Here is a 144,179-nt window from a genome sequence, read left to right as displayed (position 1 = left end):
ACTCACATCCCATGACGAACAAGTATGCAAAATTTGGTGTTTGTATGTTTTGTGGAAGTACGCAAACAATTAAGTGTGTTTCCGATTATAGAGGTATATAATTCCACAGACGCGGGCCCGCTACGTACCAGTACTATGTGAGCAGTAGGTAGGAAGTCCAGAATCTAAGAAATTGAGTAGTGTAGGGGAACGACGTGAGCCTACTAGGCGGGAGACCTGGGTTCGATTCCCAACAAGTTTTTCTGTCACTTTTTCTTTCTTTGAAAGTTTATTTTTATAGCATAGGTGATTAAGGAAATGACACTCACCTATGTATATGATAAGCTTGACTCTATCATATACGGCATTTCATTCCAACCGGACCCGTAACTAAAACTATTAAATCGAAAGGGGCACTTTCCCACGTATCTTATATATTATAAATATGTACGCTGCCGACGAGACAATTTTCAAGAGGGGCCCATTTGTGTGTGTGTATGAGCGTGTGTGTGCAGTGGCGTACGCAGGAATTTATTTCGGGAGGGGTCCAAACTCAATATCTGTGTATTTTATATTGAAATTCCTAAACTTGTCCCAAAAATTATTCTACATTTACACAAAAGTTGGAATTTCGGGGGTGGTCCGGACCCCCAGGAACCACCCCCTGCGTACGTCCCTGTATGTGTGTGTATTTCCTTAAAATTAATATTTTATACTTTCCATTTGTGGTATTCACTCCAAATTTGGTATACGCAGGTATCTTAACGAGGGACATAAAAGGGGAGAGAGATATTTTGCAATCGTTTCCGGTTTGAAGTAGACAGTGTTGTCGCAAGACAAAATGTATTGTTGTCTTGTATGGACACTATATCGTGAAAAAGATGCCCATTGTTTCTTTCAGACTCTTTTTGGGGAACACCGCCTCCTCAGAGCGCCCCTGGCGAGATCAAAATAATACGTATATAATACAATACAAATAGAATGTTATCAGCAGTGCCCCCGGTGTAATACTCCCCCCCCCCGAACATTGCTTCCGATAGAGACACTGGTGATGCTCCATTTCCAATGCTACATATGTTTGATTTGAAATACTTCAGTATCGTCTCGAAACTTTACACGAACATACTGCCTAGTTTCGAGACCATCTCAACAGTTAGCGTATAAATATATCCTTTCCGTCTATGTCTGTAATAACGAAAATATTTTGTTCACGCAATGCCAACAGAAATTATTTTGATAAAACAAAGCAACGTGATAAGAAAAAAAACGCAAGATAAAACAAGATCGGCGGGGATTCGAACCTAGACCTGCTACTCAGAAACCAGACACTTTACCGCGGAGCTAACTTACTACGTTGAATTTTGCTTGTTCTATTCTCCTCAATATACCACATAAGAGGCCAAATGAAGGCAATTCAAAAATATGGCAATTTTGAATTCAAGATGGCGACTTCTCCAATGATTTGTTTCTTCACTTAAACTGAACTACGTCCTTAATAACATAGCGAAACCTGGCTTACCTACCAAGAGCACAACTTACAATTTTCATGGTTACAAATCTTTGAGCCGCCATTTTGAATCGAAGATGACGACTTTTCCAACATGTCGGAATTTTTCCCTCACATGCGCTGTACTCTACACACTTGAACGCAATTTCGTGATTCCACCATATCTACAAATTGTGTAGAATTAGACGCCCCCTTATAATATTCCTACCACTTTCTTACACCGAACATGACTATTTTTTTCAAGTTTAAGGGCGGATTCGCAAACTACGCATCAGAATAAACATCACCTCGAAATTTCTACCTCCTAGATACAGCCATTACAAATTTCACATTTTTTCGATTTGCGCCGCGAAACGAAAACGAATTTTAATGTTCTTTTTTCTATCATAAACTATGTTCCTAGCTTCACTGCCTGACAAAATATGACGTTTGTATGGTGTGCGGAACTACTCTAAAAACCAGCATTTCAAACCGACGAAAAATTTCGACACTTCATTTACATGGAAAATGTCGTCTTTTTCGTGATATCGGAATTTTCCCATTACTCACATCCCATGACGAACAAGTATGCAAAATTTGGTGTTTGTATGTTTTGTGGAAGTACGCAAACAATTAAGTGTGTTTCCGATTATAGAGGTATATAATTCCACAGACGCGGGCCCGCTACGTACCAGTACTATGTGAGCAGTAGGTAGGAAGTCCAGAATCTAAGGAATTGAGTAGTGTAGGGGAACGACGTGAGCCTACTAGGCGGGAGACCTGGGTTCGATTCCCAACAAGTTTTTCTGTCACTTTTTCTTTCTTTGAAAGTTTATTTTTATAGCATAGGTGATTAAGGAAATGACACTCACCTATGTATATGATAAGCTTGACTCTATCATATACGGCATTTCATTCCAACCGGACCCGTAACTAAAACTATTAAATCGAAAGGGGCACTTTCCCACGTATCTTATATATTATAAATATGTACGGTGCCGACGAGACAATTTTCAAAAGGGGCCCATTTGTGTGTGTGTATGAGCGTGTGTGTGCAGTGGCGTACGCAGGAATTTATTTCGGGAGGGGTCCAAACTCAATATCTGTGTATTTTATATTGAAATTCCTAAACTTGTCCCAAAAATTAGGCTACATTTACACAAAAGTTGGAATTTCGGGGGTGGTCCGGACCCCCAGGAACCACCCCCTGCGTACGTCCCTGTATGTGTGTGTATTTCCTTAAAATTAATATTTTATACTTTCCATTTGTGGTATTCACTCCAAATTTGGTATACGCAGGTATCTTAACGAGGGACATAAAAGGGGAGAGAGATATTTTGCAATCGTTTCCGGTTTGAAGTAGACAGTGTTGTCGCAAGACAAAATGTATTGTTGTCTTGTATGGACACTATATCGTGAAAAAGATGCCCATTGTTTCTTTCAGACTCTTTTTGGGGAACACCGCCTTGAAGAGCGCCCCTGGCGAGATCAAAATAATACGTATATAATACAATACAAATAGAATGTTATCAGCAGTGCCCCCGGTGTAATACTCCCCCCCCCGAACATTGCTTCCGATAGAGACACTGGTGATGCTCCATTTCCAATGCTACATATGTTTGATTTTAAATACTTCAGTATCGTCTCGAAACTTTACACGAACATACTGCCTAGTTTCGAGACCATCTCAACAGTTAGCGTATAAATATATCCTTTCCGTCTATGTCTGTAATAACGAAAATATTTTGTTCACGCAATGCCAACAGAAATTATTTTGATAAAACAAAGCAACGTGATAAGAAAAAAAACGCAAGATAAAACAAGATCGGCGGGGATTCGAACCTAGACCTGCTACTCAGAAACCAGACACTTTACCGCGGAGCTAACTTACTACGTTGAATTTTGCTTGTTCTATTCTCCTCAATATACCACATAAGAGGCCAAATGAAGGCAATTCAAAAATATGGCAATTTTGAATTCAAGATGGCGACTTCTCCAATGATTTGTTTCTTCACTTAAACTGAACTACGTCCTTAATAACATAGCGAAACCTGGCTTACCTACCAAGAGCACAACTTACAATTTTCATGGTTACAAATCTTTGAGCCGCCATTTTGAATCGAAGATGACGACTTTTCCAACATGTCGGAATTTTTCCCTCACATGCGCTGTACTCTACACACTTGAACGCAATTTCGTGATTCCACCATATCTACAAATTGTGTAGAATTAGACGCCCCCTTATAATATTCCTACCACTTTCTTACACCGAACATGACTATTTTTTTCAAGTTTAAGGGCGGATTCGCAAACTACGCATCAGAATAAACATCACCTCGAAATTTCTACCTCCTAGATACAGCCATTACAAATTTCACATTTTTTCGATTTGCGCCGCGAAACGAAAACGAATTTTAATGTTCTTTTTTCTATCATAAACTATGTTCCTAGCTTCACTGCCTGACAAAATATGACGTTTGTATGGTGTGCGGAACTACTCTAAAAACCAGCATTTCAAACCGACGAAAAATTTCGACACTTCATTTACATGGAAAATGTCGTCTTTTTCGTGATATCGGAATTTTCCCATTACTCACATCCCATGACGAACAAGTATGCAAAATTTGGTGTTTGTATGTTTTGTGGAAGTACGCAAACAATTAAGTGTGTTTCCGATTATAGAGGTATATAATTCCACAGACGCGGGCCCGCTACGTACCAGTACTATGTGAGCAGTAGGTAGGAAGTCCAGAATCTAAGGAATTGAGTAGTGTAGGGGAACGACGTGAGCCTACTAGGCGGGAGACCTGGGTTCGATTCCCAACAAGTTTTTCTGTCACTTTTTCTTTCTTTGAAAGTTTATTTTTATAGCATAGGTGATTAAGGAAATGACACTCACCTATGTATATGATAAGCTTGACTCTATCATATACGGCATTTCATTCCAACCGGACCCGTAACTAAAACTATTAAATCGAAAGGGGCACTTTCCCACGTATCTTATATATTATAAATATGTACGGTGCCGACGAGACAATTTTCAAGAGGGGCCCATTTGTGTGTGTGTATGAGCGTGTGTGTGCAGTGGCGTACGCAGGAATTTATTTCGGGAGGGGTCCAAACTCAATATCTGTGTATTTTATATTGAAATTCCTAAACTTGTCCCAAAAATTAGGCTACATTTACACAAAAGTTGGAATTTCGGGGGTGGTCCGGACCCCCAGGAACCACCCCCTGCGTACGTCCCTGTATGTGTGTGTATTTCCTTAAAATTAATATTTTATACTTTCCATTTGTGGTATTCACTCCAAATTTGGTATACGCAGGTATCTTAACGAGGGACATAAAAGGGGAGAGAGATATTTTGCAATCGTTTCCGGTTTGAAGTAGACAGTGTTGTCGCAAGACAAAATGTATTGTTGTCTTGTATGGACACTATATCGTGAAAAAGATGCCCATTGTTTCTTTCAGACTCTTTTTGGGGAACACCGCCTCCTCAGAGCGCCCCTGGCGAGATCAAAATAATACGTATATAATACAATACAAATAGAATGTTATCAGCAGTGCCCCCGGTGTAATACTCCCCCCCCCGAACATTGCTTCCGATAGAGACACTGGTGATGCTCCATTTCCAATGCTACATATGTTTGATTTGAAATACTTCAGTATCGTCTCGAAACTTTACACGAACATACTGCCTAGTTTCGAGACCATCTCAACAGTTAGCGTATAAATATATCCTTTCCGTCTATGTCTGTAATAACGAAAATATTTTGTTCACGCAATGCCAACAGAAATTATTTTGATAAAACAAAGCAACGTGATAAGAAAAAAAACGCAAGATAAAACAAGATCGGCGGGGATTCGAACCTAGACCTGCTACTCAGAAACCAGACACTTTACCGCGGAGCTAACTTACTACGTTGAATTTTGCTTGTTCTATTCTCCTCAATATACCACATAAGAGGCCAAATGAAGGCAATTCAAAAATATGGCAATTTTGAATTCAAGATGGCGACTTCTCCAATGATTTGTTTCTTCACTTAAACTGAACTACGTCCTTAATAACATAGCGAAACCTGGCTTACCTACCAAGAGCACAACTTACAATTTTCATGGTTACAAATCTTTGAGCCGCCATTTTGAATCGAAGATGACGACTTTTCCAACATGTCGGAATTTTTCCCTCACATGCGCTGTACTCTACACACTTGAACGCAATTTCGTGATTCCACCATATCTACAAATTGTGTAGAATTAGACGCCCCCTTATAATATTCCTACCACTTTCTTACACCGAACATGACTATTTTTTTCAAGTTTAAGGGCGGATTCGCAAACTACGCATCAGAATAAACATCACCTCGAAATTTCTACCTCCTAGATACAGCCATTACAAATTTCACATTTTTTCGATTTGCGCCGCGAAACGAAAACGAATTTTAATGTTCTTTTTTCTATCATAAACTATGTTCCTAGCTTCACTGCCTGACAAAATATGACGTTTGTATGGTGTGCGGAACTACTCTAAAAACCAGCATTTCAAACCGACGAAAAATTTCGACACTTCATTTACATGGAAAATGTCGTCTTTTTCGTGATATCGGAATTTTCCCATTACTCACATCCCATGACGAACAAGTATGCAAAATTTGGTGTTTGTATGTTTTGTGGAAGTACGCAAACAATTAAGTGTGTTTCCGATTATAGAGGTATATAATTCCACAGACGCGGGCCCGCTACGTACCAGTACTATGTGAGCAGTAGGTAGGAAGTCCAGAATCTAAGGAATTGAGTAGTGTAGGGGAACGACGTGAGCCTACTAGGCGGGAGACCTGGGTTCGATTCCCAACAAGTTTTTCTGTCACTTTTTCTTTCTTTGAAAGTTTATTTTTATAGCATAGGTGATTAAGGAAATGACACTCACCTATGTATATGATAAGCTTGACTCTATCATATACGGCATTTCATTCCAACCGGACCCGTAACTAAAACTATTAAATCGAAAGGGGCACTTTCCCACGTATCTTATATATTATAAATATGTACGGTGCCGACGAGACAATTTTCAAAAGGGGCCCATTTGTGTGTGTGTATGAGCGTGTGTGTGCAGTGTCGTACGCAGGAATTTATTTCGGGAGGGGTCCAAACTCAATATCTGTGTATTTTATATTGAAATTCCTAAACTTGTCCCAAAAATTAGGCTACATTTACACAAAAGTTGGAATTTCGGGGGTGGTCCGGACCCCCAGGAACCACCCCCTGCGTACGTCCCTGTATGTGTGTGTATTTCCTTAAAATTAATATTTTATACTTTCCATTTGTGGTATTCACTCCAAATTTGGTATACGCAGGTATCTTAACGAGGGACATAAAAGGGGAGAGAGATATTTTGCAATCGTTTCCGGTTTGAAGTAGACAGTGTTGTCGCGAGACAAAATGTATTGTTGTCTTGTATGGACACTATATCGTGAAAAAGATGCCCATTGTTTCTTTCAGACTCTTTTTGGGGAACACCGCCTCCTCAGAGCGCCCCTGGCGAGATCAAAATAACACGTATATAATACAATACAAATAGAATGTTATCAGCAGTGCCCCCGGTGTAATACTCCCCCCCCCCGAACATTGCTTCCAATAGAGACACTGGTGATGCTCCATTTCCAATGCTACATATGTTTGATTTGAAATACTTCAGTATCGTCTCGAAACTTTACACGAACATACTGCCTAGTTTCGAGACCATCTCAACAGTTAGCGTATAAATATATCCTTTCCGTCTATGTCTGTAATAACGAAAATATTTTGTTCACGCAATGCCAACAGAAATTATTTTGATAAAACAAAGCAACGTGATAAGAAAAAAACGCAAGATAAAACAAGGTCGACGGGGATTCGAACCCAGACCTGCTACTCAGAAACCAGACACTTTACCGCGGAGCTAATTTACTACGTTGAATTCTACTTTGGTCTATTCTCCTCAATATACCACATAAGAGGCCAAATGAAGGCAATTCAAAAATATGGCAATTTTGAATTCAAGATGGCGACTTCTCCAATGATTTGTTTCTACATTTAAACTGAACTACGTCCTTAATAACATAGCGAAACCTGGCTTACCTACCAAGAGCACAACTTACAATTTTCATGGTTACAAATCTTTGAGCCGCCATTTTGAATCGAAGATGACGACTTTTCCAACATGTCGGAATTTTCCCCTCACATGCGCTGTACTCTACACACTTGAACGCAATTTCGTGATTCCACCATATCTACAAATTGTGTAGAATTAGACGCCCCCTTATAATATTCCTAGCACTTTCTTACACCGAACATGACTATTTTTTCAAGTTTAAGGGCGGATTCGCAAACTACGCATCAGAATAAACATCACCTCGAAATTTCTACCTCCTAGATACAGCCATTACAAATTTCACATTTTTTTCGATTTGCGCCGCGAAACGAAAACGAATTTTAATGGTCTTTTTTCTATCATAAACTATGTTCCTAGCTTCACTGCCTGACAAAATATGACGTTTGTATGGTGTGCGGAACTACTCTAAAAACCAGCATTTCAAACCGACGAAAAATTTCGACACTTCATTTACATGGAAAATGTCGCCTGTTTCGTGATATCGGAATTTTCCCATTACTCACATCCCATGGCGAACAAGTATGCAAAATTTGGTGGTTGTATGTTTTGTGGAAGTACGCAAACAATTAAGTGTGTTTCCGATTATAGAGGTATATAATTCCACAGACGCGGGCCCGCTACGTACCAGTACTATGTGAGCAGTAGGTAGGAAATCCAGAATGTGAGGAATTGAGTAGTGTAGGGGAACGACGTGAGCCTACTAGGCGGGAGACCTGGGTTCGATTCCCAACAAGTTTTTCTGTCACTTTTTCTTTCTTTGAAAGTTTATTTTTATAGCATAGGTGATTAAGGAAATGACACTCACCTATGTATATGATAAGCTTGACTCTATCATATACGGCATTTCATTCCAACCGGACCCGTAACTAAAACTATTAAATCGAAAGGGGCACTTTCCCACGTATCTTATATATTATAAATATGTACGCTGCCGACGAGACAATTTTCAAGAGGGGCCCATTTGTGTGTGTGTATGAGCGTGTGTGTGCAGTGGCGTACGCAGGAATTTATTTCGGGAGGGGTCCAAACTCAATATCTGTGTATTTTATATTGAAATTCCTAAACTTGTCCCAAAAATTAGGCTACATTTACACAAAAGTTGGAATTTCGGGGGTGGTCCGGACCCCCAGGAACCACCCCCTGCGTACGTCCCTGTATGTGTGTGTATTTCCTTAAAATTAATATTTTATACTTTCCATTTGTGGTATTCACTCCAAATTTGGTATACGCAGGTATCTTAACGAGGGACATAAAAGGGGAGAGAGATATTTTGCAATCGTTTCCGGTTTGAAGTAGACAGTGTTGTCGCAAGACAAAATGTATTGTTGTCTTGTATGGACACTATATCGTGAAAAAGATGCCCATTGTTTCTTTCAGACTCTTTTTGGGGAACACCGCCTTGAAGAGCGCCCCTGGCGAGATCAAAATAACACGTATATAATACAATACAAATAGAATGTTATCAGCAGTGCCCCCGGTGTAATACTCCCCCCCCCCGAACATTGCTTCCAATAGAGACACTGGTGATGCTCCATTTCCAATGCTACATATGTTTGATTTGAAATACTTCAGTATCGTCTCGAAACTTTACACGAACATACTGCCTAGTTTCGAGACCATCTCAACAGTTAGCGTATAAATATATCCTTTCCGTCTATGTCTGTAATAACGAAAATATTTTGTTCACGCAATGCCAACAGAAATTATTTTGATAAAACAAAGCAACGTGATAAGAAAAAAAAGCAAGATAAAACAAGGTCGGCGGGGATTCGAACCCAGACCTGCTACTCAGAAACCAGACACTTTACCGCGGAGCTAATTTACTACGTTGAATTCTACTTTGGTCTATTCTCCTCAATATACCACATAAGAGGCCAAATGAAGGCAATTCAAAAATATGGCAATTTTGAATTCAAGATGGCGACTTCTCCAATGATTTGTTTCTACATTTAAACTGAACTACGTCCTTAATAACATAGCGAAACCTGGCTTACCTACCAAGAGCACAACTTACAATTTTCATGGTTACAAATTTTTGAGCCGCCATTTTGAATCGAAGATGACGACTTTTCCAACATGTCGGAGTTTTCCCCTCACATGCGCTGTACTCTACACACTTGAACGCAATTTCGTGATTCCACCATATCTACAAATTGTGTAGAATTAGACGCCCCCTTATAATATTCCTAGCACTTTCTTACACCGAACATGACTATTTTTTTCAAGTTTAAGGGCGGATTCGCAAACTACGCATCAGAATAAACATCACCTCGAAATTTCTACCTCCTAGATACAGCCATTACAAATTTCACATTTTTTTCGATTTGCGCCGCGAAACGAAAACGAATTTTAATGGTCTTTTTTCTATCATAAACTATGTTCCTAGCTTCACTGCCTGACAAAATATGACGTTTGTATGGTGTGCGGAACTACTCTAAAAACCAGCATTTCAAACCGACGAAAAATTTCGACACTTCATTTACATGGAAAATGTCGCCTGTTTCGTGATATCGGAATTTTCCCATTACTCACATCCCATGGCGAACAAGTATGCAAAATTTGGTGTTTGTATGTTTTGTGGAAGTACGCAAACAATTAAGTGTGTTTCCGATTATAGAGGTATATAATTCCACAGACGCGGGCTCGCTACGTACCAGTACTATGTGAGCAGTAGGTAGGAAATCCAGAATGTGAGGAATTGAGTAGTGTAGGGGAACGACGTGAGCCTACTAGGCGGGAGACCTGGGTTCGATTCCCAACAAGTTTTTCTGTCACTTTTTCTTTCTTTGAAAGTTTATTTTTATAGCATAGGTGATTAAGGAAATGACACTCACCTATGTATATGATAAGCTTGACTCTATCATATACGGCATTTCATTCCAACCGGACCCGTAACTAAAACTATTAAATCGAAAGGGGCACTTTCCCACGTATCTTATATATTATAAATATGTACGCTGCCGACGAGACAATTTTCAAGAGGGGCCCATTTGTGTGTGTGTATGAGCGTGTGTGTGCAGTGGCGTACGCAGGAATTTATTTCGGGAGGGGTCCAAACTCAATATCTGTGTATTTTATATTGAAATTCCTAAACTTGTCCCAAAAATTAGGCTACATTTACACAAAAGTTGGAATTTCGGGGGTGGTCCGGACCCCCAGGAACCACCCCCTGCGTACGTCCCTGTATGTGTGTGTATTTCCTTAAAATTAATATTTTATACTTTCCATTTGTGGTATTCACTCCAAATTTGGTATACGCAGGTATCTTAACGAGGGACATAAAAGGGGAGAGAGATATTTTGCAATCGTTTCCGGTTTGAAGTAGACAGTGTTGTCGCAAGACAAAATGTATTGTTGTCTTGTATGGACACTATATCGTGAAAAAGATGCCCATTGTTTCTTTCAGACTCTTTTTGGGGAACACCGCCTTGAAGAGCGCCCCTGGCGAGATCAAAATAATACGTATATAATACAATACAAATAGAATGTTATCAGCAGTGCCCCCGGTGTAATACTCCCCCCCCGAACATTGCTTCCGATAGAGACACTGGTGATGCTCCATTTCCAATGCTACATATGTTTGATTTTAAATACTTCAGTATCGTCTCGAAACTTTACACGAACATACTGCCTAGTTTCGAGACCATCTCAACAGTTAGCGTATAAATATATCCTTTCCGTCTATGTCTGTAATAACGAAAATATTTTGTTCACGCAATGCCAACAGAAATTATTTTGATAAAACAAAGCAACGTGATAAGAAAAAAAACGCAAGATAAAACAAGATCGGCGGGGATTCGAACCTAGACCTGCTACTCAGAAACCAGACACTTTACCGCGGAGCTAACTTACTACGTTGAATTTTGCTTGTTCTATTCTCCTCAATATACCACATAAGAGGCCAAATGAAGGCAATTCAAAAATATGGCAATTTTGAATTCAAGATGGCGACTTCTCCAATGATTTGTTTCTTCACTTAAACTGAACTACGTCCTTAATAACATAGCGAAACCTGGCTTACCTACCAAGAGCACAACTTACAATTTTCATGGTTACAAATCTTTGAGCCGCCATTTTGAATCGAAGATGACGACTTTTCCAACATGTCGGAATTTTTCCCTCACATGCGCTGTACTCTACACACTTGAACGCAATTTCGTGATTCCACCATATCTACAAATTGTGTAGAATTAGACGCCCCCTTATAATATTCCTACCACTTTCTTACACCGAACATGACTATTTTTTTCAAGTTTAAGGGCGGATTCGCAAACTACGCATCAGAATAAACATCACCTCGAAATTTCTACCTCCTAGATACAGCCATTACAAATTTCACATTTTTTCGATTTGCGCCGCGAAACGAAAACGAATTTTAATGTTCTTTTTTCTATCATAAACTATGTTCCTAGCTTCACTGCCTGACAAAATATGACGTTTGTATGGTGTGCGGAACTACTCTAAAAACCAGCATTTCAAACCGACGAAAAATTTCGACACTTCATTTACATGGAAAATGTCGTCTTTTTCGTGATATCGGAATTTTCCCATTACTCACATCCCATGGCGAACAAGTATGCAAAATTTGGTGTTTGTATGTTTTGTGGAAGTACGCAAACAATTAAGTGTGTTTCCGATTATAGAGGTATATAATTCCACAGACGCGGGCCCGCTACGTACCAGTACTATGTGAGCAGTAGGTAGGAAGTCCAGAATCTAAGGAATTGAGTAGTGTAGGGGAACGACGTGAGCCTACTAGGCGGGAGACCTGGGTTCGATTCCCAACAAGTTTTTCTGTCACTTTTTCTTTCTTTGAAAGTTTATTTTTATAGCATAGGTGATTAAGGAAATGACACTCACCTATGTATATGATAAGCTTGACTCTATCATATACGGCATTTCATTCCAACCGGACCCGTAACTAAAACTATTAAATCGAAAGGGGCACTTTCCCACGTATCTTATATATTATAAATATGTACGGTGCCGACGAGACAATTTTCAAGAGGGGCCCATTTGTGTGTGTGTATGAGCGTGTGTGTGCAGTGGCGTACGCAGGAATTTATTTCGGGAGGGGTCCAAACTCAATATCTGTGTATTTTATATTGAAATTCCTAAACTTGTCCCAAAAATTAGGCTACATTTACACAAAAGTTGGAATTTCGGGGGTGGTCCGGACCCCCAGGAACCACCCCCTGCGTACGTCCCTGTATGTGTGTGTATTTCCTTAAAATTAATATTTTATACTTTCCATTTGTGGTATTCACTCCAAATTTGGTATACGCAGGTATCTTAACGAGGGACATAAAAGGGGAGAGAGATATTTTGCAATCGTTTCCGGTTTGAAGTAGACAGTGTTGTCGCAAGACAAAATGTATTGTTGTCTTGTATGGACACTATATCGTGAAAAAGATGCCCATTGTTTCTTTCAGACTCTTTTTGGGGAACACCGCCTCCTCAGAGCGCCCCTGGCGAGATCAAAATAATACGTATATAATACAATACAAATAGAATGTTATCAGCAGTGCCCCCGGTGTAATACTCCCCCCCCCGAACATTGCTTCCGATAGAGACACTGGTGATGCTCCATTTCCAATGCTACATATGTTTGATTTGAAATACTTCAGTATCGTCTCGAAACTTTACACGAACATACTGCCTAGTTTCGAGACCATCTCAACAGTTAGCGTATAAATATATCCTTTCCGTCTATGTCTGTAATAACGAAAATATTTTGTTCACGCAATGCCAACAGAAATTATTTTGATAAAACAAAGCAACGTGATAAGAAAAAAAACGCAAGATAAAACAAGATCGGCGGGGATTCGAACCTAGACCTGCTACTCAGAAACCAGACACTTTACCGCGGAGCTAACTTACTACGTTGAATTTTGCTTGTTCTATTCTCCTCAATATACCACATAAGAGGCCAAATGAAGGCAATTCAAAAATATGGCAATTTTGAATTCAAGATGGCGACTTCTCCAATGATTTGTTTCTTCACTTAAACTGAACTACGTCCTTAATAACATAGCGAAACCTGGCTTACCTACCAAGAGCACAACTTACAATTTTCATGGTTACAAATCTTTGAGCCGCCATTTTGAATCGAAGATGACGACTTTTCCAACATGTCGGAATTTTTCCCTCACATGCGCTGTACTCTACACACTTGAACGCAATTTCGTGATTCCACCATATCTACAAATTGTGTAGAATTAGACGCCCCCTTATAATATTCCTACCACTTTCTTACACCGAACATGACTATTTTTTTCAAGTTTAAGGGCGGATTCGCAAACTACGCATCAGAATAAACATCACCTCGAAATTTCTACCTCCTAGATACAGCCATTACAAATTTCACATTTTTTCGATTTGCGCCGCGAAACGAAAACGAATTTTAATGTTCTTTTTTCTATCATAAACTATGTTCCTAGCTTCACTGCCTGACAAAATATGACGTTTGTATGGTGTGCGGAACTACTCTAAAAACCAGCATTTCAAACCGACGAAAAATTTCGACACTTCATTTACATGGAAAATGTCGTCTTTTTCGTGATATCGGAATTTTCCCATTACTCACATCCCATGACGAACAAGTATGCAAAATTTGGTGTTTGTATGTTTTGTGGAAGTACGCAAACAATTAAGTGTGTTTCCGATTATAGAGGTATATAATTCCACAGACGCGGGCCCGCTACGTACCAGTACTATGTGAGCAGTAGGTAGGAAGTCCAGAATCTAAGGAATTGAGTAGTGTAGGGGAACGACGTGAGCCTACTAGGCGGGAGACCTGGGTTCGATTCCCAACAAGTTTTTCTGTCACTTTTTCTTTCTTTGAAAGTTTATTTTTATAGCATAGGTGATTAAGGAAATGACACTCACCTATGTATATGATAAGCTTGACTCTATCATATACGGCATTTCATTCCAACCGGACCCGTAACTAAAACTATTAAATCGAAAGGGGCACTTTCCCACGTATCTTATATATTATAAATATGTACGGTGCCGACGAGACAATTTTCAAAAGGGGCCCATTTGTGTGTGTGTATGAGCGTGTGTGTGCAGTGTCGTACGCAGGAATTTATTTCGGGAGGGGTCCAAACTCAATATCTGTGTATTTTATATTGAAATTCCTAAACTTGTCCCAAAAATTAGGCTACATTTACACAAAAGTTGGAATTTCGGGGGTGGTCCGGACCCCCAGGAACCACCCCCTGCGTACGTCCCTGTATGTGTGTGTATTTCCTTAAAATTAATATTTTATACTTTCCATTTGTGGTATTCACTCCAAATTTGGTATACGCAGGTATCTTAACGAGGGACATAAAAGGGGAGAGAGATATTTTGCAATCGTTTCCGGTTTGAAGTAGACAGTGTTGTCGCGAGACAAAATGTATTGTTGTCTTGTATGGACACTATATCGTGAAAAAGATGCCCATTGTTTCTTTCAGACTCTTTTTGGGGAACACCGCCTCCTCAGAGCGCCCCTGGCGAGATCAAAATAACACGTATATAATACAATACAAATAGAATGTTATCAGCAGTGCCCCCGGTGTAATACTCCCCCCCCCCGAACATTGCTTCCAATAGAGACACTGGTGATGCTCCATTTCCAATGCTACATATGTTTGATTTGAAATACTTCAGTATCGTCTCGAAACTTTACACGAACATACTGCCTAGTTTCGAGACCATCTCAACAGTTAGCGTATAAATATATCCTTTCCGTCTATGTCTGTAATAACGAAAATATTTTGTTCACGCAATGCCAACAGAAATTATTTTGATAAAACAAAGCAACGTGATAAGAAAAAAACGCAAGATAAAACAAGGTCGACGGGGATTCGAACCCAGACCTGCTACTCAGAAACCAGACACTTTACCGCGGAGCTAATTTACTACGTTGAATTCTACTTTGGTCTATTCTCCTCAATATACCACATAAGAGGCCAAATGAAGGCAATTCAAAAATATGGCAATTTTGAATTCAAGATGGCGACTTCTCCAATGATTTGTTTCTACATTTAAACTGAACTACGTCCTTAATAACATAGCGAAACCTGGCTTACCTACCAAGAGCACAACTTACAATTTTCATGGTTACAAATCTTTGAGCCGCCATTTTGAATCGAAGATGACGACTTTTCCAACATGTCGGAATTTTCCCCTCACATGCGCTGTACTCTACACACTTGAACGCAATTTCGTGATTCCACCATATCTACAAATTGTGTAGAATTAGACGCCCCCTTATAATATTCCTAGCACTTTCTTACACCGAACATGACTATTTTTTCAAGTTTAAGGGCGGATTCGCAAACTACGCATCAGAATAAACATCACCTCGAAATTTCTACCTCCTAGATACAGCCATTACAAATTTCACATTTTTTTCGATTTGCGCCGCGAAACGAAAACGAATTTTAATGGTCTTTTTTCTATCATAAACTATGTTCCTAGCTTCACTGCCTGACAAAATATGACGTTTGTATGGTGTGCGGAACTACTCTAAAAACCAGCATTTCAAACCGACGAAAAATTTCGACACTTCATTTACATGGAAAATGTCGCCTGTTTCGTGATATCGGAATTTTCCCATTACTCACATCCCATGGCGAACAAGTATGCAAAATTTGGTGGTTGTATGTTTTGTGGAAGTACGCAAACAATTAAGTGTGTTTCCGATTATAGAGGTATATAATTCCACAGACGCGGGCCCGCTACGTACCAGTACTATGTGAGCAGTAGGTAGGAAATCCAGAATGTGAGGAATTGAGTAGTGTAGGGGAACGACGTGAGCCTACTAGGCGGGAGACCTGGGTTCGATTCCCAACAAGTTTTTCTGTCACTTTTTCTTTCTTTGAAAGTTTATTTTTATAGCATAGGTGATTAAGGAAATGACACTCACCTATGTATATGATAAGCTTGACTCTATCATATACGGCATTTCATTCCAACCGGACCCGTAACTAAAACTATTAAATCGAAAGGGGCACTTTCCCACGTATCTTATATATTATAAATATGTACGCTGCCGACGAGACAATTTTCAAGAGGGGCCCATTTGTGTGTGTGTATGAGCGTGTGTGTGCAGTGGCGTACGCAGGAATTTATTTCGGGAGGGGTCCAAACTCAATATCTGTGTATTTTATATTGAAATTCCTAAACTTGTCCCAAAAATTAGGCTACATTTACACAAAAGTTGGAATTTCGGGGGTGGTCCGGACCCCCAGGAACCACCCCCTGCGTACGTCCCTGTATGTGTGTGTATTTCCTTAAAATTAATATTTTATACTTTCCATTTGTGGTATTCACTCCAAATTTGGTATACGCAGGTATCTTAACGAGGGACATAAAAGGGGAGAGAGATATTTTGCAATCGTTTCCGGTTTGAAGTAGACAGTGTTGTCGCAAGACAAAATGTATTGTTGTCTTGTATGGACACTATATCGTGAAAAAGATGCCCATTGTTTCTTTCAGACTCTTTTTGGGGAACACCGCCTTGAAGAGCGCCCCTGGCGAGATCAAAATAACACGTATATAATACAATACAAATAGAATGTTATCAGCAGTGCCCCCGGTGTAATACTCCCCCCCCCCGAACATTGCTTCCAATAGAGACACTGGTGATGCTCCATTTCCAATGCTACATATGTTTGATTTGAAATACTTCAGTATCGTCTCGAAACTTTACACGAACATACTGCCTAGTTTCGAGACCATCTCAACAGTTAGCGTATAAATATATCCTTTCCGTCTATGTCTGTAATAACGAAAATATTTTGTTCACGCAATGCCAACAGAAATTATTTTGATAAAACAAAGCAACGTGATAAGAAAAAAAAGCAAGATAAAACAAGGTCGGCGGGGATTCGAACCCAGACCTGCTACTCAGAAACCAGACACTTTACCGCGGAGCTAATTTACTACGTTGAATTCTACTTTGGTCTATTCTCCTCAATATACCACATAAGAGGCCAAATGAAGGCAATTCAAAAATATGGCAATTTTGAATTCAAGATGGCGACTTCTCCAATGATTTGTTTCTACATTTAAACTGAACTACGTCCTTAATAACATAGCGAAACCTGGCTTACCTACCAAGAGCACAACTTACAATTTTCATGGTTACAAATTTTTGAGCCGCCATTTTGAATCGAAGATGACGACTTTTCCAACATGTCGGAGTTTTCCCCTCACATGCGCTGTACTCTACACACTTGAACGCAATTTCGTGATTCCACCATATCTACAAATTGTGTAGAATTAGACGCCCCCTTATAATATTCCTAGCACTTTCTTACACCGAACATGACTATTTTTTTCAAGTTTAAGGGCGGATTCGCAAACTACGCATCAGAATAAACATCACCTCGAAATTTCTACCTCCTAGATACAGCCATTACAAATTTCACATTTTTTTCGATTTGCGCCGCGAAACGAAAACGAATTTTAATGGTCTTTTTTCTATCATAAACTATGTTCCTAGCTTCACTGCCTGACAAAATATGACGTTTGTATGGTGTGCGGAACTACTCTAAAAACCAGCATTTCAAACCGACGAAAAATTTCGACACTTCATTTACATGGAAAATGTCGCCTGTTTCGTGATATCGGAATTTTCCCATTACTCACATCCCATGGCGAACAAGTATGCAAAATTTGGTGTTTGTATGTTTTGTGGAAGTACGCAAACAATTAAGTGTGTTTCCGATTATAGAGGTATATAATTCCACAGACGCGGGCTCGCTACGTACCAGTACTATGTGAGCAGTAGGTAGGAAATCCAGAATGTGAGGAATTGAGTAGTGTAGGGGAACGACGTGAGCCTACTAGGCGGGAGACCTGGGTTCGATTCCCAACAAGTTTTTCTGTCACTTTTTCTTTCTTTGAAAGTTTATTTTTATAGCATAGGTGATTAAGGAAATGACACTCACCTATGTATATGATAAGCTTGACTCTATCATATACGGCATTTCATTCCAACCGGACCCGTAACTAAAACTATTAAATCGAAAGGGGCACTTTCCCACGTATCTTATATATTATAAATATGTACGCTGCCGACGAGACAATTTTCAAGAGGGGCCCATTTGTGTGTGTGTATGAGCGTGTGTGTGCAGTGGCGTACGCAGGAATTTATTTCGGGAGGGGTCCAAACTCAATATCTGTGTATTTTATATTGAAATTCCTAAACTTGTCCCAAAAATTAGGCTACATTTACACAAAAGTTGGAATTTCGGGGGTGGTCCGGACCCCCAGGAACCACCCCCTGCGTACGTCCCTGTATGTGTGTGTATTTCCTTAAAATTAATATTTTATACTTTCCATTTGTGGTATTCACTCCAAATTTGGTATACGCAGGTATCTTAACGAGGGACATAAAAGGGGAGAGAGATATTTTGCAATCGTTTCCGGTTTGAAGTAGACAGTGTTGTCGCAAGACAAAATGTATTGTTGTCTTGTATGGACACTATATCGTGAAAAAGATGCCCATTGTTTCTTTCAGACTCTTTTTGGGGAACACCGCCTTGAAGAGCGCCCCTGGCGAGATCAAAATAACACGTATATAATACAATACAAATAGAATGTTATCAGCGGTGCCCCCGGTGTAATACTCCCCCCCCCCGAACATTGCTTCCAATAGAGACACTGGTGATGCTCCATTTCCAATGCTACATATGTTTGATTTGAAATACTTCAGTATCGTCTCGAAACTTTACACGAACATACTGCCTAGTTTCGAGACCATCTCAACAGTTAGCGTATAAATATATCCTTTCCGTCTATGTCTGTAATAACGAAAATATTTTGTTCACGCAATGCCAACAGAAATTATTTTGATAAAACAAAGCAACGTGATAAGAAAAAAACGCAAGATAAAACAAGGTCGGCGGGGATTCGAACCCAGACCTGCTACTCAGAAACCAGACACTTTACCGCGGAGCTAATTTACTACGTTGAATTCTACTTTGGTCTATTCTCCTCAATATACCACATAAGAGGCCAAATGAAGGCAATTCAAAAATATGGCAATTTTGAATTCAAGATGGCGACTTCTCCAATGATTTGTTTCTACATTTAAACTGAACTACGTCCTTAATAACATAGCGAAACCTGGCTTACCTACCAAGAGCACAACTTACAATTTTCATGGTTACAAATTTTTGAGCCGCCATTTTGAATCGAAGATGACGACTTTTCCAACATGTCGGAATTTTCCCCTCACATGCGCTGTACTCTACACACTTGAACGCAATTTCGTGATTCCACCATATCTACAAATTGTGTAGAATTAGACGCCCCCTTATAATATTCCTAGCACTTTCTTACACCGAACATGACTATTTTTTTCAAGTTTAAGGGCGGATTCGCAAACTACGCATCAGAATAAACATCACCTCGAAATTTCTACCTCCTAGATACAGCCATTACAAATTTCACATTTTTTTCGATTTGCGCCGCGAAACGAAAACGAATTTTAATGCTCTTTTTTCTATCATAAACTATGTTCCTAGCTTCACTGCCTGACAAAATATGACGTTTGTATGGTGTGCGGAACTACTCTAAAAACCAGCATTTCAAACCGACGAAAAATTTCGACACTTCATTTACATGGAAAATGTCGCCTGTTTCGTGATATCGGAATTTTCCCATTACTCACATCCCATGGCGAACAAGTATGCAAAATTTGGTGTTTGTATGTTTTGTGGAAGTACGCAAACAATTAAGTGTGTTTCCGATTATAGAGGTATATAATTCCACAGACGCGGGCCCGCTACGTACCAGTACTATGTGAGCAGTAGGTAGGAAATCCAGAATGTGAGGAATTGAGTAGTGTAGGGGAACGACGTGAGCCTACTAGGCGGGAGACCTGGGTTCGATTCCCAACAAGTTTTTCTGTCACTTTTTCTTTCTTTGAAAGTTTATTTTTATAGCATAGGTGATTAAGGAAATGACACTCACCTATGTATATGATAAGCTTGACTCTATCATATACGGCATTTCATTCCAACCGGACCCGTAACTAAAACTATTAAATCGAAAGGGGCACTTTCCCACGTATCTTATATATTATAAATATGTACGCTGCCGACGAGACAATTTTCAAGAGGGGCCCATTTGTGTGTGTGTATGAGCGTGTGTGTGCAGTGGCGTACGCAGGAATTTATTTCGGGAGGGGTCCAAACTCAATATCTGTGTATTTTATATTGAAATTCCTAAACTTGTCCCAAAAATTAGGCTACATTTACACAAAAGTTGGAATTTCGGGGGTGGTCCGGACCCCCAGGAACCACCCCCTGCGTACGTCCCTGTATGTGTGTGTATTTCCTTACAATTAATATTTTATACTTTCCATTTGTGGTATTCACTCCAAATTTGGTATACGCTGGTATCTTAACGAGGGACATAAAAGGGGAGAGAGATATTTTGCAATCGTTTCCGGTTTGAAGTAGACAGTGTTGTCGCAAGACAAAATGTATTGTTGTCTTGTATGGACACTATATCGTGAAAAAGATGCCCATTGTTTCTTTCAGACTCTTTTTGGGGAACACCGCCTCCTCAGAGCGCCCCTGGCGAGATCAAAATAATAAGTATATAATACAATACAAATAGAATGTTATCAGCAGTGCCCCCGGTGTAATACTCCCCCCCCCCGCCGAACATTGCTTCCGATAGAGACACTGGTGATGCTCCATTTCCAATGCTACATATGTTTGATTTGAAATACTTCAGTATCGTCTCGAAACTTTACACGAACATACTGCCTAGTTTCGAGACCATCTCAACAGTTAGCGTATAAATATATCCTTTCCGTCTATGTCTGTAATAACGAAAATATTTTGTTCACGCAATGCCAACAGAAATTATTTTGATAAAACAAAGCAACGTGATAAGAAAAAAACGCAAGATAAAACAAGATCGGCGTAGATTCGAACCTAGACCTGCTACTCAGAAACCAGACACTTTACCGCGGAGCTAACTTACTACGTTGAATTTTGCTTGTTCTATTCTCCTCAATATACCACATAAGAGGCCAAATGAAGGCAATTCAAAAATATGGCAATTTTGAATTCAAGATGGCGACTTCTCCAATGATTTGTTTCTTCACTTAAACTGAACTACGTCCTTAATAACATAGCGAAACCTGGCTTACCTACCAAGAGCACAACTTACAATTTTCATGGTTACAAATCTTTGAGCCGCCATTTTGAATCGAAGATGACGACTTTTCCAACATGTCGGAATTTTTCCCTCACATGCGCTGTACTCTACACACTTGAACGCAATTTCGTGATTCCACCATATCTACAAATTGTGTAGAATTAGACGCCCCCTTATAATATTCCTACCACTTTCTTACACCGAACATGACTATTTTTTTCAAGTTTAAGGGCGGATTCGCAAACTACGCATCAGAATAAACATCACCTCGAAATTTCTACCTCCTAGATACAGCCATTACAAATTTCACATTTTTTCGATTTGCGCCGCGAAACGAAAACGAATTTTAATGTTCTTTTTTCTATCATAAACTATGTTCCTAGCTTCACTGCCTGACAAAATATGACGTTTGTATGGTGTGCGGAACTACTCTAAAAACCAGCATTTCAAACCGACGAAAAATTTCGACACTTCATTTACATGGAAAATGTCGTCTTTTTCGTGATATCGGAATTTTCCCATTACTCACATCCCATGACGAACAAGTATGCAAAATTTGGTGTTTGTATGTTTTGTGGAAGTACGCAAACAATTAAGTGTGTTTCCGATTATAGAGGTATATAATTCCACAGACGCGGGCCCGCTACGTACCAGTACTATGTGAGCAGTAGGTAGGAAGTCCAGAATCTAAGGAATTGAGTAGTGTAGGGGAACGACGTGAGCCTACTAGGCGGGAGACCTGGGTTCGATTCCCAACAAGTTTTTCTGTCACTTTTTCTTTCTTTGAAAGTTTATTTTTATAGCATAGGTGATTAAGGAAATGACACTCACCTATGTATATGATAAGCTTGACTCTATCATATACGGCATTTCATTCCAACCGGACCCGTAACTAAAACTATTAAATCGAAAGGGGCACTTTCCCACGTATCTTATATATTATAAATATGTACGCTGCCGACGAGACAATTTTCAAGAGGGGCCCATTTGTGTGTGTGTATGAGCGTGTGTGTGCAGTGGCGTACGCAGGAATTTATTTCGGGAGGGGTCCAAACTCAATATCTGTGTATTTTATATTGAAATTCCTAAACTTGTCCCAAAAATTAGGCTACATTTACACAAAAGCTGGAATTTCGGGGGTGGTCCGGACCCCCAGGAACCACCCCCTGCGTACGTCCCTGTATGTGTGTGTATTTCCTTAAAATTAATATTTTATACTTTCCATTTGTGGTATTCACTCCAAATTTGGTATACGCAGGTATCTTAACGAGGGACATAAAAGGGGAGAGAGATATTTTGCAATCGTTTCCGGTTTGAAGTAGACAGTGTTGTCGCAAGACAAAATGTATTGTTGTCTTGTATGGACACTATATCGTGAAAAAGATGCCCATTGTTTCTTTCAGACTCTTTTTGGGGAACACCGCCTCCTCAGAGCGCCCCTGGCGAGATCAAAATAATACGTATATAATACAATACAAATAGAATGTTATCAGCAGTGCCCCCGGTGTAATACTCCCCCCCCCCCGAACATTGCTTCCGATAGAGACACTGGTGATGCTCCATTTCCAATGCTACATATGTTTGATTTGAAATACTTCAGTATCGTCTCGAAACTTTACACGAACATACTGCCTAGTTTCGAGACCATCTCAACAGTTAGCGTATAAATATATCCTTTCCGTCTATGTCTGTAATAACGAAAATATTTTGTTCACGCAATGCCAACAGAAATTATTTTGATAAAACAAAGCAACGTGATAAGAAAAAAACGCAAGATAAAACAAGGTCGGCGGGGATTCGAACCCAGACCTGCTACTCAGAAACCAGACACTTTACCGCGGAGCTAATTTACTACGTTGAATTCTACTTTGGTCTATTCTCCTCAATATACCACATAAGAGGCCAAATGAAGGCAATTCAAAAATATGGCAATTTTGAATTCAAGATGGCGACTTCTCCAATGATTTGTTTCTACATTTAAACTGAACTACGTCCTTAATAACATAGCGAAACCTGGCTTACCTACCAAGAGCACAACTTACAATTTTCATGGTTACAAATTTTTGAGCCGCCATTTTGAATCGAAGATGACGACTTTTCCAACATGTCGGAATTTTCCCCTCACATGCGCTGTACTCTACACACTTGAACGCAATTTCGTGATTCCACCATATCTACAAATTGTGTAGAATTAGACGCCCCCTTATAATATTCCTAGCACTTTCTTACACCGAACATGACTATTTTTTTCAACTTTAAGGGCGGATTCGCAAACTACGCATCAGAGTAAACATCACCTCGAAATTTCTACCTCCTAGATACAGCCATTACAAATTTCACATTTTTTTCGATTTGCGCCGCGAAACGAAAACGAATTTTAATGCTCTTTTTTCTATCATAAACTATGTTCCTAGCTTCACTGCCTGACAAAATATGACGTTTGTATGGTGTGCGGAACTACTCTAAAAACCAGCATTTCAAACCGACGAAAATTTTCGACACTTCAATAACATGGAAAATGTCGCCTGTTTCGTGATATCGGAATTTTCCCATTACTCACATCCCATGGCGAACAAGTATGCAAAATTTGGTGTTTGTATGTTTTGTGGAAGTACGCAAACAATTAAGTGTGTTTCCGATTATAGAGGTATATAATTCCACAGACGCGGGCCCGCTACGTACCAGTACTATGTGAGCAGTAGGTAGGAAATCCAGAATGTGAGGAATTGAGTAGTGTAGGGGAACGACGTGAGCCTACTAGGCGGGAGACCTGGGTTCGATTCCCAACAAGTTTTTCTGTCACTTTTTCTTTCTTTGAAAGTTTATTTTTATAGCATAGGTGATTAAGGAAATGACACTCACCTATGTATATGATAAGCTTGACTCTATCATATACGGCATTTCATTCCAACCGGACCCGTAACTAAAACTATTAAATCGAAAGGGGCACTTTCCCACGTATCTTATATATTATAAATATGTACGCTGCCGACGAGACAATTTTCAAGAGGGGCCCATTTGTGTGTGTGTATGAGCGTGTGTGTGCAGTGGCGTACGCAGGAATTTATTTCGGGAGGGGTCCAAACTCAATATCTGTGTATTTTATATTGAAATTCCTAAACTTGTCCCAAAAATTAGGCTACATTTACACAAAAGTTGGAATTTCGGGGGTGGTCCGGACCCCCAGGAACCACCCCCTGCGTACGTCCCTGTATGTGTGTGTATTTCCTTAAAATTAATATTTTATACTTTCCATTTGTGGTATTCACTCCAAATTTGGTATACGCAGGTATCTTAACGAGGGACATAAAAGGGGAGAGAGATATTTTGCAATCGTTTCCGGTTTGAAGTAGACAGTGTTGTCGCAAGACAAAATGTATTGTTGTCTTGTATGGACACTACATCGTGAAAAAGATGCCCATTGTTTCTTTCAGACTCTTTTTGGGGAACACCGCCTCCTCAGAGCGCCCCTGGCGAGATCAAAATAATACGTATATAATACAATACAAATAGAATGTTATCAGCAGTGCCCCCGGTGTAATACTCCCCCCCCCGAACATTGCTTCCGATAGAGACACTGGTGATGCTCCATTTCCAATGCTACATATGTTTGATTTTAAATACTTCAGTATCGTCTCGAAACTTTACACGAACATACTGCCTAGTTTCGAGACCATCTCAACAGTTAGCGTATAAATATATCCTTTCCGTCTATGTCTGTAATAACGAAAATATTTTGTTCACGCAATGCCAACAGAAATTATTTTGATAAAACAAAGCAACGTGATAAGAAAAAAAACGCAAGATAAAACAAGATCGGCGGGGATTCGAACCTAGACCTGCTACTCAGAAACCAGACACTTTACCGCGGAGCTAACTTACTACGTTGAATTTTGCTTGTTCTATTCTCCTCAATATACCACATAAGAGGCCAAATGAAGGCAATTCAAAAATATGGCAATTTTGAATTCAAGATGGCGACTTCTCCAATGATTTGTTTCTTCGCTTAAACTGAACTACGTCCTTAATAACATAGCGAAACCTGGCTTACCTACCAAGAGCACAACTTACAATTTTCATGGTTACAAATCTTTGAGCCGCCATTTTGAATCGAAGATGACGACTTTTCCAACATGTCGGAATTTTTCCCTCACATGCGCTGTACTCTACACACTTGAACGCTATTTCGTGATTCCACCATATCTACAAATTGTGTAGAATTAGACGCCCCCTTATAATATTCCTACCACTTTCTTACACCGAACATGACTATTTTTTTCAAGTTTAAGGGCGGATTCGCAAACTACGCATCAGAATAAACATCACCTCGAAATTTCTACCTCCTAGATACAGCCATTACAAATTTCACATTTTTTCGATTTGCGCCGCGAAACGAAAACGAATTTTAATGTTCTTTTTTCTATCATAAAATATGTTCCTAGCTTCACTGCCTGACAAAATATGACGTTTGTATGGTGTGCGGAACTACTCTAAAAACCAGCATTTCAAACCGACGAAAAATTTCGACACTTCATTTACATGGAAAATGTCGTCTTTTTCGTGATATCGGAATTTTCCCATTACTCACATCCCATGACGAACAAGTATGCAAAATTTGGTGTTTGTATGTTTTGTGGAAGTACGCAAACAATTAAGTGTGTTTCCGATTATAGAGGTATATAATTCCACAGACGCGGGCCCGCTACGTACCAGTACTATGTGAGCAGTAGGTAGGAAGTCCAGAATCTAAGAAATTGAGTAGTGTAGGGGAACGACGTGAGCCTACTAGGCGGGAGACCTGGGTTCGATTCCCAACAAGTTTTTCTGTCACTTTTTCTTTCTTTGAAAGTTTATTTTTATAGCATAGGTGATTAAGGAAATGACACTCACCTATGTATATGATAAGCTTGACTCTATCATATACGGCATTTCATTCCAACCGGACCCGTAACTAAAACTATTAAATCGAAAGGGGCACTTTCCCACGTATCTTATATATTATAAATATGTACGCTGCCGACGAGACAATTTTCAAGAGGGGCCCATTTGTGTGTGTGTATGAGCGTGTGTGTGCAGTGGCGTACGCAGGAATTTATTTCGGGAGGGGTCCAAACTCAATATCTGTGTATTTTATATTGAAATTCCTAAACTTGTCCCAAAAATTATTCTACATTTACACAAAAGTTGGAATTTCGGGGGTGGTCCGGACCCCCAGGAACCACCCCCTGCGTACGTCCCTGTATGTGTGTGTATTTCCTTAAAATTAATATTTTATACTTTCCATTTGTGGTATTCACTCCAAATTTGGTATACGCAGGTATCTTAACGAGGGACATAAAAGGGGAGAGAGATATTTTGCAATCGTTTCCGGTTTGAAGTAGACAGTGTTGTCGCAAGACAAAATGTATTGTTGTCTTGTATGGACACTATATCGTGAAAAAGATGCCCATTGTTTCTTTCAGACTCTTTTTGGGGAACACCGCCTCCTCAGAGCGCCCCTGGCGAGATCAAAATAATACGTATATAATACAATACAAATAGAATGTTATCAGCAGTGCCCCCGGTGTAATACTCCCCCCCCCGAACATTGCTTCCGATAGAGACACTGGTGATGCTCCATTTCCAATGCTACATATGTTTGATTTGAAATACTTCAGTATCGTCTCGAAACTTTACACGAACATACTGCCTAGTTTCGAGACCATCTCAACAGTTAGCGTATAAATATATCCTTTCCGTCTATGTCTGTAATAACGAAAATATTTTGTTCACGCAATGCCAACAGAAATTATTTTGATAAAACAAAGCAACGTGATAAGAAAAAAAACGCAAGATAAAACAAGATCGGCGGGGATTCGAACCTAGACCTGCTACTCAGAAACCAGACACTTTACCGCGGAGCTAACTTACTACGTTGAATTTTGCTTGTTCTATTCTCCTCAATATACCACATAAGAGGCCAAATGAAGGCAATTCAAAAATATGGCAATTTTGAATTCAAGATGGCGACTTCTCCAATGATTTGTTTCTTCACTTAAACTGAACTACGTCCTTAATAACATAGCGAAACCTGGCTTACCTACCAAGAGCACAACTTACAATTTTCATGGTTACAAATCTTTGAGCCGCCATTTTGAATCGAAGATGACGACTTTTCCAACATGTCGGAATTTTTCCCTCACATGCGCTGTACTCTACACACTTGAACTCTATTTCGTGATTCCACCATATCTACAAATTGTGTAGAATTAGACGCCCCCTTATAATATTCCTACCACTTTCTTACACCGAACATGACTATTTTTTTCAAGTTTAAGGGCGGATTCGCAAACTACGCATCAGAATAAACATCACCTCAAAATTTCTACCTCCTAGATACAGCCATTACAAATTTCACATTTTTTCGATTTGCGCCGCGAAACGAAAACGAATTTTAATGTTCTTTTTTCTATCATAAAATATGTTCCTAGCTTCACTGCCTGACAAAATATGACGTTTGTATGGTGTGCGGAACTACTCTAAAAACCAGCATTTCAAACCGACGAAAAATTTCGACACTTCATTTACATGGAAAATGTCGTCTTTTTCGTGATATCGGAATTTTCCCATTACTCACATCCCATGACGAACAAGTATGCAAAATTTGGTGTTTGTATGTTTTGTGGAAGTACGCAAACAATTAAGTGTGTTTCCGATTATAGAGGTATATAATTCCACAGACGCGGGCCCGCTACGTACCAGTACTATGTGAGCAGTAGGTAGGAAGTCCAGAATCTAAGGAATTGAGTAGTGTAGGGGAACGACGTGAGCCTACTAGGCGGGAGACCTGGGTTCGATTCCCAACAAGTTTTTCTGTCACTTTTTCTTTCTTTGAAAGTTTATTTTTATAGCATAGGTGATTAAGGAAATGACACTCACCTATGTATATGATAAGCTTGACTCTATCATATACGGCATTTCATTCCAACCGGACCCGTAACTAAAACTATTAAATCGAAAGGGGCACTTTCCCACGTATCTTATATATTATAAATATGTACGCTGCCGACGAGACAATTTTCAAAAGGGGCCCATTTGTGTGTGTGTATGAGCGTGTGTGTGCAGTGGCGTACGCAGGAATTTATTTCGGGAGGGGTCCAAACTCAATATCTGTGTATTTTATATTGAAATTCCTAAACTTGTCCCAAAAATTAGGCTACATTTACACAAAAGTTGGAATTTCGGGGGTGGTCCGGACCCCAGGAACCACCCCCTGCGTACGTCCCTGTATGTGTGTGTATTTCCTTAAAATTAATATTTTATACTTTCCATTTGTGGTATTCACTCCAAATTTGGTATACGCAGGTATCTTAACGAGGGACATAAAAGGGGAGAGAGATATTTTGCAATCGTTTCCGGTTTGAAGTAGACAGTGTTGTCGCGAGACAAAATGTATTGTTGTCTTGTATGGACACTATATCGTGAAAAAGATGCCCATTGTTTCTTTCAGACTCTTTTTGGGGAACACCGCCTCCTCAGAGCGCCCCTGGCGAGATCAAAATAACACGTATATAATACAATACAAATAGAATGTTATCAGCAGTGCCCCCGGTGTAATACTCCCCCCTCCCCCGAACATTGCTTCCAATAGAGACACTGGTGATGCTCCATTTCCAATGCTACATATGTTTGATTTGAAATACTTCAGTATCGTCTCGAAACTTTACACGAACATACTGCCTAGTTTCGAGACCATCTCAACAGTTAGCGTATAAATATATCCTTTCCGTCTATGTCTGTAATAACGAAAATATTTTGTTCACGCAATGCCAACAGAAATTATTTTGATAAAACAAAGCAACGTGATAAGAAAAAAACGCAAGATAAAACAAGGTCGGCGGGGATTCGAACCCAGACCTGCTACTCAGAAACCAGACACTTTACCGCGGAGCTAATTTACTACGTTGAATTCTACTTTGGTCTATTCTCCTCAATATACCACATAAGAGGCCAAATGAAGGCAATTCAAAAATATGGCAATTTTGAATTCAAGATGGCGACTTCTCCAATGATTTGTTTCTACATTTAAACTGAACTACGTCCTTAATAACATAGCGAAACCTGGCTTACCTACCAGGAGCACAACTTACAATTTTCATGGTTACAAATTTTTGAGCCGCCATTTTGAATCGAAGATGACGACTTTTCCAACATGTCGGAATTTTCCCCTCACATGCGCTGTACTCTACACACTTGAACGCAATTTCGTGATTCCACCATATCTACAAATTGTGTAGAATTAGACGCCCCCTTATAATATTCCTAGCACTTTCTTACACCGAACATGACTATTTTTTTCAAGTTTAAGGGCGGATTCGCAAACTACGCATCAGAATAAACATCACCTCGAAATTTCTACCTCCTAGATACAGCCATTACAAATTTCATATTTTTTTCGATTTGCGCCGCGAAAAGAAAAAGAATTTTAATGCTCTTTTTTCTATCATAAACTATGTTCCTAGCTTCACTGCCTGACAAAATATGACGTTTGTATGGTGTGCGGAACTACTCTAAAAACCAGCATTTCAAACCGACGAAAAATTTCGACACTTCATTTACATGGAAAATGTCGCCTGTTTCGTGATATCGGAATTTTCCCATTACTCACATCCCATGGCGAACAAGTATGCAAAATTTGGTGTTTGTATGTTTTGTGGAAGTACGCAAACAATTAAGTGTGTTTCCGATTATAGAGGTATATAATTCCACAGACGCGGGCCCGCTACGTACCAGTACTATGTGAGCAGTAGGTAGGAAATCCAGAATGTGAGGAATTGAGTAGTGTAGGGGAACGACGTGAGCCTACTAGGCGGGAGACCTGGGTTCGATTCCCAACAAGTTTTTCTGTCACTTTTTCTTTCTTTGAAAGTTTATTTTTATAGCATAGGTGATTAAGGAAATGACACTCACCTATGTATATGATAAGCTTGACTCTATCATATACGGCATTTCATTCCAACCGGACCCGTAACTAAAACTATTAAATCGAAAGGGGCACTTTCCCACGTATCTTATATATTATAAATATGTACGCTGCCGACGAGACAATTTTCAAGAGGGGCCCATTTGTGTGTGTGTATGAGCGTGTGTGTGCAGTGGCGTACGCAGGAATTTATTTCGGGAGGGGTCCAAACTCAATATCTGTGTATTTTATATTGAAATTCCTAAACTTGTCCCAAAAATTAGGCTACATTTACACAAAAGTTGGAATTTCGGGGGTGGTCCGGACCCCCAGGAACCACCCCCTGCGTACGTCCCTGTATGTGTGTGTATTTCCTTAAAATTAATATTTTATACTTTCCATTTGTGGTATTCACTCCAAATTTGGTATACGCAGGTATCTTAACGAGGGACATAAAAGGGGAGAGAGATATTTTGCAATCGTTTCCGGTTTGAAGTAGACAGTGTTGTCGCAAGACAAAATGTATTGTTGTCTTGTATGGACACTATATCGTGAAAAAGATGCCCATTGTTTCTTTCAGACTCTTTTTGGGGAACACCGCCTCCTCAGAGCGCCCCTGGCGAGATCAAAATAATACGTATATAATACAATACAAATAGAATGTTATCAGCAGTGCCCCCGGTGTAATACTCCCCCCCCCTCCGAACATTGCTTCCGATAGAGACACTGGTGATGCTCCATTTCCAATGCTACATATGTTTGATTTGAAATACTTCAGTATCGTCTCGAAACTTTACACGAACATACTGCCTAGTTTCGAGACCATCTCAACAGTTAGCGTATAAATATATCCTTTCCGTCTATGTCTGTAATAACGAAAATATTTTGTTCACGCAATGCCAACAGAAATTATTTTGATAAAACAAAGCAACGTGATAAGAAAAAAAACGCAAGATAAAACAAGATCGGCGTAGATTCGAACCTAGACCTGCTACTCAGAAACCAGACACTTTACCGCGGAGCTAACTTACTACGTTGAATTTTGCTTGTTCTATTCTCCTCAATATACCACATAAGAGGCCAAATGAAGGCAATTCAAAAATATGGCAATTTTGAATTCAAGATGGCGACTTCTCCAATGATTTGTTTCTTCACTTAAACTGAACTACGTCCTTAATAACATAGCGAAACCTGGCTTACCTACCAAGAGCACAACTTACAATTTTCATGGTTACAAATCTTTGAGCCGCCATTTTGAATCGAAGATGACGACTTTTCCAACATGTCGGAATTTTTCCCTCACATGCGCTGTACTCTTCACACTTGAACGCAATTTCGTGATTCCACCATATTTACAAATTGTGTAGAATTAGACGCCCCCTTATAATATTCCTACCACTTTCTTACACCGAACATGACTATTTTTTTCAAGTTTAAGGGCGGATTCGCAAACTACGCATCAGAATAAACATCACCTCGAAATTTCTACCTCCTAGATACAGCCATTACAAATTTCACATTTTTTCGATTTGCGCCGCGAAACGAAAACGAATTTTAATGTTCTTTTTTCATCATAAACTATGTTCCTAGCTTCACTGCCTGACAAAATATGACGTTTGTATGGTGTGCGGAACTACTCTAAAAACCAGCATTTCAAACCGACGAAAAATTTCGACACTTCATTTACATGGAAAATGTCGTCTTTTTCGTGATATCGGAATTTTCCCATTACTCACATCCCATGACGAACAAGTATGCAAAATTTGGTGTTTGTATGTTTTGTGGAAGTACGCAAACAATTAAGTGTGTTTCCGATTATAGAGGTATATAATTCCACAGACGCGGGCCCGCTACGTACCAGTACTATGTGAGCAGTAGGTAGGAAGTCCAGAATCTAAGGAATTGAGTAGTGTAGGGGAACGACGTGAGCCTACTAGGCGGGAGACCTGGGTTCGATTCCCAACAAGTTTTTCTGTCACTTTTTCTTTCTTTGAAAGTTTATTTTTATAGCATAGGTGATTAAGGAAATGACACTCACCTATGTATATGATAAGCTTGACTCTATCATATACGGCATTTCATTCCAACCGGACCCGTAACTAAAACTATTAAATCGAAAGGGGCACTTTCCCACGTATCTTATATATTATAAATATGTACGGTGCCGACGAGACAATTTTCAAGAGGGGCCCATTTGTGTGTGTGTATGAGCGTGTGTGTGCAGTGGCGTACGCAGGAATTTATTTCGGGAGGGGTCCAAACTCAATATCTGTGTATTTTATATTGAAATTCCTAAACTTGTCCCAAAAATTAGGCTACATTTACACAAAAGTTGGAATTTCGGGGGTGGTCCGGACCCCCAGGAACCACCCCCTGCGTACGTCCCTGTATGTGTGTGTATTTCCTTAAAATTAATATTTTATACTTTCCATTTGTGGTATTCACTCCAAATTTGGTATACGCAGGTATCTTAACGAGGGACATAAAAGGGGAGAGAGATATTTTGCAATCGTTTCCGGTTTGAAGTAGACAGTGTTGTCGCAAGACAAAATGTATTGTTGTCTTGTATGGACACTATATCGTGAAAAAGATGCCCATTGTTTCTTTCAGACTCTTTTTGGGGAACACCGCCTTGAAGAGCGCCCCTGGCGAGATCAAAATAATACGTATATAATACAATACAAATAGAATGTTATCAGCAGTGCCCCCGGTGTAATACTCCCCCCCCCCGAACATTGCTTCCGATAGAGACACTGGTGATGCTCCATTTCCAATGCTACATATGTTTGATTTTAAATACTTCAGTATCGTCTCGAAACTTTACACGAACATACTGCCTAGTTTCGAGACCATCTCAACAGTTAGCGTATAAATATATCCTTTCCGTCTATGTCTGTAATAACGAAAATATTTTGTTCACGCAATGCCAACAGAAATTATTTTGATAAAACAAAGCAACGTGATAAGAAAAAAAACGCAAGATAAAACAAGATCGGCGGGGATTCGAACCTAGACCTGCTACTCAGAAACCAGACACTTTACCGCGGAGCTAACTTACTACGTTGAATTTTGCTTGTTCTATTCTCCTCAATATACCACATAAGAGGCCAAATGAAGGCAATTCAAAAATATGGCAATTTTGAATTCAAGATGGCGACTTCTCCAATGATTTGTTTCTTCACTTAAACTGAACTACGTCCTTAATAACATAGCGAAACCTGGCTTACCTACCAAGAGCACAACTTACAATTTTCATGGTTACAAATCTTTGAGCCGCCATTTTGAATCGAAGATGACGACTTTTCCAACATGTCGGAATTTTTCCCTCACATGCGCTGTACTCTACACACTTGAACGCAATTTCGTGATTCCACCATATCTACAAATTGTGTAGAATTAGACGCCCCCTTATAATATTCCTACCACTTTCTTACACCGAACATGACTATTTTTTTCAAGTTTAAGGGCGGATTCGCAAACTACGCATCAGAATAAACATCACCTCGAAATTTCTACCTCCTAGATACAGCCATTACAAATTTCACATTTTTTCGATTTGCGCCGCGAAACGAAAACGAATTTTAATGTTCTTTTTTCTATCATAAAATATGTTCCTAGCTTCACTGCCTGACAAAATATGACGTTTGTATGGTGTGCGGAACTACTCTAAAAATCAGCATTTCAAACCGACGAAAAATTTCGACACTTCATTTACATGGAAAATGTCGTCTTTTTCGTGATATCGGAATTTTCCCATTACTCACATCCCATGACGAACAAGTATGCAAAATTTGGTGTTTGTATGTTTTGTGGAAGTACGCAAACAATTAAGTGTGTTTCCGATTATAGAGGTATATAACTCGCTAAAGCTCGCTGGGGGCTCCGCCCCCAGACCCCCGGTCAAGCCTTTGCCATGAGGTGTCATGTTCTAGAAAACTATTCCTTCAGGAATTCACTTCCCTTTACAGTAGACACCGTTTACCAATACATACTTCAATTCAACCGGTATTATTCCTTCCATGTAACTTTGAAAAACAAGCCCACAATTTATTAGAAATAACTCTATTACTACTTCTACTCTGGCAATCATGTGCGTGGCTTATTATGTACACTTTGCGCACACCTATACATGTTAGAGACAATAACAGAATTTATTTTCTCAAACATAAACAGCGAACACTGTCTTCCAATAGCCTATCTATTAAACCTTGCATTTTGCGAAAACACTCACTGTTTACAAATGTAATTTTTGCAACCTTTCAAATATTTATTCGTAGCATTTTTTAATATTATGTTTTGCAGTGTAATTTAGTACAATGTATTATAATAGTGTCATTGTAGTTAATTGTACATATTACCTGCAGGAAAAGTAATTCATATCTGTGATATAAGGGTGGGGAAATATTTCAGGCTTCCTGCACATTTATTCTTGTATTTACAATGAAGACTACAATTTACTAGATAATTTACAAATATGAATATTGTTGGAGATTCTTTACATTTTTTTTCATAGCATTTGAGTGAAAACTACTTTTGTACTATAATGTAGTACAGTGGATTATAATGGAAACCTTGGGCATAGTTGTACATATTACCTCAGCAAGATTTCTTGATAAGTTTCATATATACTGCACAAATTCTTGCAGTCTCCCTGTATATTTATTCTTGTATTTTCAATGAAGACTACAATTTGTAGGTGATTTACAAATATGATTATTGTTGGAGGCTTTTTAAACATTTGTTTGTAACATTTGAGAGAACACTACTTTTGCACTGTAATATAGAAAAGTCCCTTATAATGGAATCCTTCGGCATAGTAGTACATATTACCTGCAGCAACACTTTTTGAAATATTTATACTTACTGGACAATTTCTGGCAGTCTACCTGTATCTCTCGTCTTGTATTTTTATGAAGAATAAATTTGTTCGTAATTTACAAATATGAATTTTGTTAAGGCTTTTTAAACATTAGTTCATAACATTTGATTGAACACCAGTTTTTGCACAGTAACGTAGTACACTGTATTATAATGCTGTCCTTTGGTACACAAGTAATTATTGGGCAGCAGGCCTTGTTGAAATGTTCATTTATACTGGACAATTACATACAGTCTTCCTGTATCTTTACTCATATTTTCAATGAAGACGTTTATATACTAGGTAATTAAGAATATGAGAATTATTGGAGGCTTTTAAAAAATTTGTTTATAGCAACTTAAACAACACGACTTTCTACACTCTAGTAGAACATTGTACTAGAATCGTGTCATTCTAATTTCTTATTACAATCAAATAACAAGACATCATTTCCTTAATCATCCTAAAAAAAACACATATATAACACGATTACTATTCCGATTTTAGAGGTGTAATTCCACAGACGCGGGCCCGCTACGTACCAGTACTATGTGAGCAGTAGGTAGGAAATCCAGAATGTGAGGAATTGAGTAGTGTAGGGGAACGACGTGAGCCTACTAGGCGGGAGTCCTGGGTTCGATTCCCAACAAGTTTTTCTGTCACTTTTTCTTTCTTTGAAAGTTTATTTTTATAGCATAGGTGATTAAGGAAATGACACTCACCTATGTATATGATAAGCTTGACTCTATCATATACGGCATTTCATTCCAACCGGACCCGTAACTAAAACTATTAAATCGAAAGGGGCACTTTCCCACGTATCTTATATATTATAAATATGTACGCTGCCGACGAGACAATTTTCAAGAGGGGCCCATTTGTGTGTGTGTATGAGCGTGTGTGTGCAGTGGCGTACGCAGGAATTTATTTCGGGAGGGGTCCAAACTCAATATCTGTGTATTTTATATTGAAATTCCTAAACTTGTCCCAAAAATTAGGCTACATTTACACAAAAGTTGGAATTTCGGGGGTGGTCCGGACCCCCAGGAACCACACCCTGCGTACGTCCCTGTATGTGTGTGTATTTCCTTAAAATTAATATTTTATACTTTCCATTTGTGGTATTCACTCCAAATTTGGTATACGCAGGTATCTTAACGAGGGACATAAAAGGGGAGAGAGATATTTTGCAATCGTTTCCGGTTTGAAGTAGACAGTGTTGTCGCAAGACAAAATGTATTGTTGTCTTGTATGGACACTATATCGTGAAAAAGATGCCCATTGTTTCTTTCAGACTCTTTTTGGGGAACACCGCCTCCTCAGAGCGCCCCTGGCGAGATCAAAATAATACGTATATAATACAATACAAATAGAATGTTATCAGCAGTGCCCCCGGTGTAATACTCCCCCCCCCCGAACATTGCTTCCGATAGAGACACTGGTGATGCTCCATTTCCAATGCTACATATGTTTGATTTTAAATACTTCAGTATCGTCTCGAAACTTTACACGAACATACTGCCTAGTTTCGAGACCATCTCAACAGTTAGCGTATAAATATATCCTTTCCGTCTATGTCTGTAATAACGAAAATATTTTGTTCACGCAATGCCAACAGAAATTATTTTGATAAAACAAAGCAACGTGATAAGAAAAAAAACGCAAGATAAAACAAGATCGGCGGGGATTCGAACCTAGACCTGCTACTCAGAAACCAGACACTTTACCGCGGAGCTAACTTACTACGTTGAATTTTGCTTGTTCTATTCTCCTCAATATACCACATAAGAGGCCAAATGAAGGCAATTCAAAAATATGGCAATTTTGAATTCAAGATGGCGACTTCTCCAATGATTTGTTTCTTCACTTAAACTGAACTACGTCCTTAATAACATAGCGAAACCTGCTTACCTACCAAGAGCACAACTTACAATTTTCATGGTTACAAATCTTTGAGCCGCCATTTTGAATCGAAGATGACGACTTTTCCAACATGTCGGAATTTTTCCCTCACATGCGCTGTACTCTACACACTTGAACGCAATTTCGTGATTCCACCATATCTACAAATTGTGTAGAATTAGACGCCCCCTTATAATATTCCTACCACTTTCTTACACCGAACATGACTATTTTTTTCAAGTTTAAGGGCGGATTCGCAAACTACGCATCAGAATAAACATCACCTCGAAATTTCTACCTCCTAGATACAGCCATTACAAATTTCACATTTTTTCGATTTGCGCCGCGAAACGAAAACGAATTTTAATGTTCTTTTTTCTATCATAAACTATGTTCCTAGCTTCACTGCCTGACAAAATATGACGTTTGTATGGTGTGCGGAACTACTCTAAAAACCAGCATTTCAAACCGACGAAAAATTTCGACACTTCATTTACATGGAAAATGTCGTCTTTTTCGTGATATCGGAATTTTCCCATTACTCACATCCCATGACGAACAAGTATGCAAAATTTGGTGTTTGTATGTTTTGTGGAAGTACGCAAACAATTAAGTGTGTTTCCGATTATAGAGGTATATAATTCCACAGACGCGGGCCCGCTACGTACCAGTACTATGTGAGCAGTAGGTAGGAAGTCCAGAATCTAAGGAATTGAGTAGTGTAGGGGAACGACGTGAGCCTACTAGGCGGGAGACCTGGGTTCGATTCCCAACAAGTTTTTCTGTCACTTTTTCTTTCTTTGAAAGTTTATTTTTATAGCATAGGTGATTAAGGAAATGACACTCACCTATGTATATGATAAGCTTGACTCTATCATATACGGCATTTCATTCCAACCGGACCCGTAACTAAAACTATTAAATCGAAAGGGGCACTTTCCCACGTATCTTATATATTATAAATATGTACGCTGCCGACGAGACAATTTTCAAGAGGGGCCCATTTGTGTGTGTGTATGAGCGTGTGTGTGCAGTGGCGTACGCAGGAATTTATTTCGGGAGGGGTCCAAACTCAATATCTGTGTATTTTATATTGAAATTCCTAAACTTGTCCCAAAAATTAGGCTACATTTACACAAAAGTTGGAATTTCGGGGGTGGTCCGGACCCCCAGGAACCACCCCCTGCGTACGTCCCTGTATGTGTGTGTATTTCCTTAAAATTAATATTTTATACTTTACATTTGTGGTATTCACTCCAAATTTGGTATACGCAGGTATCTTAACGAGGGACATAAAAGGGGAGAGAGATATTTTGCAATCGTTTCCGGTTTGAAGTAGACAGTGTTGTCGCAAGACAAAATGTATTGTTGTCTTGTATGGACACTATATCGTGAAAAAGATGCCCATTGTTTCTTTCAGACTCTTTTTGGGGAACACCGCCTCCTCAGAGCGCCCCTGGCGAGATCAAAATAATACGTATATAATACAATACAAATAGAATGTTATCAGCAGTGCCCCCGGTGTAATACTCCCCCCCCCGAACATTGCTTCCGATAGAGACACTGGTGATGCTCCATTTCCAATGCTACATATGTTTGATTTGAAATACTTCAGTATCGTCTCGAAACTTTACACGAACATACTGCCTAGTTTCGAGACCATCTCAACAGTTAGCGTATAAATATATCCTTTCCGTCTATGTCTGTAATAACGAAAATATTTTGTTCACGCAATGCCAACAGAAATTATTTTGATAAAACAAAGCAACGTGATAAGAAAAAAAACGCAAGATAAAACAAGATCGGCGGGGATTCGAACCTAGACCTGCTACTCAGAAACCAGACACTTTACCGCGGAGCTAACTTACTACGTTGAATTTTGCTTGTTCTATTCTCCTCAATATACCACATAAGAGGCCAAATGAAGGCAATTCAAAAATATGGCAATTTTGAATTCAAGATGGCGACTTCTCCAATGATTTGTTTCTTCACTTAAACTGAACTACGTCCTTAATAACATAGCGAAACCTGGCTTACCTACCAAGAGCACAACTTACAATTTTCATGGTTACAAATCTTTGAGCCGCCATTTTGAATCGAAGATGACGACTTTTCCAACATGTCGGAATTTTTCCCTCACATGCGCTGTACTCTACACACTTGAACGCAATTTCGTGATTCCACCATATCTACAAATTGTGTAGAATTAGACGCCCCCTTATAATATTCCTACCACTTTCTTACACCGAACATGACTATTTTTTTCAAGTTTAAGGGCGGATTCGCAAACTACGCATCAGAATAAACATCACCTCGAAATTTCTACCTCCTAGATACAGCCATTACAAATTTCACATTTTTTCGATTTGCGCCGCGAAACGAAAACGAATTTTAATGTTCTTTTTTCTATCATAAACTATGTTCCTAGCTTCACTGCCTGACAAAATATGACGTTTGTATGGTGTGCGGAACTACTCTAAAAACCAGCATTTCAAACCGACGAAAAATTTCGACACTTCATTTACATGGAAAATGTCGTCTTTTTCGTGATATCGGAATTTTCCCATTACTCACATCCCATGACGAACAAGTATGCAAAATTTGGTGTTTGTATGTTTTGTGGAAGTACGAAAACAATTAAGTGTGTTTCCGATTATAGAGGTATATAATTCCACAGACGCGGGCCCGCTACGTACCAGTACTATGTGAGCAGTAGGTAGGAAGTCCAGAATCTAAGGAATTGAGTAGTGTAGGGGAACGACGTGAGCCTACTAGGCGGGAGACCTGGGTTCGATTCCCAACAAGTTTTTCTGTCACTTTTTCTTTCTTTGAAAGTTTATTTTTATAGCATAGGTGATTAAGGAAATGACACTCACCTATGTATATGATAAGCTTGACTCTATCATATACGGCATTTCATTCCAACCGGACCCGTAACTAAAACTATTAAATCGAAAGGGGCACTTTCCCACGTATCTTATATATTATAAATATGTACGGTGCCGACGAGACAATTTTCAAAAGGGGCCCATTTGTGTGTGTGTATGAGCGTGTGTGTGCAGTGGCGTACGCAGGAATTTATTTCGGGAGGGGTCCAAACTCAATATCTGTGTATTTTATATTGAAATTCCTAAACTTGTCCCAAAAATTAGGCTACATTTACACAAAAGTTGGAATTTCGGGGGTGGTCCGGACCCCCAGGAACCACCCCCTGCGTACGTCCCTGTATGTGTGTGTATTTCCTTAAAATTAATATTTTATACTTTCCATTTGTGGTATTCACTCCAAATTTGGTATACGCAGGTATCTTAACGAGGGACATAAAAGGGGAGAGAGATATTTTGCAATCGTTTCCGGTTTGAAGTAGACAGTGTTGTCGCGAGACAAAATGTATTGTTGTCTTGTATGGACACTATATCGTGAAAAAGATGCCCATTGTTTCTTTCAGACTCTTTTTGGGGAACACCGCCTTGAAGAGCGCCCCTGGCGAGATCAAAATAACACGTATATAATACAATACAAATAGAATGTTATCAGCAGTGCCCCCGGTGTAATACTCCCCCCCCCCCCGAACATTGCTTCCAATAGAGACACTGGTGATGCTCCATTTCCAATGCTACATATGTTTGATTTGAAATACTTCAGTATCGTCTCGAAACTTTACACGAACATACTGCCTAGTTTCGAGACCATCTCAACAGTTAGCGTATAAATATATCCTTTCCGTCTATGTCTGTAATAACGAAAATATTTTGTTCACGCAATGCCAACAGAAATTATTTTGATAAAACAAAGCAACGTGATAAGAAAAAAACGCAAGATAAAACAAGGTCGGCGGGGATTCGAACCCAGACCTGCTACTCAGAAACCAGACACTTTACCGCGGAGCTAATTTACTACGTTGAATTCTACTTTGGTCTATTCTCCTCAATATACCACATAAGAGGCCAAATGAAGGCAATTCAAAAATATGGCAATTTTGAATTCAAGATGGCGACTTCTCCAATGATTTGTTTCTACATTTAAACTGAACTACGTCCTTAATAACATAGCGAAACCTGGCTTACCTACCAAGAGCACAACTTACAATTTTCATGGTTACAAATTTTTGAGCCGCCATTTTGAATCGAAGATGACGACTTTTCCAACATGTCGGAATTTTCCCCTCACATGCGCTGTACTCTACACACTTGAACGCAATTTCGTGATTCCACCATATCTACAAATTGTGTAGAATTAGACGCCCCCTTATAATATTCCTAGCACTTTCTTACACCGAACATGACTATTTTTTTCAACTTTAAGGGCGGATTCGCAAACTACGCATCAGAGTAAACATCACCTCGAAATTTCTACCTCCTAGATACAGCCATTACAAATTTCACATTTTTTTCGATTTGCGCCGCGAAACGAAAACGAATTTTAATGCTCTTTTTTCTATCATAAACTATGTTCCTAGCTTCACTGCCTGACAAAATATGACGTTTGTATGGTGTGCGGAACTACTCTAAAAACCAGCATTTCAAACCGACGAAAATTTTCGACACTTCATTTACATGGAAAATGTCGCCTGTTTCGTGATATCGGAATTTTCCCATTACTCACATCCCATGGCGAACAAGTATGCAAAATTTGGTGTTTGTATGTTTTGTGGAAGTACGCAAACAATTAAGTGTGTTTCCGATTATAGAGGTATATAATTCCACAGACGCGGGCCCGCTACGTACCAGTACTATGTGAGCAGTAGGTAGGAAATCCAGAATGTGAGGAATTGAGTAGTGTAGGGGAACGACGTGAGCCTACTAGGCGGGAGACCTGGGTTCGATTCCCAACAAGTTTTTCTGTCACTTTTTCTTTCTTTGAAAGTTTATTTTTATAGCATAGGTGATTAAGGAAATGACACTCACCTATGTATATGATAAGCTTGACTCTATCATATACGGCATTTCATTCCAACCGGACCCGTAACTAAAACTATTAAATCGAAAGGGGCACTTTCCCACGTATCTTATATATTATAAATATGTACGCTGCCGACGAGACAATTTTCAAGAGGGGCCCATTTGTGTGTGTGTATGAGCGTGTGTGTGCAGTGGCGTACGCAGGAATTTATTTCGGGAGGGGTCCAAACTCAATATCTGTGTATTTTATATTGAAATTCCTAAACTTGTCCCAAAAATTAGGCTACATTTACACAAAAGCTGGAATTTCGGGGGTGGTCCGGACCCCCAGGAACCACCCCCTGCGTACGTCCCTGTATGTGTGTGTATTTCCTTAAAATTAATATTTTATACTTTCCATTTGTGGTATTCACTCCAAATTTGGTATACGCAGGTATCTTAACGAGGGACATAAAAGGGGAGAGAGATATTTTGCAATCGTTTCCGGTTTGAAGTAGACAGTGTTGTCGCAAGACAAAATGTATTGTTGTCTTGTATGGACACTACATCGTGAAAAAGATGCCCATTGTTTCTTTCAGACTCTTTTTGGGGAACACCGCCTCCTCAGAGCGCCCCTGGCGAGATCAAAATAATACGTATATAATACAATACAAATAGAATGTTATCAGCAGTGCCCCCGGTGTAATACTCCCCCCCCCCGAACATTGCTTCCGATAGAGACACTGGTGATGCTCCATTTCCAATGCTACATATGTTTGATTTTAAATACTTCAGTATCGTCTCGAAACTTTACACGAACATACTGCCTAGTTTCGAGACCATCTCAACAGTTAGCGTATAAATATATCCTTTCCGTCTATGTCTGTAATAACGAAAATATTTTGTTCACGCAATGCCAACAGAAATTATTTTGATAAAACAAAGCAACGTGATAAGAAAAAAACGCAAGATAAAACAAGATCGGCGTAGATTCGAACCTAGACCTGCTACTCAGAAACCAGACACTTTACCGCGGAGCTAACTTACTACGTTGAATTTTGCTTGTTCTATTCTCCTCAATATACCACATAAGAGGCCAAATGAAGGCAATTCAAAAATATGGCAATTTTGAATTCAAGATGGCGACTTCTCCAATGATTTGTTTCTTCACTTAAACTGAACTACGTCCTTAATAACATAGCGAAACCTGGCTTACCTACCAAGAGCACAACTTACAATTTTCATGGTTACAAATCTTTGAGCCGCCATTTTGAATCGAAGATGACGACTTTTCCAACATGTCGGAATTTTTCCCTCACATGCGCTGTACTCTACACACTTGAACGCAATTTCGTGATTCCACCATATCTACAAATTGTGTAGAATTAGACGCCCCCTTATAATATTCCTACCACTTTCTTACACCGAACATGACTATTTTTTTCAAGTTTAAGGGCAGATTCGCAAACTACGCATCAGAATAAACATCACCTCGAAATTTCTACCTCCTAGATACAGCCATTACAAATTTCACATTTTTTCGATTTGCGCCGCGAAACGAAAACGAATTTTAATGTTCTTTTTTCTATCATAAACTATGTTCCTAGCTTCACTGCCTGACAAAATATGACGTTTGTATGGTGTGCGGAACTACTCTAAAAACCAGCATTTCAAACCGACGAAAAATTTCGACACTTCATTTACATGGAAAATGTCGTCTTTTTCGTGATATCGGAATTTTCCCATTACTCACATCCCATGACGAACAAGTATGCAAAATTTGGTGTTTGTATGTTTTGTGGAAGTACGCAAACAATTAAGTGTGTTTCCGATTATAGAGGTATATAATTCCACAGACGCGGGCCCGCTACGTACCAGTACTATGTGAGCAGTAGGTAGGAAGTCCAGAATCTAAGGAATTGAGTAGTGTAGGGGAACGACGTGAGCCTACTAGGCGGGAGACCTGGGTTCGATTCCCAACAAGTTTTTCTGTCACTTTTTCTTTCTTTGAAAGTTTATTTTTATAGCATAGGTGATTAAGGAAATGACACTCACCTATGTATATGATAAGCTTGACTCTATCATATACGGCATTTCATTCCAACCGGACCCGTAACTAAAACTATTAAATCGAAAGGGGCACTTTCCCACGTATCTTATATATTATAAATATGTACGCTGCCGACGAGACAATTTTCAAGAGGGGCCCATTTGTGTGTGTGTATGAGCGTGTGTGTGCAGTGGCGTACGCAGGAATTTATTTCGGGAGGGGTCCAAACTCAATATCTGTGTATTTTATATTGAAATTCCTAAACTTGTCCCAAAAATTAGGCTACATTTACACAAAAGCTGGAATTTCGGGGGTGGTCCGGACCCCCAGGAACCACCCCCTGCGTACGTCCCTGTATGTGTGTGTATTTCCTTAAAATTAATATTTTATACTTTCCATTTGTGGTATTCACTCCAAATTTGGTATACGCAGGTATCTTAACGAGGGACATAAAAGCGGAGAGAGATATTTTGCAATCGTTTCCGGTTTGAAGTAGACAGTGTTGTCGCAAGACAAAATGTATTGTTGTCTTGTATGGACACTATATCGTGAAAAAGATGCCCATTGTTTCTTTCAGACTCTTTTTGGGGAACACCGCCTCCTCAGAGCGCCCCTGGCGAGATCAAAATAATACGTATATAATACAATACAAATAGAATGTTATCAGCAGTGCCCCCGGTGTAATACTCCCCCCCCCCGCCGAACATTGCTTCCGATAGAGACACTGGTGATGCTCCATTTCCAATGCTACATATGTTTGATTTGAAATACTTCAGTATCGTCTCGAAACTTTACACGAACATACTGCCTAGTTTCGAGACCATCTCAACAGTTAGCGTATAAATATATCCTTTCCGTCTATGTCTGTAATAACGAAAATATTTTGTTCACGCAATGCCAACAGAAATTATTTTGATAAAACAAAGCAACGTGATAAGAAAAAAACGCAAGATAAAACAAGATCGGCGTAGATTCGAACCTAGACCTGCTACTCAGAAACCAGACACTTTACCGCGGAGCTAACTTACTACGTTGAATTTTGCTTGTTCTATTCTCCTCAATATACCACATAAGAGGCCAAATGAAGGCAATTCAAAAATATGGCAATTTTGAATTCAAGATGGCGACTTCTCCAATGATTTGTTTCTTCACTTAAACTGAACTACGTCCTTAATAACATAGCGAAACCTGGCTTACCTACCAAGAGCACAACTTACAATTTTCATGGTTACAAATCTTTGAGCCGCCATTTTGAATCGAAGATGACGACTTTTCCAACATGTCGGAATTTTTCCCTCACATGCGCTGTACTCTACACACTTGAACGCAATTTCGTGATTCCACCATATCTACAAATTGTGTAGAATTAGACGCCCCCTTATAATATTCCTACCACTTTCTTACACCGAACATGACTATTTTTTTCAAGTTTAAGGGCGGATTCGCAAACTACGCATCAGAATAAACATCACCTCGAAATTTCTACCTCCTAGATACAGCCATTACAAATTTCACATTTTTTCGATTTGCGCCGCGAAACGAAAACGAATTTTAATGTTCTTTTTTCTATCATAAACTATGTTCCTAGCTTCACTGCCTGACAAAATATGACGTTTGTATGGTGTGCGGAACTACTCTAAAAACCAGCATTTCAAACCGACGAAAAATTTCGACACTTCATTTACATGGAAAATGTCGTCTTTTTCGTGATATCGGAATTTTCCCATTACTCACATCCCATGACGAACAAGTATGCAAAATTTGGTGTTTGTATGTTTTGTGGAAGTACGCAAACAATTAAGTGTGTTTCCGATTATAGAGGTATATAATTCCACAGACGCGGGCCCGCTACGTACCAGTACTATGTGAGCAGTAGGTAGGAAGTCCAGAATCTAAGGAATTGAGTAGTGTAGGGGAACGACGTGAGCCTACTAGGCGGGAGACCTGGGTTCGATTCCCAACAAGTTTTTCTGTCACTTTTTCTTTCTTTGAAAGTTTATTTTTATAGCATAGGTGATTAAGGAAATGACACTCACCTATGTATATGATAAGCTTGACTCTATCATATACGGCATTTCATTCCAACCGGACCCGTAACTAAAACTATTAAATCGAAAGGGGCACTTTCCCACGTATCTTACATATTATAAATATGTACGGTGCCGACGAGACAATTTTCAAAAGGGGCCCATTTGTGTGTGTGTATGAGCGTGTGTGTGCAGTGGCGTACGCAGGAATTTATTTCGGGAGGGGTCCAAACTCAATATCTGTGTATTTTATATTGAAATTCCTAAACTTGTCCCAAAAATTAGGCTACATTTACACAAAAGTTGGAATTTCGGGGGTGGTCCGGACCCCAGGAACCACCCCCTGCGTACGTCCCTGTATGTGTGTGTATTTCCTTAAAATTAATATTTTATACTTTCCATTTGTGGTATTCACTCCAAATTTGGTATACGCAGGTATCTTAACGAGGGACATAAAAGGGGAGAGAGATATTTTGCAATCGTTTCCGGTTTGAAGTAGACAGTGTTGTCGCGAGACAAAATGTATTGTTGTCTTGTATGGACACTATATCGTGAAAAAGATGCCCATTGTTTCTTTCAGACTCTTTTTGGGGAACACCGCCTCCTCAGAGCGCCCCTGGCGAGATCAAAATAACACGTATATAATACAATACAAATAGAATGTTATCAGCAGTGCCCCCGGTGTAATACTCCCCCCTCCCCCGAACATTGCTTCCAATAGAGACACTGGTGATGCTCCATTTCCAATGCTACATATGTTTGATTTGAAATACTTCAGTATCGTCTCGAAACTTTACACGAACATACTGCCTAGTTTCGAGACCATCTCAACAGTTAGCGTATAAATATATCCTTTCCGTCTATGTCTGTAATAACGAAAATATTTTGTTCACGCAATGCCAACAGAAATTATTTTGATAAAACAAAGCAACGTGATAAGAAAAAAACGCAAGATAAAACAAGGTCGGCGGGGATTCGAACCCAGACCTGCTACTCAGAAACCAGACACTTTACCGCGGAGCTAATTTACTACGTTGAATTCTACTTTGGTCTATTCTCCTCAATATACCACATAAGAGGCCAAATGAAGGCAATTCAAAAATATGGCAATTTTGAATTCAAGATGGCGACTTCTCCAATGATTTGTTTCTACATTTAAACTGAACTACGTCCTTAATAACATAGCGAAACCTGGCTTACCTACCAAGAGCACAACTTACAATTTTCATGGTTACAAATTTTTGAGCCGCCATTTTGAATCGAAGATGACGACTTTTCCAACATGTCGGAATTTTCCCCTCACATGCGCTGTACTCTACACACTTGAACGCAATTTCGTGATTCCACCATATCTACAAATTGTGTAGAATTAGACGCCCCCTTATAATATTCCTAGCACTTTCTTACACCGAACATGACTATTTTTTTCAAGTTTAAGGGCGGATTCGCAAACTACGCATCAGAATAAACATCACCTCGAAATTTCTACCTCCTAGATACAGCCATTACAAATTTCACATTTTTTTCGATTTGCGCCGCGAAACGAAAACGAATTTTAATGCTCTTTTTTCTATCATAAACTATGTTCCTAGCTTCACTGCCTGACAAAATATGACGTTTGTATGGTGTGCGGAACTACTCTAAAAACCAGCATTTCAAACCGACGAAAAATTTCGACACTTCATTTACATGGAAAATGTCGCCTGTTTCGTGATATCGGAATTTTCCCATTACTCACATCCCATGGCGAACAAGTATGCAAAATTTGGTGTTTGTATGTTTTGTGGAAGTACGCAAACAATTAAGTGTGTTTCCGATTATAGAGGTATATAATTCCACAGACGCGGGCCCGCTACGTACCAGTACTATGTGAGCAGTAGGTAGGAAATCCAGAATGTGAGGAATTGAGTAGTGTAGGGGAACGACGTGAGCCTACTAGGCGGGAGACCTGGGTTCGATTCCCAACAAGTTTTTCTGTCACTTTTTCTTTCTTTGAAAGTTTATTTTTATAGCATAGGTGATTAAGGAAATGACACTCACCTATGTATATGATAAGCTTGACTCTATCATATACGGCATTTCATTCCAACCGGACCCGTAACTAAAACTATTAAATCGAAAGGGGCACTTTCCCACGTATCTTATATATTATAAATATGTACGCTGCCGACGAGACAATTTTCAAGAGGGGCCCATTTGTGTGTGTGTATGAGCGTGTGTGTGCAGTGGCGTACGCAGGAATTTATTTCGGGAGGGGTCCAAACTCAATATCTGTGTATTTTATATTGAAATTCCTAAACTTGTCCCAAAAATTAGGCTACATTTACACAAAAGTTGGAATTTCGGGGGTGGTACGGACCCCCAGGAACCACCCCCTGCGTACGTCCCTGTATGTGTGTGTATTTCCTTAAAATTAATATTTTATACTTTCCATTTGTGGTATTCACTCCAAATTTGGTATTCGCAGGTATCTTAACGAGGGACATAAAAGGGGAGAGAGATATTTTGCAATCGTTTCCGGTTTGAAGTAGACAGTGTTGTCGCAAGACAAAATGTATTGTTGTCTTGTATGGACACTATATCGTGAAAAAGATGCCCATTGTTTCTTTCAGACTCTTTTTGGGGAACACCGCCTCCTCAGAGCGCCCCTGGCGAGATCAAAATAATACGTATATAATACAATACAAATAGAATGTTATCAGCAGTGCCCCCGGTGTAATACTCCCCCCCCCCGAACATTGCTTCCGATAGAGACACTGGTGATGCTCCATTTCCAATGCTACATATGTTTGATTTGAAATACTTCAGTATCGTCTCGAAACTTTACACGAACATACTGCCTAGTTTCGAGACCATCTCAACAGTTAGCGTATAAATATATCCTTTCCGTCTATGTCTGTAATAACGAAAATATTTTGTTCACGCAATGCCAACAGAAATTATTTTGATAAAACAAAGCAACGTGATAAGAAAAAAACGCAAGATAAAACAAGATCGGCGTAGATTCGAACCTAGACCTGCTACTCAGAAACCAGACACTTTACCGCGGAGCTAACTTACTACGTTGAAATTTGCTTGTTCTATTCTCCTCAATATACCACATAAGAGGCCAAATGAAGGCAATTCAAAAATATGGCAATTTTGAATTCAAGATGGCGACTTCTCCAATGATTTGTTTCTTCACTTAAACTGAACTACGTCCTTAATAACATAGCGAAACCTGGCTTACCTACCAAGAGCACAACTTACAATTTTCATGGTTACAAATCTTTGAGCCGCCATTTTGAATCGAAGATGACGACTTTTCCAACATGTCGGAATTTTTCCCTCACATGCGCTGTACTCTTCACACTTGAACGCAATTTCGTGATTCCACCATATTTACAAATTGTGTAGAATTAGACGCCCCCTTATAATATTCCTACCACTTTCTTACACCGAACATGACTATTTTTTTCAAGTTTAAGGGCGGATTCGCAAACTACGCATCAGAATAAACATCACCTCGAAATTTCTACCTCCTAGATACAGCCATTACAAATTTCACATTTTTTCGATTTGCGCCGCGAAACGAAAACGAATTTTAATGTTCTTTTTTCTATCATAAACTATGTTCCTAGCTTCACTGCCTGACAAAATATGACGTTTGTATGGTGTGCGGAACTACTCTAAAAACCAGCATTTCAAACCGACGAAAAATTTCGACACTTCATTTACATGGAAAATGTCGTCTTTTTCGTGATATCGGAATTTTCCCATTACTCACATCCCATGACGAACAAGTATGCAAAATTTGGTGTTTGTATGTTTTGTGGAAGTACGCAAACAATTAAGTGTGTTTCCGATTATAGAGGTATATAATTCCACAGACGCGGGCCCGCTACGTACCAGTACTATGTGAGCAGTAGGTAGGAAGTCCAGAATCTAAGGAATTGAGTAGTGTAGGGGAACGACGTGAGCCTACTAGGCGGGAGACCTGGGTTCGATTCCCAACAAGTTTTTCTGTCACTTTTTCTTTCTTTGAAAGTTTATTTTTATAGCATAGGTGATTAAGGAAATGACACTCACCTATGTATATGATAAGCTTGACTCTATCATATACGGCATTTCATTCCAACCGGACCCGTAACTAAAACTATTAAATCGAAAGGGGCACTTTCCCACGTATCTTATATATTATAAATATGTACGCTGCCGACGAGACAATTTTCAAGAGGGGCCCATTTGTGTGTGTGTATGAGCGTGTGTGTGCAGTGGCGTACGCAGGAATTTATTTCGGGAGGGGTCCAAACTCAATATCTGTGTATTTTATATTGAAATTCCTAAACTTGTCCCAAAAATTAGGCTACATTTACACAAAAGTTGGAATTTCGGGGGTGGTCCGGACCCCCAGGAACCACCCCCTGCGTACGTCCCTGTATGTGTGTGTATTTCCTTAAAATTAATATTTTATACTTTCCATTTGTGGTATTCACTCCAAATTTGGTATACGCAGGTATCTTAACGAGGGACATAAAAGGGGAGAGAGATATTTTGCAATCGTTTCCGGTTTGAAGTAGACAGTGTTGTCGCAAGACAAAATGTATTGTTGTCTTTAATGGACACTATATCGTGAAAAAGATGCCCATTGTTTCTTTCAGACTCTTTTTGGGGAACACCGCCTCCTCAGAGCGCCCCTGGCGAGATCAAAATAATACGTATATAATACAATACAAATAGAATGTTATCAGCAGTGCCCCCGGTGTAATACTCCCCCCCCCGAACATTGCTTCCGATAGAGACACTGGTGATGCTCCATTTCCAATGCTACATATGTTTGATTTTAAATACTTCAGTATCGTCTCGAAACTTTACACGAACATACTGCCTAGTTTCGAGACCATCTCAACAGTTAGCGTATAAATATATCCTTTCCGTCTATGTCTGTAATAACGAAAATATTTTGTTCACGCAATGCCAACAGAAATTATTTTGATAAAACAAAGCAACGTGATAAGAAAAAAAACGCAAGATAAAACAAGATCGGCGGGGATTCGACCCTAGACCTGCTACTCAGAAACCAGACACTTTACCGCGGAGCTAACTTACTACGTTGAATTTTGCTTGTTCTATTCTCCTCAATATACCACATAAGAGGCCAAATGAAGGCAATTCAAAAATATGGCAATTTTGAATTCAAGATGGCGACTTCTCCAATGATTTGTTTCTTCACTTAAACTGAACTACGTCCTTAATAACATAGCGAAACCTGGCTTACCTACCAAGAGCACAACTTACAATTTTCATGGTTACAAATCTTTGAGCCGCCATTTTGAATCGAAGATGACGACTTTTCCAACATGTCGGAATTTTTCCCTCACATGCGCTGTACTCTACACACTTGAACGCAATTTCGTGATTCCACCATATCTACAAATTTTGTAGAATTAGACGCCCCCTTATAATATTCCTAGCACTTTCTTACACCGAACATGACTATTTTTTTCAAGTTTAAGGGCGGATTCGCAAACTACGCATCAGAATAAACATCACCTCGAAATTTCTACCTCCTAGATACAGCCATTACAAATTTCACATTTTTTCGATTTGCGCCGCGAAACGAAAACGAATTTTAATGCTCTTTTTTCTATCATAAAATATGTTCCTAGCTTCACTGCCTGACAAAATATGACGTTTGTATGGTGTGCGGAACTACTCTAAAAACCAGCATTTCAAACCGACGAAAAATTTCGACACTTCATTTACATGGAAAATGTCGTCTTTTTCGTGATATCGGAATTTTCCCATTACTCACATCCCATGACGAACAAGTATGCAAAATTTGGTGTTTGTATGTTTTGTGGAAGTACGCAAACAATTAAGTGTGTTTCCGATTATAGAGGTATATAATTCCACAGACGCGGGCCCGCTACGTACCAGTACTATGTGAGCAGTAGGTAGGAAGTCCAGAATCTAAGAAATTGAGTAGTGTAGGGGAACGACGTGAGCCTACTAGGCGGGAGACCTGGGTTCGATTCCCAACAAGTTTTTCTGTCACTTTTTCTTTCTTTGAAAGTTTATTTTTATAGCATAGGTGATTAAGGAAATGACACTCACCTATGTATATGATAAGCTTGACTCTATCATATACGGCATTTCATTCCAACCGGACCCGTAACTAAAACTATTAAATCGAAAGGGGCACTTTCCCACGTATCTTATATATTATAAATATGTACGGTGCCGACGAGACAATTTTCAAGAGGGGCCCATTTGTGTGTGTGTATGAGCGTGTGTGTGCGGTGGCGTACGCAGGAATTTATTTCGGGAGGGGTCCAAACTCAATATCTGTGTATTTTATATTGAAATTCCTAAACTTGTCCCAAAAATTAGGCTACATTTACACAAAAGTTGGAATTTCGGGGGTGGTCCGGACCCCCAGGAACCACCCCCTGCGTACGTCCCTGTATGTGTGTGTATTTCCTTAAAATTAATATTTTATACTTTCCATTTGTGGTATTCACTCCAAATTTGGTATACGCAGGTATCTTAACGAGGGATATAAAAGGGGAGAGAGATATTTTGCAATCGTTTCCGGTTTGAAGTAGACAGTGTTGTCGCGAGACAAAATGTATTGTTGTCTTGTATGGACACTATATCGTGAAAAAGATGCCCATTGTTTCTTTCAGACTCTTTTTGGGGAACACCGCCTCCTCAGAGCGCCCCTGGCGAGATCAAAATAACACGTATATAATACAATACAAATAGAATGTTATCAGCAGTGCCCCCGGTGTAATACTCCCCCCCCGAACATTGCTTCCGATAGAGACACTGGTGATGCTCCATTTCCAATGCTACATATGTTTGATTTTAAATACTTCAGTATCGTCTCGAAACTTTACACGAACATACTGCCTAGTTTCGAGACCATCTCAACAGTTAGCGTATAAATATATCCTTTCCGTCTATGTCTGTAATAACGAAAATATTTTGTTCACGCAATGCCAACAGAAATTATTTTGATAAAACAAAGCAACGTGATAAGAAAAAAACGCAAGATAAAACAAGATCGGCGGGGATTCGAACCCAGACCTGCTACTCAGAAACCAGACACTTTACCGCGGAGCTAATTTACTACGTTGAATTCTGCTTTGGTCTATTCTCCTTAATATACCACATAAGAGGCCAAATGAAGGCAATTCAAAAATATGGCAATTTTGAATTCAAGATGGCGACTTCTCCAATGATTTGTTTCTACATTTAAACTGAACTACGTCCTTAATAACATAGCGAAACCTGGCTTACCTACCAAGAGCACAACTTACAATTTTCATGGTTACAAATTTTTGAGCCGCCATTTTGAATCGAAGATGACGACTTTTCCAACATGTCGGAATTTTCCCCTCACATGCGCTGTACTCTACACACTTGAACGCAATTTCGTGATTCCACCATATCTACAAATTGTGTAGAATTAGACGCCCCCTTATAATATTCCTAGCACTTTCTTACACCGAACATGACTATTTTTTTCAAGTTTAAGGGCGGATTCGCAAACTACGCATCAGAATAAACATCACCTCGAAATTTCTACCTCCTAGATACAGCCATTACAAATTTCACATTTTTTTCGATTTGCGCCGCGAAACGAAAACGAATTTTAATGCTCTTTTTTCTATCATAAACTATGTTCCTAGCTTCACTGCCTGACAAAATATGACGTTTGTATGGTGTGCGGAACTACTCTAAAAACCAGCATTTCAAACCGACGAAAAATTTCGACACTTCATTTACATGGAAAATGTCGCCTGTTTCGTGATATCGGAATTTTCCCATTACTCACATCCCATGGCGAACAAGTATGCAAAATTTGGTGTTTGTATGTTTTGTGGAAGTACGCAAACAATTAAGTGTGTTTCCGATTATAGAGGTATATAATTCCACAGACGCGGGCCCGCTACGTACCAGTACTATGTGAGCAGTAGGTAGGAAATCCAGAATGTGAGGAATTGAGTAGTGTAGGGGAACGACGTGAGCCTACTAGGCGGGAGACCTGGGTTCGATTCCCAACAAGTTTTTCTGTCACTTTTTCTTTCTTTGAAAGTTTATTTTTATAGCATAGGTGATTAAGGAAATGACACTCACCTATGTATATGATAAGCTTGACTCTATCATATACGGCATTTCATTCCAACCGGACCCGTAACTAAAACTATTAAATCGAAAGGGGCACTTTCCCACGTATCTTATATATTATAAATATGTACGCTGCCGACGAGACAATTTTCAAGAGGGGCCCATTTGTGTGTGTGTATGAGCGTGTGTGTGCAGTGGCGTACGCAGGAATTTATTTCGGGAGGGGTCCAAACTCAATATCTGTGTATTTTATATTGAAATTCCTAAACTTGTCCCAAAAATTAGGCTACATTTACACAAAAGTTGGAATTTCGGGGGTGGTCCGGACCCCCAGGAACCACCCCCTGCGTACGTCCCTGTATGTGTGTGTATTTCCTTAAAATTAATATTTTATACTTTCCATTTGTGGTATTCACTCCAAATTTGGTATACGCAGGTATCTTAACGAGGGACATAAAAGGGGAGAGAGATATTTTGCAATCGTTTCCGGTTTGAAGTAGACAGTGTTGTCGCAAGACAAAATGTATTGTTGTCTTGTATGGACACTATATCGTGAAAAAGATGCCCATTGTTTCTTTCAGACTCTTTTTGGGGAACACCGCCTCCTCAGAGCGCCCCTGGCGAGATCAAAATAATACGTATATAATACAATACAAATAGAATGTTATCAGCAGTGCCCCCGGTGTAATACTCCCCCCCCCCGAACATTGCTTCCGATAGAGACACTGGTGATGCTCCATTTCCAATGCTACATATGTTTGATTTTAAATACTTCAGTATCGTCTCGAAACTTTACACGAACATACTGCCTAGTTTCGAGACCATCTCAACAGTTAGCGTATAAATATATCCTTTCCGTCTATGTCTGTAATAACGAAAATATTTTGTTCACGCAATGCCAACAGAAATTATTTTGATAAAACAAAGCAACGTGATAAGAAAAAAAACGCAAGATAAAACAAGATCGGCGGGGATTCGAACCTAGACCTGCTACTCAGAAACCAGACACTTTACCGCGGAGCTAACTTACTACGTTGAATTTTGCTTGTTCTATTCTCCTCAATATACCACATAAGAGGCCAAATGAAGGCAATTCAAAAATATGGCAATTTTGAATTCAAGATGGCGACTTCTCCAATGATTTGTTTCTTCACTTAAACTGAACTACGTCCTTAATAACATAGCGAAACCTGGCTTACCTACCAAGAGCACAACTTACAATTTTCATGGTTACAAATCTTTGAGCCGCCATTTTGAATCGAAGATGACGACTTTTCCAACATGTCGGAATTTTTCCCTCACATGCGCTGTACTCTACACACTTGAACGCAATTTCGTGATTCCACCATATCTACAAATTGTGTAGAATTAGACGCCCCCTTATAATATTCCTAGCACTTTCTTACACCGAACATGACTATTTTTTTCAAGTTTAAGGGCGGATTCGCAAACTACGCATCAGAATAAACATCACCTCGAAATTTCTACCTCCTAGATACAGCCATTACAAATTTCACATTTTTTCGATTTGCGCCGCGAAACGAAAACGAATTTTAATGTTCTTTTTTCTATCATAAAATATGTTCCTAGCTTCACTGCCTGACAAAATATGACGTTTGTATGGTGTGCGGAACTACTCTAAAAACCAGCATTTCAAACCGACGAAAAATTTCGACACTTCATTTACATGGAAAATGTCGTCTTTTTCGTGATATCGGAATTTTCCCATTACTCACATCCCATGACGAACAAGTATGCAAAATTTGGTGTTTGTATGTTTTGTGGAAGTACGCAAACAATTAAGTGTGTTTCCGATTATAGAGGTATATAATTCCACAGACGCGGGCCCGCTACGTACCAGTACTATGTGAGCAGTAGGTAGGAAGTCCAGAATCTAAGAAATTGAGTAGTGTAGGGGAACGACGTGAGCCTACTAGGCGGGAGACCTGGGTTCGATTCCCAACAAGTTTTTCTGTCACTTTTTCTTTCTTTGAAAGTTTATTTTTATAGCATAGGTGATTAAGGAAATGACACTCACCTATGTATATGATAAGCTTGACTCTATCATATACGGCATTTCATTCCAACCGGACCCGTAACTAAAACTATTAAATCGAAAGGGGCACTTTCCCACGTATCTTATATATTATAAATATGTACGGTGCCGACGAGACAATTTTCAAGAGGGGCCCATTTGTGTGTGTGTATGAGCGTGTGTGTGCGGTGGCGTACGCAGGAATTTATTTCGGGAGGGGTCCAAACTCAATATCTGTGTATTTTATATTGAAATTCCTAAACTTGTCCCAAAAATTAGGCTACATTTACACAAAAGTTGGAATTTCGGGGGTGGTCCGGACCCCCAGGAACCACCCCCTGCGTACGTCCCTGTATGTGTGTGTATTTCCTTAAAATTAATATTTTATACTTTCCATTTGTGGTATTCACTCCAAATTTGGTATACGCAGGTATCTTAACGAGGGACATAAAAGGGGAGAGAGATATTTTGCAATCGTTTCCGGTTTGAAGTAGACAGTGTTGTCGCGAGACAAAATGTATTGTTGTCTTGTATGGACACTATATCGTGAAAAAGATGCCCATTGTTTCTTTCAGACTCTTTTTGGGGAACACCGCCTCCTCAGAGCGCCCCTGGCGAGATCAAAATAACACGTATATAATACAATACAAATAGAATGTTATCAGCAGTGCCCCCGGTGTAATACTCCCCCCCCCCCGAACATTGCTTCCGATAGAGACACTGGTGATGCTCCATTTCCAATGCTACATATGTTTGATTTGAAATACTTCAGTATCGTCTCGAAACTTTACACGAACATACTGCCTAGTTTCGAGACCATCTCAACAGTTAGCGTATAAATATATCCTTTCCGTCTATGTCTGTAATAACGAAAATATTTTGTTCACGCAATGCCAACAGAAATTATTTTGATAAAACAAAGCAACGTGATAAGAAAAAAACGCAAGATAAAACAAGATCGGCGTAGATTCGAACCCAGACCTGCTACTCAGAAACCAGACACTTTACCGCGGAGCTAATTTACTACGTTGAATTCTGCTTTGGTCTATTCTCCTTAATATACCACATAAGAGGCCAAATGAAGGCAATTCAAAAATATGGCAATTTTGAATTCAAGATGGCGACTTCTCCAATGATTTGTTTCTACATTTAAACTGAACTACGTCCTTAATAACATAGCGAAACCTGGCTTACCTACCAAGAGCACAACTTACAATTTTCATGGTTACAAATTTTTGAGCCGCCATTTTGAATCGAAGATGACGACTTTTCCAACATGTCGGAATTTTCCCCTCACATGCGCTGTACTCTACACACTTGAACGCAATTTCGTGATTCCACCATATCTACAAATTGTGTAGAATTAGACGCCCCCTTATAATATTCCTAGCACTTTCTTACACCGAACATGACTATTTTTTTCAAGTTTAAGGGCGGATTCGCAAACTACGCATCAGAATAAACATCACCTCGAAATTTCTACCTCCTAGATACAGCCATTACAAATTTCACATTTTTTCGATTTGCGCCGCGAAACGAAAACGAATTTTAATGCTCTTTTTTCTATCATAAACTATGTTCCTAGCTTCACTGCCTGACAAAATATGACGTTTGTATGGTTTGCGGAACTACTCTAAAAACCAGCATTTCAAACCGACGAAAAATTTCGACACTTCATTTACATGGAAAATGTCGTCTTTTTCGTGATATCGGAATTTTCCCATTACTCACATCCCATGACGAACAAGTATGCAAAATTTGGTGTTTGTATGTTTTGTGGAAGTACGCAAACAATTAAGTGTGTTTCCGATTATAGAGGTATATAATTCCACAGACGCGGGCCCGCTACGTACCAGTACTATGTGAGCAGTAGGTAGGAAGTCCAGAATCTAAGGAATTGAGTAGTGTAGGGGAACGACGTGAGCCTACTAGGCGGGAGACCTGGGTTCGATTCCCAACAAGTTTTTCTGTCACTTTTCCTTTCTTTGAAAGTTTATTTTTATAGCATAGGTGATTAAGGAAATGACACTCACCTATGTATATGATAAGCTTGACTCTATCATATACGGCATTTCATTCCAACCGGACCCGTAACTAAAACTATTAAATCGAAAGGGGCACTTTCCCACGTATCTTATATATTATAAATATGTACGCTGCCGACGAGACAATTTTCAAGAGGGGCCCATTTGTGTGTGTGTATGAGCGTGTGTGTGCAGTGGCGTACGCAGGAATTTATTTCGGGAGGGGTCCAAACTCAATATCTGTGTATTTTATATTGAAATTCCTAAACTTGTCCCAAAAATTAGGCTACATTTACACAAAAGTTGGAATTTCGGGGGTGGTCCGGACCCCCAGGAACCACCCCCTGCGTACGTCCCTGTATGTGTGTGTATTTCCTTAAAATTAATATTTTATACTTTCCATTTGTGGTATTCACTCCAAATTTGGTATACGCAGGTATCTTAACGAGGGACATAAAAGGGGAGAGAGATATTTTGCAATCGTTTCCGGTTTGAAGTAGACAGTGTTGTCGCAAGACAAAATGTATTGTTGTCTTGTATGGACACTATATCGTGAAAAAGATGCCCATTGTTTCTTTCAGACTCTTTTTGGGGAACACCGCCTCCTCAGAGCGCCCCTGGCGAGATCAAAATAATACGTATATAATACAATACAAATAGAATGTTATCAGCAGTGCCCCCGGTGTAATACTCCCCCCCCCCGAACATTGCTTCCGATAGAGACACTGGTGATGCTCCATTTCCAATGCTACATATGTTTGATTTGAAATACTTCAGTATCGTCTCGAAACTTTACACGAACATACTGCCTAGTTTCGAGACCATCTCAACAGTTAGCGTATAAATATATCCTTTCCGTCTATGTCTGTAATAACGAAAATATTTTGTTCACGCAATGCCAACAGAAATTATTTTGATAAAACAAAGCAACGTGATAAGAAAAAAACGCAAGATAAAACAAGATCGGCGTAGATTCGAACCTAGACCTGCTACTCAGAAACCAGACACTTTACCGCGGAGCTAACTTACTACGTTGAATTTTGCTTGTTCTATTCTCCTCAATATACCACATAAGAGGCCAAATGAAGGCAATTCAAAAATATGGCAATTTTGAATTCAAGATGGCGACTTCTCCAATGATTTGTTTCTTCACTTAAACTGAACTACGTCCTTAATAACATAGCGAAACCTGGCTTACCTACCAAGAGCACAACTTACAATTTTCATGGTTACAAATCTTTGAGCCGCCATTTTGAATCGAAGATGACGACTTTTCCAACATGTCGGAATTTTTCCCTCACATGCGCTGTACTCTACACACTTGAACGCAATTTCGTGATTCCACCATATCTACAAATTGTGTAGAATTAGACGCCCCCTTATAATATTCCTACCACTTTCTTACACCGAACATGACTATTTTTTTCAAGTTTAAGGGCGGATTCGCAAACTACGCATCAGAATAAACATCACCTCGAAATTTCTACCTCCTAGATACAGCCATTACAAATTTCACATTTTTTCGATTTGCGCCGCGAAACGAAAACGAATTTTAATGTTCGTTTTTCTATCATAAACTATGTTCCTAGCTTCACTGCCTGACAAAATAGGACGTTTGTATGGTGTGCGGAACTACTCTAAAAACCAGCATTTCAAACCGACGAAAAATTTCGACACTTCATTTACATGGAAAATGTCGTCTTTTTCGTGATATCGGAATTTTCCCATTACTCACATCCCATGACGAACAAGTATGCAAAATTTGGTGTTTGTATGTTTTGTGGAAGTACGCAAACAATTAAGTGTGTTTCCGATTATAGAGGTATATAATTCCACAGACGCAGGCCCGCTACGTACCAGTACTATGTGAGCAGTAGGTAGGAAGTCCAGAATCTAAGGAATTGAGTAGTGTAGGGGAACGACGTGAGCCTACTAGGCGGGAGACCTGGGTTCGATTCCCAACAAGTTTTTCTGTCACTTTTTCTTTCTTTGAAAGTTTATTTTTATAGCATAGGTGATTAAGGAAATGACACTCACCTATGTATATGATAAGCTTGACTCTATCATATACGGCATTTCATTCCAACCGGACCCGTAACTAAAACTATTAAATCGAAAGGGGCACTTTCCCACGTATCTTATATATTATAAATATGTACGGTGCCGACGAGACAATTTTCAAGAGGGGCCCATTTGTGTGTGTGTATGAGCGTGTGTGTGCAGTGGCGTACGCAGGAATTTATTTCGGGAGGGGTCCAAACTCAATATCTGTGTATTTTATATTGAAATTCCTAAACTTGTCCCAAAAATTAGGCTACATTTACACAAAAGTTGGAATTTCGGGGGTGGTCCGGACCCCCAGGAACCACCCCCTGCGTACGTCCCTGTATGTGTGTGTATTTCCTTAAAATTAATATTTTATACTTTCCATTTGTGGTATTCACTCCAAATTTGGTATACGCAGGTATCTTAACGAGGGACATAAAAGCGGAGAGAGATATTTTGCAATCGTTTCCGGTTTGAAGTAGACAGTGTTGTCGCAAGACAAAATGTATTGTTGTCTTGTATGGACACTATATCGTGAAAAAGATGCCCATTGTTTCTTTCAGACTCTTTTTGGGGAACACCGCCTTGAAGAGCGCCCCTGGCGAGATCAAAATAATACGTATATAATACAATACAAATAGAATGTTATCAGCAGTGCCCCCGGTGTAATACTCCCCCCCCCCGAACATTGCTTCCGATAGAGACACTGGTGATGCTCCATTTCCAATGCTACATATGTTTGATTTTAAATACTTCAGTATCGTCTCGAAACTTTACACGAACATACTGCCTAGTTTCGAGACCATCTCAACAGTTAGCGTATAAATATATCCTTTCCGTCTATGTCTGTAATAACGAAAATATTTTGTTCACGCAATGCCAACAGAAATTATTTTGATAAAACAAAGCAACGTGATAAGAAAAAAAAACGCAAGATAAAACAAGATCGGCGGGGATTCGAACCTAGACCTGCTACTCAGAAACCAGACACTTTACCGCGGAGCAAACTTACTACGTTGAATTTTGCTTGTTCTATTCTCCTCAATATACCACATAAGAGGCCAAATGAAGGCAATTCAAAAATATGGCAATTTTGAATTCAAGATGGCGACTTCTCCAATGATTTGTTTCTTCACTTAAACTGAACTACGTCCTTAATAACATAGCGAAACCTGGCTTACCTACCAAGAGCACAACTTACAATTTTCATGGTTACAAATCTTTGAGCCGCCATTTTGAATCGAAGATGACGACTTTTCCAACATGTCGGAATTTTTCCCTCACATGCGCTGTACTCTACACACTTGAACGCAATTTCGTGATTCCACCATATCTACAAATTGTGTAGAATTAGACGCCCCCTTATAATATTCCTACCACTTTCTTACACCGAACATGACTATTTTTTTCAAGTTTAAGGGCGGATTCGCAAACTACGCATCAGAATAAACATCACCTCGAAATTTCTACCTCCTAGATACAGCCATTACAAATTTCACATTTTTTCGATTTGCGCCGCGAAACGAAAACGAATTTTAATGTTCTTTTTTCTATCATAAAATATGTTCCTAGCTTCACTGCCTGACAAAATATGACGTTTGTATGGTGTGCGGAACTACTCTAAAAACCAGCATTTCAAACCGACGAAAAATTTCGACACTTCATTTACATGGAAAATGTCGTCTTTTTCGTGATATCGGAATTTTCCCATTACTCACATCCCATGACGAACAAGTATGCAAAATTTGGTGTTTGTATGTTTTGTGGAAGTACGCAAACAATTAAGTGTGTTTCCGATTATAGAGGTATATAATTCCACAGACGCAGGCCCGCTACGTACCAGTACTATGTGAGCAGTAGGTAGGAAGTCCAGAATCTAAGGAATTGAGTAGTGTAGGGGAACGACGTGAGCCTACTAGGCGGGAGACCTGGGTTCGATTCCCAACAAGTTTTTCTGTCACTTTTTCTTTCTTTGAAAGTTTATTTTTATAGCATAGGTGATTAAGGAAATGACACTCACCTATGTATATGATAAGCTTGACTCTATCATATACGGCATTTCATTCCAACCGGACCCGTAACTAAAACTATTAAATCGAAAGGGGCACTTTCCCACGTATCTTATATATTATAAATATGTACGGTGCCGACGAGACAATTTTCAAGAGGGGCCCATTTGTGTGCGTTGACGAAAATGAGTTTGTGGGGAGCTTTTGAAGAATACACACCTTGCGAGTGGGGAACGGTTTTTCCATGCGGGGAACAAAGTCGGATCCCCGGAAGAAAAAATAGTTTTAACCGTCTCGTAAGGGCCAAAATATGCTAGAAAACGTTTTTTTGGCGACTTCTGAAAAGTTCCCCAACGTTCCCCAAGTAAAGGGTTCTATACCCGTAAACTTTACACAATGTGTGTAAAATAGTTCTAATTTTCTTCAATAGATGGCAGCACAATCGGTTCCGTGTGTAAGCGACTTCCCGCTCTCGAATGAGTGTATGATGATTTTCGAGTTGATGGATTTTCGTGCAATGTTGCCAACTCTTCCAGCGTTGTTCCTCTGAAGCAAAGGTGTGTGTTTCGAGGATTTACGATGCTATTTACTAGAAAAAAATCTCACATTGAAGAAGGACGTATACATTACTTATTTAACCGTTTTATATGGTATATGTGGATTTATGATATATTTTATACTATGGCGTAGTATCGTCTTTGAACGTTTATTTAGGTTCTATAACAGGTATTTAAGCCGGATTTTTTTTATTGGTCAAGCCAAGAATGGAACAAAGAACACCTCAGATGTGTTTTGGAAGCTGGTGGTCAACTTGTTGGCGCCAAGTGGGGCGGGGGGACGTGACTTTTTTCTTTCTTAAGGAAAATTTCAAACATTTTTCACGTCTTTATTTTTCAAGATATCAGATTAAAACTTTGCATACGGATTATGTGTACCTTTGGCTATTTCTACATTTTTTAGATCTATACGTCAAACTGGGCCGGGCCCCAGGGGGTGATTTTTTCAGAAAAGTTTCCTGTTTTTAATGATTATTCCATGTGAGTGGTGCAGTTGGAAAGGGGTGGTTAGACTGAAGAAAATATAAATGACGGAGTACACTTTTGAAGTGTATATATATATATATATATATATATATATATATATATATATATATATATATATATATATATATATATATATAGATATAGATAGATAGATAGATAGATAGATAGATAGATAGATAGATAGATAGATAGATATAGGGTGTTTCAGATAACACTTCCAGTGCCTATAAATCAGAAACGGCTGGGAATAAAAAGACGAAACAAAAACTGAGATAGCAAAAGGTCTTAGAGCACATCACATGGTGTTGTTGTGGTGGCCCCCAGGGCCCTCCGTGAAGGGGGCCCAGGGGAAAATTTCAAATTTTCAAATAGGAACATGTATTGAATCATACCTCATTCGGTGGTCCTTGAAAAACGAAACAACTTTTGTACGAAACAGTTTTCAATTTGGGCCACCGTTTTCAAAATGGACGCAAAAATGTCCTGTGTCAGATAAAACGTCCAGTGCTTATAAATCAAAAACGGCTGAGCATAAAAAGATGAAACAAAAACTGAGATAGGAAAATGTCATAGAAGACATCACACGGTGCTGTTGTGGTGGCCCCCACGGCCCTCCGTGAAGGGGGCCCAGGGGCAAATTTCAAATTTTCAAATAGGAAGATATATTGAATCATACCTCGTTTGGTGGTCCTTGAAAAACAAAACAACTTTTGTACGAAACAGTTTTCAATTTGGGCCACCGTTTTCAAAATGGACGCAAAAATGTGTCCTGTGTCAATAAAACGTCCAATGCTTATAAATCAAAAACGGCTGAGAATAAAAAGATGAAACAAAAACTGAGATAGGAAAATGTCATAGAACATATCACATGGTGCTGTTGTGGTAGTACTCAGAGCCCTCGTTGAAGGGGGCCCAGGGACCAACTTCCAAATTTTTAAATAGAATCATGTATTGAATCATACCTCATTCGCTGGTCCTTGAAAAACGAAACAACTTTTGTAGGAAATAATTTTCAATTTGGGCCACCGTTTTCAAAATGGCTGCAAAAAGTGGGTCCTGTATAAGGTAAAAAAATCAAAAACGACTAAGAATAAAAACCGTTTTTCTTTTCAAAATGAATATAAAATGTTGGTCCAGTATCAGATAAAGCGTCCAGTTCTTATAAATCAGAAACGGTTCAGAAGAGAAAGATAAAACAAAAATTGAGATAGGAAAATGACATAGGGCACTTAACATGTTGTTGTGATGACCCCCAGGGCCCTCCTTGAATTTGTCGCAGGGACCAACTTCAAATTTTCAAATGGAAACATGTATTGAATCATAACTCATTTGGTAGTCCTTGAAAAACGAAACAAATTTTATAGGAAAAGATTTTTGATTTGAGCCACCGTTTTCAAAATGGCCGCAAAACTGGTTCCTCTATCGGATAAAACGCCCAGCGCTCATAAATTCGATCTTAGTTTTTGTTTCATCTTTTATTCTCAGCCGTTTCTGATTTATATACACTAGACGTTTTATCTGATACAGGACCCACTTTTTGTGTCCATTTTGAAAACGGAAGCCCTAATCGAGAATTGTTTCCTACAAAAGCTGTTTCGTTTTTAAGAACTACCGAATGAGGTTTGATTCAATAGATGTTCCCATTTGAAAATTTGAAGTTCCCCCTGGACCCCCTGTATCAGATAACGTGTAAAGCGCAAAAATACAACTTGCTCTCTCTTTGTATTACCAATCTAAACCACTCAATCGTTCCGATCTCAATAAACCCTGCCTGACAGGAAAAACATTCTGCAAGAAACGTATCTTGTTCAGTTTTTCAACCATGAAGTAAACTACATACATTTCCCTTTACAATGGTCTCGTCTCTACAATCCTCCCCCGAAATGTGAAACATGTTGCGCCTTTTGTGGGAATAAAGAACGTTGTGTTCAATGCACTCTATGACATTTCCCAATTGCACTAATTCAAAATGGTGGACCAAATCGAAATTTCCTTCCAACAAACGTCGTTTCTTTTCATTTGACTATTTAATAAAGTATGAACCACCCAATGTTCCTATTTGAAACTTGGAAGTTAGCACCCTTCACGGAGGGCCTTGGGTGTTACCACAACATCATGTGATGTGCCCTTGACATTTTCCTATCTCACTTTTTGTTTCATCTTTTTATTCTCAGCCGTTTCTGATTTGTAAGCACTGGAAGTTTTATCTGATACAGGACCCACTTTTTGCGTCCATTTTGAAAACGGTCGCCCAAATCAGAAATTGTTTCCTACAAAAGTTGTTTCGTTTTTGAAGGACTACCAAATGAGGTGTGATTCAATACATCTTCCAATTTGAAAATTTGAAGTTGGCCCCTGGGTTCTCTTCAAGAAGGGCCATGGGGTCCACCACAACAATATCATGTGATGTGCCCTATAACATTTTCCTGTCTCAGTTTTCGCTTCATCCTTTTATTCTCAGCCGTTTCTGATTTATAAGCACTGGACATTTTATCTGTAACACCCTCTCTCTCTCTCTCTCTCTCTCTCTCTCTCTCTATATATATATATATATATATATATATATATATATATATATATATATATATATGAGTCATCTTCAGACTTTAAAAAATTTCTCCCGACCTTAGTTTTCAAGATTCAGAATTAAAATTTTGCACACGTATTATGTACATAACAACGCTTTTTTTTGTAAAAAGTCAGATTCCTACGTGAATCCAGGCCTAGGCCAGAGGGGTGCAAGTTTCGAATTTTTTCGAAAAATCTTCCAATTTTCCCGATTTTTCTGGTTCTGGTGTATAATACGGACAAGCGAGTGGTGCTGTTACAAAGTATACTCTAACTTGAAAAAAGACGAGGTATGAACCATGATTCTACGATAGACAGTAAGGGAGCAGTAGCTGTTTGAGTGAAAGCGTAAAATTTACCTGAAAAAGCGGAAATCCTAAAAGGGTTGGAGTCTTATTATGTATAAGGACATCTTCCCATTTTCGATGCACACTATAATATAGTAAGACGACATTTACATTACTTCAATTAACATTATTTGTTTTAGTGTGACCATGTGAGCTATTTTACAACAACATAAATTTGTAAAATTTACGGAAGAAATGTGTATGTTGTCCTATTTTACGACGACATAAGTACGTTCATGAAATATTAACTTCTTTTAGCATCAAATGAACTGTTACAGCGTCTGTGTTAGAAAGTGTTTCTTAGGGAAATTTCATTGAAATTGTACGTTTCGTTTCAGATCAAGATCATTGAACAATATAGTCTAATAGTTCTATATACGCATATGGTGCTTTAGCGTGCATTTACAGTTTTCAGACACTTTTCTCTATTTTTGAGTGTCATTCCCACACTCTGAGCGTCATGCCAACTAAGGCCTAACTTAGAGTTACGCATCATTTATAGTGTCATTATTCATTTTTGCGACCCCGAAGACTATTAATTCGACACTAATATCGTTCATATACCTTCCCCCTCTGACTTTCGTTGACTACCTCCACCCCTTAGTAGGGATTGTTTCAGCGTCTCGCCCCCACAACTACGGAGGAATTTCAACCAACTTAAATATACTTATAAATTACCATCAAGCAAAACAACTTGTTGATTTTTTTCGAGAGAAATTCGGCAACTACTTTTTCAGTATCAATTTGGTAGCTCTTTTCGCTTTACATGCTGAAGACGGTCAAAGAGCCCAACTTCATCTGCACTATTGTACTATGAATATAAGTTTCAATGGAATTTAGTTGAATGAATGCTCGCTTAGATGTTGCTCTCGTCACAGAAATGTGAGATACGGTTATAAAAGAGTAATAGTCTAAACAAATACGGAACACTACTAGCAATGACAGTTATCTAAGATTAAAATTTTAGATAATTCAATCTAAGTTGAAAATTCATTCAATCTTTTCCTTAATTAGTGTTCGAAAATTTAAAGTTGTTGCAAAACAGGTGATACATCATTTGAGTAGACTTCACAGCCTATAGGTTCTTTCACTACTTCTTCTTCATCTGAAGCTAAAGTAGTGTGCATTTTATACAATGAGGAAAAAGTGTGAAATTATATAAAAACCTGCAGAGTGGATTTACGAAACTTAAATAGGGCCTCTCTTTCCTTGGAGCTACCCCACCTTTCGCCGTCCATGCGCATGATGGCATTTCCCCTTTTTAGGAATATTTTCTAAGGCAGTAAGGGTTTCTTGTTTGCTGTAGGAATTGAGTTGTATTTGGTAGAACTGTCTGATAAAGGAGACAATATACTCAGACAACATATATTTCGAAGCTCTAGCTGAGAATGCAACAAATCGTCGTAAATCTGTCGCGTTTTCCAAGAGAAAAAGAACCAAACAGTTATTGCTTATACGCTTAATGGTGTCACTTGGATGCAGATTTATAACTTACAAAATGTCATGGTTACGTCATGGCTTGTTAGATAAAAGGTTAGATAAGGAGGTTCCTACGCTGGTGGTCCTGACCTCGAAACTTGGCCGTTCTTGTTACTATTTTCTTCTAGCTACACTTAATTTGTGCATTCCAGACCTTCGGGTTTGAATTAAGTTTAAAAGCAGCTAGTTAATTAAATATAGCCAAAGTTATTTTCAAATATGAGACTACTATTATATGTTTTTTCTTTAATTTACGTTTCAACTTTGATATAAAATCTTGAAATCTTAATTTAACTCATCTTCCGGTATCAAACAATGATGAACATTTTTACAACGACGCCAGTCGAGTTAAAATACTATATTTCATTGTTACTCGTATATACCTAGGTACTTGTTTATTTGTTTACTGATTTTTGAATTGTTTAACTAAAACGTATGGCGGACCGTACAATGCATCATGTGACGGAGCTACGTAGGCAGACATAGCAGGAGACGTAAATCACCCTGGTGATAAAAAAGTACGGCAATTCTTCGCAAGATTTGAACCACTGCTTCAACTAATATTTGTTTACGTAGTAAACGTAATACCACTCTGCCATAATGTCTCACAAATTAGTCTGCTTATTAGTGCAGAGCTCATTGAGACGTACATTTACAGGTGTCGCGTAATGTATTTGATAAAACTTTGCTAATAAGTGGGTCGAATTAGGTACCCTTCGAGACGTCTGATCCTGTTGTGGGCGAGCGTTTATTAATAGTATGTATAGTTGCCTTAGGACTCCATCATAGCTGCCGTACGCTGTAGCATTGAATCCGCCAGGCGAGAGATATAGCGTTGTGTGCAAAAGATTGACCACACATCTTCAACACGTTCCCATAACTCGTCGTATCTTCGTGGAGGATTGTTTAATCACGTTTCCCGGAATGGTCGGGCAACAGAGGCCTATACATTTTCAATAGATATCAGATCTGCTCCACGAGGAACCCAGTCAATTGTTTCGACATCAGGTTGCCTCTGCAACCATGTCCGAATCACATTGGTATTAAGTATCAATGTATTATCCTGTCGTAAGTATGATATGCCGTCACCTACATGAGAGTTTATTCCGGAAGCGTTTCTTCCAGATTTTCCGAATCCTTGTGGATAGGGATGCACACGAGATGAATCGAGACAGGATTTTCCTGACAAAATTCGAGTCGAGACACGGCTCTTCCAATAGAGAAATATACATTTTTCGAGTCGAGACATAACTTTTACAGCACATTTTTTCGAGACAAGACAGCCACAAATCTTGTCTCATGAGCATCCCTACTTGTGGACGTTCAGATGACAAGGAATCTTGTAGATTCCCTTGAAATTTGAAGTCTTTCATATCCACCAGCAGCAGTGGATTGTTACAGTACTTTTTTGACCTGAACGGCAAACGCATTCAGAGGCATAATTTTTTCCATGTGGGCGGTAAATACACTTGTTCCGATGTTTGCACTGGAAAGTATTTTCCACCTGTATAAACGATCTCGTTCCACACAGTGCAATATTTACCTGCCCATATTACAGACGTCAAGCATGTGGTCGTCTGTTAACCGCTCCTTAACAGCAGCCCTGTATGACATCAAACTAAATAACAGTCGGACAGGTTGTCAATCTGTCGGATAATTGTAGGATCGCCTGGGAAATTGGTTTCCTCTCGCAACTTTCGAGTAGACATGAAAGGCTTCTCACAGCATTGGGCAGTTAACCTTTGGTTGTTTTCGGCAAAGAAAACTTTTTGAGTCCAGTTCCTTTTTTAGTCTTACATCTCATGTTTCCTCATATCTCCTCCTCCAACTCGGGGCTGTTGCAAGGTTAACGCCATATCACGCGCCTGCTTCACTGCACTTCATGCCCATATGGTCTACTAAAGCAATTGTACTGCTTTTAACAGAAACTTGGTAATGAGCTATTTTCATACCAGTAGGAAAATGGTAGCTTTACTTAGGTGTTTGAACGGAAGGTAATTCATGTGACGTCACACAATAAGGCGGGGTTTCCTCCCATTGTTATATATCATATCCTACACCCTCTGCTGGATGTTTATGAATTTTAAGAAATCTACTGTCGTGATTGACAGTTTCCATAGATTTCACAAGGACCATCTTCTTAGCTTGTAGTCTTTGTAGAGGGGAAAGAATGCAAATAAAGGCGTTTGTAAAGCTATAGCAACGTTTTGTAACATTTTTAAATTCAGGCTCTAAAAAGGCATTTCAGAACAAACGTATGAAAGAGACGGTTTTTAGAGCTATGAAACTTGAAAACCTAGTTCCTGTTTGTTCCGTCTGAATGGAAAGTGTATATTACGTCATACACTACCCTAGACAAGGAAAATGAAATGAAATCTTCCAGCTTTACGTCCTACGTTTGACGGCTAGGCTAAAGAATACGGTGATGATGAGAAATGAATGAAATCGTGGAATGAATAGTGGCAGGAAATGGGACAACCCATGAACATTGTGTTTGTCCACAACGAAGCCTCACTTTGTGCGAGCTGGGATCGAACCAGGGACCCCACGCACCAGAGTTGAACGCTCTACCACTGAGCCATTGTGCCCAATTTAGACAAGGAGAGGTAAGGGAGTGGATAAGTTGGATTCAATGCCAAACCAAGTAGACGATCGAGATCTGTGTTTCTGAATGCATAAGCTAGCCGGACAAGAGCTTGTAATTAATTTGGGTTTAAAATTTTTGTAACGATTTTTAAGCAGCTATTAGTAAATATAAACAGACCTGACGAAAAATATTAATAAAATAAAGCCGTTGAAAACTCAATTTATTTCAAAGGAAACAGAACACTTCTCATGTAAATCAATGGACTCAAGAAGAAAAATCGTGGGGGTATTCAAGACCCTTAATAATTTGTTCTTTGTTGTTGATCCTTGGTTAAAGAATTATTGATATCGACTATGTATGTTGTCCTTTAGTGCCAAATCTTAATCGAAGGTTTATTATTATTATTATTATTATTATTATTATTATTATTATTATTATTATTATTATTATTATTATTATTATTATTATTATTATTATTATTATTATTAACTACTTGTAACACATGCATTTTCCTTACAGGCTGTACTGGTCACAATATTATGTAACGACTTTGTCTATTGTCGGTACGTGCTGCAAGTTGATTTCATACTTAAGATGGCTGGTGCGGTCTGGCACGTTATTTCATTTCGTATGGCTCAGATACAAGTTGATTTGAGTCCGAATTTTAAATTTTTCTCTACTAGTTTTAACTGCAGATAATAGCGATACGCAATCTCCCTTGTTCATTCAGTATAGGTTTTGGCAAAATTTTAGATTGGCAACGTGGTATGCCGATAATCAATATCCAAAAAGCAAGTTTTTCGTTGTGTCTAAGCAAACCAGTACGGAATGAGGCCTTCTTTCAATATTTGGTAATGATATATTTAAGCAATATGATAAACGCTTCGGGTTCTATAGAGTCGTGTTGAAGTATGATTAGCGTCATATTAAAGGCTGACTACTAAAGGAAACATATGTTCTTTGAACTCTTTAGTATGGAACCAATCATGCGTCAGAACTTTGCATAAGGCATTTCACGTTTAAATTTTCTTTTTATATATATATTTGCAGTTGTTCTTCTTGATAGGTTGACAACGCAATATGTAACAGATAAGCGAAGAATCATGGACAACATTCCATATCAGCCTTTGCAAACTTTGCATATCGCAACCAAACACAAAAAAAGCGAAAGCCAATAATAATTGCAATGCTTACTACCGCAAACTAAAACCCAAGTTTTGTGTTGCGTTGCTGCACACCAATACAGAATGAGGCTGTAAGTGTAAGCGTGGAATACTGATAACCAAAATTTTAGCAGAAATATACGAAGAGTTTGCAACAGTTGCCATGACGTATTGATAGACCGGAAGTTCCCCAATGTGTACGTTTTAACTGCAATGTACAAAAATGATGGAATCGTATGTTTCCCCACAAGATGACAGAGAAAAAAAACTGTACTTACACATTATACCCCAATGTGGTACATGTATGTTGGTGTGTTTACATGTTTCCCCAATAGCATAGTGTTGTTTGCGGAAGTTGCATGACGTACTTCCGTTCCCCGATAATAACTTTCTCAACGTGTTAGTACCCCGGATACGTGATTTTACACCCGTGAACTTTAATCAATATATCTCGTAATTATTGAGCTTTTCATGGCAATGTCAGATTTGTAGTTGATTTTTTTCTCTTTCCGCAGCTTGCAAAAGATACGAGAACCCGATACACCCGGTTACCCGAAGGCAGTAATGAAGTGAGGGTCCCCGCAATTTTCACACTGCCAACCATTGTGTGTGTATGAGCGTGTGTGTGCAGTGGCGTACGCAGGAATTTATTTCGGGAGGGGTCCAAACTCAATATCTGTGTATTTTATATTGAAATTCCTAAACTTGTCCCAAAAATTAGGCTACATTTACACAAAAGTTGGAATTTCGGGGGTGGTCCGGACCCCCAGGAACCACCCCCTGCGTACGTCCCTGTATGTGTGTGTATTTCCTTAAAATTAATATTTTATACTTTCCATTTGTGGTATTCACTCCAAATTTGGTATACGCAGGTATCTTAACGAGGGACATAAAAGCGGAGAGAGATATTTTGCAATCGTTTCCGGTTTGAAGTAGACAGTGTTGTCGCAAGACAAAATGTATTGTTGTCTTGTATGGACACTATATCGTGAAAAAGATGCCCATTGTTTCTTTCAGACTCTTTTTGGGGAACACCGCCTCCTCAGAGCGCCCCTGGCGAGATCAAAATAATACGTATATAATACAATACAAATAGAATGTTATCAGCAGTGCCCCCGGTGTAATACTCCCCCCCCCCGAACATTGCTTCCGATAGAGACACTGGTGATGCTCCATTTCCAATGCTACATATGTTTGATTTTAAATACTTCAGTATCGTCTCGAAACTTTACACGAACATACTGCCTAGTTTCGAGACCATCTCAACAGTTAGCGTATAAATATATCCTTTCCGTCTATGTCTGTAATAACGAAAATATTTTGTTCACGCAATGCCAACAGAAATTATTTTGATAAAACAAAGCAATGTGATAAGAAAAAAAAACGCAAGATAAAACAAGATCGGCGGGGATTCGAACCTAGACCTGCTACTCAGAAACCAGACACTTTACCGCGGAGCTAACTTACTACGTTGAATTTTGCTTGTTCTATTCTCCTCAATATACCACATAAGAGGCCAAATGAAGGCAATTCAAAAATATGGCAATTTTGAATTCAAGATGGCGACTTCTCCAATGATTTGTTTCTTCACTTAAACTGAACTACGTCCTTAATAACATAGCGAAACCTGGCTTACCTACCAAGAGCACAACTTACAATTTTCATGGTTACAAATCTTTGAGCCGCCATTTTGAATCGAAGATGACGACTTTTCCAACATGTCGGAATTTTTCCCTCACATGCGCTGTACTCTACACACTTGAACGCAATTTCGTGATTCCACCATATCTACAAATTGTGTAGAATTAGACGCCCCCTTATAATATTCCTACCACTTTCTTACACCGAACATGACTATTTTTTTCAAGTTTAAGGGCGGATTCGCAAACTACGCATCAGAATAAACATCACCTCGAAATTTCTACCTCCTAGATACAGCCATTAGAAATTTCACATTTTTTCGATTTGCGCCGCGAAACGAAAACGAATTTTAATGTTCTTTTTTCTATCATAAAATATGTTCCTAGCTTCACTGCCTGACAAAATATGACGTTTGTATGGTGTGCGGAACTACTCTAAAAACCAGCATTTCAAACCGACGAAAAATTTCGACACTTCATTTACATGGAAAATGTCGTCTTTTTCGTGATATCGGAATTTTCCCATTACTCACATCCCATGACGAACAAGTATGCAAAATTTGGTGTTTGTATGTTTTGTGGAAGTACGCAAACAATTAAGTGTGTTTCCGATTATAGAGGTATATAATTCCACAGACGCGGGCCCGCTACGTACCAGTACTATGTGAGCAGTAGGTAGGAAGTCCGGAATCTAAGGAATTGAGTAGTGTAGGGGAACGACGTGAGCCTACTAGGCGGGAGACCTGGGTTCGATTCCCAACAAGTTTTTCTGTCACTTTTTCTTTCTTTGAAAGTTTATTTTTATAGCATAGGTGATTAAGGAAATGACACTCACCTATGTATATGATAAGCTTGACTTTATCATATACGGCATTTCATTCCAACCGGACCCGTAACTAAAACTATTAAATCGAAAGGGGCACTTTCCCACGTATCTTATATATTATAAATATGTACGGTGCCGACGAGACAATTTTCAAGAGGGGCCCATTTGTGTGTGTGTATGAGCGTGTGTGTGCAGTGGCGTACGCAGGAATTTATTTCGGGAGGGGTCCAAACTCAATATCTGTGTATTTTATATTGAAATTCCTAAACTTGTCCCAAAAATTAGGCTACATTTACACAAAAGTTGGAATTTCGGGGGTGGTCCGGACCCCCAGGAACCACCCCCTGCGTACGTCCCTGTATGTGTGTGTATTTCCTTAAAATTAATATTTTATACTTTCCATTTGTGGTATTCACTCCAAATTTGGTATACGCAGGTATCTTAACGAGGGACATAAAAGGGGAGAGAGATATTTTGCAATCGTTTCCGGTTTGAAGTAGACAGTGTTGTCGCGAGACAAAATGTATTGTTGTCTTGTATGGACACTATATCGTGAAAAAGATGCCCATTGTTTCTTTCAGACTCTTTTTGGGGAACACCGCCTCCTCAGAGCGCCCCTGGCGAGATCAAAATAACACGTATATAATACAATACAAATAGAATGTTATCAGCAGTGCCCCCGGTGTAATACTCCCCCCCCCCGAACATTGCTTCCAATAGAGACACTGGTGATGCTCCATTTCCAATGCTACATATGTTTGATTTGAAATACTTCAGTATCGTCTCGAAACTTTACACGAACATACTGCCTAGTTTCGAGACCATCTCAACAGTTAGCGTATAAATATATACTTTCCGTCTATGTCTGTAATAACGAAAATATTTTGTTCACGCAATGCCAACAGAAATTATTTTGATAAAACAAAGCAACGTGATAAGAAAAAAACGCAAGATAAAACAAGGTCGGCGGGGATTCGAACCCAGACCTGCTACTCAGAAACCAGACACTTTACCGCGGAGCTAATTTACTACGTTGAATTCTACTTTGGTCTATTCTCCTCAATATACCACATAAGAGGCCAAATGAAGGCAATTCAAAAATATGGCAATTTTGAATTCAAGATGGCGACTTCTCCAATGATTTGTTTCTACATTTAAACTGAACTACGTCCTTAATAACATAGCGAAACCTGGCTTACCTACCAAGAGCACAACTTACAATTTTCATGGTTACAAATTTTTGAGCCGCCATTTTGAATCGAAGATGACGACTTTTCCAACATGTCGGAATTTTCCCCTCACATGCGCTGTACTCTACACACTTGAACGCAATTTCGTGATTCCACCATATCTACAAATTGTGTAGAATTAGACGCCCCCTTATAATATTCCTAGCACTTTCTTACACCGAACATGACTATTTTTTTCAAGTTTAAGGGTGGATTCGCAAACTACGCATCAGAATAAACATCACCTCGAAATTTCTACCTCCTAGATACAGCCATTACAAATTTCACATTTTTTCGATTTGCGCCGCGAAACGAAAACGAATTTTAATGCTCTTTTTTCTATCATAAACTATGTTCCTAGCTTCACTGCCTGACAAAATATGACGTTTGTATGGTGTGCGGAACTACTCTAAAAACCAGCATTTCAAACCGACGAAAAATTTCGACACTTCATTTACATGTAAAATGTCGCCTGTTTCGTGATATCGGAATTTTCCCATTACTCACATCCCATGGCGAACAAGTATGCAAAATTTGGTGTTTGTATGTTTTGTGGAAGTACGCAAACAATTAAGTGTGTTTCCGATTATAGAGGTATATAATTCCACAGACGCGGGCCCGCTACGTACCAGTACTATGTGAGCAGTAGGTAGGAAATCCAGAATGTGAGGAATTGAGTAGTGTAGGGGAACGACGTGAGCCTACTAGGCGGGAGACCTGGGTTCGATTCCCAACAAGTTTTTCTGTCACTTTTTCTTTCTTTGAAAGTTTATTTTTATAGCATAGGTGATTAAGGAAATGACACTCACCTATGTATATGATAAGCTTGACTTTATCATATACGGCATTTCATTCCAACCGGACCCGTAACTAAAACTATTAAATCGAAAGGGGCACTTTCCCACGTATCTTATATATTATAAATATGTACGGTGCCGACGAGACAATTTTCAAGAGGGGCCCATTTGTGTGTGTGTATGAGCGTGTGTGTGCAGTGGCGTACGCAGGAATTTATTTCGGGAGGGGTCCAAACTCAATATCTGTGTATTTTATATTGAAATTCCTAAACTTGTCCCAAAAATTAGGCTACATTTACACAAAAGTTGGAATTTCGGGGGTGGTCCGGACCCCCAGGAACCACCCCCTGCGTACGTCCCTGTATGTGTGTGTATTTCCTTAAAATTAATATTTTATACTTTCCATTTGTGGTATTCACTCCAAATTTGGTATACGCAGGTATCTTAACGAGGGACATAAAAGGGGAGAGAGATATTTTGCAATCGTTTCCGGTTTGAAGTAGACAGTGTTGTCGCAAGACAAAATGTATTGTTGTCTTGTATGGACACTATATCGTGAAAAAGATGCCCATTGTTTCTTTCAGACTCTTTTTGGGGAACACCGCCTCCTCAGAGCGCCCCTGGCGAGATCAAAATAATACGTATATAATACAATACAAATAGAATGTTATCAGCAGTGCCCCCGGTGTAATACTCCCCCCCCCCGAACATTGCTTCCGATAGAGACACTGGTGATGCTCCATTTCCAATGCTACATATGTTTGATTTGAAATACTTCAGTATCGTCTCGAAACTTTACACGAACATACTGCCTAGTTTCGAGACCATCTCAACAGTTAGCGTATAAATATATCCTTTCCGTCTATGTCTGTAATAACGAAAATATTTTGTTCACGCAATGCCAACAGAAATTATTTTGATAAAACAAAGCAACGTGATAAGAAAAAAAACGCAAGATAAAACAAGATCGGCGTAGATTCGAACCTAGACCTGCTACTCAGAAACCTGACACTTTACCGTGGAGCTAACTTACTACGTTGAATTTTGCTTGTTCTATTCTCCTCAATATACCACATAAGAGGCCAAATGAAGGCAATTCAAAAATATGGCAATTTTGAATTCAAGATGGCGACTTCTCCAATGATTTGTTTCTTCACTTAAACTGAACTACGTCCTTAATAACATAGCGAAACCTGGCTTACCTACCAAGAGCACAACTTACAATTTTCATGGTTACAAATTTTTGAGCCGCCATTTTGAATCGAAGATGACGACTTTTCCAACATGTCGGAATTTTCCCCTCACATGCGCTGTACTCTACACACTTGAACGCAATTTCGTGATTCCACCATATCTACAAATTGTGTAGAATTAGACGCCCCCTTATAATATTCCTACCACTTTCTTACACCGAACATGACTATTTTTTTCAAGTTTAAGGGCGGATTCGCAAACTACGCATCAGAATAAACATCACCTCGAAATTTCTACCTCCTAGATACAGCCATTACAAATTTCACATTTTTTCGATTTGCGCCGCGAAACGAAAACGAATTTTAATGCTCTTTTTTCTATCATAAACTATGTTCCTAGCTTCACTGCCTGACAAAATATGACGTTTGTATGGTGTGCGGAACTACTCTAAAAACCAGCATTTCAAACCGACGAAAAATTTCGACACTTCATTTACATGGAAAATGTCGCCTTTTTCGTGATATCGGAATTTTCCCATTACTCACATCCCATGGCGAACAAGTATGCAAAATTTGGTGTTTGTATGTTTTGTGGAAGTACGCAAACAATTAAGTGTGTTTCCGATTATAGAGGTATATAATTCCACAGACGCGGGCCCGCTACGTACCAGTACTATGGAAGCAGTAGGTAGGAAATCCAGAATCTGAGGAATTGAGTAGTGTAGGGGAACGACGTGAGCCTACTAGGCGGGAGACCTGGGTTCGATTCCCAACAAGTTTTTCTGTCACTTTTTCTTTCTTTGAAAGTTTATTTTTATAGCATAGGTGATTAAGGAAATGACACTCACCTATGTATATGATAAGCTTGACTCTATCATATACGGCATTTCATTCCAACCGGACCCGTAACTAAAACTATTAAATCGAAAGGGGCACTTTCCCACGTATCTTATATATTATAAATATGTACGCTGCCGACGAGACAATTTTCAAGAGGGGCCCATTTGTGTGTGTGTATGAGCGTGTGTGTGCAGTGGCGTACGCAGGAATTTATTTCGGGAGGGGTCCAAACTCAATATCTGTGTATTTTATATTGAAATTCCTAAACTTGTCCCAAAAATTAGGCTCCATTTACACAAAAGTTGGAATTTCGGGGGTGGTCCGGACCCCAGGAACCACCCCCTGCGTACGTCCCTGTATGTGTGTGTATTTCCTTAAAATTAATATTTTATACTTTCCATTTGTGGTATTCACTCCAAATTTGGTATACGCAGGTATCTTAACGAGGGACATAAAAGGGGAGAGAGATATTTTGCAATCGTTTCCGGTTTGAAGTAGACAGTGTTGTCGCGAGACAAAATGTATTGTTGTCTTGTATGGACACTATATCGTGAAAAAGATGCCCATTGTTTCTTTCAGACTCTTTTTGGGGAACATCGCCTCCTCAGAGCGCCCCTGGCGAGATCAAAATAATACGTATATAATACAATACAAATAGAATGTTATCAGCAGTGCCCCCGGTGTAATACTCCCCCCCCGAACATTGCTTCCGATAGAGACACTGGTGATGCTCCATTTCCAATGCTACATATGTTTGATTTTAAATACTTCAGTATCGTCTCGAAACTTTACACGAACATACTGCCTAGTTTCGAGACCATCTCAACAGTTAGCGTATAAATATATCCTTTCCGTCTATGTCTGTAATAACAAAAATATTTTGTTCACGCAATGCCAACAGAAATTATTTTAATAAAACAAAGCAACGTGATAAGAAAAAAAACGCAAGATAAAACAAGATCGGCGGGGATTCGAACCTAGACCTGCTACTCAGAAACCAGACACTTTACCGCGGAGCTAACTTACTACGTTGAATTTTGCTTGTTCTATTCTCCTCAATATACCACATAAGAGGCCAAATGAAGGCAATTCAAAAATATGGCAATTTTGAATTCAAGATGGCGACTTCTCCAATGATTTGTTTCTTCACTTAAACTGAACTACGTCCTTAATAACATAGCGAAACCTGGCTTACCTACCAAGAGCACAACTTACAATTTTCATGGTTACAAATCTTTGAGCCGCCATTTTGAATCGAAGATGACGACTTTTCCAACATGTCGGAATTTTTCCCTCACATGCGCTGTACTCTACACACTTGAACGCAATTTCGTGATTCCACCATATCTACAAATTGTGTAGAATTAGACGCCCCCTTATAATATTCCTAGCACTTTCTTACACCGAACATGACTGTTTTTTTCAAGTTTAAGGGCGGATTCGCAAACTACGCATCAGAGTAAACATCACCTCGAAATTTCTACCTCCTAGATACAGCCATTACAAATTTCACATTTTTTCGATTTGCGCCGCGAAACGAAAACGAATTTTAATGTTCTTTTTTCTATCATAAAATATGTTCCTAGCTTCACTGCCTGACAAAATATGACGTTTGTATGGTGTGCGGAACTACTCTAAAAACCAGCATTTCAAACCGACGAAAAATTTCGACACTTCATTTACATGGAAAATGTCGTCTTTTTCGTGATATCGGAATTTTCCCATTACTCACATCCCATGACGAACAAGTATGCAAAATTTGGTGTTTGTATGTTTTGTGGAAGTACGCAAACAATTAAGTGTGTTTCCGATTATAGAGGTATATAATTCCACAGACGCGGGCCCGCTACGTACCAGTACTATGTGAGCAGTAGGTAGGAAGTCCAGAATCTAAGAAATTGAGTAGTGTAGGGGAACGACGTGAGCCTACTAGGCGGGAGACCTGGGTTCGATTCCCAACAAGTTTTTCTGTCACTTTTTCTTTCTTTGAAAGTTTATTTTTATAGCATAGGTGATTAAGGAAATGACACTCACCTATGTATATGATAAGCTTGACTCTATCATATACGGCATTTCATTCCAACCGGACCCGTAACTAAAACTATTAAATCGAAAGGGGCACTTTCCCACGTATCTTATATATTATAAATATGTACGGTGCCGACGAGACAATTTTCAAGAGGGGCCCATTTGTGTGTGTGTATGAGCGTGTGTGTGCGGTGGCGTACGCAGGAATTTATTTCGGGAGGGGTCCAAACTCAATATCTGTGTATTTTATATTGAAATTCCTAAACTTGTCCCAAAAATTAGGCTACATTTACACAAAAGTTGGAATTTCGGGGGTGGTCCGGACCCCCAGGAACCACCCCCTGCGTACGTCCCTGTATGTGTGTGTATTTCCTTAAAATTAATATTTTATACTTTCCATTTGTGGTATTCACTCCAAATTTGGTATACGCAGGTATCTTAACGAGGGACATAAAAGGGGAGAGAGATATTTTGCAATCGTTTCCGGTTTGAAGTAGACAGTGTTGTCGCGAGACAAAATGTATTGTTGTCTTGTATGGACACTATATCGTGAAAAAGATGCCCATTGTTTCTTTCAGACTCTTTTTGGGGAACACCGCCTCCTCAGAGCGCCCCTGGCGAGATCAAAATAACACGTATATAATACAATACAAATAGAATGTTATCAGCAGTGCCCCCGGTGTAATACTCCCCCCCCCCGAACATTGCTTCCGATAGAGACACTGGTGATGCTCCATTTCCAATGCTACATATGTTTGATTTTAAATACTTCAGTATCGTCTCGAAACTTTACACGAACATACTGCCTAGTTTCGAGACCATCTCAACAGTTAGCGTATAAATATATCCTTTCCGTCTATGTCTGTAATAACGAAAATATTTTGTTCACGCAATGCCAACAGAAATTATTTTGATAAAACAAAGCAACGTGATAAGAAAAAAACGCAAGATAAAACAAGGTCGGCGGGGATTCGAACCCAGACCTGCTACTCAGAAACCAGACACTTTACCGCGGAGCTAATTTACTACGTTGAATTCTGCTTTGGTCTATTCTCCTTAATATACCACATAAGAGGCCAAATAAAGGCAATTCAAAAATATGGCAATTTTGAATTCAAGATGGCGACTTCTCCAATGATTTGTTTCTACATTTAAACTGAACTACGTCCTTAATAACATAGCGAAACCTGGCTTACCTACCAAGAGCACAACTTACAATTTTCATGGTTACAAATATTTGAGCCGCCATTTTGAATCGAAGATGACGACTTTTCCAACATGTCGGAATTTTCCCCTCACATGCGCTGTACTCTACACACTTGAACGCAATTTCGTGATTCCACCATATCTACAAATTGTGTAGAATTAGACGCCCCCTTATAATATTCCTACCACTTTCTTACACCGAACATGACTATTTTTTTCAAGTTTAAGGGCGGATTCGCAAACTACGCATCAGAATAAACATCACCTCGAAATTTCTACCTCCTAGATACAGCCATTACAAATTTCACATTTTTTCGATTTGCGCCGCGAAACGAAAACGAATTTTAATGCTCTTTTTTCTATCATAAACTATGTTCCTAGCTTCACTGCCTGACAAAGTATGACGTTTGTATGGTGTGCGGAACTACTCTAAAAACCAGCATTTCAAACCGACGAAAAATTTCGACACTTCATTTACATGGAAAATGTCGCCTTTTTCGTGATATCGGAATTTTCCCATTACTCACATCCCATGGCGAACAAGTATGCAAAATTTGGTGTTTGTATGTTTTGTGGAAGTACGCAAACAATTAAGTGTGTTTCCGATTATAGAGGTATATAATTCCACAGACGCGGGCCCGCTACGTACCAGTACTATGGGAGCAGTAGGTAGGAAATCCAGAATCTGAGGAATTGAGTAGTGTAGGGGAACGACGTGAGCCTACTAGGCGGGAGACCTGGGTTCGATTCCCAACAAGTTTTTCTGTCACTTTTTCTTTCTTTGAAAGTTTATTTTTATAGCATAGGTGATTAAGGAAATGACACTCACCTATGTATATGATAAGCTTGACTCTATCATATACGGCATTTCATTCCAACCGGACCCGTAACTAAAACTATTAAATCGAAAGGGGCACTTTCCCACGTATCTTATATATTATAAATATGTACGCTGCCGACGAGACAATTTTCAAGAGGGGCCCATTTGTGTGTGTGTATGAGCGTGTGTGTGCAGTGGCGTACGCAGGAATTTATTTCGGGAGGGGTCCAAACTCAATATCTGTGTATTTTATATTGAAATTCCTAAACTTGTCCCAAAAATTAGGCTCCATTTACACAAAAGTTGGAATTTCGGGGGTGGTCCGGACCCCAGGAACCACCCCCTGCGTACGTCCCTGTATGTGTGTGTATTTCCTTAAAATTAATATTTTATACTTTCCATTTGTGGTATTCACTCCAAATTTGGTATACGCAGGTATCTTAACGAGGGACATAAAAGGGGAGAGAGATATTTTGCAATCGTTTCCGGTTTGAAGTAGACAGTGTTGTCGCGAGACAAAATGTATTGTTGTCTTGTATGGACACTATATCGTGAAAAAGATGCCCATTGTTTCTTTCAGACTCTTTTTGGGGAACATCGCCTCCTCAGAGCGCACCTGGCGAGATCAAAATAATACGTATATAATACAATACAAATAGAATGTTATCAGCAGTGCCCCCGGTGTAATACTCCCCCCCCCGAACATTGCTTCCGATAGAGACACTGGTGATGCTCCATTTCCAATGCTACATATGTTTGATTTTAAATACTTCAGTATCGTCTCGAAACTTTACACGAACATACTGCCTAGTTTCGAGACCATCTCCACAGTTAGCGTATAAATATATCCTTTCCGTCTATGTCTGTAATAACAAAAATATTTTGTTCACGCAATGCCAACAGAAATTATTTTAATAAAACAAAGCAACGTGATAAGAAAAAAACGCAAGATAAAACAAGATCGGCGGGGATTCGAACCCAGACCTGCTACTCAGAAACCAGACACTTTACCGCGGAGCTAACTTACTACGTTGAATTTTGCTTGTTCTATTCTCCTCAATATACCACATAAGAGGCCAAATGAAGGCAATTCAAAAATATGGCAATTTTGAATTCAAGATGGCGACTTCTCCAATGATTTGTTTCTTCACTTAAACTGAACTACGTCCTTAATAACATAGCGAAACCTGGCTTACCTACCAAGAGCACAACTTACAATTTTCATGGTTACAAATCTTTGAGCCGCCATTTTGAATCGAAGATGACGACTTTTCCAACATGTCGGAATTTTTCCCTCACATGCGCTGTACTCTACACACTTGAACGCAATTTCGTGATTCCACCATATCTACAAATTGTGTAGAATTAGACGCCCCCTTATAATATTCCTACCACTTTCTTACACCGAACATGACTATTTTTTTCAAGTTTAAGGGCGGATTCGCCAACTACGCATCAGAATAAACATCACCTCGAAATTTCTACCTCCTAGATACAGCCATTACAAATTTCACATTTTTTCGATTTGCGCCGCGAAACGAAAACGAATTTTAATGTTCTTTTTTCTATCATAAAATATGTTCCTAGCTTCACTGCCTGACAAAATATGACGTTTGTATGGTGTGCGGAACTACTCTAAAAACCAGCATTTCAAACCGACGAAAAATTTCGACACTTCATTTACATGGAAAATGTCGTCTTTTTCGTGATATCGGAATTTTCCCATTACTCACATCCCATGACGAACAAGTATGCAAAATTTGGTGTTTGTATGTTTTGTGGAAGTACGCAAACAATTAAGTGTGTTTCCGATTATAGAGGTATATAATTCCACAGACTCGGGCCCGCTACGTACCAGTACTATGGGAGCAGTAGGTAGGAAATCCAGAATCTGAGGAATTGAGTAGTGTAGGGGAACGACGTGAGCCTACTAGGCGGGAGACCTGGGTTCGATTCCCAACAAGTTTTTCTGTCACTTTTTCTTTCTTTGAAAGTTTATTTTTATAGCATAGGTGATTAAGGAAATGACACTCACCTATGTATATGATAAGCTTGACTCTATCATATACGGCATTTCATTCCAACCGGACCCGTAACTAAAACTATTAAATCGAAAGGGGCACTTTCCCACGTATCTTATATATTATAAATATGTACGCTGCCGACGAGACAATTTTCAAGAGGGGCCCATTTGTGTGTGTGTATGAGCGTGTGTGTGCGGTGGCGTACGCAGGAATTTATTTCGGGAGGGGTCCAAACTCAATATCTGTGTATTTTATATTGAAATTCCTAAACTTGTCCCAAAAATTAGGCTCCATTTACACAAAAGTTGGAATTTCGGGGGTGGTCCGGACCCCAGGAACCACCCCCTGCGTACGTCCCTGTATGTGTGTGTATTTCCTTAAAATTAATATTTTATACTTTCCATTTGTGGTATTCACTCCAAATTTGGTATACGCAGGTATCTTAACGAGGGACATAAAAGGGGAGAGAGATATTTTGCAATCGTTTCCGGTTTGAAGTAGACAGTGTTGTCGCGAGACAAAATGTATTGTTGTCTTGTATGGACACTATATCGTGAAAAAGATGCCCATTGTTTCTTTCAGACTCTTTTTGGGGAGCACCGCCTCCTCAGAGCGCCCCTGGCGAGATCAAAATAACACGTATATAATACAATACAAATAGAATGTTATCAGCAGTGCCCCCGGTGTAATACTCCCCCCCCGAACATTGCTTCCGATAGAGACACTGGTGATGCTCCATTTACAATGCTACATATGTTTGATTTTAAATACTTCAGTATCGTCTCGAAACTTTACACGAACATACTGCCTAGTTTCGAGACCATCTCAACAGTTAGCGTATAAATATATCCTTTCCGTCTATGTCTGTAATAACGAAAATATTTTGTTCACGCAATGCCAACAGAAATTATTTTGATAAAACAAAGCAACGTGATAAGAAAAAAACGCAAGATAAAACAAGGTCGGCGGGGATTCGAACCCAGACCTGCTACTCAGAAACCAGACACTTTACCGCGGAGCTAATTTACTACGTTGAATTCTGCTTTCGTCTATTCTCCTCAATATACCACATAAGAGGCCAAATGAAGGCAATTCAAAAATATGGCAATTTTGAATTCAAGATGGCGACTTCTCCAATGATTTGTTTCTACATTTAAACTGAACTACGTCCTTAATAACATAGCGAAACCTGGCTTACCTACGAAGAGCACAACTTACAATTTTCATGGTTACAAATTTTTGAGCCGCCATTTTGAATCGAAGATGACGACTTTTCCAACATGTCGGAATTTTCCCCTCACATGCGCTGTACTCTACACACTTGAACGCAATTTCGTGATTCCACCATATCTACAAATTGTGTAGAATTAGACGCCCCCTTATAATATTCCTACCACTTTCTTACACCGAACATGACTACTTTTTTCAAGTTTAAGGGCGGATTCGCAAACTACGCATCAGAATAAACATCATCTCGAAATTTCTACCTCCTAGATACAGCCATTACAAATTTCACATTTTTTCGATTTGCGCCGCGAAACGAAAACGAATTTTAATGTTCTTTTTTCTATCATAAAATATGTTCCTAGCTTCACTGCCTGACAAAATATGACGTTTGTATGGTGTGCGGAACTACTCTAAAAACCAGCATTTCAAACCGACGAAAAATTTCGACACTTCATTTACATGGAAAATGTCGTCTTTTTCGTGATATCGGAATTTTCCCATTACTCACATCCCATGACGAACAAGTATGCAAAATTTGGTGTTTGTATGTTTTGTGGAAGTACGCAAACAATTAAGTGTGTTTCCGATTATAGAGGTATATAATTCCACAGACGCGGGCCCGCTACGTACCAGTACTATGGGAGCAGTAGGTAGGAAATCCAGAATCTGAGGAATTGAGTAGTGTAGGGGAACGACGTGAGCCTACTAGGCGGGAGACCTGGGTTCGATTCCCAACAAGTTTTTCTGTCACTTTTTATTCTTTGAAAGTTTATTTTTATAGCATAGGTGATTAAGGAAATGACACTCACCTATGTATATGATAAGCTTGACTCTATCATATACGGCATTTCATTCCAACCGGACCCGTAACTAAAACTATTAAATCGAAAGGGGCACTTTCCCACGTATCTTATATATTATAAATATGTAAGCTGCCGACGAGACAATTTTCAAGAGGGGCCCATTTGTGTGTGTGTATGAGCGTGTGTGTGCAGTGGCGTACGCAGGAATTTATTTCGGGAGGGGTCCAAACTCAATATCTGTGTATTTTATATTGAAATTCCTAAACTTGTCCCAAAAATTAGGCTCCATTTACACAAAAGTTGGAATTTCGGGGGTGGTCCGGACCCCAGGAACCACCCCCTGCGTACGTCCCTGTATGTGTGTGTATTTCCTTAAAATTAATATTTTATACTTTCCATTTGTGGTATTCACTCCAAATTTGGTATACGCAGGTATCTTAACGAGGGACATAAAAGGGGAGAGAGATATTTTGCAATCGTTTCCGGTTTGAAGTAGACAGTGTTGTCGCGAGACAAAATGTATTGTTGTCTTGTATGGACACTATATCGTGAAAAAGATGCCCATTGTTTCTTTCAGACTCTTTTTGGGGAACATCGCCTCCTCAGAGCGCACCTGGCGAGATCAAAATAATACGTATATAATACAATACAAATAGAATGTTATCAGCAGTGCCCCCGGTGTAATACTCCCCCCCCCGAACATTGCTTCCGATAGAGACACTGGTGATGCTCCATTTCCAATGCTACATATGTTTGATTTTAAATACTTCAGTATCGTCTCGAAACTTTACACGAACATACTGCCTAGTTTCGAGACCATCTCCACAGTTAGCGTATAAATATATCCTTTCCGTCTATGTCTGTAATAACAAAAATATTTTGTTCACGCAATGCCAACAGAAATTATTTTAATAAAACAAAGCAACGTGATAAGAAAAAAACGCAAGATAAAACAAGATCGGCGGGGATTCGAACCCAGACCTGCTACTCAGAAACCAGACACTTTACCGCGGAGCTAACTTACTACGTTGAATTTTGCTTGTTCTATTCTCCTCAATATACCACATAAGAGGCCAAATGAAGGCAATTCAAAAATATGGCAATTTTGAATTCAAGATGGCGACTTCTCCAATGATTTGTTTCTTCACTTAAACTGAACTACGTCCTTAATAACATAGCGAAACCTGGCTTACCTACCAAGAGCACAACTTACAATTTTCATGGTTACAAATCTTTGAGCCGCCATTTTGAATCGAAGATGACGACTTTTCCAACATGTCGGAATTTTTCCCTCACATGCGCTGTACTCTACACACTTGAACGCAATTTCGTGATTCCACCATATCTACAAATTGTGTAGAATTAGACGCCCCCTTATAATATTCCTACCACTTTCTTACACCGAACATGACTATTTTTTTCAAGTTTAAGGGCGGATTCGCAAACTACGCATCAGAATAAACATCACCTCGAAATTTCTACCTCCTAGATACAGCCATTACAAATTTCACATTTTTTCGATTTGCGCCGCGAAACGAAAACGAATTTTAATGTTCTTTTTTCTATCATAAAATATGTTCCTAGCTTCACTGCCTGACAAAATATGACGTTTGTATGGTGTGCGGAACTACTCTAAAAACCAGCATTTCAAACCGACGAAAAATTTCGACACTTCATTTACATGGAAAATGTCGTCTTTTTCGTGATATCGGAATTTTCCCATTACTCACATCCCATGACGAACAAGTATGCAAAATTTGGTGTTTGTATGTTTTGTGGAAGTACGCAAACAATTAAGTGTGTTTCCGATTATAGAGGTATATAATTCCACAGACTCGGGCCCGCTACGTACCAGTACTATGTGAGCAGTAGGTAGGAAATCCAGAATCTGAGGAATTGAGTAGTGTAGGGGAACGACGTGAGCCTACTAGGCGGGAGACCTGGGTTCGATTCCCAACAAGTTTTTCTGTCACTTTTTCTTTCTTTGAAAGTTTATTTTTATAGCATAGGTGATTAAGGAAATGACACTCACCTATGTATATGATAAGCTTGACTCTATCATATACGGCATTTCATTCCAACCGGACCCGTAACTAAAACTATTAAATCGAAAGGGGCACTTTCCCACGTATCTTATATATTATAAATATGTACGCTGCCGACGAGACAATTTTCAAGAGGGGCCCATTTGTGTGTGTGTATGAGCGTGTGTGTGCGGTGGCGTACGCAGGAATTTATTTCGGGAGGGGTCCAAACTCAATATCTGTGTATTTTATATTGAAATTCCTAAACTTGTCCCAAAAATTAGGCTCCATTTACACAAAAGTTGGAATTTCGGGGGTGGTCCGGACCCCAGGAACCACCCCCTGCGTACGTCCCTGTATGTGTGTGTATTTCCTTAAAATTAATATTTTATACTTTCCATTTGTGGTATTCACTCCAAATTTGGTATACGCAGGTATCTTAACGAGGGACATAAAAGGGGAGAGAGATATTTTGCAATCGTTTCCGGTTTGAAGTAGACAGTGTTGTCGCGAGACAAAATGTATTGTTGTCTTGTATGGACACTATATCGTGAAAAAGATGCCCATTGTTTCTTTCAGACTCTTTTTGGGGAGCACCGCCTCCTCAGAGCGCCCCTGGCGAGATCAAAATAACACGTATATAATACAATACAAATAGAATGTTATCAGCAGTGCCCCCGGTGTAATACTCCCCCCCCGAACATTGCTTCCGATAGAGACACTGGTGATGCTCCATTTACAATGCTACATATGTTTGATTTTAAATACTTCAGTATCGTCTCGAAACTTTACACGAACATACTGCCTAGTTTCGAGACCATCTCAACAGTTAGCGTATAAATATATCCTTTCCGTCTATGTCTGTAATAACGAAAATATTTTGTTCACGCAATGCCAACAGAAATTATTTTGATAAAACAAAGCAACGTGATAAGAAAAAAACGCAAGATAAAACAAGGTCGGCGGGGATTCGAACCCAGACCTGCTACTCAGAAACCAGACACTTTACCGCGGAGCTAATTTACTACGTTGAATTCTGCTTTCGTCTATTCTCCTCAATATACCACATAAGAGGCCAAATGAAGGCAATTCAAAAATATGGCAATTTTGAATTCAAGATGGCGACTTCTCCAATGATTTGTTTCTACATTTAAACTGAACTACGTCCTTAATAACATAGCGAAACCTGGCTTACCTACGAAGAGCACAACTTACAATTTTCATGGTTACAAATTTTTGAGCCGCCATTTTGAATCGAAGATGACGACTTTTCCAACATGTCGGAATTTTCCCCTCACATGCGCTGTACTCTACACACTTGAACGCAATTTCGTGATTCCACCATATCTACAAATTGTGTAGAATTAGACGCCCCCTTATAATATTCCTACCACTTTCTTACACCGAACATGACTACTTTTTTCAAGTTTAAGGGCGGATTCGCAAACTACGCATCAGAATAAACATCATCTCGAAATTTCTACCTCCTAGATACAGCCATTACAAATTTCACATTTTTTCGATTTGCGCCGCGAAACGAAAACGAATTTTAATGCTCTTTTTTCTATCATAAACTATGTTCCTAGCTTCACTGCCTGACAAAATATGACGTTTGTATGGTTAGCGGAACTACTCTAAAAACCAGCATTTCAAACCGACGAAAAATTTCGACACTTCATTTACATGGAAAATGTCGCCTTTTTCGTGATATCGGAATTTTCCCATTACTCACATCCCATGGCGAACAAGTATGCAAAATTTGGTGTTTGTATGTTTTGTGGAAGTACGCAAACAATTAAGTGTGTTTCCGATTATAGAGGTATATAATTCCACAGACGCGGGCCCGCTACGTACCAGTACTATGTGAGCAGTAGGTAGGAAGTCCAGAATCTAAGAAATTGAGTAGTGTAGGGGAACGACGTGAGCCTACTAGGCGGGAGACCTGGGTTCGATTCCCAACAAGTTTTTCTGTCACTTTTTCTTTCTTTGAAAGTTTATTTTTATAGCATAGGTGATTAAGGAAATGACACTCACCTATGTATATGATAAGCTTGACTCTATCATATACGGCATTTCATTCCAACCGGACCCGTAACTAAAACTATTAAATCGAAAAGGGCACTTTCCCACGTATCTTATATATTATAAATATGTACGGTGCCGACGAGACAATTTTCAAGAGGGGCCCATTTGTGTGTGTGTATGAGCGTGTGTGTGCGGTGGCGTACGCAGGAATTTATTTCGGGAGGGGTCCAAACTCAATATCTGTGTATTTTATATTGAAATTCCTAAACTTGTCCCAAAAATTAGGCTACATTTACACAAAAGTTGGAATTTCGGGGGTGGTCCGGACCCCCAGGAACCACCCCCTGCGTACGTCCCTGTATGTGTGTGTATTTCCTTAAAATTAATATTTTATACTTTCCATTTGTGGTATTCACTCCAAATTTGGTATACGCAGGTATCTTAACGAGGGACATAAAAGGGGAGAGAGATATTTTGCAATCGTTTCCGGTTTGAAGTAGACAGTGTTGTCGCGAGACAAAATGTATTGTTGTCCTGTATGGACACTATATCGTGAAAAAGATGCCCATTGTTTCTTTCAGACTCTTTTTGGGGAACACCGCCTCCTCAGAGCGCCCCTGGCGAGATCAAAATAACACGTATATAATACAATACAAATAGAATGTTATCAGCAGTGCCCCCGGTGTAATACTCCCCCCCCGAACATTGCTTCCGATAGAGACACTGGTGATGCTCCATTTCCAATGCTACATATGTTTGATTTTAAATACTTCAGTATCGTTTCGAAACTTTACACGAACATACTGCCTAGTTTCGAGACCATCTCAACAGTTAGCGTATAAATATATCCTTTCCGTCTATGTCTGTAATAACGAAAATATTTTGTTCACGCAATGCCAACAGAAATTATTTTGATAAAACAAAGCAACGTGATAAGAAAAAAACGCAAGATAAAACAAGGTCGGCGGGGATTCGAACCCAGACCTGCTACTCAGAAACCAGACACTTTACCGCGGAGCTAATTTACTACGTTGAATTCTGCTTTGGTCTATTCTCCTCAATATACCACATAAGAGGCCAAATGAAGGCAATTCAAAAATATGGCAATTTTGAATTCAAGATGGCGACTTCTCCAATGATTTGTTTCTACATTTAAACTGAACTACGTCCTTAATAACATAGCGAAACCTGGCTTACCTACCAAGAGCACAACTTACAATTTTCATGGTTACAATTTTTTGAGCCGCCATTTTGAATCGAAGATGACGACTTTTCCAACATGTCGGAATTTTCCCCTCACGTGCGCTGTACTCTACACACTTGAACGCAATTTCGTGATTCCACCATATCTACAAATTGTGTAGAATTAGACGCCCCCTTATAATATTCCTACCACTTTCTTACACCGAACATGATTATTTTTTTCAAGTTTAAGGGCGGATTCGCAAACTACGCATCAGAATAAACATCACCTCGAAATTTCTACCTCCTAGATACAGCCATTACAAATTTCACATTTTTTCGATTTGCGCCGCGAAACGAAAACGAATTTTAATGCTCTTTTTTCTATCATAAACTATGTTCCTAGCTTCACTGCCTGACAAAATATGACGTTTGTATGGTGTGCGGAACTACTCTAAAAACCAGTATTTCAAACCGACGAAAAATTTCGACACTTCATTTACATGGAAAATGTCGCCTTTTTCGTGATATCGGAATTTTCCCATTACTCACATCCCATGGCGAACAAGTATGCAAAATTTGGTGTTTGTATGTTTTGTGGAAGTACGCAAACAATTAAGTGTGTTTCCGATTATAGAGGTATATAATTCCACAGACGCGGGCCCGCTACGTACCAGTACTATGGGAGCAGTAGGTAGGAAATCCAGAATCTGAGGAATTGGGTAGTGTAGGGGAACGACGTGAGCCTACTAGGCGGGAGACCTGGGTTCGATTCCCAACAAGTTTTTCTGTCACTTTTTCTTTCTTTGAAAGTTTATTTTTATAGCATAGGTGATTAAGGAAATGACACTCACCTATGTATATGATAAGCTTGACTCTATCATATACGGCATTTCATTCCAACCGGACCCGTAACTAAAACTATTAAATCGAAAGGGGCACTTTCCCACGTATCTTATATATTATAAATATGTACGCTGCCGACGAGACAATTTTCAAGAGGGGCCCATTTGTGTGTGTGTATGAGCGTGTGTGTGCAGTGGCGTACGCAGGAATTTATTTCGGGAGGGGTCCAAACTCAATATCTGTGTATTTTATATTGAAATTCCTAAACTTGTCCCAAAAATTAGGCTCCATTTACACAAAAGTTGGAATTTCGGGGGTAGTCCGGACCCCAGGAACCACCCCCTGCGTACGTCCCTGTATGTGTGTGCATTTCCTTAAAATTAATATTTTATACTTTCCATTTGTGGTATTCACTCCAAATTTGGTATACGCAGGTATCTTAACGAGGGACATAAAAGGGGAGAGAGATATTTTGCAATCGTTTCCGGATTGAAGTAGACAGTGTTGTCGCGAGACAAAATGTATTGATGTCTTGTATGGACACTATATCGTGAAAAAGATGCCCATTGTTTCTTTCAGACTCTTTTTGGGGAACATCGCCTCCTCAGAGCGCCCCTGGCGAGATCAAAATAATACGTATATAATACAATACAAATAGAATGTTATCAGCAGTGCCCCCGGTGTAATACTCCCCCCCCCGAACATTGCTTCCGATAGAGACACTGGTGATGCTCCATTTCCAATGCTACATATGTTTGATTTTAAATACTTCAGTATCGTCTCGAAACTTTACACGAACATACTGCCTAGTTTCGAGACCATCTCCACAGTTAGCGTATAAATATATCCTTTCCGTCTATGTCTGTAATAACAAAAATATTTTGTTCACGCAATGCCAACAGAAATTATTTTAATAAAACAAAGCAACGTGATAAGAAAAAAAACGCAAGATAAAACAAGATCGGCGGGGATTCGAACCCAGACCTGCTACTCAGAAACCAGACACTTTACCGCGGAGCTAACTTACTACGTTGAATTTTGCTTGTTCTATTCTCCTCAATATACCACATAAGAGGCCAAATGAAGGCAATTCAAAAATATGGCAATTTTGAATTCAAGATGGCGACTTCTCCAATGATTTGTTTCTTCACTTAAACTGAACTACGTCCTTAATAACATAGCGAAACCTGGCTTACCTACCAAGAGCACAACTTACAATTTTCATGGTTACAAATCTTTGAGCCGCCATTTTGAATCGAAGATGACGACTTTTCCAACATGTCGGAATTTTTCCCTCACATGCGCTGTACTCTACACACTTGAACGCAATTTCGTGATTCCACCATATCTACAAATTGTGTAGAATTAGACGCCCCCTTATAATATTCCTACCACTTTCTTACACCGAACATGACTATTTTTTTCAAGTTTAAGGGCGGATTCGCCAACTACGCATCAGAATAAACATCACCTCGAAATTTCTACCTCCTAGATACAGCCATTACAAATTTCACATTTTTTCGATTTGCGCCGCGAAACGAAAACGAATTTTAATGTTCTTTTTTCTATCATAAAATATGTTCCTAGCTTCACTGCCTGACAAAATATGACGTTTGTATGGTGTGCGGAACTACTCTAAAAACCAGCATTTCAAACCGACGAAAAATTTCGACACTTCATTTACATGGAAAATGTCGTCTTTTTCGTGATATCGGAATTTTCCCATTACTCACATCCCATGACGAACAAGTATGCAAAATTTGGTGTTTGTATGTTTTGTGGAAGTACGCAAACAATTAAGTGTGTTTCCGATTATAGAGGTATATAATTCCACAGACTCGGGCCCGCTACGTACCAGTACTATGGGAGCAGTAGGTAGGAAATCCAGAATCTGAGGAATTGAGTAGTGTAGGGGAACGACGTGAGCCTACTAGGCGGGAGACCTGGGTTCGATTCCCAACAAGTTTTTCTGTCACTTTTTCTTTCTTTGAAAGTTTATTTTTATAGCATAGGTGATTAAGGAAATGACACTCACCTATGTATATGATAAGCTTGACTCTATCATATACGGCATTTCATTCCAACCGGACCCGTAACTAAAACTATTAAATCGAAAGGGGCACTTTCCCACGTATCTTATATATTATAAATATGTACGCTGCCGACGAGACAATTTTCAAGAGGGGCCCATTTGTGTGTGTGTATGAGCGTGTGTGTGCGGTGGCGTACGCAGGAATTTATTTCGGGAGGGGTCCAAACTCAATATCTGTGTATTTTATATTGAAATTCCTAAACTTGTCCCAAAAATTAGGCTCCATTTACACAAAAGTTGGAATTTCGGGGGTGGTCCGGACCCCAGGAACCACCCCCTGCGTACGTCCCTGTATGTGTGTGTATTTCCTTAAAATTAATATTTTATACTTTCCATTTGTGGTATTCACTCCAAATTTGGTATACGCAGGTATCTTAACGAGGGACATAAAAGGGGAGAGAGATATTTTGCAATCGTTTCCGGTTTGAAGTAGACAGTGTTGTCGCGAGACAAAATGTATTGTTGTCTTGTATGGACACTATATCGTGAAAAAGATGCCCATTGTTTCTTTCAGACTCTTTTTGGGGAGCACCGCCTCCTCAGAGCGCCCCTGGCGAGATCAAAATAACACGTATATAATACAATACAAATAGAATGTTATCAGCAGTGCCCCCGGTGTAATACTCCCCCCCCGAACATTGCTTCCGATAGAGACACTGGTGATGCTCCACTTACAATGCTACATATGTTTGATTTTAAATACTTCAGTATCGTCTCGAAACTTTACACGAACATACTGCCTAGTTTCGAGACCATCTCAACAGTTAGCGTATAAATATATCCTTTCCGTCTATGTCTGTAATAACGAAAATATTTTGTTCACGCAATGCCAACAGAAATTATTTTGATAAAACAAAGCAACGTGATAAGAAAAAAACGCAAGATAAAACAAGGTCGGCGGGGATTCGAACCCAGACCTGCTACTCAGAAACCAGACACTTTACCGCGGAGCTAATTTACTACGTTGAATTCTGCTTTCGTCTATTCTCCTCAATATACCACATAAGAGGCCAAATGAAGGCAATTCAAAAATATGGCAATTTTGAATTCAAGATGGCGACTTCTCCAATGATTTGTTTCTACATTTAAACTGAACTACGTCCTTAATAACATAGCGAAACCTGGCTTACCTACGAAGAGCACAACTTACAATTTTCATGGTTACAAATTTTTGAGCCGCCATTTTGAATCGAAGATGACGACTTTTCCAACATGTCGGAATTTTCCCCTCACATGCGCTGTACTCTACACACTTGAACGCAATTTCGTGATTCCACCATATCTACAAATTGTGTAGAATTAGACGCCCCCTTATAATATTCCTACCACTTTCTTACACCGAACATGACTACTTTTTTCAAGTTTAAGGGCGGATTCGCAAACTACGCATCAGAATAAACATCATCTCGAAATTTCTACCTCCTAGATACAGCCATTACAAATTTCACATTTTTTCGATTTGCGCCGCGAAACGAAAACGAATTTTAATGCTCTTTTTTCTATCATAAACTATGTTCCTAGCTTCACTGCCTGACAAAATATGACGTTTGTATGGTTAGCGGAACTACTCTAAAAACCAGCATTTCAAACCGACGAAAAATTTCGACACTTCATTTACATGGAAAATGTCGCCTTTTTCGTGATATCGGAATTTTCCCATTACTCACATCCCATGGCGAACAAGTATGCAAAATTTGGTGTTTGTATGTTTTGTGGAAGTACGCAAACAATTAAGTGTGTTTCCGATTATAGAGGTATATAATTCCACAGACGCGGGCCCGCTACGTACCAGTACTATGTGAGCAGTAGGTAGGAAGTCCAGAATCTAAGAAATTGAGTAGTGTAGGGGAACGACGTGAGCCTACTAGGCGGGAGACCTGGGTTCGATTCCCAACAAGTTTTTCTGTCACTTTTTCTTTCTTTGAAAGTTTATTTTTATAGCATAGGTGATTAAGGAAATGACACTCACCTATGTATATGATAAGCTTGACTCTATCATATACGGCATTTCATTCCAACCGGACCCGTAACTAAAACTATTAAATCGAAAAGGGCACTTTCCCACGTATCTTATATATTATAAATATGTACGGTGCCGACGAGACAATTTTCAAGAGGGGCCCATTTGTGTGTGTGTATGAGCGTGTGTGTGCGGTGGCGTACGCAGGAATTTATTTCGGGAGGGGTCCAAACTCAATATCTGTGTATTTTATATTGAAATTCCTAAACTTGTCCCAAAAATTAGGCTACATTTACACAAAAGTTGGAATTTCGGGGGTGGTCCGGACCCCCAGGAACCACCCCCTGCGTACGTCCCTGTATGTGTGTGTATTTCCTTAAAATTAATATTTTATACTTTCCATTTGTGGTATTCACTCCAAATTTGGTATACGCAGGTATCTTAACGAGGGACATAAAAGGGGAGAGAGATATTTTGCAATCGTTTCCGGTTTGAAGTAGACAGTGTTGTCGCGAGACAAAATGTATTGTTGTCCTGTATGGACACTATATCGTGAAAAAGATGCCCATTGTTTCTTTCAGACTCTTTTTGGGGAACACCGCCTCCTCAGAGCGCCCCTGGCGAGATCAAAATAACACGTATATAATACAATACAAATAGAATGTTATCAGCAGTGCCCCCGGTGTAATACTCCCCCCCCGAACATTGCTTCCGATAGAGACACTGGTGATGCTCCATTTCCAATGCTACATATGTTTGATTTTAAATACTTCAGTATCGTTTCGAAACTTTACACGAACATACTGCCTAGTTTCGAGACCATCTCAACAGTTAGCGTATAAATATATCCTTTCCGTCTATGTCTGTAATAACGAAAATATTTTGTTCACGCAATGCCAACAGAAATTATTTTGATAAAACAAAGCAACGTGATAAGAAAAAAACGCAAGATAAAACAAGGTCGGCGGGGATTCGAACCCAGACCTGCTACTCAGAAACCAGACACTTTACCGCGGAGCTAATTTACTACGTTGAATTCTGCTTTGGTCTATTCTCCTCAATATACCACATAAGAGGCCAAATGAAGGCAATTCAAAAATATGGCAATTTTGAATTCAAGATGGCGACTTCTCCAATGATTTGTTTCTACATTTAAACTGAACTACGTCCTTAATAACATAGCGAAACCTGGCTTACCTACCAAGAGCACAACTTACAATTTTCATGGTTACAATTCTTTGAGCCGCCATTTTGAATCGAAGATGACGACTTTTCCAACATGTCGGAATTTTCCCCTCACGTGCGCTGTACTCTACACACTTGAACGCAATTTCGTGATTCCACCATATCTACAAATTGTGTAGAATTAGACGCCCCCTTATAATATTCCTACCACTTTCTTACACCGAACATGATTATTTTTTTCAAGTTTAAGGGCGGATTCGCAAACTACGCATCAGAATAAACATCACCTCGAAATTTCTACCTCCTAGATACAGCCATTACAAATTTCACATTTTTTCGATTTGCGCCGCGAAACGAAAACGAATTTTAATGCTCTTTTTTCTATCATAAACTATGTTCCTAGCTTCACTGCCTGACAAAATATGACGTTTGTATGGTGTGCGGAACTACTCTAAAAACCAGTATTTCAAACCGACGAAAAATTTCGACACTTCATTTACATGGAAAATGTCGCCTTTTTCGTGATATCGGAATTTTCCCATTACTCACATCCCATGGCGAACAAGTATGCAAAATTTGGTGTTTGTATGTTTTGTGGAAGTACGCAAACAATTAAGTGTGTTTCCGATTATAGAGGTATATAATTCCACAGACGCGGGCCCGCTACGTACCAGTACTATGGGAGCAGTAGGTAGGAAATCCAGAATCTGAGGAATTGGGTAGTGTAGGGGAACGACGTGAGCCTACTAGGCGGGAGACCTGGGTTCGATTCCCAACAAGTTTTTCTGTCACTTTTTCTTTCTTTGAAAGTTTATTTTTATAGCATAGGTGATTAAGGAAATGACACTCACCTATGTATATGATAAGCTTGACTCTATCATATACGGCATTTCATTCCAACCGGACCCGTAACTAAAACTATTAAATCGAAAGGGGCACTTTCCCACGTATCTTATATATTATAAATATGTACGCTGCCGACGAGACAATTTTCAAGAGGGGCCCATTTGTGTGTGTGTATGAGCGTGTGTGTGCAGTGGCGTACGCAGGAATTTATTTCGGGAGGGGTCCAAACTCAATATCTGTGTATTTTATATTGAAATTCCTAAACTTGTCCCAAAAATTAGGCTCCATTTACACAAAAGTTGGAATTTCGGGGGTAGTCCGGACCCCAGGAACCACCCCCTGCGTACGTCCCTGTATGTGTGTGTATTTCCTTAAAATTAATATTTTATACTTTCCATTTGTGGTATTCACTCCAAATTTGGTATACGCAGGTATCTTAACGAGGGACATAAAAGGGGAGAGAGATATTTTGCAATCGTTTCCGGATTGAAGTAGACAGTGTTGTCGCGAGACAAAATGTATTGATGTCTTGTATGGACACTATATCGTGAAAAAGATGCCCATTGTTTCTTTCAGACTCTTTTTGGGGAACATCGCCTCCTCAGAGCGCCCCTGGCGAGATCAAAATAATACGTATATAATACAATACAAATAGAATGTTATCAGCAGTGCCTCCGGTGTAATACTCCCCCCCCCGAACATTGCTTCCGATAGAGACACTGGTGATGCTCCATTTCCAATGCTACATATGTTTGATTTTAAATACTTCAGTATCGTCTCGAAACTTTACACGAACATACTGCCTAGTTTCGAGACCATCTCCACAGTTAGCGTATAAATATATCCTTTCCGTCTATGTCTGTAATAACAAAAATATTTTGTTCACGCAATGCCAACAGAAATTATTTTAATAAAACAAAGCAACGTGATAAGAAAAAAACGCAAGATAAAACAAGATCGGCGGGGATTCGAACCCAGACCTGCTACTCAGAAACCAGACACTTTACCGCGGAGCTAACTTACTACGTTGAATTTTGCTTGTTCTATTCTCCTCAATATACCACATAAGAGGCCAAATGAAGGCAATTCAAAAATATGGCAATTTTGAATTCAAGATGGCGACTTCTCCAATGATTTGTTTCTTCACTTAAACTGAACTACGTCCTTAATAACATAGCGAAACCTGGCTTACCTACCAAGAGCACAACTTACAATTTTCATGGTTACAAATCTTTGAGCCGCCATTTTGAATCGAAGATGACGACTTTTGCAACATGTCGGAATTTTTCCCTCACATGCGCTGTACTCTACACACTTGAACGCAATTTCGTGATTCCACCATATCTACAAATTGTGTAGAATTAGACGCCCACTTATAATATTCCTACCACTTTCTTACACCGAACATGACTATTTTTTTCAAGTTTAAGGGCGGATTCGCAAACTACGCATCAGAATAAACATCACCTCGAAATTTCTACCTCCTAGATACAGCCATTACAAATTTCACATTTTTTCGATTTGCGCCGCGAAACGAAAACGAATTTTAATGCTCTTTTTTCTATCATAAACTATGTTCCTAGCTTCACTGCCTGACAAAATATGACGTTTGTATGGTTAGCGGAACTACTCTAAAAACCAGCATTTCAAACCGACGAAAAATTTCGACACTTCATTTACATGGAAAATGTCGCCTTTTTCGTGATATCGGAATTTTCCCATTACTCACATCCCATGACGAACAAGTATGCAAAATTTGGTGTTTGTATGTTTTGTGGAAGTACGCAAACAATTAAGTGTGTTTCCGATTATAGAGGTATATAATTCCACAGACGCGGGCCCGCTACGTACCAGTACTATGTGAGCAGTAGGTAGGAAATCCAGAATGTGAGGAATTGAGTAGAGTAGGGGAACGACGTGAGCCTACTAGGCGGGAGACCTGGGTTCGATTCCCAACAAGTTTTTCTGTCACTTTTTCTTTCTTTGAAAGTTTATTTTTATAGCATAGGTGATTAAGGAAATGACACTCACCTATGTATATGATAAGCTTGACTCTATCATATACGGCATTTCATTCCAACCGGACCCGTAACTAAAACTATTAAATCGAAAGGGGCACTTTCCCACGTATCTTATATATTATAAATATGTACGCTGCCGACGAGACAATTTTCAAGAGGGGCCCATTTGTGTGTGTGTATGAGCGTGTGTGTGCAGTGGCGTACGCAGGAATTTATTTCGGGAGGGGTCCAAACTCAATATCTGTGTATTTTATATTGAAATTCCTAAACTTGTCCCAAAAATTAGGCTACATTTACACAAAAGTTGGAATTTCGGGGGTGGTCCGGACCCCCAGGAACCACCCCCTGCGTACGTCCCTGTATGTGTGTGTATTTCCTTAAAATTAATATTTTATACTTTCCATTTGTGGTATTCACTCCAAATTTGGTATACGCAGGTATCTTAACGAGGGACATAAAAGGGGAGAGAGATATTTTGCAATCGTTTCCGGTTTGAAGTAGACAGTGTTGTCGCAAGACAAAATGTATTGTTGTCTTGTATGGACACTATATCGTGAAAAAGATGCCCATTGTTTCTTTCAGACTCTTTTTGGGGAACACCGCCTCCTCAGAGCGCCCCTGGCGAGATCAAAATAATACGTATATAATACAATACAAATAGAATGTTATCAGCAGTGCCCCCGGTGTAATACTCCCCCCCCCGCCGAACATTGCTTCCGATAGAGACACTGGTGATGCTCCATTTCCAATGCTACATATGTTTGATTTGAAATACTTCAGTATCGTCTCGAAACTTTACACGAACATACTGCCTAGTTTCGAGACCATCTCAACAGTTAGCGTATAAATATATCCTTTCCGTCTATGTCTGTAATAACGAAAATATTTTGTTCACGCAATGCCAACAGAAATTATTTTGATAAAACAAAGCAACGTGATAAGAAAAAAAACGCAAGATAAAACAAGATCGGCGTAGATTCGAACCTAGACCTGCTACTCAGAAACCAGACACTTTACCGCGGAGCTAACTTACTACGTTGAATTTTGCTTGTTCTATTCTCCTCAATATACCACATAAGAGGCCAAATGAAGGCAATTCAAAAATATGGCAATTTTGAATTCAAGATGGCGACTTCTCCAATGATTTGTTTCTTCACTTAAACTGAACTACGTCCTTAATAACATAGCGAAACCTGGCTTACCTACCAAGAGCACAACTTACAATTTTCATGGTTACAAATCTTTGAGCCGCCATTTTGAATCGAAGATGACGACTTTTCCAACATGTCGGAATTTTTCCCTCACATGCGCTGTACTCTACACACTTGAACGCAATTTCGTGATTCCACCATATCTACAAATTGTGTAGAATTAGACGCCCCCTTATAATATTCCTACCACTTTCTTACACCGAACATGACTATTTTTTTCAAGTTTAAGGGCGGATTCGCAAACTACGCATCAGAATAAACATCATCTCGAAATTTCTACCTCCTAGATACAGCCATTACAAATTTCACATTTTTTCGATTTGCGCCGCGAAACGAAAACGAATTTTAATGCTCTTTTTTCTATCATAAACTATGATCCTAGCTTCACTGCCTGACAAAATATGACGTTTGTATGGTGTGCGGAACTACTCTAAAAACCAGCATTTCAAACCGACGAAAAATTTCGACACTTCATTTACATGGAAAATGTCGCCTTTTTCGTGATATCGGAATTTTCCCATTACTCACATCCCATGGCGAACAAGTATGCAAAATTTGGTGTTTGTATGTTTTGTGGAAGTACGCAAACAATTAAGTGTGTTTCCGATTATAGAGGTATATAATTCCACAGACGCGGGCCCGCTACGTACCAGTACTATGGGAGCAGTAGGTAGGAAATCCAGAATGTGAGGAATTGAGTAGTGTAGGGGAACGACGTGAGCCTACTAGGCGGGAGACCTGGGTTCGATTCCCAACAAGTTTTTCTGTCACTTTTTCTTTCTTTGAAAGTTTATTTTTATAGCATAGGTGATTAAGGAAATGACACTCACCTATGTATATGATAAGCTTGACTCTATCATATACGGCATTTCATTCCAACCGGACCCGTAACTAAAACTATTAAATCGAAAGGGGCACTTTCCCACGTATCTTATATATTATAAATATGTACGCTGCCGACGAGACAATTTTCAAGAGGGGCCCATTTGTGTGTGTGTATGAGCGTGTGTGTGCAGTGGCGTACGCAGGAATTTATTTCGGGAGGGGTCCAAACTCAATATCTGTGTATTTTATATTGAAATTCCTAAACTTGTCCCAAAAATTAGGCTCCATTTACACAAAAGTTGGAATTTCGGGGGTAGTCCGGACCCCAGGAACCACCCCCTGCGTACGTCCCTGTATGTGTGTGTATTTCCTTAAAATTAATATTTTATACTTTCCATTTGTGGTATTCACTCCAAATTTGGTATACGCAGGTATCTTAACGAGGGACATAAAAGGGGAGAGAGATATTTTGCAATCGTTTCCGGATTGAAGTAGACAGTGTTGTCGCGAGACAAAATGTATTGTTGTCTTGTATGGACACTATATCGTGAAAAAGATGCCCATTGTTTCTTTCAGACTCTTTTTGGGGAACATCGCCTCCTCAGAGCGCCCCTGGCGAGATCAAAATAATACGTATATAATACAATACAAATAGAATGTTATCAGCAGTGCCCCCGGTGTAATACTCCCCCCCCCCGAACATTGCTTCCGATAGAGACACTGGTGATGCTCCATTTCCAATGCTACATATGTTTGATTTTAAATACTTCAGTATCGTCTCGAAACTTTACACGAACATACTGCCTAGTTTCGAGACCATCTCCACAGTTAGCGTATAAATATATCCTTTCCGTCTATGTCTGTAATAACAAAAATATTTTGTTCACGCAATGCCAACAGAAATTATTTTAATAAAACAAAGCAACGTGATAAGAAAAAAACGCAAGATAAAACAAGATCGGCGGGGATTCGAACCTAGACCTGCTACTCAGAAACCAGACACTTTACCGCGGAGCTAACTTACTACGTTGAATTTTGCTTGTTCTATTCTCCTCAATATAGCACATAAGAGGCCAAATGAAGGCAATTCAAAAATATGGCAATTTTGAATTCAAGATGGCGACTTCTCCAATGATTTGTTTCTTCACTTAAACTGAACTACGTCCTTAATAACATAGCGAAACCTGGCTTACCTTCCAAGAGCACAACTTACAATTTTCATGGTTACAAATCTTTGAGCCGCCATTTTGAATCGAAGATGACGACTTTTGCAACATGTCGGAATTTTTCCCTCACATGCGCTGTACTCTACACACTTGAACGCAATTTCGTGATTCCACCATATCTACAAATTGTGTAGAATTAGACGCCCACTTATAATATTCCTACCACTTTCTTACACCGAACATGACTATTTTTTTCAAGTTTAAGGGCGGATTCGCAAACTACGCATCAGAATAAACATCACCTCGAAATTTCTACGTCCTAGATACAGCCATTACAAATTTCACATTTTTTTCGATTTGCGCCGCGAAACGAAAACGAATTTTAATGTTCTTTTTTCTATCATAAAATATGTTCCTAGCTTCACTGCCTGACAAAATATGACGTTTGTATGGTGTGCGGAACTACTCCAAAAACCAGCATTTCAAACCGACGAAAAATTTCGACACTTCATTTACATGGAAAATGTCGTCTTTTTCGTGATATCGGAATTTTCCCATTACTCACATCCCATGACGAACAAGTATGCAAAATTTGGTGTTTGTATGTTTTGTGGAAGTACGCAAACAATTAAGTGTGTTTCCGATTATAGAGGTATATAATTCCACAGACGCGGGCCCGCTACGTACCAGTACTATGTGAGCAGTAGGTAGGAAGTCCGGAATCTAAGGAATTGAGTAGTGTAGGGGAACGACGTGATCCTACTAGGCGGGAGACCTGGGTTCGATTCCCAACAAGTTTTTCTGTCACTTTTTCTTTCTTTGAAAGTTTATTTTTATAGCATAGGTGATTAAGGAAATGACACTCACCTATGTATATGATAAGCTTGACTCTATCATATACGGCATTTCATTCCAACCGGACCCGTAACTAAAACTATTAAATCGAAAGGGGCACTTTCCCACGTATCTTATATATTATAAATATGTACGGTGCCGACGAGACAATTTTCAAAAGGGGCCCATTTGTGTGTGTGTATGAGCGTGTGTGTGCAGTGGCGTACGCAGGAATTTATTTCGGGAGGGGTCCAAACTCAATATCTGTGTATTTTATATTGAAATTCCTAAACTTGTCCCAAAAATTAGGCTACATTTACACAAAAGTTGGAATTTCGGGGGTGGTCCGGACCCCCAGGAACCACCCCCTGCGTACGTCCCTGTATGTGTGTGTATTTCCTTAAAATTAATATTTTATACTTTCCATTTGTGGTATTCACTCCAAATTTGGTATACGCAGGTATCTTAACGAGGGACATAAAAGGGGAGAGTGATATTTTGCAATCGTTTCCGGTTTGAAGTAGACAGTGTTGTCGCGAGACAAAATGTATTGTTGTCTTGTATGGACACTATATCGTGAAAAAGATGCCCATTGTTTCTTTCAGACTCTTTTTGGGGAACACCGCCTCCTCAGAGCGCCCCTGGCGAGATCAAAATAACACGTATATAATACAATACAAATAGAATGTTATCAGCAGTGCCCCCGGTGTAATACTCCCCCCCCCCGAACATTGCTTCCAATAGAGACACTGGTGATGCTCCATTTCCAATGCTACATATGTTTGATTTGAAATACTTCAGTATCGTCTCGAAACTTTACACGAACATACTGCCTAGTTTCGAGACCATCTCAACAGTTAGCGTATAAATATATCCTTTCCGTCTATGTCTGTAATAACGAAAATATTTTGTTCACGCAATGCCAACAGAAATTATTTTGATAAAACAAAGCAACGTGATAAGAAAAAAACGCAAGATAAAACAAGGTCGGCGGGGATTCGAACCCAGACCTGCTACTCAGAAACCAGACACTTTACCGCGGAGCTAATTTACTACGTTGAATTCTACTTTGGTCTATTCTCCTCAATATACCACATAAGAGGCCAAATGAAGGCAATTCAAAAATATGGCAATTTTGAATTCAAGATGGCGACTTCTCCAATGATTTGTTTCTACATTTAAACTGAACTACGTCCTTAATAACATAGCGAAACCTGGCTTACCTACCAAGAGCACAACTTACAATTTTCATGGTTACAAATTTTTGAGCCGCCATTTTGAATCGAAGATGACGACTTTTCCAACATGTCGGAATTTTCCCCTCACATGCGCTGTACTCTACACACTTGAACGCAATTTCGTGATTCCACCATATCTACAAATTGTGTAGAATTAGACGCCCCCTTATAATATTCCTACCACTTTCTTACACCGAACATGAATATTTTTTTCAAGTTTAAGGGCGGATTCGCAAACTACGCATCAGAATAAACATCACCTCGAAATTTCTACCTCCTAGATACAGCCATTACAAATTTCACATTTTTTTCGATTTGCGCCGCGAAACGAAAACGAATTTTAATGCTCTTTTTTCTATCATAAACTATGTTCCTAGCTTCACTGCCTGACATAATATGACGTTTGTATGGTGTGCGGAACTACTCTAAAAACCAGCATTTCAAACCGACGAAAAATTTCGACACTTCATTTACATGGAAAATGTCGCCTGTTTCGTGATATCGGAATTTTCCCATTACTCACATCCCATGGCGAACAAGTATGCAAAATTTGGTGTTTGTATGTTTTGTGGAAGTACGCAAACAATTAAGTGTGTTTCCGATTATAGAGGTATATAATTCCACAGACGCGGGCCCGCTACGTACCAGTAATATGTGAGCAGTAGGTAGGAAATCCAGAATGTGAGGAATTGAGTAGTGTAGGGGAACGACGTGAGCCTACTAGGCGGGAGACCTGGGTTCGATTCCCAACAAGTTTTTCTGTCACTTTTTCTTTCTTTGAAAGTTTATTTTTATAGCATAGGTGATTAAGGAAATGACACTCACCTATGTATATGATAAGCTTGACTCTATCATATACGGCATTTCATTCCAACCGGACCCGTAACTAAAACTATTAAATCGAAAGGGGCACTTTCCCACGTATCTTATATATTATAAATATGTACGGTGCCGACGAGACAATTTTCAAGAGGGGCCCATTTGTGTGTGTGTATGAGCGTGTGTGTGCAGTGGCGTACGCAGGAATTTATTTCGGGAGGGGTCCAAACTCAATATCTGTGTATTTTATATTGAAATTCCTAAACTTGTCCCAAAAATTAGGCTACATTTACACAAAAGTTGGAATTTCGGGGGTGGTCCGGACCCCCAGGAACCACCCCCTGCGTACGTCCCTGTATGTGTGTGTATTTCCTTAAAATTAATATTTTATACTTTCCATTTGTGGTATTCACTCCAAATTTGGTATACGCAGGTATCTTAACGAGGGACATAAAAGGGGAGAGAGATATTTTGCAATCGTTTCCGGTTTGAAGTAGACAGTGTTGTCGCAAGACAAAATGTATTGTTGTCTTGTATGGACACTATATCGTGAAAAAGATGCCCATTGTTTCTTTCAGACTCTTTTTGGGGAACACCGCCTCCTCAGAGCGCCCCTGGCGAGATCAAAATAATACGTATATAATACAATACAAATAGAATGTTATCAGCAGTGCCCCCGGTGTAATACTCCCCCCCCCCCCGAACATTGCTTCCGATAGAGACACTGGTGATGCTCCATTTCCAATGCTACATATGTTTGATTTGAAATACTTCAGTATCGTCTCGAAACTTTACACGAACATACTGCCTAGTTTCGAGACCATCTCAACAGTTAGCGTATAAATATATCCTTTCCGTCTATGTCTGTAATAACGAAAATATTTTGTTCACGCAATGCCAACAGAAATTATTTTGATAAAACAAAGCAACGTGATAAGAAAAAAAACGCAAGATAAATCAAGATCGGCGTAGATTCGAACCTAGACCTGCTACTCAGAAACCAGACACTTTACCGCGGAGCTAACTTACTACGTTGAATTTTGGTTGTTCTATTCTCCTCAATATACCACATAAGAGGCCAAATGAAGGCAATTCAAAAATATGGCAATTTTGAATTCAAGATGGCGACTTCTCCAATGATTTGTTTCTTCACTTAAACTGAACTACGTCCTTAATAACATAGCGAAACCTGGCTTACCTACCAAGAGCACAACTTACAATTTTCATGGTTACAAATCTTTGAGCCGCCATTTTGAATCGAAGATGACGACTTTTCCAACATGTCGGAATTTTTCCCTCACATGCGCTGTACTCTACACACTTGAACGCAATTTCGTGATTCCACCATATTTACAAATTGTGTAGAATTAGACGCCCCCTTATAATATTCCTACCACTTTCTTACACCGAACATGACTATTTTTTTCAAGTTTAAGGGCGGATTCGCAAACTACGCATCAGAATAAACACCTCGAAATTTCTACCTCCTAGATACAGCCATTACAAATTTCACATTTTTTCGATTTGCGCCGCGAAACGAAAACGAATTTTAATGTTCTTTTTTCTATCATAAACTATGTTCCTAGCTTCACTGCCTGACAAAATATGACGTTTGTATGGTGTGCGGAACTACTCTAAAAACCAGCATTTCAAACCGACGAAAAATTTCGACACTTCATTTACATGGAAAATGTCGTCTTTTTCGTGATATCGGAATTTTCCCATTACTCACATCCCATGACGAACAAGTATGCAAAATTTGGTGTTTGTATGTTTTGTGGAAGTACGCAAACAATTAAGTGTGTTTCCGATTATAGAGGTATATAATTCCACAGACGCGGGCCCGCTACGTACCAGTACTATGTGAGCAGTAGGTAGGAAGTCCAGAATCTAAGGAATTGAGTAGTGTAGGGGAACGACGTGAGCCTACTAGGCGGGAGACCTGGGTTCGATTCCCAACAAGTTTTTCTGTCACTTTTTCTTTCTTTGAAAGTTTATTTTTATAGCATAGGTGATTAAGGAAATGACACTCACCTATGTATATGATAAGCTTGACTCTATCATATACGGCATTTCATTCCAACCGGACCCGTAACTAAAACTATTAAATCGAAAGGGGCACTTTCCCACGTATCTTATATATTATAAATATGTACGGTGCCGACGAGACAATTTTCAAGAGGGGCCCATTTGTGTGTGTGTATGAGCGTGTGTGTGCAGTGGCGTACGCAGGAATTTATTTCGGGAGGGGTCCAAACTCAATATCTGTGTATTTTATATTGAAATTCCTAAACTTGTCCCAAAAATTAGGCTCCATTTACACAAAAGTTGGAATTTCGGGGGTGGTCCGGACCCCCAGGAACCACCCCCTGCGTACGTCCCTGTATGTGTGTGTATTTCCTTAAAATTAATATTTTATACTTTCCATTTGTGGTATTCACTCCAAATTTGGTATACGCAGGTATCTTAACGAGGGACATAAAAGGGGAGAGAGATATTTTGCAATCGTTTCCGGTTTGAAGTAGACAGTGTTGTCGCAAGACAAAATGTATTGTTGTCTTGTATGGACACTATATCGTGAAAAAGATGCCCATTGTTTCTTTCAGACTCTTTTTGGGGAACACCGCCTCCTCAGAGCGCCCCTGGCGAGATCAAAATAATACGTATATAATACAATACAAATAGAATGTTATCAGCAGTGCCCCCGGTGTAATACTCCCCCCCCGAACATTGCTTCCGATAGAGACACTGGTGATGCTCCATTTCCAATGCTACATATGTTTGATTTTAAATACTTCAGTATCGTCTCGAAACTTTACACGAACATACTGCCTAGTTTCGAGACCATCTCAACAGTTAGCGTATAAATATATCCTTTCCGTCTATGTCTGTAATAACGAAAATATTTTGTTCACGCAATGCCAACAGAAATTATTTTGATAAAACAAAGCAACGTGATAAGAAAAAAAACGCAAGATAAAACAAGATCGGCGGGGATTCGAACCTAGACCTACTACTCAGAAACCAGACACTTTACCGCGGAGCTAACTTACTACGTTGAATTTTGCTTGTTCTATTCTCCTCAATATACCACATAAGAGGCCAAATGAAGGCAATTCAAAAATATGGCAATTTTGAATTCAAGATGGCGACTTCTCCAATGATTTGTTTCTTCACTTAAACTGAACTACGTCCTTAATAACATAGCGAAACCTGGCTTACCTACCAAGAGCACAACTTACAATTTTCATGGTTACAAATTTTTGAGCCGCCATTTTGAATCGAAGATGACGACTTTTCCAACATGTCGGAATTTTTCCCTCACATGCGCTGTACTCTACACACTTGAACGCAATTTCGTGATTCCACCATATCTACAAATTGTGTAGAATTAGACGCCCCCTTATAATATTCCTACCACTTTCTTACACCGAACATGAATATTTTTTTCAAGTTTAAGGGCGGATTCGCAAACTACGCATCAGAATAAACATCACCTCGAAATTTCTACCTCCTAGATACAGCCATTACAAATTTCACATTTTTTCGATTTGCGCCGCGAAACGAAAACGAATTTTAATGTTCTTTTTTCTATCATAAAATATGTTCCTAGCTTCACTGCCTGACAAAATATGACGTTTGTATGGTGTGCGGAACTACTCTAAAAACCAGCATTTCAAACCGACGAAAAATTTCGACACTTCATTTACATGGAAAATGTCGTCTTTTTCGTGATATCGGAATTTTCCCATTACTCACATTCCATGACGAACAAGTATGCAAAATTTGGTGTTTGTATGTTTTGTGGAAGTACGCAAACAATTAAGTGTGTTTCCGATTATAGAGGTATATAATTCCACAGACGCGGGCCCGCTACGTACCAGTACTATGGAAGCAGTAGGTAGGAAATCCAGAATCTGAGGAATTGAGTAGTGTAGGGGAACGACGTGAGCCTACTAGGCGGGAGACCTGGGTTCGATTCCCAACAAGTTTTTCTGTCACTTTTTCTTTCTTTGAAAGTTTATTTTTATAGCATAGGTGATTAAGGAAATGACACTCACCTATGTATATGATAAGCTTGACTCTATCATATACGGCATTTCATTCCAACCGGACCCGTAACTAAAACTATTAAATCGAAAGGGGCACTTTCCCACGTATCTTATATATTATAAATATGTACGCTGCCGACGAGACAATTTTCAAGAGGGGCCCATTTGTGTGTGTGTATGAGCGTGTGTGTGCAGTGGCGTACGCAGGAATTTATTTCGGGAGGGGTCCAAACTCAATATCTGTGTATTTTATATTGAAATTCCTAAACTTGTCCCAAAAATTAGGCTACATTTACACAAAAGTTGGAATTTCGGGGGTGGTCCGGACCCCCAGGAACCACCCCCTGCGTACGTTCCTGTATGTGTGTGTATTTCCTTAAAATTAATATTTTATACTTTCCATTTGTGGTATTCACTCCAAATTTGGTATACGCAGGTATCTTAACGAGGGACATAAAAGGGGAGAGAGATATTTTGCAATCGTTTCCGGTTTGAAGGAGACAGTGTTGTCGCGAGACAAAATGTATTGTTGTCTTGTATGGACACTATATCGTGAAAAAGATGCCCATTGTTTCTTTCAGACTCTTTTTGGGGAACACCGCCTCCTCAGAGCGCCCCTGGCGAGATCAAAATAACACGTATATAATACAATACAAATAGAATGTTATCAGCAGTGCCCCCGGTGTAATACTCCCCCCCCCCGAACATTGCTTCCGATAGAGACACTGGTGATGCTCCATTTACAATGCTACATATGTTTGATTTTAAATACGTCAGTATCGTCTCGAAACTTTACACGAACATACTGCCTAGTTTCGAGACCATCTCAACAGTTAGCGTATAAATATATCCTTTCCGTCTATGTCTGTAATAACGAAAATATTTTGTTCACGCAATGCCAACAGAAATTATTTTGATAAAACAAAGCAACGTGATAAGAAAAAAACGCAAGATAAAACAAGGTCGGCGGGGATTCGAACCCAGACCTGCTACTCAAAAACCAGACACTTTACCGCGGAGCTAATTTACTACGTTGAATTCTGCTTTGGTCTATTCTCCTCAATATACCACATAAGAGGCCAAATGAAGGCAATTCCAAAATATGGCAATTTTGAATTCAAGATGGCGACTTCTCCAATGATTTGTTTCTACATTTAAACTGAACTACGTCCTTAATAACATAGCGAAACCTGGCTTACCTACGAAGAGCACAACTTACAATTTTCATGGTTACAAATTTTTGAGCCGCCATTTTGAATCGAAGATGACGACTTTTCCAACATGTCGGAATTTTCCCCTCACATGCGCTGTACTCTACACACTTGAACGCAATTTCGTGATTCCACCATATCTACAAATTGTGTAGAATTAGACGCGCCCTCATAATATTCCTACCACTTTCTTACACCGAACATGACTATTTTTTTCAAGTTTAAGGGCGGATTCGCAAACTACGCATCAGAATAAACATCACCTCGAAATTTCTACCTCCTAGATACAGCCATTACAAATTTCACATTTTTTCGATTTGCGCCGCGAAACGAAAACGAATTTTAATGCTCTTTTTTCTATCATAAACTATGTTCCTAGCTTCACTGCCTGACAAAATATGACGTTTGTATGGTGTGCGGAACTACTCTAAAAACCAGCATTTCAAACCGACGAAAAATTTCGACACTTCATTTACATGGAAAATGTCGCCTTTTTCGTGATATCGGAATTTTCCCATTACTCACATCCCATGGCGAACAAGTATGCAAAATTTGGTGTTTGTATGTTTTGTGGAAGTACGCGAACAATTAAGTGTGTTTCCGATTATAGAGGTATATAATTCCACAGACGCGGGCCCGCTACGTACCAGTACTATGTGAGCAGTAGGTAGGAAGTCCAGAATCTAAGAAATTGAGTAGTGTAGGGGAACGACGTGAGCCTACTTGGCGGGAGACCTGGGTTCGATTCCCAACAAGTTTTTCTGTCACTTTTTCTTTCTTTGAAAGTTTATTTTTATAGCATAGGTGATTAAGGAAATGACACTCACCTATGTATATGATAAGCTTGACTCTATCATATACGGCATTTCATTCCAACCGGACCCGTAACTAAAACTATTAAATCGAAAAGGGCACTTTCCCACGTATCTTATATATTATAAATATGTACGGTGCCGACGAGACAATTTTCAAGAGGGGCCCATTTGTGTGTGTGTATGAGCGTGTGTGTGCGGTGGCGTACGCAGGAATTTATTTCGGGAGGGGTCCAAACTCAATATCTGTGTATTTTATATTGAAATTCCTAAACTTGTCCCAAAAATTAGGCTACATTTACACAAAAGTTGGAATTTCGGGGGTGGTCCGGACCCCCAGGAACCACCCCCTGCGTACGTCCCTGTATGTGTGTGTATTTCCTTAAAATTAATATTTTATACTTTCCATTTGTGGTATTCACTCCAAATTTGGTATACGCAGGTATCTTAACGAGGGACATAAAAGGGGAGAGAGATATTTTGCAATCGTTTCCGGTTTGAAGTAGACAGTGTTGTCGCGAGACAAAATGTATTGTTGTCTTGTATGGACACTATATCGTGAAAAAGATGCCCATTGTTTCTTTCAGACTCTTTTTGGGGAACACCGCCTCCTCAGAGCGCCCCTGGCGAGATCAAAATAACACGTATATAATACAATACAAATAGAATGTTATCAGCAGTGCCCCCGGTGTAATACTCCCCCCCCGAACATTGCTTCCGATAGAGACACTGGTGATGCTCCATTTCCAATGCTACATATGTTTGATTTTAAATACTTCAGTATCGTTTCGAAACTTTACACGAACATACTGCCTAGTTTCGAGACCATCTCAACAGTTAGCGTATAAATATATCCTTTCCGTCTATGTCTGTAATAACGAAAATATTTTGTTCACGCAATGCCAACAGAAATTATTTTGATAAAACAAAGCAACGTGATAAGAAAAAAACGCAAGATAAAACAAGGTCGGCGGGGATTCGAACCCAGACCTGCTACTCAGAAACCAGACATTTTACCGCGGAGCTAATTTACTACGTTGAATTCTGCTTTGGTCTATTCTCCTCAATATACCACATAAGAGGCCAAATGAAGGCAATTCAAAAATATGGCAATTTTGAATTCAAGATGGCGACTTCTCCAATGATTTGTTTCTACATTTAAACTGAACTACGTCCTTAATAACATAGCGAAACCTGGCTTACCTACCAAGAGCACAACTTACAATTTTCATGGTTACAATTTTTTGAGCCGCCATTTTGAATCGAAGATGACGACTTTTCCAACATGTCGGAATTTTCCCCTCACGTGCGCTGTACTCTACACACTTGAACGCAATTTCGTGATTCCACCATATCTACAAATTGTGTAGAATTAGACGCCCCCTTATAATATTCCTACCACTTTCTTACACCGAACATGACTATTTTTTTCAAGTTTAAGGGCGGATTCGCAAACTACGCATCAGAATAAACATCACCTCGAAATTTCTACCTCCTAGATACAGCCATTACAAATTTCACATTTTTTCGATTTGCGCCGCGAAACGAAAACGAATTTTAATGCTCTTTTTTCTATCATAAACTATGTTCCTAGCTTCACTGCCTGACAAAATATGACGTTTGTATGGTGTGCGGAACTACTCTAAAAACCAGTATTTCAAACCGACGAAAAATTTCGACACTTCATTTACATGGAAAATGTCGCCTTTTTCGTGATATCGGAATTTTCCCATTACTCACATCCCATGGCGAACAAGTATGCAAAATTTGGTGTTTGTATGTTTTGTGGAAGTACGCAAACAATTAAGTGTGTTTCCGATTATAGAGGTATATAATTCCACAGACGCGGGCCCGCTACGTACCAGTACTATGGGAGCAGTAGGTAGGAAATCCAGAATCTGAGGAATTGGGTAGTGTAGGGGAACGACGTGAGCCTACTAGGCTAGAGACCTGGGTTCGATTCCCAACAAGTTTTTCTGTCACTTTTTCTTTCTTTGAAAGTTTATTTTTATAGCATAGGTGATTAAGGAAATGACACTCACCTATGTATATGATAAGCTTGACTCTATCATATACGGCATTTCATTCCAACCGGACCCGTAACTAAAACTATTAAATCGAAAGGGGCACTTTCCCACGTATCTTATATATTATAAATATGTACGCTGCCGACGAGACAATTTTCAAGAGGGGCCCATTTGTGTGTGTGTATGAGCGTGTGTGTGCAGTGGCGTACGCAGGAATTTATTTCGGGAGGGGTCCAAACTCAATATCTGTGTATTTTATATTGAAATTCCTAAACTTGTCCCAAAAATTAGGCTCCATTTACACAAAAGTTGGAATTTCGGGGGTAGTCCGGACCCCAGGAACCACCCCCTGCGTACGTCCCTGTATGTGTGTGTATTTCCTTAAAATTAATATTTTATACTTTCCATTTGTGGTATTCACTCCAAATTTGGTATACGCAGGTATCTTAACGAGGGACATAAAAGGGGAGAGAGATATTTTGCAATCGTTTCCGGTTTGAAGTAGACAGTGTTGTCGCGAGACAAAATGTATTGTTGTCTTGTATGGACACTATATCGTGAAAAAGATGCCCATTGTTTCTTTCAGACTCTTTTTGGGGAACATCGCCTCCTCAGAGCGCCCCTGGCGAGATCAAAATAATACGTATATAATACAATACAAATAGAATGTTATCAGCAGTGCCCCCGGTGTAATACTCCCCCCCCCCCGAACATTGCTTCCGATAGAGACACTGGTGATGCTCCATTTCCAATGCTACATATGTTTGATTTTAAATACTTCAGTATCGTCTCGAAACTTTACACGAACATACTGCCTAGTTTCGAGACCATCTCAACAGTTAGCGTATAAATATATCCTTTCCGTCTATGTCTGTAATAACGAAAATATTTTGTTCACGCAATGCCAACAGAAATTATTTTGATAAAACAAAGCAACGTGATAAGAAAAAAACGCAAGATAAAACAAGGTCGGCGGGGATTCGAACCCAGACCTGCTACTCAGAAAGCAGACACTTTACCGCGGAGCTAATTTACTACGTTGAATTCTGCTTTCGTCTATTCTCCTCAATATACCACATAAGAGGCCAAATGAAGGCAATTCAAAAATATGGCAATTTTGAATTCAAGATGGCGACTTCTCCAATGATTTGTTTCTACATTTAAACTGAACTACGTCCTTAATAACATAGCGAAACCTGGCTTACCTACGAAGAGCACAACTTACAATTTTCATGGTTACAAATTTTTGAGCCGCCATTTTGAATCGAAGATGACGACTTTTCCAACATGTCGGAATTTTCCCCTCACATGCGCTGTACTCTACACACTTGAACGCAATTTCGTGATTCCACCATATCTACAAATTGTGTAGAATTAGACGCCCCCTTATAATATTCCTACCACTTTCTTACACCGAACATGACTATTTTTTTCAAGTTTAAGGGCGGATTCGCAAACTACGCATCAGAATAAACATCACCTCGAAATTTCTACCTCCTAGATACAGCCATTACAAATTTCACATTTTTTCGATTTGCGCCGCGAAACGAAAACGAATTTTAATGCTCTTTTTTCTATCATAAACTATGTTCCTAGCTTCACTGCCTGACAAAATATGACGTTTGTATGGTGTGCGGAACTACTCTAAAAACCAGCATTTCAAACCGACGAAAAATTTCGACACTTCATTTACATGGAAAATGTCGCCTTTTTCGTGATATCGGAATTTTCCCATTACTCACATCCCATGGCGAACAAGTATGCAAAATTTGGTGTTTGTATGTTTTGTGGAAGTACGCAAACAATTAAGTGTGTTTCCGATTATAGAGGTATATAATTCCACAGACGCGGGCCCGCTACGTACCAGTACTATGGGAGCAGTAGGTAGGAAATCCAGAATCTGAGGAATTGAGTAGTTAGGGGAACGACGTGAGCCTACTAGGCGGGAGACCTGGGTTCGATTCCCAACAAGTTTTTCTGTCACTTTTTCTTTCTTTGAAAGTTTATTTTTATAGCATAGGTGATTAAGGAAATGACACTCACCTATGTATATGATAAGCTTGACTCTATCATATACGGCATTTCATTCCAACCGGACCCGTAACTAAAACTATTAAATCGAAAAGGGCACTTTCCCACGTATCTTATATATTATAAATATGTACGCTGCCGACGAGACAATTTTCAAGAGGGGCCCATTTGTGTGTGTGTATGAGCGTGTGTGTGCAGTGGCGTACGCAGGAATTTATTTCGGGAGGGGTCCAAACTCAATATCTGTGTATTTTATATTGAAATTCCTAAACTTGTCCCAAAAATTAGGCTCCATTTACACAAAAGTTGGAATTTCGGGGGTGGTCCGGACCCCAGGAACCACCCCCTGCGTACGTCCCTGTATGTGTGTGTATTTCCTTAAAATTAATATTTTATACTTTCCATTTGTGGTATTCACTCCAAATTTGGTATACGCAGGTATCTTAACGAGGGACATAAAAGGGGAGAGAGATATTTTGCAATCGTTTCCGGTTTGAAGTAGACAGTGTTGTCGCGAGACAAAATGTATTGTTGTCTTGTATGGACACTATATCGTGAAAAAGATGCCCATTGTTTCTTTCAGACTCTTTTGGGGGAACACCGCCTCCTCAGAGCGCCCCTGGCGAGATCAAAATAATACGTATATAATACAATACAAATAGAATGTTATCAGCAGTGCCCCCGGTGTAATACTCCCCCCCCGAACATTGCTTCCGATAGAGACACTGGTGATGCTCCATTTCCAATGCTACATATGTTTGATTTTAAATACTTCAGTATCGTCTCGAAACTTTACACGAACATACTGCCTAGTTTCGAGACCATCTCAACAGTTAGCGTATAAATATATCCTTTCCGTCTATGTCTGTAATAACAAAAATATTTTGTTCACGCAATGCCAACAGAAATTATTTTAATAAAACAAAGCAACGTGATAAGAAAAAAAACGCAAGATAAAACAAGATCGGCGGGGATTCGAACCTAGAGCTGCTACTCAGAAACCAGACACTTTACCGCGGAGCTAACTTACTACGTTGAATTTTGCTTGTTCTATTCTCCTCAATATACCACATAAGAGGCCAAATGAAGGCAATTCAAAAATATGGCAATTTTGAATTCAAGATGGCGACTTCTCCAATGATTTGTTTCTTCACTTAAACTGAACTACGTCCTTAATAACATAGCGAAACCTGGCTTACCTACCAAGAGCACAACTTACAATTTTCATGGTTACAAATCTTTGAGCCGCCATTTTGAATCGAAGATGACGACTTTTCCAACATGTCGGAATTTTTCCCTCACATGCGCTGTACTCTACACACTTGAACGCAATTTCGTGATTCCACCATATCTACAAATTGTGTAGAATTAGACGCCCCCTTATAATATTCCTAGCACTTTCTTACACCGAACATGACTATTTTTTTCAAGTTTAAGGGCGGATTCGCAAACTACGCATCAGAATAAACATCACCTCGAAATTTCTACCTCCTAGATACAGCCATTACAAATTTCACATTTTTTCGATTTGCGCCGCGAAACGAAAACGAATTTTAATGTTCTTTTTTCTATCATAAAATATGTTCCTAGCTTCACTGCCTGACAAAATATGACGTTTGTATGGTGTGCGGAACTACTCTAAAAACCAGCATTTCAAACCGACGAAAAATTTCGACACTTCATTTACATGGAAAATGTCGTCTTTTTCGTGATATCGGAATTTTCCCATTACTCACATCCCATGACGAACAAGTATGCAAAATTTGGTGTTTGTATGTTTTGTGGAAGTACGCAAACAATTAAGTGTGTTTCCGATTATAGAGGTATATAATTCCACAGACGCGGGCCCGCTACGTACCAGTACTATGTGAGCAGTAGGTAGGAAGTCCAGAATCTAAGAAATTGAGTAGTGTAGGGGAACGACGTGAGCCTACTAGGCGGGAGACCTGGGTTCGATTCCCAACAAGTTTTTCTGTCACTTTTTCTTTCTTTGAAAGTTTATTTTTATAGCATAGGTGATTAAGGAAATGACACTCACCTATGTATATGATAAGCTTGATTCTATCATATACGGCATTTCATTCCAACCGGACCCGTAACTAAAACTATTAAATCGAAAGGGGCACTTTCCCACGTATCTTATATATTATAAATATGTACGGTGCCGACGAGACAATTTTCAAGAGGGGCCCATTTGTGTGTGTGTATGAGCGTGTGTGTGCGGTGGCGTACGCAGGAGTTTATTTCGGGAGGGGTCCAAACTCAATATCTGTGTATTTTATATTGAAATTCCTAAACTTGTCCCAAAAATTAGGCTACATTTACACAAAAGTTGGAATTTCGGGGGTGGTCCGGACCCCCAGGAACCACCCCCTGCGTACGTCCCTGTATGTGTGTGTATTTCCTTAAAATTAATATTTTATACTTTCCATTTGTGGTATTCACTCCAAATTTGGTATACGCAGGTATCTTAACGAGGGACATAAAAGGGGAGAGAGATATTTTGCAATCGTTTCCGGTTTGAAGTAGACAGTGTTGTCGCGAGACAAAATGTATTGTTGTCTTGTATGGACACTATATCGTGAAAAAGATGCCCATTGTTTCTTTCAGACTCTTTTTGGGGAACACCGCCTCCTCAGAGCGCCCCTGGCGAGATCAAAATAACACGTATATAATACAATACAAATAGAATGTTATCAGCAGTGCCCCCGGTGTAATACTCCCCCCCCCCCGAACATTGCTTCCGATAGAGACACTGGTGATGCTCCATTTCCAATGCTACATATGTTTGATTTTAAATACTTCAGTATCGTCTCGAAACTTTACACGAACATACTGCCTAGTTTCGAGACCATCTCAACAGTTAGCGTATAAATATATCCTTTCCGTCTATGTCTGTAATAACGAAAATATTTTGTTCACGCAATGCCAACAGAAATTATTTTGATAAAACAAAGCAACGTGATAAGAAAAAAACGCAAGATAAAACAAGGTCGGCGGGGATTCGAACCCAGACCTGCTACTCAGAAACCAGACACTTTACCGCGGAGCTAATTTACTACGTTGAATTCTGCTTTGGTCTATTCTCCTCAATATACCACATAAGAGGCCAAATGAAGGCAATTCAAAAATATGGCAATTTTGAATTCAAGATGGCGACTTCTCCAATGATTTGTTTCTACATTTAAACTGAACTACGTCCTTAATAACATAGCGAAACCTGGCTTACCTACCAAGAGCACAACTTACAATTTTCATGGTTACAAATTTTTGAGCCGCCATTTTGAATCGAAGATGACGACTTTTCCAACATGTCGGAATTTTCCCCTCACATGCGCTGTACTCTACACACTTGAACGCAATTTCGTGATTCCACCATATCTACAAATTGTGTAGAATTAGACGCCCCCTTATAATATTCCTACCACTTTCTTACACCGAACATGACTATTTTTTTCAAGTTTAAGGGCGGATTCGCAAACTACGCATCAGAATAAACATCACCTCGAAATTTCTACCTCCTAGATACAGCTATTACAAATTTCACATTTTTTCGATTTGCGCCGCGAAACGAAAACGAATTTTAATGCTCTTTTTTCTATCATAAACTATGTTCCTAGCTTCACTGCCTGACAAAATATGACGTTTGTATGGTGTGCGGAACTACTCTAAAAACCAGCATTTCAAACCGACGAAAAATTTCGACACTTCATTTACATGGAAAATGTCGCCTTTTTCGTGATATCGGAATTTTCCCATTACTCACATCCCATGACGAACAAGTATGCAAAATTTGGTGTTTGTATGTTTTGTGGAAGTACGCAAACAATTAAGTGTGTTTCCGATTATAGAGGTATATAATTCCACAGACGCGGGCCCGCTACGTACCAGTACTATGGGAGCAGTAGGTAGGAAATCCAGAATCTGAGGAATTGAGTAGTGTAGGGGAACGACGTGAGCCTACTAGGCGGGAGACCTGGGTTCGATTCCCAACAAGTTTTTCTGTCACTTTTTCTTTCTTTGAAAGTTTATTTTTATAGCATAGGTGATTAAGGAAATGACACTCACCTATGTATATGATAAGCTTGACTCTATCATATACGGCATTTCATTCCAACCGGACCCGTAACTAAAACTATTAAATCGAAAGGGGCACTTTCCCACGTATCTTATATATTATAAATATGTACGCTGCCGACGAGACAATTTTCAAGAGGGGCCCATTTGTGTGTGTGTATGAGCGTGTGTGTGCAGTGGCGTACGCAGGAATTTATTTCGGGAGGGGTCCAAACTCAATATCTGTGTATTTTATATTGAAATTCCTAAACTTGTCCCAAAAATTAGGCTCCATTTACACAAAAGTTGGAATTTCGGGGGTGGTCCGGACCCCAGGAACCACCCCCTGCGTACGTCCCTGTATGTGTGTGTATTTCCTTAAAATTAATATTTTATACTTTCCATTTGTGGTATTCACTCCAAATTTGGTATACGCAGGTATCTTAACGAGGGACATAAAAGGGGAGAGAGATATTTTGCAATCGTTTCCGGTTTGAAGTAGACAGTGTTGTCGCGAGACAAAATGTATTGTTGTCTTGTATGGACACTATATCGTGAAAAAGATGCCCATTGTTTCTTTCAGACTCTTTTTGGGGAACACCGCCTTGAAGAGCGCCCCTGGCGAGATCAAAATAACACGTATATAATACAATACAAATAGAATGTTATCAGCAGTGCCCCCGGTGTAATACTCCCCCCCCGAACATTGCTTCCGATAGAGACACTGGTGATGCTCCATTTCCAATGCTACATATGTTTGATTTTAAATACTTCAGTATCGTCTCGAAACTTTACACGAACATACTGCCTAGTTTCGAGACCATCTCAACAGTTAGCGTATAAATATATCCTTTCCGTCTATGTCTGTAATAACAAAAATATTTTGTTCACGCAATGCCAACAGAAATTATTTTAATAAAACAAAGCAACGTGATAAGAAAAAAAACGCAAGATAAAACAAGATCGGCGGGGATTCGAACCTAAACCTGCTACTCAGAAACCAGACACTTTACCGCGGAGCTAACTTACTACGTTGAATTTTGCTTGTTCTTTTCTCCTCAATATACCACATAAGAGGCCAAATGAAGGCAATTCAAGAATATGGCAATTTTGAATTCAAGATGGCGACTTCTCCAATGATTTGTTTCTTCTCTTAAAGTGAACTACGTCCTTAATAACATAGCGAAACCTGGCTTACCTACCAAGAGCACAACTTACAATTTTCATGGTTACAAATCTTTGAGCCGCCATTTTGAATCGAAGATGACGACTTTTCCAACATGTCGGAATTTTTCCCTCACATGCGCTGTACTCTACACACTTGAACGCAATTTCGTGATTCCACCATATCTACAAATTGTGTAGAATTAGACGCCCCCTTATAATATTCCTACCACTTTCTTACACCGAACATGACTATTTTTTTCAAGTTTAAGGGCGGATTCGCAAACTACGCATCAGAATAAACATCACCTCGAAATTTCTACCTCCTAGATACAGCCATTACAAATTTCACATTTTTTCGATTTGCGCCGCGAAACGAAAACGAATTTTAATGTTCTTTTTTCTATCATAAAATATGTTCCTAGCTTCACTGCCTGACAAAATATGACGTTTGTATGGTGTGCGGAACTACTCTAAAAACCAGCATTTCAAACCGACGAAAAATTTCGACACTTCATTTACATGGAAAATGTCGTCTTTTTCGTGATATCGGAATTTTCCCATTACTCACATCCCATGACGAACAAGTATGCAAAATTTGGTGTTTGTATGTTTTGTGGAAGTACGCAAACAATTAAGTGTGTTTCCGATTATAGAGGTATATAATTCCAGAGACGCGGGCCCGCTACGTACCAGTACTATGGAAGCAGTAGGTAGGAAATCCAGAATCTGAGGAATTGAGTAGTGTAGGGGAACGACGTGAGCCTACTAGGCGGGAGACCTGGGTTCGATTCCCAACAAGTTTTTCTGTCACTTTTTCTTTCTTTGAAAGTTTATTTTTATAGCATAGGTGATTAAGGAAATGACACTCACCTATGTATATGATAAGCTTGACTCTATCATATACGGCATTTCATTCCAACCGGACCCGTAACTAAAACTATTAAATCGAAAGGGGCACTTTCCCACGTATCTTATATATTATAAATATGTACGCTGCCGACGAGACAATTTTCAAGAGGGGCCCTTTTGTGTGTGTGTATGAGCGTGTGTGTGCAGTGGCGTACGCAGGAATTTATTTCGGGAGGGGTCCAAACTCAATATCTGTGTATTTTATATTGAAATTCCTAAACTTGTCCCAAAAATTAGGCTACATTTACACAAAAGTTGGAATTTCGGGGGTGGTCCGGACCCCAGGAACCACCCCCTGCGTACGTCCCTGTATGTGTGTGTATTTCCTTAAAATTAATATTTTATACTTTCCATTTGTGGTATTCACTCCAAATTTGGTATACGCAGGTATCTTAACGAGGGACATAAAAGGGGAGAGAGATATTTTGCAATCGTTTCCGGTTTGAAGTAGACAGTGTTGTCGCGAGACAAAATGTATTGTTGTCTTGTATGGACACTATATCGTGAAAAAGATGCCCATTGTTTCTTTCAGACTCTTTTTGGGGAACATCGCCTCCTCAGAGCGCCCCTGGCGAGATCAAAATAATACGTATATAATACAATACAAATAGAATGTTATCAGCAGTGCCCCCGGTGTAATACTCCCCCCCCCGAACATTGCTTCCGATAGAGACACTGGTGATGCTCCATTTCCAATGCTACATATGTTTGATTTTAAATACTTCAGTATCGTCTCGAAACTTTACACGAACATACTGCCTAGTTTCGAGACCATCTCCACAGTTAGCTTATAAATATATCCTTTCCGTCTATGTCTGTAATAACAAAAATATTTTGTTCACGCAATGCCAACAGAAATTATTTTAATAAAACAAAGCAACGTGATAAGAAAAAAAAGCAAGATAAAACAAGATCGGCGGGGATTCGAACCTAGACCTGCTACTCAGAAACCAGACACTTTACCGCGGAGCTAACTTACTACGTTGAATTTTGCTTGTTCTATTCTCCTCAATATACCACATAAGAGGCCAAATGAAGGCAATTCCAAAATATGGCAATTTTGAATTCAAGATGGCGACTTCTCCAATGATTTTTTTCTTCACTTAAACTGAACTACGTCCTTAATAACATAGCGAAACCTGGCTTACCTACCAAGAGCACAACTTACAATTTTCATGGTTACAAATCTTTGAGCCGCCATTTTGAATCGAAGATGACGACTTTTCCAACATGTCGGAATTTTTCCCTCACATGCGCTGTACTCTACACACTTGAACGCAATTTCGTGATTCCACCATATCTACAAATTGTGTAGAATTAGACGCCCCCTTATAATATTCCTAGCACTTTCTTACACCGAACATGACTATTTTTTTCAAGTTTAAGGGCGGATTCGCAAACTACGCATCAGAATAAACATCACCTCGAAATTTCTACCTCCTAGATACAGCCATTACAAATTTCACATTTTTTCGATTTGCGCCGCGAAACGAAAACGAATTTTAATGTTCTTTTTTCTATCATAAAATATGTTCCTAGCTTCACTGCCTGACAAAATATGACGTTTGTATGGTGTGCGGAACTACTCCAAAAACCAGCATTTCAAACCGACGAAAAATTTCGACACTTCATTTACATGGAAAATGTCGTCTTTTTCGTGATATCGGAATTTTCCCATTACTCACATCCCATGACGAACAAGTATGCAAAATTTGGTGTTTGTATGTTTTGTGGAAGTACGCAAACAATTAAGTGTGTTTCCGATTATAGAGGTATATAATTCCACAGACGCGGGCCCGCTACGTACCAGTACTATGTGAGCAGTAGGTAGGAAGTCCAGAATCTAAGAAATTGAGTAGTGTAGGGGAACGACGTGAGCCTACTAGGCGGGAGACCTGGGTTCGATTCCCAACAAGTTTTTCTGTCACTTTTTCTTTCTTTGAAAGTTTATTTTTATAGCATAGGTGATTAAGGAAATGACACTCACCTATGTATATGATAAGCTTGACTCTATCATATACGGCATTTCATTCCAACCGGACCCGTAACTCAAACTATTAAATCGAAAGGGGCACTTTCCCACGTATCTTATATATTATAAATATGTACGGTGCCGACGAGACAATTTTCAAGAGGGGCCCATTTGTGTGTGTGTATGAGCGTGTGTGTGCGGTGGCGTACGCAGGAATTTATTTCGGGAGGGGTCCAAACTCAATATCTGTGTATTTTATATTGAAATTCCTAAACTTGTCCCAAAAATTAGGCTACATTTACACAAAAGTTGGAATTTCGGGGGTGGTCCGGACCCCCAGGAACCACCCCCTGCGTACGTTCCTGTATGTGTGTGTATTTCCTTAAAATTAATATTTTATACTTTCCATTTGTGGTATTCACTCCAAATTTGGTATACGCAGGTATCTTAACGAGGGACATAAAAGGGGAGAGAGATATTTTGCAATCGTTTCCGGTTTGAAGTAGACAGTGTTGTCGCGAGACAAAATGTATTGTTGTCTTGTATGGACACTATATCGTGAAAAAGATGCCCATTGTTTCTTTCAGACTCTTTTTGGGGAACACCGCCTCCTCAGAGCGCCCCTGGCGAGATCAAAATAACACGTATATAATACAATACAAATAGAATGTTATCAGCAGTGCCCCCGGTGTAATACTCCCCCCCCCCGAACATTGCTTCCGATAGAGACACTGGTGATGCTCCATTTACAATGCTACATATGTTTGATTTTAAATACTTCAGTATCGTCTCGAAACTTTACACGAACATACTGCCTAGTTTCGAGACCATCTCAACAGTTAGCGTATAAATATATCCTTTCCGTCTATGTCTGTAATAACGAAAATATTTTGTTCACGCAATGCCAACAGAAATTATTTTGATAAAACAAAGCAACGTGATAAGAAAAAAACGCAAGATAAAACAAGGTCGGCGGGGATTCGAACCCAGACCTGCTACTCAAAAACCAGACACTTTACCGCGGAGCTAATTTACTACGTTGAATTCTGCTTTCGTCTATTCTCCTCAATATACCACATAAGAGGCCAAATGAAGGCAATTCAAAAATATGGCAATTTTGAATTCAAGATGGCGACTTCTCCAATGATTTGTTTCTACATTTAAACTGAACTACGTCCTTAATAACATAGCGAAACCTGGCTTACCTACGAAGAGCACAACTTACAATTTTCATGGTTACAAATTTTTGAGCCGCCATTTTGAATCGAAGATGACGACTTTTCCAACATGTCGGAATTTTCCCCTCACATGCGCTGTACTCTACACACTTGAACGCAATTTCGTGATTCCACCATATCTACAAATTGTGTAGAATTAGACGCCCCCTTATAATATTCCTACCACTTTCTTACACCGAACATGACTATTTTTTTCAAGTTTAAGGGCGGATTCGCAAACTACGCATCAGAATAAACATCACCTCGAAATTTCTACCTCCTAGATACAGCCATTACAAATTTCACATTTTTTCGATTTGCGCCGCGAAACGAAAACGAATTTTAATGCTCTTTTTTCTATCATAAACTATGTTCCTAGCTTCACTGCCTGACAAAATGTGACGTTTGTATGGTGTGCGGAACTACTCTAAAAACCAGCATTTCAAACCGACGAAAAATTTCGACACTTCATTTACATGGAAAATGTCGCCTTTTTCGTGATATCGGAATTTTCCCATTACTCACATCCCATGGCGAACAAGTATGCAAAATTTGGTGTTTGTATGTTTTGTGGAAGTACGCAAACAATTAAGTGTGTTTCCGATTATAGAGGTATATAATTCCACAGACGCGGGCCCGCTACGTACCAGTACTATGGGAGCAGTAGGTAGGAAGTCCAGAATCTAAGAAATTGAGTAGTGTAGGGGAACGACGTGAGCCTACTAGGCGGGAGACCTGGGTTCGATTCCCAACAAGTTTTTCTGTCACTTTTTCTTTCTTTGAAAGTTTATTTTTATAGCATAGGTGATTAAGGAAATGACACTCACCTATGTATATGATAAGCTTGATTCTATCATATACGGCATTTCATTCCAACCGGACCCGTAACTAAAACTATTAAATCGAAAGGGGCACTTTCCCACGTATCTTATATATTATAAATATGTACGGTGCCGACGAGACAATTTTCAAGAGGGGCCCATTTGTGTGTGTGTATGAGCGTGTGTGTGCGGTGGCGTACGCAGGAGTTTATTTCGGGAGGGGTCCAAACTCAATATCTGTGTATTTTATATTGAAATTCCTAAACTTGTCCCAAAAATTAGGCTACATTTACACAAAAGTTGGAATTTCGGGGGTGGTCCGGACCCCCAGGAACCACCCCCTGCGTACGTCCCTGTATGTGTGTGTATTTCCTTAAAATTAATATTTTATACTTTCCATTTGTGGTATTCACTCCAAATTTGGTATACGCAGGTATCTTAACGAGGGACATAAAAGGGGAGAGAGATATTTTGCAATCGTTTCCGGTTTGAAGTAGACAGTGTTGTCGCGAGACAAAATGTATTGTTGTCTTGTATGGACACTATATCGTGAAAAAGATGCCCATTGTTTCTTTCAGACTCTTTTTGGGGAACACCGCCTCCTCAGAGCGCCCCTGGCGAGATCAAAATAACACGTATATAATACAATACAAATAGAATGTTATCAGCAGTGCCCCCGGTGTAATACTCCCCCCCCCCGAACATTGCTTCCGATAGAGACACTGGTGATGCTCCATTTCCAATGCTACATATGTTTGATTTTAAATACTTCAGTATCGTCTCGAAACTTTACACGAACATACTGCCTAGTTTCGAGACCATCTCAACAGTTAGCGTATAAATATATCCTTTCCGTCTATGTCTGTAATAACGAAAATATTTTGTTCACGCAATGCCAACAGAAATTATTTTGATAAAACAAAGCAACGTGATAAGAAAAAAACGCAAGATAAAACAAGGTCGGCGGGGATTCGAACCCAGACCTGCTACTCAGAAACCAGACACTTTACCGCGGAGCTAATTTACTACGTTGAATTCTGCTTTGGTCTATTCTCCTCAATATACCACATAAGAGGCCAAATGAAGGCAATTCAAAAATATGGCAATTTTGAATTCAAGATGGCGACTTCTCCAATGATTTGTTTCTACATTTAAACTGAACTACGTCCTTAATAACATAGCGAAACCTGGCTTACCTACCAAGAGCACAACTTACAATTTTCATGGTTACAAATTTTTGAGCCGCCATTTTGAATCGAAGATGACGACTTTTCCAACATGTCGGAATTTTCCCCTCACATGCGCTGTACTCTACACACTTGAACGCAATTTCGTGATTCCACCATATCTACAAATTGTGTAGAATTAGACGCCCCCTTATAATATTCCTACCACTTTCTTACACCGAACATGACTATTTTTTTCAAGTTTAAGGGCGGATTCGCAAACTACGCATCAGAATAAACATCACCTCGAAATTTCTACCTCCTAGATACAGCTATTACAAATTTCACATTTTTTCGATTTGCGCCGCGAAACGAAAACGAATTTTAATGCTCTTTTTTCTATCATAAACTATGTTCCTAGCTTCACTGCCTGACAAAATATGACGTTTGTATGGTGTGCGGAACTACTCTAAAAACCAGCATTTCAAACCGACGAAAAATTTCGACACTTCATTTACATGGAAAATGTCGCCTTTTTCGTGATATCGGAATTTTCCCATTACTCACATCCCATGACGAACAAGTATGCAAAATTTGGTGTTTGTATGTTTTGTGGAAGTACGCAAACAATTAAGTGTGTTTCCGATTATAGAGGTATATAATTCCACAGACGCGGGCCCGCTACGTACCAGTACTATGGGAGCAGTAGGTAGGAAATCCAGAATCTGAGGAATTGAGTAGTGTAGGGGAACGACGTGAGCCTACTAGGCGGGAGACCTGGGTTCGATTCCCAACAAGTTTTTCTGTCACTTTTTCTTTCTTTGAAAGTTTATTTTTATAGCATAGGTGATTAAGGAAATGACACTCACCTATGTATATGATAAGCTTGACTCTATCATATACGGCATTTCATTCCAACCGGACCCGTAACTAAAACTATTAAATCGAAAGGGGCACTTTCCCACGTATCTTATATATTATAAATATGTACGCTGCCGACGAGACAATTTTCAAGAGGGGCCCATTTGTGTGTGTGTATGAGCGTGTGTGTGCAGTGGCGTACGCAGGAATTTATTTCGGGAGGGGTCCAAACTCAATATCTGTGTATTTTATATTGAAATTCCTAAACTTGTCCCAAAAATTAGGCTCCATTTACACAAAAGTTGGAATTTCGGGGGTGGTCCGGACCCCAGGAACCACCCCCTGCGTACGTCCCTGTATGTGTGTGTATTTCCTTAAAATTAATATTTTATACTTTCCATTTGTGGTATTCACTCCAAATTTGGTATACGCAGGTATCTTAACGAGGGACATAAAAGGGGAGAGAGATATTTTGCAATCGTTTCCGGTTTGAAGTAGACAGTGTTGTCGCGAGACAAAATGTATTGTTGTCTTGTATGGACACTATATCGTGAAAAAGATGCCCATTGTTTCTTTCAGACTCTTTTTGGGGAACACCGCCTTGAAGAGCGCCCCTGGCGAGATCAAAATAACACGTATATAATACAATACAAATAGAATGTTATCAGCAGTGCCCCCGGTGTAATACTCCCCCCCCGAACATTGCTTCCGATAGAGACACTGGTGATGCTTCATTTCCAATGCTACATATGTTTGATTTTAAATACTTCAGTATCGTCTCGAAACTTTACACGAACATACTGCCTAGTTTCGAGACCATCTCAACAGTTAGCGTATAAATATATCCTTTCCGTCTATGTCTGTAATAACAAAAATATTTTGTTCACGCAATGCCAACAGAAATTATTTTAATAAAACAAAGCAACGTGATAAGAAAAAAAACGCAAGATAAAACAAGATCGGCGGGGATTCGAACCTAAACCTGCTACTCAGAAACCAGACACTTTACCGCGGAGCTAACTTACTACGTTGAATTTTGCTTGTTCTTTTCTCCTCAATATACCACATAAGAGGCCAAATGAAGGCAATTCAAGAATATGGCAATTTTGAATTCAAGATGGCGACTTCTCCAATGATTTGTTTCTTCTCTTAAAGTGAACTACGTCCTTAATAACATAGCGAAACCTGGCTTACCTACCAAGAGCACAACTTACAATTTTCATGGTTACAAATCTTTGAGCCGCCATTTTGAATCGAAGATGACGACTTTTCCAACATGTCGGAATTTTTCCCTCACATGCGCTGTACTCTACACACTTGAACGCAATTTCGTGATTCCACCATATCTACAAATTGTGTAGAATTAGACGCCCCCTTATAATATTCCTACCACTTTCTTACACCGAACATGACTATTTTTTTCAAGTTTAAGGGCGGATTCGCAAACTATGCATCAGAATAAACATCACCTCGAAATTTCTACCTCCTAGATACAGCCATTACAAATTTCACATTTTTTCGATTTGCGCCGCGAAACGAAAACGAATTTTAATGTTCTTTTTTCTATCATAAAATATGTTCCTAGCTTCACTGCCTGACAAAATATGACGTTTGTATGGTGTGCGGAACTACTCTAAAAACCAGCATTTCAAACCGACGAAAAATTTCGACACTTCATTTACATGGAAAATGTCGTCTTTTTCGTGATATCGGAATTTTCCCATTACTCACATCCCATGACGAACAAGTATGCAAAATTTGGTGTTTGTATGTTTTGTGGAAGTACGCAAACAATTAAGTGTGTTTCCGATTATAGAGGTATATAATTCCACAGACGCGGGCCCGCTACGTACCAGTACTATGGAAGCAGTAGGTAGGAAATCCAGAATCTGAGGAATTGAGTAGTGTAGGGGAACGACGTGAGCCTACTAGGCGGGAGACCTGGGTTCGATTCCCAACAAGTTTTTCTGTCACTTTTTCTTTCTTTGAAAGTTTATTTTTATAGCATAGGTGATTAAGGAAATGACACTCACCTATGTATATGATAAGCTTGACTCTATCATATACGGCATTTCATTCCAACCGGACCCGTAACTAAAACTATTAAATCGAAAGGGGCACTTTCCCACGTATCTTATATATTATAAATATGTACGCTGCCGACGAGACAATTTTCAAGAGGGGCCCATTTGTGTGTGTGTATGAGCGTGTGTGTGCAGTGGCGTACGCAGGAATTTATTTCGGGAGGGGTCCAAACTCAATATCTGTGCATTTTATATTGAAATTCCTAAACTTGTCCCAAAAATTAGGCTCCATTTACACAAAAGTTGGAATTTCGGGGGTGGTCCGGACCCCAGGAACCACCCCCTGCGTACGTCCCTGTATGTGTGTATATTTCCTTAAAATTAATATTTTATACTTTCCATTTGTGGTATTCACTCCAAATTTGGTATACGCAGGTATCTTAACGAGGGACATAAAAGGGGAGAGAGATATTTTGCAATCGTTTCCGGTTTGAAGTAGACAGTGTTGTCGCGAGACAAAATGTATTGTTGTCTTGTATGGACACTATATCGTGAAAAAGATGCCCATTGTTTCTTTCAGACTCTTTTTGGGGAACATCGCCTCCTCAGAGCGCCCCTGGCGAGATCAAAATAATACGTATATAATACAATACAAATAGAATGTTATCAGCAGTGCCCCCGGTGTAATACTCCCCCCCCCCCGAACATTGCTTCCGATAGAGACACTGGTGATGCTCCATTTCCAATGCTACATATGTTTGATTTTAAATACTTCAGTATCGTCTGGAAACTTTACACGAACATACTGCCTAGTTTCGAGACCATCTCAACAGTTAGCGTATAAATATATCCTTTCCGTCTATGTCTGTAATAACAAAAATATTTTGTTCACGCAATGCCAACAGAAATTATTTTAATAAAACAAAGCAACGTGATAAGAAAAAAAACGCAAGATAAAACAAGATCGGCGGGGATTCGAACCTAGACCTGCTACTCAGAAACCAGACACTTTACCGCGGAGCTAACTTACTACGTTGAATTTTGCTTGTTCTATTCTCCTCAATATACCACATAAGAGGCCAAATGAAGGCAATTCAAAAATATGGCAATTTTGAATTCAAGATGGCGACTTCTCCAATGATTTGTTTCTTCACTTAAACTGAACTACGTCCTTAATAACATAGCGAAACCTGGCTTACCTACCAAGAGCACAACTTACAATTTTCATGGTTACAAATCTTTGAGCCGCCATTTTGAATCGAAGATGACGACTTTTCCAACATGTCGGAATTTTTCCCTCACATGCGCTGTACTCTACACACTTGAACGCAATTTCGTGATTCCACCATATCTACAAATTGTGTAGAATTAGACGCCCCCTTATAATATTCCTACCACTTTCTTACACCGAACATGACTATTTTTTTCAAGTTTAAGGGCGGATTCGCAAACTACGCATCAGAATAAACATCACCTCGAAATTTCTACCTCCTAGATACAGCCATTACAAATTTCACATTTTTTCGATTTGCGCCGCGAAACGAAAACGAATTTTAATGCTCTTTTTTCTATCATAAACCATGTTCCTAGCTTCACTGCCTGACAAAATATGACGTTTGTATGGTGTGCGGAACTACTCTAAAAACCAGTATTTCAAACCGACGAAAAATTTCGACACTTCATTTACATGGAAAATGTCGCCTTTTTCGTGATATCGGAATTTTCCCATTACTCACATCCCATGGCAAACAAGTATGCAAAATTTGGTGTTTGTATGTTTTGTGGAAGTACGCAAACAATTAAGTGTGTTTCCGATTATAGAGGTATATAATTCCACAGACGCGGGCCCGCTACGTACCAGTACTATGGGAGCAGTAGGTAGGAAATCCAGAATCTGAGGAATTGAGTAGTGTAGGGGAACGACGTGAGCCTACTAGGCGGGAGACCTGGGTTCGATTCCCAACAAGTTTTTCTGTCACTTTTTCTTTCTTTGAAAGTTTATTTTTATAGCATAGGTGATTAAGGAAATGACACTCACCTATGTATATGATAAGCTTGACTCTATCATATACGGCATTTCATTCCAACCGGACCCGTAACTAAAACTATTAAATCGAAAGGGGCACTTTCCCACGTATCTTATATATTATAAATATGTACGCTGCCGACGAGACAATTTTCAAGAGGGGCCCTTTTGTGTGTGTGTATGAGCGTGTGTGTGCAGTGGCGTACGCAGGAATTTATTTCGGGAGGGGTCCAAACTCAATATCTGTGTATTTTATATTGAAATTCCTAAACTTGTCCCAAAAATTAGGCTACATTTACACAAAAGTTGGAATTTCGGGGGTGGTCCGGACCCCAGGAACCACCCCCTGCGTACGTCCCTGTATGTGTGTGTATTTCCTTAAAATTAATATTTTATACTTTCCATTTGTGGTATTCACTCCAAATTTGGTATACGCAGGTATCTTAACGAGGGACATAAAAGGGGAGAGAGATATTTTGCAATCGTTTCCGGTTTGAAGTAGACAGTGTTGTCGCGAGACAAAATGTATTGTTGTCTTGTATGGACACTATATCGTGAAAAAGATGCCCATTGTTTCTTTCAGACTCTTTTTGGGGAACATCGCCTCCTCAGAGCGCCCCTGGCGAGATCAAAATAATACGTATATAATACAATACAAATAGAATGTTATCAGCAGTGCCCCCGGTGTAATACTCCCCCCCCCCGAACATTGCTTCCGATAGAGACACTGGTGATGCTCCATTTCCAATGCTACATATGTTTGATTTTAAATACTTCAGTATCGTCTCGAAACTTTACACGAACATACTGCCTAGTTTCGAGACCATCTCCACAGTTAGCTTATAAATATATCCTTTCCGTCTATGTCTGTAATAACAAAAATATTTTGTTCACGCAATGCCAACAGAAATTATTTTAATAAAACAAAGCAACGTGATAAGAAAAAAAAGCAAGATAAAACAAGATCGGCGGGGATTCGAACCTAGACCTGCTACTCAGAAACCAGACACTTTACCGCGGAGCTAACTTACTACGTTGAATTTTGCTTGTTCTATTCTCCTCAATATACCACATAAGAGGCCAAATGAAGGCAATTCCAAAATATGGCAATTTTGAATTCAAGATGGCGACTTCTCCAATGATTTTTTTCTTCACTTAAACTGAACTACGTCCTTAATAACATAGCGAAACCTGGCTTACCTACCAAGAGCACAACTTACAATTTTCATGGTTACAAATCTTTGAGCCGCCATTTTGAATCGAAGATGACGACTTTTCCAACATGTCGGAATTTTTCCCTCACATGCGCTGTACTCTACACACTTGAACGCAATTTCGTGATTCCACCATATCTACAAATTGTGTAGAATTAGACGCCCCCTTATAATATTCCTAGCACTTTCTTACACCGAACATGACTATTTTTTTCAAGTTTAAGGGCGGATTCGCAAACTACGCATCAGAATAAACATCACCTCGAAATTTCTACCTCCTAGATACAGCCATTACAAATTTCACATTTTTTCGATTTGCGCCGCGAAACGAAAACGAATTTTAATGTTCTTTTTTCTATCATAAAATATGTTCCTAGCTTCACTGCCTGACAAAATATGACGTTTGTATGGTGTGCGGAACTACTCCAAAAACCAGCATTTCAAACCGACGAAAAATTTCGACACTTCATTTACATGGAAAATGTCGTCTTTTTCGTGATATCGGAATTTTCCCATTACTCACATCCCATGACGAACAAGTATGCAAAATTTGGTGTTTGTATGTTTTGTGGAAGTACGCAAACAATTAAGTGTGTTTCCGATTATAGAGGTATATAATTCCACAGACGCGGGCCCGCTACGTACCAGTACTATGTGAGCAGTAGGTAGGAAGTCCAGAATCTAAGAAATTGAGTAGTGTAGGGGAACGACGTGAGCCTACTAGGCGGGAGACCTGGGTTCGATTCCCAACAAGTTTTTCTGTCACTTTTTCTTTCTTTGAAAGTTTATTTTTATAGCATAGGTGATTAAGGAAATGACACTCACCTATGTATATGATAAGCTTGACTCTATCATATACGGCATTTCATTCCAACCGGACCCGTAACTCAAACTATTAAATCGAAAGGGGCACTTTCCCACGTATCTTATATATTATAAATATGTACGGTGCCGACGAGACAATTTTCAAGAGGGGCCCATTTGTGTGTGTGTATGAGCGTGTGTGTGCGGTGGCGTACGCAGGAATTTATTTCGGGAGGGGTCCAAACTCAATATCTGTGTATTTTATATTGAAATTCCTAAACTTGTCCCAAAAATTAGGCTACATTTACACAAAAGTTGGAATTTCGGGGGTGGTCCGGACCCCCAGGAACCACCCCCTGCGTACGTTCCTGTATGTGTGTGTATTTCCTTAAAATTAATATTTTATACTTTCCATTTGTGGTATTCACTCCAAATTTGGTATACGCAGGTATCTTAACGAGGGACATAAAAGGGGAGAGAGATATTTTGCAATCGTTTCCGGTTTGAAGTAGACAGTGTTGTCGCGAGACAAAATGTATTGTTGTCTTGTATGGACACTATATCGTGAAAAAGATGCCCATTGTTTCTTTCAGACTCTTTTTGGGGAACATCGCCTCCTCAGAGCGCCCCTGGCGAGATCAAAATAATACAATACTAATAGAATGTTATCAGCAGTGCCCCCGGTGTAATACTCCCCCCCCGAACATTGCTTCCGATAGAGACACTGGTGATGCTCCATTTCCAATGCTACATATGTTTGATTTTAAATACTTCAGTATCGTCTCGAAACTTTACACGAACATACTGCCTAGTTTCGAGACCATCTCCACAGTTAGCGTATAAATATATCCTTTCCGTCTATGTCTGTAATAACAAAAATATTTTGTTCACGCAATGCCAACAGAAATTATTTTAATAAAACAAAGCAACGTGATAAGAAAAAAAACGCAAGATAAAACAAGATCGGCGGGGATTCGAACCTAGACCTGCTACTCAGAAACCAGACACTTTACCGCGGAGCTAACTTACTACGTTGAATTTTGCTTGTTCTATTCTCCTCAATATACCACATAAGAGGCCAAATGAAGGCAATTCAAAAATATGGCAATTTTGAATTCAAGATGGCGACTTCTCCAATGATTTGTTTCTTCACTTAAACTGAACTACGTCCTTAATAACATAGCGAAACCTGGCTTACCTACCAAGAGCACAACTTACAATTTTCATGGTTACAAATCTTTGAGCCGCCATTTTGAATCGAAGATGACGACTTTTCCAACATGTCGGAATTTTTCCCTCACATGCGCTGTACTCTACACACTTGAACGCAATTTCGTGATTCCACCATATCTACAAATTGTGTAGAATTAGACGCCCCCTTATAATATTCCTAGCACTTTCTTACACCGAACATGACTATTTTTTTCAAGTTTAAGGGCGGATTCGCAAACTACGCATCAGAATAAACATCACCTCGAAATTTCTACCTCCTAGATACAGCCATTACAAATTTCACATTTTTTCGATTTGCGCCGCGAAACGAAAACGAATTTTAATGTTCTTTTTTCTATCATAAAATATGTTCCTAGCTTCACTGCCTGACAAAATATGACGTTTGTATGGTGTGCGGAACTACTCTAAAAACCAGCATTTCACACCGACGAAAAATTTCGACACTTCATTTACATGGAAAATGTCGTCTTTTTCGTGATATCGGAATTTTCCCATTACTCACATCCCATGACGAACAAGTATGCAAAATTTGGTGTTTGTATGTTTTGTGGAAGTACGCAAACAATTAAGTGTGTTTCCGATTATAGAGGTATATAATTCCACAGACGCGGGCCCGCTACGTACCAGTACTATGTGAGCAGTAGGTAGGAAGTCCAGAATCTAAGAAATTGAGTAGTGTAGGGGAACGACGTGAGCCTACTATGCGGGAGACCTGGGTTCGATTCCCAACAAGTTTTTCTGTCACTTTTTCTTTCTTTGAAAGTTTATTTTTATAGCATAGGTGATTAAGGAAATGACACTCACCTATGTATATGATAAGCTTGATTCTATCATATACGGCATTTCATTCCAACCGGACCCGTAACTAAAACTATTAAATCGAAAGGGGCACTTTCCCACGTATCTTATATATTATAAATATGTACGGTGCCGACGAGACAATTTTCAAGAGGGGCCCATTTGTGTGTGTGTATGAGCGTGTGTGTGCGGTGGCGTACGCAGGAATTTATTTCGGGAGGGGTCCAAACTCAATATCTGTGTATTTTATATTGAAATTCCTAAACTTGTCCCAAAAATTAGGCTACATTTACACAAAAGTTGGAATTTCGGAGGTGGTCCGGACCCCCAGGAACCACCCCCTGCGTACGTCCCTGTATGTGTGTGTATTTCCTTAAAATTAATATTTTATACTTTCCATTTGTGGTATTCACTCCAAATTTGGTATACGCAGGTATCTTAACGAGGGACATAAAAGGGGAGAGAGATATTTTGCAATCGTTTCCGGTTTGAAGTAGACAGTGTTGTCGCGAGACAAAATGTATTGTTGTCTTGTATGGACACTATATCGTGAAAAAGATGCCCATTGTTTCTTTCAGACACTTTTTGGGGTACACCGCCTCCTCAGAGCGCCCCTGGCGAGATCAAAATAACACGTATATAATACAATACAAATAGAATGTTATCAGCAGTGCCCCCGGTGTAATACTCCCCCCCCCCGAACATTGCTTCCGATAGAGACACTGGTGATGCTCCATTTCCAATGCTACATATGTTTGATTTTAAATACTTCAGTATCGTCTCGAAACTTTACACGAACATACTGCCTAGTTTCGAGACCATCTCAACAGTTAGCGTATAAATATATCCTTTCCGTCTATGTCTGTAATAACGAAAATATTTTGTTCACGCAATGCCAACAGAAATTATTTTGATAAAACAAAGCAACGTGATAAGAAAAAAACGCAAGATAAAACAAGGTCGGCGGGGATTCGAACCCAGACCTGCTACTCAGAAACCAGACACTTTACCGCGGAGCTAATTTACTACGTTGAATTCTGCTTTGGTCTATTCTCCTCAATATACCACATAAGAGGCCAAATGAAGGCAATTCAAAAATATGGCAATTTTGAATTCAAGATGGCGACTTCTCCAATGATTTGTTTCTACATTTAAACTGAACTACGTCCTTAATAACATAGCGAAACCTGGCTTACCTACCAAGAGCACAACTTACAATTTTCATGGTTACAAATTTTTGAGCCGCCATTTTGAATCGAAGATGACGACTTTTCCAACATGTCGGAATTTTCCCCTCACATGCGCTGTACTCTACACACTTGAACGCAATTTCGTGATTCCACCATATCTACAAATTGTGTAGAATTAGACGCCCCCTTATAATATTCCTACCACTTTCTTACACCGAACATGACTATTTTTTTCAAGTTTAAGGGCGGATTCGCAAACTACGCATCAGAATAAACATCACCTCGAAATTTCTACCTCCTAGATACAGCTATTACAAATTTCACATTTTTTCGATTTGCGCCGCGAAACGAAAACGAATTTTAATGCTCTTTTTTCTATCATAAACTATGTTCCTAGCTTCACTGCCTGACAAAATATGACGTTTGTATGGTGTGCGGAACTACTCTAAAAACCAGCATTTCAAACCGACGAAAAATTTCGACACTTCATTTACATGGAAAATGTCGCCTTTTTCGTGATATCGGAATTTTCCCATTACTCACATCCCATGACGAACAAGTATGCAAAATTTGGTGTTTGTATGTTTTGTGGAAGTACGCAAACAATTAAGTGTGTTTCCGATTATAGAGGTATATAATTCCACAGACGCGGGCCCGCTACGTACCAGTACTATGGGAGCAGTAGGTAGGAAATCCAGAATCTGAGGAATTGAGTAGTGTAGGGGAACGACGTGAGCCTACTAGGCGGGAGACCTGGGTTCGATTCCCAACAAGTTTTTCTGTCACTTTTTCTTTCTTTGAAAGTTTATTTTTATAGCATAGGTGATTAAGGAAATGACACTCACCTATGTATATGATAAGCTTGACTCTATCATATACGGCATTTCATTCCAACCGGACCCGTAACTAAAACTATTAAATCGAAAGGGGCACTTTCCCACGTATCTTATATATTATAAATATGTACGCTGCCGACGAGACAATTTTCAAGAGGGGCCCATTTGTGTGTGTGTATGAGCGTGTGTGTGCAGTGGCGTACGCAGGAATTTATTTCGGGAGGGGTCCAAACTCAATATCTGTGTATTCTATATTGAAATTCCTAAACTTGTCCCAAAAATTAGGCTCCATTTACACAAAAGTTGGAATTTCGGGGGTGGTCCGGACCCCAGGAACCACCCCCTGCGTACGTCCCTGTATGTGTGTGTATTTCCTTAAAATTAATATTTTATACTTTCCATTTGTGGTATTCACTCCAAATTTGGTATACGCAGGTATCTTAACGAGGGACATAAAAGGGGAGAGAGATATTTTGCAATCGTTTCCGGTTTGAAGTAGACAGTGTTGTCGCGAGACAAAATGTATTGTTGTCTTGTATGGACACTATATCGTGAAAAAGATGCCCATTGTTTCTTTCAGACTCTTTTTGGGGAACACCGCCTCCTCAGAGCGCCCCTGGCGAGATCAAAATAACACGTATATAATACAATACAAATAGAATGTTATCAGCAGTGCCCCCGGTGTAATACTCCCCCCCCGAACATTGCTTCCGATAGAGACACTGGTGATGCTCCATTTCCAATGCTACATATGTTTGATTTTAAATACTTCAGTATCGTCTCGAAACTTTACACGAACATACTGCCTAGTTTCGAGACCATCTCAACAGTTAGCGTATAAATATATCCTTTCCGTCTATGTCTGTAATAACAAAAATATTTTGTTCACGCAATGCCAACAGAAATTATTTTAATAAAACAAAGCAACGTGATAAGAAAAAAAACGCAAGATAAAACAAGATCGGCGGGGATTCGAACCTAGACCTGCTACTCAGAAACCAGACACTTTACCGCGGAGCTAACTTACTACGTTGAATTTTGCTTGTTCTATTCTCCTCAATATACCACATAAGAGGCCAAATGAAGGCAATTCAAAAATATGGCAATTTTGAATTCAAGATGGCGACTTCTCCAATGATTTGTTTCTTCACTTAAACTGAACTACGTCCTTAATAAGATAGCGAAACCTGGCTTACCTACCAAGAGCACAACTTACAATTTTCATGGTTAAAAATCTTTGAGCCGCCATTTTGAATCGAAGATGACGACTTTTGCAACATGTCGGAATTTTTCCCTCACATGCGCTGTACTCTACACACTTGAACGCAATTTCGTGATTCCACCATATCTACAAATTGTGTAGAATTAGACGCCCCCTTATAATATTCCTAGCACTTTCTTACACCGAACATGACTATTTTTTTCAAGTTTAAGGGCGGATTCGCAAACTACGCATCAGAATAAAAATCACCTCGAAATTTCTACCTCCTAGATACAGCCATTACAAATTTCACATTTTTTCGATTTGCGCCGCGAAACGAAAACGAATTTTAATGTTCTTTTTTCTATCATAAAATATGTTCCTAGCTTCACTGCCTGACAAAATATGACGTTTGTATGGTGTGCGGAACTACTCTAAAAACCAGCATTTCAAACCGACGAAAAATTTCGACACTTCATTTACATGGAAAATGTCGCCTTTTTCGTGATATCGGAATTTTCCCATTACTCACATCCCATGACGAACAAGTATGCAAAATTTGGTGTTTGTATGTTTTGTGGAAGTACGCAAACAATTAAGTGTGTTTCCGATTATAGAGGTATATAATTCCACAGACGCGGGCCCGCTACGTACCAGTACTATGGAAGCAGTAGGTAGGAAATCCAGAATCTGAGGAATTGAGTAGTGTAGGGGAACGACGTGAGCCTCCTAGGCGGGAGACCTGGGTTCGATTCCCAACAAGTTTTTCTGTCACTTTTTCTTTCTTTGAAAGTTTATTTTTATAGCATAGGTGATTAAGGAAATGACACTCACCTATGTATATGATAAGCTTGACTCTATCATATACGGCATTTCATTCCAACCGGACCCGTAACTAAAACTATTAAATCGAAAGGGGCACTTTCCCACGTATCTTATATATTATAAATATGTACGCTGCCGACGAGACAATTTTCAAGAGGGGCCCATTTGTGTGTGTGTATGAGCGTGTGTGTGCAGTGGCGTACGCAGGAATTTATTTCGGGAGGGGTCCAAACTCAATATCTGTGTATTTTATATTGAAATTCCTAAACTTGTCCCAAAAATTAGGCTCCATTTACACAAAAGTTGGAATTTCGGGGGTGGTCCGGACCCCAGGAACCACCCCCTGCGTACGTCCCTGTATGTGTGTGTATTTCCTTAAAATTAATATTTTATACTTTCCATTTGTGGTATTCACTCCAAATTTGGTATACGCAGGTATCTTAACGAGGGACATAAAAGGGGAGAGAGATATTTTGCAATCGTTTCCGGTTTGAAGTAGACAGTGTTGTCGCGAGACAAAATGTATTGTTGTCTTGTATGGACACTATATCGTGAAAAAGATGCCCATTGTTTCTTTCAGACTCTTTTTGGGGAACATCGCCTCCTCAGAGCGCCCCTGGCGAGATCAAAATAATACGTATATAATACAATACAAATAGAATGTTATCAGCAGTGCCCCCGGTGTAATACTCCCCCCCCCCCGAACATTGCTTCCGATAGAGACACTGGTGATGCTCCATTTCCAATGCTACATATGTTTGATTTTAAATACTTCAGTATCGTCTCGAAACTTTACACGAACATACTGCCTAGTTTCGAGACCATCTCAACAGTTAGCGTATAAATATATCCTTTCCGTCTATGTCTGTAATAACAAAAATATTTTGTTCACGCAATGCCAACAGAAATTATTTTAATAAAACAAAGCAACGTGATAAGAAAAAAAACGCAAGATAAAACAAGATCGGCGGGGATTCGAACCTAGACCTGCTACTCAGAAACCAGACACTTTACCGCGGAGCTAACTTACTACGTTGAATTTTGCTTGTTCTATTCTCCTCAATATACCACATAAGAGGCCAAATGAAGGCAATTCAAAAATATGGCAATTTTGAATTCAAGATGGCGACTTCTCCAATGATTTGTTTCTTCACTTAAACTGAACTACGTCCTTAATAACATAGCGAAACCTGGCTTACCTACCAAGAGCACAACTTACAATTTTCATGGTTACAAATCTTTGAGCCGCCATTTTGAATCGAAGATGACGACTTTTCCAACATGTCGGAATTTTCCCCTCACATGCGCTGTACTCTACACACTTGAACGCAATTTCGTGATTCCACCATATCTACAAATTGTGTAGAATTAGACGCCCCCTTTATAATATTCCTACCACTTTCTTACACCGAACATGACTATTTTTTTCAAGTTTAAGGGCGGATTCGCAAACTACGCATCAGAATAAACATCACCTCGAAATTTCTACCTCCTAGATACAGCCATTACAAATTTCACATTTTTTCGATTTGCGCCGCGAAACGAAAACGAATTTTAATGTTCTTTTTTCTATCATAAAATATGTTCCTAGCTTCACTGCCTGACAAAATATGACGTTTGTATGGTGTGCGGAACTACTCTAAAAACCAGCATTTCAAACCGACGAAAAATTTCGACACTTCATTTACATGGAAAATGTCGTCTTTTTCGTGATATCGGAATTTTCCCATTACTCACATCCCATGACGAACAAGTATGCAAAATTTGGTGTTTGTATGTTTTGTGGAAGTACGCAAACAATTAAGTGTGTTTCCGATTATAGAGGTATATAATTCCACAGACGCGGGCCCGCTACGTACCAGTACTATGTGAGCAGTAGGTAGGAAGTCCAGAATCTAAGAAATTGAGTAGTGTAGGGGAACGACGTGAGCCTACTAGGCGGGAGACCTGGGTTCGATTCCCAACAAGTTTTTCTGTCACTTTTTCTTTCTTTGAAAGTTTATTTTTATAGCATAGGTGATTAAGGAAATGACACTCACCTATGTATATGATAAGCTTGACTCTATCATATACGGCATTTCATTCCAACCGGACCCGTAACTAAAACTATTAAATCGAAAGGGGCACTTTCCCACGTATCTTATATATTATAAATATGTACGCTGCCGACGAGACAATTTTCAAGAGGGGCCCATTTGTGTGTGTGTATGAGCGTGTGTGTGCAGTGGCGTACGCAGGAATTTATTTCGGGAGGGGTCCAAACTCAATATCTGTGTATTTTATATTGAAATTCCTAAACTTGTCCCAAAAATTAGGCTACATTTACACAAAAGTTGGAATTTCGGGGGTGGTCCGGACCCCCAGGAACCACCCCCTGCGTACGTCCCTGTATGTGTGTGTATTTCCTTAAAATTAATATTTTATACTTTCCATTTGTGGTATTCACTCCAAATTTGGTATACGCAGGTATCTTAACGAGGGACATAAAAGGGGAGAGAGATATTTTGCAATCGTTTCCGGTTTGAAGTAGACAGTGTTGTCGCGAGACAAAATGTATTGTTGTCTTGTATGGACACTATATCGTGAAAAAGATGCCCATGGTTTCTTTCAGACTCTTTTTGGGGAACATCGCCTCCTCAGAGCGCCCCTGGCGAGATCAAAATAATACGTATATAATACAATACAAATAGAATGTTATCAGCAGTGCCCCCGGTGTAATACTCCCCCCCCCCGAACATTGCTTCCGATAGAGACACTGGTGATGCTCCATTTCCAATGCTACATATGTTTGATTTTAAATACTTCAGTATCGTCTCGAAACTTTACACGAACATACTGCCTAGTTTCGAGACCATCTCAACAGTTAGCGTATAAATATATCCTTTCCGTCTATGTCTGTAATAACAAAAATATTTTGTTCACGCAATGCCAACAGAAATTATTTTAATAAAACA

Source organism: Thermobia domestica, chromosome 4, assembly GCF_964235325.1.
Source record: "Thermobia domestica chromosome 4, izTheDome1.hap1.1, whole genome shotgun sequence".
NCBI lineage: Eukaryota > Metazoa > Arthropoda > Insecta > Zygentoma > Lepismatidae > Thermobia > Thermobia domestica.
The sequence above is the reverse complement of the archived record's forward strand: the minus strand, read 5'-3'. Positions refer to the sequence as shown.